Below are 140,557 nucleotides of genomic sequence, written 5' to 3' on the forward strand. Positions count from 1 at the left end.
ATACACATCAACAATATTATTCACTTTGAGTTGTCGGTTCTCGTGGATACATCAGGCCTGCACGACTTTACTTTCCCATGAGATTATCTGTTCTCGCACAGCACGCTTAATCGTGAAGTTACTATGGGATGTTATCCTCTAAGAAAACGCGTTGTACATGATTAGGAAATAAAATTATTTATATATGTTAATAGTAATTGTAGTTCTAATCGCTTATAAAAAAATTACAGTTTTGATCCCAGATGTCTAGTCTATTTATCATATTTAAAAAATCTTCTGGATCTCACATTGATTGATAGACAGACATGTAATTAAAATTGTTAAAAAAAATAGAGTGATTTCTACTATGCGACCCCTTAACCCCTGAATGCATGTTTCAAAGCCGACATACATCGCAACGTAATTCAACAGGTTTGAGATTTTGATATCACATTTCTATCAGTCAGAACATGCCACTTGTCCAACATGGGCCCATTAATATAAGGCTGAGAAACAACAGGCCCCACGTAATATCCCTAAAGCAGTTGGGCCCACTAGTCCAACAGCCAGGACCTTTTGCCCATGCATTTATGAAATTTGTTTTCGTACGGCAACACCTTTGGTACCAACCTCCACCACCGGGTTATGGGACCCGGGTAGTCATGGAAACTGGGGACTGATGATAAAAGTTGATAGACAGCGGGTCCAGCATATTTCAAACCATCAGGATTGTGATGAAGGTGTTTATGACTTTTGATTAATTTTTTTGAACTCTGAATAGATTCAGTATAACTCGTAAATTCAACAACAGTATGATATTGTTTGCTAGACAAAGAGTTAAGGGATTTGCTCCTCTAACCCCAACGTTCTTGCTTAAGCCCGAAAAATCGCTCATATTATGTTAGATTGTATTAGATTGTGAGAATTTTCATCTACTAATTGTTCGTTCTTTTCTTTACCAATGTGGGAGATTGTTTCAACTCTCAAACGATTCCCGTTGGGCCCATGTACATTAGATTTTAGCTAGTGAAAGAGAGGGTCCGGCCCGGATTCTTCGTACACCAACTTTGCCGCAACCTACAAACAGGTTTAATCACAATCCATCAGTGTTTGATTCCAGTTTTTATTTGCAGACCACCTCCTTCTGTACCAGTACAACGTTGTTTAACTTATTGATCAACCAGCAAACTGGTGAAAAATAACTCAGAGAAATTCAAGATTTAGTGAAGGAAAAAAAAAAAAAACAGAAAGAAGCTGGCCGTAAAGCATGCAAGAAAAATATATGAAGTAATGGCGTTAGTCAAAGGTGCAATGAAACAAATAATAGATTATCAATAATCGAAGATAGCACAACGCTGAATATCCAAAAGCCATTGGACCTGATCCTTGCACGCCCACTTAAACTCTGTAATCATGGCACGATTAGGCACTTAATCTTCATGCGGGTATATTGCTTACATCATCTTGGATCTTCCTTTTCTTTTGAAAATGAAGAAAACACACAGGATTTACGTGGGTCAGGAAGAGTACCTACGTGGCTACGTCCACAGAGAATACTACTATTTTCAATATGAAAATTCCAGTAGTATACAATTGCTACTAGGGTTTTCCATTTTATAGAAAGCTACTCGAATACTCAAAATATGATTATACCACATACTAAAAAAATAACCAACTCACATTAGTAATACTATACCATACCTCGGATGCACAACATGCACTTTGCTAGAGCTTTTAGGTGTAAAGTAAATTCTTTTAATATGAGCCAACCCTTAATTTTCTTGTTGGGTGGTGGGGAAGATGCGAGATACAAAAAATGTTCGCGTTCATTAAAATAACTAAGCAAAATCTTAATCCATGATCCGTCGGAGATTAGATCAAATAATGCTAAAATCTCATAGGTGTTCACTTAAATCATTAGCAAAATCTTTTAGAGTACTCTCATTGATCTATGTATCATCATATCAAACTTTGAATTGGAGTTTAACAAGGATAAAGAAACCTATATTACGTACCTTGAATTTTTAACAGGGTAAAGATATTTAGAGGATCAAATCCTTGTATCTTAGGATGCATTTCAACGGGCACCAAGTGAGTGCAACCCATAAAGCGAAGTATAATAGACATGAGACAGAAAATAAAGAACGTTAACAGAAAGAGCACTAGGTTACATCAAATCTTAGAAAATCTAAATTGTTGCCGCCATCCCTTTATTCCCATGAAAATAATTCACTCAAACTTCATGAATCATGATACGATAGTTGAACTACTTGGTAGTCCAAGACAAGAAAGAGACAGTGATGTTGTAGTATGTGAGTCGAGTGGGCCGGATAGTACGAAATGTCTATGTGTTTTATGCACTGCTAAGTTTTGTATGGAAATTGGTATATTTCATACTCCCTATTTATTGTTTTGCAGATCATTGTATTGTATAGCTATTTTGGAAAAACTGTTGATATTTGGGCACTTTAGATCAGGAAGATGTTCAATTGAAGAGCAACTGACAATGTAGAGTTTAACTGCTCGAGCTAATGTGCTCATTACAATGCAGATGTATACCGCTTGAGCGGGTGCTCGAACTGAGCGGTGTCATGGACCAATATTTTTGTTAAGGCTACAATGGAGTCTAACCATGATGATTCGGATTTTTTATTTATGTTATTGAATTGATTATCAAATCCTATTGAGTTTGCATCATAGTGCTTAATGTTTTCAAGTACTTGATCACCATTTGATTGAAATTTTGGTGCATGTTGAATTAAGAGAGAATACATGTTACTTGATTTTGTCATGTAAACCATGAATTGAATGAATGACTTAGTTGTGCCAATGTCATTTGTGCAGTTTTGTTATGAAATATCATAGAACTTAATGTGCTCTCATGCTTTAAATTCACATAGAGATATAATGAATTATATCATGTGTTGAGTAATTTCAATTCTACTCCAAAGATGGTGTTTAATAGGTTAGGGTATTTCACTTTCGATGAGGATTAATAATGATTTGATAGCATGATTTTGATATTCTAATTGGATTGGTTAAGTGAATCGTATGCCTTAATATTTCATAATTTGATTAAATCATTATTGTTGTGTTTTTATTATCATACTTTAGTTTAGTTTAATTTAATTTTTCACAAAACAATCACTTTCGATTTTGTTTAAATAATTTCTCAATACTCAATTGGTGAATAATCCTCGTGAAATCGATACTTTATTTTTATTATATTAATTATTTGAGCGATTCGTACACTTACGAATTTGCGCATCAAGCAAAACTTCTAATGCCATAAAAAAGTACAATTTTCAATTAATTAACATGTTAAATGAGCGCTATACTAAATTGAACATACTAGATTCCAGAACACAGGATATATTCCTTCCCCTCGTCAATGGAGAAGAAAGTAGGTCACATATATTGATATATATAGAAAACATTCGATTATTATACGATGTCGTATAACTTAAACCCTTCTACTTTTTTTTTTTATTTATATTTTTTATAGAAAACCCTCACTCTCTGAAGTCTGAAGAACCGCAGATTCTCGTCTCACCGAGGTTTCTGTTTGAACATTCGAGAGCACGAACTCACTCGTTACTTGTAGATCTTGTTTAGGGTTTACCTCTTCTCCGTCTCCCTTCCGTCTCCGTTAATAGAATGGCGATCTCATCGCAAACTCTCGATATTCAAGGAGACCGACAGTCCGGCCAGGATGTCCGCACTCAAAATGGTACTCTACCGCTTCGCGATATAAATATGTGTGCGCGCTTATATGATTCTTTTTCTTATGAGAACTATCTATATCTAGTTTACGTTGTGTATAATCAACTGATTTTGGGTTGAAAATTGAAATGCGTTGTGCGAGTTAACAGTGATGGCATGTCAAGCAGTCGCCAACATTGTGAAGTCCTCACTTGGTCCGGTTGGGCTCGACAAGGTCGTCTCCCTTACTTCTTTTTTGTGCATTCGTTGACAACATAACTTTATGATGCATATTGAAGGAGATGTGATTCTCGGTTCCCTGTTTGTTTTGTTCTGCTACTTTCGCTATTTTAGCTGTTCTTGTGGAGGCCCTCATAATTAACTTATTGTTGTCTACTTGTGGAAGAATGATGCTTCTGTTTCATCTCAATTTATGGAATGTCGGGTAACTTAATTTTTGACAGTCAGGTTTTTCTGCGCCTACAAAATTGCGAAAATCAAATATGATAAACTGTCATTAGTGTGAAGGGGAGAATAAATGATGAATGAGAAAGAAATAAATGCGTGTAAAGTTTAATGCATATGGTTTCTGTCAGTAGAAATACCCTTTTTCATGGGTGCACGATGTGATCGCTTTGAATGAAATGTCCGTTGGCAAAGTATCTCAATAAAATTTGTGACAACAACGGTGATGAGTATTTTGTCTGAAATTGTGGACCTTGGTTTCTTTTGTTTAACGTCATCTGTTGGTTTATTGTCTTAGATGCTTGTCGATGATATTGGTGACGTGACAATCACCAACGATGGTGCAACAGTTCTTAAGATGTTGGAAGTTGAGCATCCGGCTGCTAAGGTATACAAATTGCCATTTCTTAATTTTGTGCCAAGATGTGATATTATGTTCTATCTTTTTAAACCCTTTTCCACTTTGTCGTACTTGTTTGAATTGATAAGCTGGTTTTTACAGGTACTTGTGGAGTTGGCTGAGCTTCAAGACCGAGAAGTTGGAGATGGTACAACTTCTGTGGTCATTGTAGCGGCTGAATTGCTTAAGGTAATAAGGTGACTGGAACTAACATGTTTCCAGCAGTCAAAATCATTTAATCTCATTATCTGGTTTTAGGACTGATAAATATGTGACTGATTCATAATTCTTGCAGAGAGCTAATGATTTGGTGAGGAACAAGATTCACCCAACATCAATAATCAGTGGATACAGAGTGAGTAGTTCAGTCTTCTCCCTTTATCTCAATCATTGGCGTGTTTATCTACATGTGCAGAACTGATTCTAGTTTTAACTTCTAATTTCCTGGTCTGATTGGCGTGTTCATTTGTATTTTGTTCTTGCTATGGACAGCTTGCCATGAGGGAAGCATGCAAATACATAGAGGAAAAACTGGCAGTGAAGGTGAGACTCTCTGCCTTGCTCTATGGTAGAAAGTATGTACTTCTCTGACCGTAGTTCCTGGAAATATTTTGATCTGATTATGTTTAGGAATATGAACAAACTGAACCAATGTTTTGAGTGTGTTGTCTTCTGTTTCTGTTATTTATGAACTTCATGGCTGATATATCCAAAATTTTTGGCACTAGTGATTAAATTTTATTTTGCCTCACAATTTTCTAGGTGGAAAAGCTTGGAAAAGATTCTCTAATAAACTGTGCCAAGACAAGTATGTCCTCAAAGTTGATTGCTGGCGACAGTGACTTCTTTGCGAATCTGGTATGCTTATCACAGCTTACATTTGTAATCCTGCTACCGCTGTACTCTCTCTTTTTTTTTTTTTTTTTTTCTGTCATCAAGTACTCATTTTTTACTTATGAAGTTGCACAAATTTGGTCAAGTAGCTGCACTTATGGTTTGGCAGTTTATAGCTTTTGTAAAAAGATGGCAACCTCTTGGTGCTCATTAAAGCTTTTTATCTTTCAAGGAAAGAGACTAGCAGTTTTTTAATTCCAATAACACCGGCAACAAGAAGTAGGATCAATGAAATAGGTAGAAGTTTTTGTTCACTTCAATTGCTAGTGTGAAAGTACCAGAAATTAATCAGTTTTTGAATCCTATCATTATAATATTTTTTATAAGGCATATTATGTTACCAGGTAATAACCTGGTGGCCTTTTGGAGTATCATGTTCTTTTTTCCCCTTGAAATTGAATGGCAGAATTGCTGATATTTTTTCCGTAGTATTCAAGTTTCTCATCTTCTAGGGATGTCAATGCTCTGTTACTAGATCGAACATGCATGATTGAAGAATAGTTAATTGTTAATTGGCAAAATTGCAGTGTAGTATTTGCGTTGTGTTTTTCTTGCTTCAAGGATACAGGAATTAATGGAGGTTGTTAACATATTATTATCTGCTCTAAAGTAAACAAAACAGCCATGCTTTTGCATGTGACTCATTCATGTGAACTTTATCTTTCTAGGTTGTTGATGCAGTACAAGCAGTGAAGATGACCAATGCACGTGGGGAAGTCAAATACCCGATCAAGGTTGTGTACTGTTCAGTATATTGCACATGAAAAAGTCGTGACAAAAGCTTATATTGAGCTTGCCTGTGTTCTGGACTTATAAATGGCTCACGAACAGTTAGATTGATATGGTCTATGCAACTTTAATGGAAATTGTAATTGTGTGTGTGCTTGTCACAGGGAATTAATATTTTGAAGGCTCATGGAAAAAGTGCTAGAGATAGTTATTTGTTGAATGGATATGCTTTAAATACTGGTCGTGCTGCCCAAGGAATGCCTATGAGAGTTGCCCCTGCAAAGATTGCATGTCTTGACTTTAATCTTCAGAGGACAAAAATGCAATTGGGTGTTCAAGTCTTAGTCTCAGATCCCAGGGAGCTCGAGAAAATTCACCAAAGGTTACTGTTAACCTCAAATTCCTAAATTATTAGATTCATATTAGAAGTCCGATGTTTTCCTAGACAGCAAATTTTCTTGGATGCCAAAAGTATATAATAGTTGGTTTTCTCTCTGTTTTTCTGGTTGTGTGTGATGACCGGAACTGATGATGCCAATGTCCTCCAGAGAATTTGATATGACAAAAGAACGTATAGAAAAACTATTGATGGCTGGAGCTAATGTTGTTCTCACAACAAAAGGAATTGATGACATGGCTCTCAAGGTAAGCTTCTCTGCTTGTGATTTACTCTTCCATATCACCATTTCTATTGTATGAATAGTTTTTATTTGGTGGCATTGGGTTGGATTACATCATCGTATAAGCCTTCTCTGCAATGCTACTGTCCTAACCTGTCTATATCCCAATCTAGTATACAGCTTCTGCGACGGTTATGCTTTTCACATGGATATTGTATTCAATTGATTTAAGTACACTGTGTCTCCCCAAACAGAGTTTTTTTGCATCTTGAAATAATGAGGAAGTTTCCTGGTGCTATTTCCTGTTAAATATGTTTTCCTATAATCTTCTATCAGATGGGAATTTTGGCTTTATTAAGTAATCTTATGCTAGAGATTTTTAATGTGTTTGAGTGTGTTAATAGTGACTATGGTTGACAGATTTCTCTAGTTACAATTATTGTACTCGTTGATCTACATTAGGTTAGCCTTTTCCCCTTCTGGTGACGTATGTCTACTAAGGAAATCCTGTAATGTTCTAGAGAAGTTCATTTCAATTTTTTTTACTTGTTTTAATATATTATGGTCCAGTGTGAAGGTTATATGTTGTTACATTGGCTTCAGGATGACAAAGTATCTGTTAGATTGTTGAATTTGCATTTGTCATGATCATGGTTAATTTTTTATTAATTGCTTTCACTGTTGATATTCCAGTACTTTGTCGAGGCTGGGGCTATTGCTGTGAGACGTGTTCGTAAGGAGGATATGCGTCATGTTGCCAAAGCGACTGGTGCGACCATGGTATAGAATGCTATGCTGAAGTAGTATTTTATTTTTCAGAACTGTTGCATTTTTTATTAAAATCCGCTAGCAGAACATTGTAATTCTTACTAATTGAGTGACATGTTTGCATGAATCATGTGCTTTCTCAATGGAGGTCTCGACATTTGCTGACATGGAAGGAGACGAAACATTTGATTCATCACTTCTTGGATATGCTGATGAGGTCGTGGAGGAACGCATTGCTGACGATGACGTGATAATGATTAAAGGGACAAAAACAACTAGTGCAGTATGTGATTTTCCTGCCCCATGTCTTTCTGTGACTTTAAATGCTGATTGGTATACGAATTGAAAGCTTGGAATATTTATTAAACTTTGTTTTTGTAATTCACTGACGAGGCATTTTTTTTATTTTTATTCTCTTTTGGCATTATCTGTCTGCTAGAATTTAATTCAAGTTCATCATATGTGGAAATTGGAATCAGTGAAATGAATCGATATATTTTGCATTTCTAAACAAAGAATGATCCCATGCTTCGGGTGATTTCTTCATTTTGTAATCTGAGTTTTTTATGCTAATTATTCTTTAGGTATCTCTGATTCTTAGAGGTGCAAATGACTTTATGCTTGATGAGATGGACAGAGCACTCCATGATGCTTTATCAATTGTCAAGAGGACCCTTGAATCTAATATGGTAAATCCTTACATTGGTTCAGACTTGCTGTTGTTTGATTTATTGAGTTATCTGAAGTTCAGTTGCAAGAACGTGATGATACTTGGCGGAATGAAATTGAATGTTATGCAGAAGTTCTCAATCCTTTTTGTGGAGTAATAATCTTCCATGTGCGCTTTTCTATTATTATTTGATTACGTAATATTTATTGTCTTTGGTTTCAATAGGTCTGGCACTTAAATGGGTCAAACTCATCTTGTGTTGCTCTACTAGAGAAACAAATTGAACTTAAGCCTAACTATTAGCTCAAGTTGTGGCACTAACTCAAACTTAGAGATTGGCCAGTTGTGGTTATAAGCCTAGTTTGATTAATAGTTATAGTGCTATACACAAACTTACAAATGTAGTCTTTGTCATTCATCTTTAGACATCATCATCATCCGAGCCTTTATCCCAAAAGGTTTTCTCGCAACTAATCTTCTATGGGAAATGGGAATCCACTATGTGTATTTTCACCATTCATTTCTTTATGATCATATTTTCATCAATACTCATTGAATCCATATTTTTTCTTAGTACTTCAAGTCATGTCTTTTTAGGTATGCCTCTTTGCTTTCTATACTCTCCTATACAAATCCTCTTGATTCTCCTTACCGCGGCACTGCTATCTATGCCATACCATCTTAAGCAATTTTCTCGCAACTTATTTTTAATTGGTGCTACTCTTACCTTACATCTAATAATCTCATTTGTTATCATATCTTCTCTCATGTGAGCACATATTCAACGAAGCATTCAAAATTTTTTCATCTAATCCTATATGTGGGGTGTAAGCACTTATTGCATTAATTATCACCTTCCCTAGGGGTAGTACCAAATTAGTCGTTAAGATTCTACCTCCTTTGAAGTAGATTTGTTGCAAAAATTGAAACTAGAATAACAGTTTTTGGCGTGCTTATGGAAGAATAATGAATTGATCCGTTTCTGGTGTGAGAGCTTAGAAGTAAAATGTGTTTTATGTTAAACGTGGTGGAATGATTTTGAGTGCTCTAGTATTCTAACAACTCCAAAAATGTTTGAAGTGAAAAAATAGTTGCTGTTCTACAGACGTATGATGAATAATCTGAGAGTGCACGGCAATTTCAGTTTCATGTCTTAATTTGCACAAAAATTAGTACTGTTAAAGGTTTGAGGAGTTACAGCCATTTTCTAGCATGGAAATAGCACCCTACCAAAGTTGATGCCTGTTGGTTGCAATTGTTCTGTAATTTTTAAAATTTTTTGAGTGGGGGTTTTGCTTTTGGCATTATAGGTAGTAGCTGGTGGGGGTGCAGTTGAGGCCGCTCTGTCTGTGTTCTTGGAATACTTGGCTACAACTCTAGGATCCCGAGAGCAGTTGGCAATTGCAGAGTTTGCAGAGTCTTTGTTGATAATTCCCAAGGTTGAGTATGAAAAATTGGGCACATGATGTAGTGGCTTTCAGTGGAATATTATAGGCACAATGCTAACATGTCGTTGGTTCCAGGTACTTGCTGTCAATGCTGCTAAAGATTCCACTGAGTTGGTTGCAAAACTACGGTCTTATCATCACCATGCGCAAACGAATGCTGATAAAAGGCACTTTTCAAGGTATTTTGATTTGTTGTCTCTGCCTGCAACAACTCTATGAGCACTTGAGCAGTGTCTTGTCTACAAGATTTTCTTATCTAGAAAATGTAGGAATTTGTACCTGCTCTTTCGTCTAGTCTGAATTTGTTGTAAATATGTTTGTAGTATGGGACTTGACCTCTCAAAAGGAATTGTTCGTAAGAATTTAGAAGCTGGAGTTATTGAGCCTGCCATGAGCAAAGTGAAAATAATACAGGTAAGCGTTTGTGGTGTAGACGGCAGTATCAGTCAATTGTGATGTCTTATTTTCAAGCAGCATCCTAATGTTACTTCCTAAAATTTTTTTTTGTCAGTTTGCCACAGAAGCAGCCATAACAATTCTTCGAATTGATGATATGATCAGGCTTGTCAAAGATGAAAGTCAGAATGAAGACTAATGTGGTTGGCTAATGTGATAAGTACCGCTTGTTTTGTTGGGTTTTCCCCTTCCTCGCATGGTTATGTTCCGGGAAAGTGTTGCCATTGTTGTAGCATTGCAGGGGTTGCCTAGTTTTCTCTGCCTCTTGCAGTGCTCTTCAACAATGGAGACTGATTGTAGACTGGTTGGTTTGAAGCTTTTTGTGGACTGATTGTATAACTAGTATATCCCTGTAGGTTTTTTGATATGTTTAGGGATGTTTGGAGCTGAATGGCTGAGGTCAATTGGGGAACAGGAGTCTGGAATTGTGGTAGCTTTTTGGGCATACCAGGTAGTGCTAGATACTAGGAAGGATTAAGAAAGTGACTCTGCAACAAAGGCCTGACTGAATTATTGAGGTTATTTTTGCATATTGCGTCATCCTTAACCGAGATCTTTTTTTTCCCTCTCTTAAATATTGCTTTAATTGTTATGATTAAGGTGGTTAATATTTGATAGACCCATGGTAGGCGAAAAGAAATAAAATTCAGGAAATCCCTGAGCAATCAAAAATTGACATTTGGACAGATGGGATTTGTTTGATCTCGTGTGTTGCATGAAAGTGTTGTACCGCTGACTGCTGTTAGAGGTGGTGGCAAAATTCTATCAAGATGATCGGATTTGTCAAATTCATATTAAACTAAGTGGGAACATAAGTTATATGTCTGAAATTGAAGTCGAAATATAAAATTTTTATTCGGTTTAAAATTGGGTTTAGATCTTAATACAGAAATTTTGTCCGATTTATTCGTTAGGATGTTAACCCGACGAATTAAATTATTATTCGATTTACTCTTACTTGTTCATATTTAAATCAATACGGCTTTGGTTAATTAAATATGTTCGAATCGATTTTTTGTCACCCCTAACTAATGTCCCTAATCGCAAGTCACATGCACGTGTCAAAGGTCCTTCCTGGATGTCGGGGGTCTGCTGTAATTTTTTTTACAGCATACCCCACTTTAATAAATAAGAAGTGTTTAAAAATTTTTTAAAAATAAAATAAAATTATGAATGTATTTTGATCGTGTTTACAAATCTAACGGTATAATTTTCATCCCAAACAAAAATCAAATTCATCACAAGATAGACATATAATGTTACGGGTTTATATTCAACGGTTCACAATTTTCATCTCTTTTTTAGTTCAATTTGATTTTTGTACAGGACAAAAAATATACCATTACACTCGTAAACCTGATCAAAACATATCTATAATTTTTTAAAAATAAAATAAATTTTTTTAATCCCTTTAAAATCATTACAGCGGGACCTGCTGTAAAAAATTTACAGCAGGTCCTAGCCACCCGTCCTTCCTCACTATCGTCATTCTTCACACTGAAGATGGGCCCCATGGACCATTTCTACCGACGCGGCCCATTAACTGTTGTAATTTGAAGATAATTTGTTAGATTAAATCTACATATATTGGATTTAGTAGTATTATTAACATTGTAATGACTTATACAGTCGGTGATGGTTTTATGAGCACATGACCATGCACGTGCCTCGTGTTGCCTTGGGATCGTCACCCCCTGCCACAGTCACGTGATTCAACGCAGGCCTCTCCATCCAACCAATGCCAAAAACATAGTAATATTAATTTCCCACAATATTATTATTATTATTATTTAAGCACTGTTTCGTGACCAAGTAGGCAAATAATGTAATGCCCATGGGCCATGGCCATCCCTCTTAATGAACAATAAGTCTAGATGGGCCGAAGCCCATGAAAATGAGGGCCTGTTTGGTTTCTCACAATGACACGTAGCAATCTCTAAGCTTTGTTCATGCCACGTCGGATAAATCATCTACGAAGCTTCAACCGCGCTTGTGAGACGGGGAGAGCGAGAGAGACCTGTGTACGGTCAGTACTTTCAATTGCCCGGTAAATCCCACCGAGCGCCGACACCGCCCGCTTTACTCTGCCTCTCACGCGCCTTCTTTATTAATATTTATTTTTAATTTTTTTACGTTTTATTTTTTAGAAAATGCCAAAAAGGGATGGGTCATTTTTATTTTTGTCCTATTTAAAATTAAATTCGAATCTAAACACGTAAATCTTGTTCGGGTCGTAATCCGGATTAGGTTATTGTTCAATTTACTTTATTCGGATTTAAACCAATCCTAGTTTGATCAATTAAATATGTTCGAAATTCAATTCAGATTAAGATCCAGCCATATAAATATTTCATAAACACGTGATGTTGTTTGACCCATAATTGACCTGGAATCGATTTTTTGTCACCCCCAATTTTAATTTTATTTTGGATTCTCATTAAAATAATTTCAAATTTCCGAAACAGCTTTAAAAAAGTTACCCAATCAAACATTTGACTGGGGCAGGTAGATAGTAAAGCGTTGCATTAATTAATGTGAAGTAATAGTACTAGTTTTCTTATCCCTTTTATAGTATGTCTTAAATAAGTTTTCGCTTTCCACCGACACCCAAGTCCCAACCCTTCTAGGATAAATAGCAAATATACCTTATTTTGATAACAAAATATAAATGCATTATACATAAGAAGTGGATGGCTATTAATGGAAAGCCACTAAAACCAGTATCTCCCCACCCCCACTTAGTTTTCATCAATTGCTAGCTACTTAGAACAAACCTTGGTTTGGATTTCAGTAAAGTGAACATTATTTTATTAGCCAACCCTTTATTGGTGGTTTGGTGCATCCATTTGTTTCTTACAGGATTCACGAATATTTGTCGCTATGTCAATAGTCTCAACAACTGACGTGTGGATCGTCTGTTTTTTTTACATCCACAATATTAATCACGCTTGTAAACAAAACTAAAATATCATCCAGCTCTATACAAAGAAACCACACAACTACCGTGTAATGAAGTTTAGACTAGAGAGAGTCATCGTTACTCCCCGGCCAATGCATGTCATTAAGTTATTAGCCACATAATGATTTTGTTTAGACTGTTAGTTTAGGTTGATTGCGAGCATTGATTGGGACCATTCGATACATCTACATACATACATACATACATACATATATATATATATATATATATATATATATATGTAGAGGCGGATGATGGTGACGCCGGAGGCAGTGCAAGTGGAGAGCCATTTGTCCATGATCGCATAAAACCCTCCATCCGTTCCTCCTCCTCTCTCCCTCTCTCTCACACACAGAAAGAAAATATATACATACACTGATTTACATACATCCAAGAACACTCTCTCTCACTCACTCTCCACTCTCTCTCTCTCTCTTATCTCCTGCACGTTCCACTGTCTCCCTCTGCCATCGTTATAACCTCTGACCTCCCCGTCCCTTCCCTCCTCTCTCTCTCTGAAGCTTTTTGGAGAAACACACAATCGATTCTCTCTCTGTATATATACAAATAACGTAAACTACAACAATGGACATGTACGGACTGACAGCACCAGATCACTTCCGCATTGACGACCTTCTCGACTTCTCCAATGACGACCTCTTCATCTCCTCCGCATCCACCACAACCAACGTCTCCGCCGAAACATCCGACGATATTCACCATCACTATCTCAACCATGAAAACTCCTCCCTCTCTTTCTACCCTTCCATTTCCACCGACTTCACGACCGATGACCTATGTGTTCCCGTAAGCTTCAATGAACACTCAATTCGTTCTGTTTATAGTCACTGATTCTTCGTTTTTCAACTTTTTCTTTCTTCTTCTTGATTTTATGGTTAATTTGGTTATGTTTTGGGAATTTCGTAGACTGGTGACGCGGCGGAGCTCGAATGGCTATCGCAATTTGTTGACGACTCATTCTCTCATTTTCCGCTTACCGGAACCTTACCGGTACGGTCCGACACGGCATTTTCTGGAAGAGTTCGAAGCAATTCTACCTATTCTCCAGCTGCCGGGAAATCAAGACAGAAAAATGAGGCGGCGACAGAGGAAGTCGTTCGGAGGTGCACGCACTGCGCCTCAGAGAAGACGCCGCAGTGGCGGACGGGACCTCTGGGTCCCAAGACGCTGTGCAACGCTTGCGGTGTGAGGTACAAGTCGGGCAGGCTCGTCCCCGAGTACCGTCCGGCTGCGAGCCCGACGTTCGAACTAACTCAGCACTCGAACTCACATCGGAAGGTAATGGAGCTCCGGCGGCAGAAGGAGAAGACGAGGGAGCAGGAGTAGACTATAGAGTTACAGCAGGAGGAACACCACCAGACGTAGCAGACTTCTCGGTCATGTTATCCAGAGTCATTTCTTTGTTCTTGCCTAAATACTTTTGTTAGAGAAAATCAGGATAAAAAAAATTTTGATTTCTCTTCTTCTTCTTCCTTCTTTTTTTTCCTCTTTTTGGCATTAAAACTTCAACTACCATTGCCATTTGCCAGACCTTTCTCGCGCTTGAACTGGTTTGGACTTTGGATCACATCACAGTCACATGGAGATATAGGGTTACTGTTGATTTTGTGTTGGGCCCAATAGAGAGCAGAGTCAAAATCATCTGGGCCGCAATGCTTCGTCCAACATAAGAGTTTTTGAGACACTGCTCTCTTTTAGGCCCAAAGTAACATGTAAGAGTTTATTGCGATCTGAGCCTCTGAGGGCTTTTGGGGACGAGTATGCAAGGGGTGACTCGCAAGAGTGATCATTGTAATTAGCATAATTGTTAGTTTCTCAGGTAAGATAGATAATTCAGGTATCAACAGTGACGGATCCAAGAACTGAAATCACTAATTACACAAAAGTAGTGTGGGGTCCCTCGGGGAATTTTGTTGTGATTCTATATGTAATCGATTCTTGATGTGCTAAACTATGAACAATGTCTTTTCGAATCTTATGGGCCACCATTTGTCAACATTGGAGAATGATATTGAGAGATTGGAAGGCTCTGTTGGTTGACTGTTGGGACTTGTTTGTTGCCGACATGGGAGAATGTTATTGAGGGGCTTGGCAGGTGAGCTTGACAAATGAGGGTTGGGTTGGGTTGGGTCAAAGTTAGGTAGTGGATTGAGTGAGAATTAGTGGATTGGGGGCCTTAGGGTCAATTTGTCATGGGTTTATAGTGTACTTAATGCAAATTTTTTAAAATTGACTAGGGCTCGTGCCCCTAGTGCTAGATAGCTGCATCCGCAAAGTAAGTGTGTAAAGTAATGATTTATGTTTACATCATTGATTTCAAACATGTGAGACCCAAAACAGTGGCACCACTTGTCATCTCACTCATCCGGACCATTATTTTAAATCCTTAATGCCCCTTACTTTAAACACTTATGTATAATTCCTGATTCAGGTATAATACATTGTATCATAGCTCAACAACCTTGGGCTATATTTTTTGAGGACTCTTAAGGACAAATAAACCACATCGGTTGGATAAGTCCCAACTAAGTGGTATATGTGTGCAAGTCCACTCCTAAAATTACATCAAATTTTTTTCATGAGATTAGTGAGTTGGGCTTTGATTCGTAGTAGTTGGGTTTGCTCAACGAGTTGGGCTTTGGCCTATAGTAGCTGGGCTCAAGAGGAATAAACTCGTGTGGATTTCTGATATGTATGGGAGCAATTCAGTCCTATTTCTATTTTGCTTTGTGATCTACCTATGGTTAACCATACGACATATGGCTAGAACGAGTCGACTCCATGAGTGATCTTTACTGATAATAACTTCCAAAGTTGTCTTCAAGCAGTGATCAGTTTACCTATAGATTTCCTAAAATAGAGATAAGATGTTCATATTCTCTATCTTTCAAATTATTTATCCCACCAAACACTGCATCAGCCCACCAACTCCTCTCAAAAACTTGATGGTTTCCCAGTTGAGTCAAAATATATTTAAATTATATTTTTCAACCAGTCTGTTATTTGACAGTAAAAAACTAATTGGAACTAATAAGAAATTAAAATTAATACCAGATGGAATAACTTGTGATTGCAAATGAAAACAAATATATTTTTTTGAAGGGGAATGAAAACAAATATTTATGACCAAGTTTGTAAAGTAAAATTATAAATTCTTTAGGCTAAACCAAAACTTTATATCTGAGAACTCAAAGGTGACCAGACGATTGATGGTAATTTTTCAATATTAGTAAAACAAAAACGAATGTGTAATTTTATTTTTTTAAAAAGGTTAAAATGAAAAAAGTAGAAAAACGCAACGACACCGTTTTTGCAACTCAAAGCCCGAAGGCCAAAGCTTTGTTTTCCAAATGTGACTCGCGTCGCCTTGTATCACCCGCACGTTACTGATCAACTTCTCTCACAAGAACTTGCTTCTCCACAATACTCTCAAGACGCAGAACTTCACCTTCTTTGGCCCGCAATCTCCGAAACCCTCCCTCCGATCGCAATTTCTCCGAAGTCTCTCGCTCGCTCGCTCTTTGCTGATCGAAGTTGCAGCTTCCCATCTCTCGTCACCATGCCTACCTTATCTTCAACGATTCCTTTCCAGATTCGATTCTTGTTGCAGAGCGTGAACGAAGCCAATGTCGACTCTACTTATCGAGAGCTCTGTGAGGTAATCGCAATCGTAGGCTTGTACGCACGCAGAGGCGCTTATGTATGCATATGCGATGTGCTTATGTGTATTATGTTATTTTGTTTCAATTCCTCGGAAACCCTAGATATTTTTATAGGCGCGAGATTTAGTGACGAATGTATGAATCTTGAGCGATTCTGGTCCATTTCAACCATATTTGAGCATTTTTTGTGTTCGCGTCAGTTCATATGTTGAGGAACCCTAGACTTTGTTTTATTTATTGTTTTCAACTAGTTTATGGCAAGAGAGGGCTGACATATTGGGTCTGGAATGTTCATTGTCGAACAATAGTTGAGTTTACATTGGTCTTTGCATGAATTGTAATGGGACTTAATGCTGCTTATGACAGCTATTGCCAAAACCGGGCTGATCACAATCTGGGCGTCTTGGTGAACTTGTGTTCAGAAAATCGTGGTTGATAAATGAATGTCAAGCCTTTTCCGTTTAGAACTTTGACAAAGTGACCAACCAAGTGGGGATAAGTTTATGTTTCTTAAACCATTTAATAGACTGAGCAACAGCGCACAACTGTTATAACTCTGTTCAATATCTTAACTATGGTGTTCATAACTCTTCCTGCTTCTTTGATTTCTTAATTGCGGATTATAATCTAAATTATTATCCTTGTATTGAGAAGTCCCATATATGAGATGACAGGCTCTAGTGGAGATGAGACATGCTCATAACCAAATATCATACCCCTATAGACATTACTTATGAGTATATTTATATGGAAACACTACCTATATATTCATGATATTTCATATTTGTGCTGAGTGTAAAGATCAATTTATGCGGATGAGATGACCATTAGTAGGTTGGTTTATACATCATTGAGTTTCGATGGGCGAGTGATGATTAATATGACAAACTCAACATTTTTTATGAATTACCTAGATTACTATCTGATATGGTGAATTTGCTATTATTCAGTTTGCTGATCATGGAATTGAGGGAAGTGTTGCCATTCTCCAAACCTGCTTGGATCACATGCATTTTGACCGGATGGAGTTGAAAAGCACGCAGCTGGAATCAGTTCTGACGTCAATTTTTACTTACATTATGGAGAAACCAAATTTCAGTACAATCTTTTGTCAGTCACTTGAGAGTATGGATATCAGTGAAGGATTTCTTCAGAATTTGTCGAATTCCTTTCACTTATCTGCATCTGAAAAAGTTGGTATTGGTCTTGCTTTGTCTAATTCCGAAAACCTTGATACCAGTTTGTGTGGTAGGTTATATGCCTCAAGTGTATATTTGTTTCTCAGTTCTTTGTTTGGTTATTAAGTATTTCAGTGTGAAATTAGAACATTTCTATCGCTATCCAGGAAAATCTTTTTGCATGGCTCAGATAGAGGAACTGTCTGCCAGACGTGGTTTATTAAAGTCTTCTGAGCAATTTCAAAACATCCTGATGTTCCTCCAGCGCTCTGAGGGCCTTTCAAAGCATGTAGATTACTTTGTGCAGATGTTATCTTTGCTGCAGTCAGAAGATCCCAATTCATTTGTTCTTACTCCACTGCTTTCAGATGAGACGTGCGAGGCCAATTTTTCAAGGTAATAGATATGCTCTTTTCATTTCTTTTTTTTGGCAAGGGACAATCTACTTACTGGATTTTGTCTTCTGCCACAGGAACCTGGAATTGTTTCACTTAAGTAAAGAAGATGATTTTGATGCTATTTTAAGTGAGATGGAGAAGGAAATGAGCATGGGAGATATACTGAAAGAACTAGGCTATGGATGTACAGTTGATGCCTTGCACTGCAGAGAGATATTGTCACTCTTTTTGCCTTTGACTGAGATTACCATTTCTAAGATACTTGGCACTGTAGCTCAAACCTATGCTGGTCTGGATGACGACCAGAATACCTTTTCGACCTTTGGCATGGCCCTTGGCTATAATGTCTCGTCTGATCAGCCATCTTTGAGCTCCTGGAATATTGATGTCCTTGTGACAACCATTAACCAACTTGTAAGTTATATTTTTGTTTCCTTGATGCTATTTTAATTTAGTTGTGGCAAATGCAAATTCCAATTTTTTGTTAAGGAAAGATGTCTGTTTCTTAGTATTCATCCTGGATACAGGCTCCTGATACCAATTGGATCCAAGTTATCGAGAAGCTTGATCACGAGGGCTTTTACATGCCTAACGAGGAGGCGTTTGCGTTTTTTATGTCTGTGTACAAACATGCATGCCAGGTATCTTTTTTGTACTTCATCATGAGAAGTTAATATTTGTTTTGTGCGTTTCCTAAACATGTGGACGTGAATCTTGCAGGATCCATTCCCTCTTCATGCCATTTGTGGGTCCCTATGGAAGAATACGGATGGTCAACTATCGTTTCTTAAATATGCTGTAAAAGCACCTCCTGAGATATTTACATTTGTTCATTCTTCAAGACAGCTGGTATGGTGCTCTATGCCTCTGGTTTAAATTCTACACTCTTGTAACCTCCGTTTGATTGTTGTCGATTGACTATTGTTACAGGTCTATATGGATGCATTGCATAGCCATGAGCTTCAACCCGGTCAGACAAATCATTCTTGGCTGTGCATCGACCTTTTGGATGTGCTTTGTGAACTGGCTGAGAGGGGTCATGCTAGTTCCGTCCGATCAATACTTGAAAATCCAGTGGAACACTGTCCTGAGGTCTTACTGCTTGGAATGGCACACACCAGTGTATGCTTTCTGCTTTCATCAATGATTGAAGGCTGCATAAGTTATGAATCTATGTATAGTTTTGTTAATAAATCTTGCTTCTCTGAATGCAGACTGCCTATAATCTCCTGCAAAATGAAGTTTTTTTAACTATCTTCCCGGTGATGGTTAAAAGTACAATGGCAAATGGTCTGGTGTTACATCTATGGCATATTAATCCTGATCTTGTGTTGCGAGGATTTGTGGATGCTTACAGCATTGAGCCAGACAGTTTGACTAGAATATTGGACATCTGTCAAGAGCTAAAGGTAAAATTGTGGAAATAAGTTTTCTTCTTCTTTGTGTTTTACATTTTATTACCACCTGAATGTGAAAAAAATTATTTATCATCGTAAAGGAGAATAATGAGCCTCCAGACTTCAGATTTTCTGCCAAAAAAAGAAGGTTCTGATGTGTGGATCATGGAAGCTTTTGATGTATTTATGCTGTCTTGCTTTGAAGCTTTCTTTATGCTTACGTCATCTTTTCTTGGTTTCATGTTTGTAATTTATTTTGCAGATCCTATCTTCAGTTCTAGAGATGATTCCTTCCCCTTGCAGCATTAGACTGGCAGCCCTTGCTTCACGGAAGGAGCTTGTAGACCTTGAAAAGTGGCTGAGTTATAATCTAATCACATACAAGGATTTTTTCTTTGAGGTAACGTGTAGTTGTCAACTCACATACCCTCATAAAGCATCAATACTTGGTGCTGCTATGTTTTTGCTGGAGAAGCTATTCTTTTAATTTAGACAGGCTAACACTTATACTGCAACTTTTTCAGGAGTGTCTGAAGTTCTTAAGAGAGATTCAGTTGGGTGGGGAGCAGGATTTGCCTGTCAAATCTTCTCACCATTCTGTTACTGTTATAAATCTATACATGGAGACGAGTTCTACCTTCTCAAAGGTGGTTCTACATTTTTTTTATGCCATTCCATTCATCATTCTTTTCTATTATGTGCGAATCTGTTATCTTTCTGTCTATCCAATAGGTCCTCAAGGCTCATACTGGTCTTTTGACCTCATCCCAACTTTCAGAGGAAATGGAACGGTTGCACATAACAACCAGGGATTCTAATCCAAAGCTGCAGAATGGTGGTGCGGCAGATTCGTCTGTCTCTGATGGATATGCGGATGATATTGAGGCTGAAGCAAACTCTTACTTCCATCAAATGTTTTCTGGTCAGTTACGCATTGATGCAATGGTTCAAATGCTTGCTAGGTTTAAGGAATCTTCTATCAAGAGGTATTGCTGTAAATCTGTGAAGCTGTTTTTCTTGCAGCGCACACGTTAATTTTCATCATTTTTCTGAATTGTTTCTTGCTTCAAATGCGTAATTTTTTTTTTAAAATTTCTTTTATCATATACTTGTCTTGGATTCCCAATGTGTCAGCGGCATTAATTTACTTGTTAAGTTACACCCTATGGAGAAGTTCATAAGAGAAGACAATTTTATTGACATTTGACCCCCCTCTCTCTCTCTGTGGCATAAGTATTTCTATATTACCTTACATGATACAGTAATATGAGCATGGCATGATATAATTTGAATTTTTATTATCTAATCGCTTATTTAAATGTATCTATTATTTAATTGTAAGTAACTTGTTAAATATGATGCTACAATATATAATCTTGCAATCAACTTGAATATTATAATGATGTCTAATATTAACAAGTAACAATACATACTGTTAATATACTTTGACTACAAGTGTTAGAATATACTATTCTCGAGAAAGGCCCTTCCATGTAGTAGTAGGCATGCATCCGTTGGTGAACATCTGAATGCCTAACAGGGATGGAATGAAGTGGAGTCAAATAGTCAATGAGATTTCCTTCTTGAATGGAATTCCCCCCTTTCTGAATGCAACCTCTTTTGACTTCCTCAGCTGGAAAGCCCTTGCGAGGCTCAACACAAAGGACTCAAGTTCCTTGTATGGAAAATATATTTGAATATTTTATCTCCAAAGAGACACACTCTAAATTGTACTCTCTGGTTTCTGATGCTTGGGCTTGTTGTCTCTCTAGCATGCGACGTAGTCTCTCCAGCATGTCCTACTGGCTTGTCCAATTCCTGGGTGGTTGGAGTTAATCCTTTTGGCTGAGTAATATGCTATTTCTTACGAGTCTATGAGTCCTGCCCCGGATATACATCATCCTGGATCTCGAGTGTTCTTTTTTGCCCAACCAAACATGCTATTTAATGATCCCGAGCTTTGATTGAATATGGCAAAATGCTTAGAAGTTGATTGGAAATATGGTGGTCTGTGCATGATTCTTTTGATGTTTAATGGATGTTTGCTGATACAACAGACTGGTATTTACACTTTGTGTTGGTAATGATTTAAAGCTTTTCTGTGCAAACTGACAGGGAACAATCAATTTTTGAGTGCATGATTGCGAATCTGTTTGAGGAATATCAATTCTTCCCAAAGTATCCCGAAAGGCAGCTTAAAATTGCTGCTCTTCTTTTTGGTGAGTTTGTAATCAACGTTATATCAATTATCTTAAATGGATTGTTGTGGTCTACTACTCTCTTAGTCTTGGCTTCATGTGTACTTGTTAGGTTTTAAGAGCTTTAATGTAACGGCTTGAATTTGTATGCTACTGTCATGATTTTCAATTCTATCATTCATATTCTCATTATGGGTACATTGGACCAAGTTGTCTTCTCATTTTTGTGTTATTTTTACTGCTGAGATAGTGGTGCTTAGATGACCTAGTCCTTGCTTTCTCAATTGTCACTGATTTAAGTGAAAAATCAGTAATTGTCTAATTTTGAAGCTTATCTGCTTATTGAAGTCCTAAGCCCTAAACTTGATTCTCAACAAAGCATTGATCTGCTATGTCTGCACTTATACAATTAGATGTTCGGTGTCTTCCTGTATTCTTCTCTTACTAGTTGCAATTGATGATCAACAATTTTTGATCATCTCTAGGCATTTGTGTTTTAAGGGCCTAAGATGTTGTGGCTAAATGATTCATGACATTTTCCTTCAGAGTGTGACTTTTGATGCGCTGGCAGGTTTAGTGATTATTTGGGCAGCTAGTGACCTGATATCTCAAAACAGAATTGTGGAGGCTGAGGGGATTCGGTGTTTTACTTCTCATTGTTCTTGTTTATTTCGACATTACGCACCCAACATTCTCGTCCTATACAGGCTGCCTATAGCATGCTTCAAAATATGAATATTGTTGATGAGCTGTCAGAGTTGTTATGCATTGGATATGAAGTGATCCAATAAGTCATTTGCAAATCATATATATTTTATTGCATGTTGCATTATTTGGGTGGATTTATAATCCTATTGTGTTGAAACATATTTCAGGCTCTGTTGTCAAGCACCAGCTTGTAACACATCTCACACTTGGGATTGCTCTACGTGGTGTTTTAGATGCTCTTCGTAAACCTGCAGATTCAAAAGTTTGTATCATGTCCATTGTCGACTCTAAGATTGTCTGTTTAAATATATATATATATATATGTATGTACGTATGTATGTATACATAAGTATTGTGTTGTTTTTGACCTCTGGGTATTCAGATGTTTGTATTTGGGACAAAGGCCTTAGAGCAATTTGTGGATCGTTTGATCGAGTGGCCCCAGTATTGCAACCATATCTTACAAATATCTCATCTGCGTGGTACTCATTCTGAACTCGTTGCTTTCATCGAACAAGCTCTGGCTAGGATTTCATCTGGCCATTTTGAGATGGATGGAGGAAGCAATGCTTCTGGTGCTCATCATCATGAATCCTCACAAGCTACTTCTGGAAACGGGGAGGTAATTTTGATGCTCTTTTAGTTTTGCGAGATCGTCACGACTTAAAGAGATTTTTTTTATTCAATTCTGTCTTCCAAAAACATTGCTTAGCCAGTGGCCACCCTATTATTTACAGTAGCTGTTATTGTCTTAATACCACATCTGGCTGCAAGTAAAGTAGTAAAGTGATACTATAGCGCACTATCAATGAATAGTCAAAAGCAGTGCCCTATAGTGCACTATCAATGAATAGTCAAAGCCGTGTCCTTGGTGCTTCTCAGTGCTACGAGACGTGTTTTGTCTGGGGGGACACCTCTGTGATGTTGGTATTATGCATTTGTCGTTTTGAGGCATTTTTATTAGGCTTCATTGAAAAGTGCTGTATGATGGATTTGTATGCTTCTAGATGCTAGTGGTGTTGTATGATGATCTTTTCCATCAATTTTTGATCAGATACTCGGAGAAAGTGATTTTATTCTCAAATTTTTTGTAGATATCAAAATTTTCAAGTCACATCACAAGTTTGCTTTTGAATTTGTAGTAAAGCAGTTGGAAAGTTGGTGATGCAATTTGAACAGAAATTTTGTTCTTTATCTTTTTGATGTTGTGGTTATTGCAGGTAATCTCACAGTCTGGGCAACACGTTTCTTCTTCATTGCAGCTTCAACAGAGACTAGAAGGTCCTGTTGATGGCCATCATAAGGCCTCTGCTGCTTCATCCAATGACATGAAAATGCTTTTGTCTTCTGCAGTCCAACCTTCACTTCCTCCACTAGGTGATGCTTCTGGTATTCAGAAGGTATGCCCAGACCCAATTAGCATTTTTGTGATTTTAGCAGACATTCTGATTCCATTTATTTTTACGCTTGGTGGTCCCATGGATGTTGCAGACACAGAGTGCAACTGGTGCTGCTCCTGCTATGTTGTTTTCTTCTCCTGGTTTTGTTCGTCCTTCTCGAGGAGCTGCTTCTACCAGTAATTTTTTTTAATAAATTGCTCGCGACACATTGTTTTCTGAACTTAATATCTTACTGTGCTCTGTGCTTCTAGTTTAGTGAATTTGTATCTCTGCATACCTGTTCATAGAATATTATCTGATGCAGGGTTTGGCTCTGCTCTAAACATTGAAACACTTGTTGCCGCCGCGGAGAGAAAAGAAACACCTATTGAGGTATAGTTTGTATATATTTTGTTGCCCTTTTTTTTGTTAATATAATATAGTGATGGATTTTTTTTTGAGATATATAGTGATGGAATTAGGTCCATTATCTTTTAGGAGGACTTGCATCAGTATCTGTAAACTTATGCAGGTAGCTAAAATGGAGATCCGAAACATTAGATTTTGCCAAGTGAATCTCTAGAAGTAGAGATTCACGATTGCAATCTCTAAACATAAAATATAATATAATATAACCAAAATGATATATGTCCATAATTTTCACATCCATAAACTTACATAATCTATGTGGCTTGCCACATAGATTAAAAAAAAAACAAACCTTACTTTATTAAAGAACCAAGAGCATCTTTCTTCTCTCTTCTCTGATATTTTTCATCCATATTTTTTCTCTCTCCATCACTCTCTCCTTCTTCCTGCTTTTCTCTCCTCTAAAATTTAATCTCTCTTTTTCTTCTCTCTCCATCATTCTCTCTTCTTCTTCCTATTTGAAACCTTGCAAACATGTATTTCACGAGATCTAGAGTTCTCGTCGTGCAACAACCGAATCGAAAAGAACCCAGAGCATATAAAAAGCTCTCAAAGGAGGCTGATGGTGAGAAGAAGACGAAATCGAGTAAGAGCAAAGCCATGAGAATCATGAACAGATCTACATGACTAGCATAAGGACGTATCAGATCTACATCTTTAAGGTGGGGTCGGTGGGGATCATGAGCAAATGCTATCTTATACGACTAGTGTTGAGGCTTACCATAACTAAATCTTCTGGGTGAACTCGTGAAGCACGATGTTTCTGAGTGGACCAATGTGATAATCAAATTTTTTTAGACTTGCTTTAGGAAATTTCTGTGGTTGGCTATTGGTTGTAAAGTTTGGCATTTCTTTTGTCTTTTTTTCTTAGTACATTGATAGTGTAATTAATTACATTCAAATTGTAATAAGAGTCTGACAAGCTTACTACGCCACCAATGACAAATTTAATCCATGGTTGCAAAAATCGCTAGTCGGCCGCTAGGCGGTTCACGGGGACTAGGGATTAATTGGATTAATTGGGGACTAGTCGGGGATTAATCGGATTAATTGTTTTGAGTTTTTTTAATTATATATATATATATATATATATATATATATATGCAATACTCATAGAGACTAATAATAAGTCATTCTCATAGAGAGAATATTATATACACATAACAACATTGTTTGAATGAGTCATGCATCAAGCCTAATACTTCAATTAATATATCCAAGTGTCAAGGCCCACTCAAATAGTGTGACCATGCCCTATACTTTATTGTTTAGAAACAACTAGAGCCCAATACTTTATTGTTCACGTGAAATACTGAGCTAGGGTGGAGAAGCCAAGAAGGAGACCACAACCAGAAGCTTCCAAAGATGACTCAACAGAGATGTAGCAGCGAAACAAATCAGAAGAGACCTAAGGGCAGAAATCGAAGTCAGAAGACAACGTAACCACTGGGTCGATCTCTGTTGGTCAGAAATCATCGAAGTCACCACTGGGTTGTTGGTTGATCTCGTGATCATCGCCGATCTCTATCGACTATTCTGTTTGCATCTTTGTCGATCTCTATCTACTTTCTGTTTGAGAAAATGGGGAGGAAGAAGAACACTGGGGAGGAAGAAGAACACTGCCACACTGTTTCTGTCGCGATTTAGGGCTGTAGGTTTTTTTTTTTTTTGACAAAAAAAAATGCCTAGCCCCAACTAGGCCGACTAGTCGGGGCTTAATCGGGTCACCGATTATGTGACCCGATTACACTCTAGGTGAAGCGGCCAGCGCTGACTAGTCACCGACTAGGCCGATTTTTGCAACAATGGTTTAATCACAAGTGTCTTATGACATTGACAGAGTATCATTTACATATAAAGTGTAATAAACCTCTGCCAAACTAAATAAGTCAACACTGTCAAGTTTACTCACCAGTGGCTTATTACAATGACAGTGACAGTGTAGTTAATTACAAGACAATGTAATTAGCCATTGCAAGGTTTGATTACGTTGTACAAAATGAATAAAGTGCCTTGATTCGAGATCTCTTGTGAAAAATGTTGATTTTTTCCGTTGTTTACAACTAGCTCAAATGGATACAGTTCGTTATTACATTGTCCTAATGGACAGTGTAACTAATTATATTGATAGTGTAATTAATTAAATTCGATGAGTAATAAGAAGTCAAAGCATAAAATCCCATGAAAATTTCATCTAAAATTAATTTCAATCCATACCAGTGGGTTCACAATGACATTATTACAACACATATGAAAACCCAAACGAAGATCTGAAAACCCCAATAAAACCCAGACGAAGATATGAAAGACCCATGAATAGAGCTCTTCAATTCTTGCAACTATAAGCACCAACATGAATTAAAACTATTTAGTCCCTCTTTGGAGGTGAAGAAGTCATTTACAGAAGACCTAGGAAGAGTTTTGGGTGATTTGTCTAAAAGAACCCAAATTGTTGTAAATGGAGAAGTGAGTCACTTGTGGGAGGAACTCAGTGGATGGAACAATGGGAGTAGTGAGTCACTTGCGGCCGAACTTGGTGGTTTGAATAACCGCTCCACCTTGATATTTCCTTGAAAGGTCTCACGAGTCCCATTCCAACAACTTTTTCTAACATTTCTTCGTTGGAATCTTTGCTTCTATTCTCTAACCAACTCACTGGGTCCATCCCAACTCAGCTTAGCTCGTTTCCATTGGCGTCAGTGGCGGTCAGATTGGTGGCCGGAGGTGGAGATCCGACGTTGGCCGTGAGAGAGGAAGAGAGAATGTCATTGGTTGTGAGAGAGAAAGGAGAGGGAGAGAGGAGAGAAGATAAGAGTGGTTTTACTTTTAGGGATAAGTGGTGGCTGACTTTTGTATTTTTTGAAAAAAAATGAATTTGAAATTGTCTTGTTGGCATGCTTATGTGGCATGACACATAGTTATGTAAGTTTATGGAGGTTTATATTATGGATGTGTAGTGCTTCCGATAATATAATTCCAGAATATGCTCTCATCTCTCCAAAAAGTGGTGGGCACGTCATCTTAGGAATTTTTAATGTAAACAAGTAGTATTTTACATGTCACTTGTGGAATGTCTCAACTCCAAATGCTATGCCATCTATTCGAACTAATTTAGATGTTTAAGAACTTTGTGTTTTATTATCATAATACAATATGTTATACTTATTCATGTTTTCTGAACAGTTTGTTGTGGGAAATTGAGCTAAAGAAGGTTGTGTTTACAAGATTGGATATATGCACAGTAATTTTGTGATTCCAAGATAGGCACATTATCATAATCCCTGAACTGCTCAGTTGAAAGTGTTGGGTATATTAGACTAGTACATAAGATCTTATATTTGATGCGTATGTTTGACCACATCTGCTAAAAGCTTATGTATGAACTAGGCGTGGTCTTGTTTTAATGGTGATTGTCAATCTCACATACATGGTGCGTACTTCAGTGGAAAAGTTGCTTTTTTGTCATAGTTTTGGACTTGTACTTACTTGTTTCAGTACTTCTGTTTTTCATGCCTGCTTTGTGCCAATCCCCACATCTAATATAATCCTTGCATATTTTTTACTTCCTGGTTACAGGCTCCAGCATCTGAGATTCAGGACAAGATTTCATTTATAATTAATAACATCTCAGCTGCAAATGTTGAAGCTAAAGGAAAAGAATTTACTGAAATATTGAAAGAACAATACTATCCTTGGTTCGCGCAATACATGGTGATGAAAAGGTATGTCGATGTCTGCATGTGCCATTAATATTGTTTACACATAGTGTCATAATTGCTGACTTGCTTTGTTTACTAGATCACAATTTTGTTCTACCTGCACCTGATTCTGCTTAACTTCTTGACAGAGCAAGCATTGAGCCGAATTTTCATGACTTGTACTTGAAGTTCCTCGATAAAGTTAACTCAAAGGCTTTAAATAAAGAGATTGCTCAAGCCACTTATGAAAACTGCAAGGTTTTTAGTTTTTCTGCTTCAAAAGTAGATTTGATATAGTTATTGTTACAGTAGTCTTAGCTTCCTCATGTGGAAGGAGTAGAAGAGAGAAAAAAAGTAATCATATGTTGTATCCTTGCATTCTTTCAGGTTCTTCTAGGTTCGGAACTAATAAAATCAAGCTCAGAAGAGCGTTCATTACTTAAAAATTTGGGAAGCTGGCTTGGAAAATTAACCATCGGCAGAAATCAAGTTTTAAGGGCTCGCGAAATAGATCCAAAATCATTGATAATCGAGGTAAAAGCCATATATGATTCTTCTCCAGGGTAGCAATTTCTAGCTAGACTTATTTGTACGCTTAGCGCTCTGCCATTTGATTGGGTCATTTATTTTTATTGCAGGCGTATGAGAAGGGATTGATGATTGCGGTGATTCCATTTACGTCAAAGGTGTGGATATGCTGAATTATGATTTTTCTTTAATTTTGATAATTGTGTTGTTGCTTTGATTTTGATGTAAATTACTTGATGAAGATTCTTGAGCCGTGCCAAAGTAGTATTGCTTATCAGCCTCCAAACCCTTGGACCATGGGCATTCTTGGATTGCTAGCGGAGATCTATTCGATACCAAACCTGAAAATGAATCTCAAGTTTGACATAGAGGTAATGATTTAATAAGTAGTCAACCTCGTGCACAACCCTATGGATTTTGTTTCATCATTAAGTTAGGTACTGACTCGCCAAGAATCTGTTGGCATTTCAGGTGCTATTCAAGAATCTTGGTGTTGACTTGAAGGAAATAACACCCACTTCACTTCTCAAGGACCGGAGAAGAGAAGTTGAAGGGAATCCTGATTTTTCTAGTAAAGATGTTGGAACATCACAACCCCAGATTGTTGGTGAGGTCAAGTCAGGAATAATATCTCAGTTAAATCATGTTGAGCTACCTCTTGAAGTTGCTAACCCACCCAATTCTAGTGCGCTTACACATATGTTATCTCAGGTTTGTATTTTTCGATTTTATATGATTTGCTTTATGAATTTCAATATTTATTGGAGGTTTAATGTCTCTTGTGGTTTCAGTATGCTGCTCCCCTTCATCTTTCTTCTGGTAAATTGATGGAGGATGAAAAGCTGGCAGCACTAGGGTTGCCTGATCAACTTCCTTCTGCTCAGGGGCTCTTCCAAGCTACTCCGGCCCAGTCGCCTTTTTCTGTTACTCAGGTTTAGTTAGCTCTCCTCTTGTTGGCATATTTAGAAGTATGTTGAATTTGGTGTTTACGGCTTAGCTTGTTCTGGTGTCATTCTCAGCTTCCCACACCAATACCTAACATTGGAACTCATGTTATCATCAACCAGAAGCTCAACGCATTGGGCTTGCACTTGCATTTTCAGAGGTTCAAGGCTATTGCCAGTCTCTTTCTTGCTCGGTAAGTTAATTGGCCATTAATATAATTAATCCCCTCAATTATATTGTGCAGAGTGGTTCCAATTGCAATGGATAGAGCTATCAAGGAGATTGTGTCAAGTATCGTGCAACGCAGTGTTTCTATAGCAACTCAAACAACAAAAGAGCTTGTTTTGAAGGTATAAGAAAGTGGACTAATCAAAGCCTTATATTTCTATTAGGTGACTTGAATTGTGCACTGGTCATATCCTCTTCAAACAACCATATCATGTACTTCGTAATGTATACTTGCTGCCTTATTTCTTGGTTTTCACTGTGTTGCTGCAAGTTCTAGCTTTTCTCACCCGACATTTTTAATTTGAATGTATCCAGACGTTACATTATATTTACTCTGTTTTACTAAACCATTCAAAATGATTTTTAAAAAAAATATGCTTGCATTTCTCTGACTGTAATTGTACTTTATTTATGATGAGGTTTGAGACTTGAATATGCAATTAATTTTTGTTTTACACAAAATTGAAAATACTAATGAAGTATCTTCTCTGTATTAGAACGTTAATTGAAGGAAGTTATTGCACTAATAAAGAAACCAACTGAAAAACCAGGAAAAAAAAATCAGTGGGAAGGGCACAGGTCTAGAGTGGATGCTTGCATGAATGCGCATGCACTATCAGATGTCATATTTTTCCCTTGAATGCAGAAATTAAATCAAAATGTGTCAGTACTGGGAAAGCATGTATGGTGGACTCCTAAAACTATGCAATATGAACGAGACAGGGGACTAATGAAACGGTCACAACTGCCGTATATTTTTCTAGTTTTCCTTTTATAAGTCAGAAGAAAGACCCTTCCATGTATTCTGCTGTTTGCAGCCTTATGAACCGTTCTTGAACTTATCCTTTTTATTTACTAATATTATTCTTACTCTAATCAAAATCCATATAGGATTATGCTATGGAATCTGAGGAGACGCGCATATATAATGCTGCACACTTGATGGTTGCAAGTTTGTCTGGAAGTTTAGCCCATGTGACGTGCAAGGTATTAACTGTTTGGTTATGTTATTTTGTGTGACTGACCTCTTCATATCTTTGCGTGTATTTTTTTTCAGAACACTTTACTAATTAGTTTTCAATTGTGTTTGTTGTTTGCTAGGAACCCTTGCGTGGTTCAATATCAAGTCATTTAAGAAATTCCCTTCAGAATTTGGGTATAGCAAATGAACTTCTGGAACAAGCTGTGCAACTTGTTACGAATGATAATCTGGATCTTGGTTGCGCAGTAATTGAGCAGGCTGCTACAGATAAGGTTACTAATTTGGTTTTGATATTTAAGTACTTTGCTGGGTGCATCATCATTCAACTCGGGTAACATTGATGAGTTTGTATGTTAAAATAAATATTATACTATCTGTCCATTCTGGACACCAATTTGGACTAATGAATTTGATTCTCTTTTGGGTTATTGATTTTATTGAATGAGACTTAATGCTTTGCTTTCTTGGACGTTTTGTCATAGGTAAATTTATCCATTCTCAGCAATGCATTTTGGTCTTCGAGTAGTCCTTTAATATTTATATTTTTTATATTAGGCGATACAAACTATTGATGGGGAGATAGCTCAGCAGCTTTCTATTAGAAGGAAGCACAGAGAAAGTATTGGCCAATTTTTTTTTGACGCGAATGTGTACGCACAAGGTCCTATGGGTGTTTTACCGGAGGCCCTTCGCCCTAAACTGGGGCACTTATCTCTCTCTCAACAGCGAGTTTATGAGGTATACATATGCTGACTGATGACGTTAATTATCTTCAGAAGAGCGGTGCTGAAGTTTATTGGCCCCTAAACACCTTTCATTCTTTTCAGGATTTTGTACGACTTCCTTGGCAAAATCAATCTAGCCAGAGCACCCATGCTATGCCTGCAAGCCCTTCTATACCATCCGGTGCTACTGGTCTGACTAGTTCATATAGTTCATCTTCAAGCCAACTTAACTCAGGCTTCTCATCTGGTCCTAGGAATTCTGGAATTGAAGAGGTTCCTCAGCTGCTGGATGCTGCTTCTGAGGCAATGGAACCTAGTTCAGCTACACTTCTTAGGTACTCTGCTTCCTTGCAAATTTGGTTACTTTATTTTTCTGTTTTGGGAGAAGTATCGAAAAGGCCCCTCTACTTTGCAAAATGGTTCGATTGAGCCCTTTTACTTTTTTTGGGATCATTCAAGCCCCTCTACTATAAAGAATTTGCCAAAGTGGCCCCTCATAGTAACTTCTGTCATAACGATGCTGAGGTGGCAGTTAACCAATTGAGCTGGATTTTTTGAATAATTTGTTATTTGCTGACTAGGCGGCCACATGTCTTTGGCCAATGAACTGGTGACGTGTCAGAATATTATTCTTCAAAGTAGAGGGGCTTGAATGACCCGAAAGAAAGTATGAGGGCTCAATCGAACCGTTTTGCAAAGTAGAGGGACTTTTTCAATTCTTCTCCCCTCCATTTCTTATAACTAATTTTTTAAAATTTAATCTTCCATTTTGATAACATTTTTCTTGTTGTATCAGTGCCTCCATTCATATTGGGACGGCTGATGGTGTCATCCAGCAAAGTTCAGATAATTTCGTCAGTGCCTCATTCCCTTCTGCTGCTTCTGCCCCTGAATTGCATTCAATAGAACCCTCCGATGATGTGAAAGTAAAAGAAGTTATATCTAAGACATTTTTATTTCTTGTAGTAATTCATTCCTTTTTACTTATTTGTGCTTTTAATCTTTTTGCTAGGAGCTGGGAGTTTCCTCCCAGCTGTTACCTTCACATACTGACTCTGAGCGCCTTGGAAGTGGCATCTCTGAATCTTCACTACCCACAAGGGATGCACTGGATAAGTATCAGATTGTTGCACAGAAGGTTGAGCCAGACCCTGTTAACTGATGGCTTTTGTTTTTGTCCCCTTGGTTATCAGCAGGAAAAAATGATGTTTGCTAGGGTCTTTTTTTTCTAATATATTTATGTTGTTGCATGTCGCCATGTGCATGTGTTGTGAAACTGTTTGCACTGATTGATTTGGGTAAATTGGCTTTGAATTTCAGCCAATACTTTTACTTACTCATTAGTCTATGGATAGTTTCGAAAGAAGAAATGGGTTGGTTTTTTATGTTCGCCCTTTTTCATACTGTTTGCATAGCAGTGTTGCAGTGCTCATTTAGTCATATTGCTGGTATGTTCTTGCTATTTTTTTTTTGTTTTAGTTTAATTTGTCGAAATCTCATACTTACTCATTGGAATGGTTTTCAGTTGGAGCGTTCAATTAGCAATGGCGGCATGGAAGTAGAAATCCAGGTATTGTTTCTCCATTTTCTTGTATGTATCCTCACAATTCGCTTAGTTATGCATTTTCCTATGGTAAAAGGTAAACAACTCCCGTGCACAAGGCTCCTGCAGGGGGCGGGGACAAACAGGATGTATGTGGACCTTACCTCCATATAATATTCATTTTTCTATGATGTTAATAATTTATTAAAGGTACCAGTGGATGTCATACCAAGAAAGCTTGTTTGTAAGAGAGAGAATTGATTACATCCAAATAATAGATTCCTCCCTTGACATTGAAATATCCTCTAATATAGGAAGTCATCATTATTTAACTGTTTGAAGATATTATTCCATTCCTAAAGCTTGGTTGTTATTTTCCTTCCATACTCCGCCATTGATGTTTGATTATTTAGAGAGAGGTCTCAACTCAGTTTTCCCGTTCCTTCAATGCCATTCCAAAAGGTAGAGCTTGCTTTCTTATTTCTTGTACTTGGAAGTACTGAGCTTTGACTTCAATTTCTGCAACTTCTGCTTTTGACCGGAGATGCTTCCAGTATCATTGGAGCCACTTCTCCATTGATATTTGATTATTTAGAGAGAGGTCTCAACTCGGTTTTCCTTTTCCTTCAATGACATTCCAAAAGGTAGAGCTTGCTTTCTTATTTCTTTTACTTTGAAGTACTGAGCTTCGACATCAATTTCTGCAACTTCTGCTTTTAGCTGGAGATGCTTCTAGTATCATTGGAGCCAACTACATAATATATCGTGCAAGGTTAACAAACATGGTGACTCATTATATTCATCTAAGTTCTCATCATATCCATTAGAATATCATTTTCCTTTTGCCTATTGAGTGTATAATTGCTGAAGAAGAGTGAAGACATATTCATATCATTACTTGTTGGCTTAGGAATATATTTACTTTGGCTGTGGTATACCTCCTGTCTTGTCTCTGCTTGCTTTTGATTGTACATATTTTTACAACCAATTGTGTATTCTGTGACCTTTGTTCTTCAGGGAGTGGTTGCTGAGGTTCCTGAGATCATACTTAGATGTATTAATCGAGATGAAGCTGCCTTGGCTATTGCTCAAAAGGTGTACTGTTTGTTTGCAAGAGTACATTATTTTTTATGGGGTTTTTGTTAGGACTAACCTTTTTTGTGTCTGTTGATATTCTTTTGATTTCAAGACTACTTTTATAGTGTTGTGAAGGAACCCATCTGCCAACAAACATCTTGTTAATGAATTGTATTGGTCTACAGGTTTTCAAGGGGTTATATGAGAATGCATCGAATACAGCTCATGTTAATGCCTTCCTTGCAATTCTGATTGCACTTCGGGATGTCTGCAGGCATTTGGTTAAGGAGCTTACCAGTTGGGTATGATTTATCAACCCTTTCTTAAAGCATATTTCACAGGCCATCTAATGCAAACACAAGAACAACAAAGAAGCCAAACAACAACGCAGCTTCCACAAGATCAATTCACCGAGAATTGACGAGCAGAATTTTAGAGAAAAACTTATCTGTTTTTCGTTTTATTTCACTCAATAGCTGACTCCAAATAAAAGCTTGCAATAGACATAAATACTTCAAGCCAACCCTAATAGAAATATACTACTTAATAGGAAATAATCGTTACCAAATACTATAACAAAAAGGAGTCCTACGCCAACATAAACTACTAGAAATAAAATGCAACACAAAATTTCCGTATCAATCAACACCCTTGGTCAACATCCCACGACATGTAGAAGTGGTCAGCAGCTGCTGCAGCTGCATCACCATCACCATCACATGTTAAGAATTCTAATAATTTATCCACACTGGAAAAAGCACCTGTATATCTGTTGTGCTTGATGGTCTTTTAAATTGCTTATGTTAAAGTTTTACAATATTTGATCACCTGCTGAACTGATTTTTCAATATAAGATGAATTTATTCTAACAGAAATGCTTATTTCACCATATGTAATCCCATGCAAAAGTCAGCTTTTTTATATGTTCCCTTTACCCTTCCTAATGGCATCATTTGGTTATGGTGTTAAATCACTGTCTGGCGTTGTGGCTAATAGAGACTTGGTTGAGCACCGTGATAATTGCAGAGAAATGATAAGCACTTCACTTATGAGGCTGAATGATATGGAAATTGAGGATGATTTGTCTTCCTCTCTTGTTGGCTCACTTTGTTGGCTAATTTGGTCAATTTTGATGTTGCTTTCTCAGATGTGTTCTAAGATATCTTGCTTATGACTAATCTTGTTCTAAGATATCAGTATGAATTACCACATACAGGTGATTTACTCAGATGAGGAGCGAAAGTTCAACAAGGATATTACCCTTGGACTTATTCGCAGTGAACTGCTAAACCTTGCTGAATACAATGTTCACATGGCGAAACTAATTGATGGGGGGAGGAATAGTATGTACACAGATTATTCATTTTAATGTTCAGTGTGTTGCAGTTGAAACAACTGACTTATTGTATGAAATGTGCAGAGGGTGCAACGGAGTTCTCTGTTTCCCTACTGCAGACATTGGTCGTTGTAGAACCCAGAGTCATATCGGAACTTCACAATCTTGTTGATGCATTGGCCAAGGTAGTGTTCAGTCATTATTTGTGACTGCGTTGCACAAACACATTATTAGGAAGGTCTTTTAAAAAAATTGAAAACTTTATTGTGATTTGACTTGCAGGTTGCTGAAAAACCTGGTTCTTCCGAGTTACTAAAGCAGCTGATTGAGATTGCCAGGAATCCTGTTGCTAATGTTGCTGCTCTATCTGGTTCAACTACTGGAAATGAGGATAAGGCAAGACAATCTAGAGATAAAAAGGTAAATAAAGATATTTAGGCATTTAGTCAATTATTTGATCCTACATATTAGGTGTATTATCTGATGTGAAATTTGTGTCTGTTGAAGCAGCCTAGTGGTCATTCTACCACCATCAGGGATGAACATAGCAATGTTGAGTCCTTGGAACCAGATCCTATTGGTTTGCACGATAAGGTGTCTTGATTTATTTGGCCTATTTTCTGCCTTTAAATCTCTGTCTCTGTCTCTGTCTCTCTCTCTCTCTCTCTCTCTATATATATATATATATATATATATATATATATATATATATTATGAAACCCAAGTCCATGTGTGAGACTGACATAGTAAGGGCTTTCTTCTGCTTCGTCTATATTTTTTGCATGTAGGTTTCCTCGCTATTTGTAGAATGGTACAAGATATGTGAACTACATGGCACAAACGATGCTGCTTGTACCCATTACATTTTAGGATTGCATCAAGATGGACTGCTGAAAGGGGATGATATGACGGATCGCTTCTTTCGCATCCTCATGGTATTTTTCTTTCATCTTTGATGTCTCTGCTTTTTTCTTTTTGTGTTTTTTTACTTCCCCCCCCCCCCCCTTCCATTCTTGGGTGAATGTAAAAGTTCCTTATGTAATTTTCTTTGTTGTTCCAGGAGCTCTCTGTGGCACATTGTCTCTCTCCTGAGGTTATTAACTCTGGAGCACTTCATGCACCTCAACAAGGACAGACTCTATCATTCCTTGCCTTCGATATTTATGCAAAACTTGTCTTTTCAATCCTCAAGGTGGGTTTGTTGAATGTAAATAATTTTGTTGTGGTATCTTTCATTTATATATATAAAACCCATTCTAACTTCCCTTATTATCACACTGCAGTATTCTCCTGTGGACCAAGGTTCCAGTAAACTCTCTCTTTTATCAAGGGTAAGTGCTACTTAATTTTTGCCCCTGCTGAATCCTCAACCACCACCGCGAATTTCTCTCTCAAATTATTGTGTGTGATATTCTGTGGAATTCTGCAGATTTTGGCTGTTATCACTAGATTTATACAGAGGGATTCAGAAGAGAAGAAAGCAACTTTCCATCCAAGACCATACTTCAGATTGTTTATTAACTGGCTTCTAGATCATGTTTCACTGGATCCTGTTACGGATGGTTCAAACTTTCAGGCAAGTTGCTTTTGCATTTATTTAGTAATCACTGTCTTCTTGGGTTTCAATTGTCTGACTATCATTTGTTGCTTCTGTTCCAGGTTTTGGCAGCTTTTGCCAATGCATTCCATGCTTTGCAGCCTCTTAAAGTTCCTGCATTCAGGTTATGATTATGAAACTTTTTAATTATCAGTTAATTCTGACACATAATTTTCACCGCTATTGAAACCAATATTCAGTTTTAATGTTGGCATCATGCACAAATCTACCAAATGTGAGATTATGCATCTGCGGGTTTTTTTATTGAAGAATTATTTGGTTTCTAAAATTTGAAGATAACTTCCAATCAAGATCTGGAAATGTTACCTAATTAATAATTGGAAGCAGGCAAGTCAGGCATCATGCTTTCCTGGGGAGATCGTTTCAATTTACATAATAGTTAAGCTTATCGCGCATTCGTGCTTGCTGTGAAAGTGATCTTCGTAATCAGGAGATGGGGCCTCTCCCTACTTAACTAACAAGCAATGGGACAAAGGCCTCGAATCCTGTATTTGACGGTGATCATAGTGTCACACTGAGAAACTGATTGAATGTAAATCACTTGTTCTGATTCTACATATTGATCATTTTGAACTAAAATAAAAACTTTTTTGTGGAATAGTCACGTTATATAGAATATTCCAACTTTAGGTGCACTTCGCATTTGTGAGTTGCCACTTGATGTTAAATTGGTGTTCAGAAAGAAATTGTTATTCAGATATGTTGTCTGCAATTTATCTTGTTCTGTCAATGCTTTAGCTTTATTGGATTCTGTGGAGAATCTAAACATTACTTTTTAAAATTTTTGTTTAAAAACAGATAACCTTTTCCTTATTTTGAAAAAAGGAATGAAATTGTATACAAATTATATTCTATCTTGGTATGTCTAACTGATGCCTTTACCCAGTTATATAATCACAAGGATTATGGTATTCCTCAATGTGGTAGATATTGCTTTGAGCATTGTAATTCTTTGTTTAGAGATACAGTCTTGAGTCTCTCTTTGAAGCATGCTTTATGCCTTTGAAAATGATGTTATATAGAATACTGGTATGTTCTATATTTGGTCTGCATCATTCATTACCTTGATTATTACAATTCGTGGTTTGAAACTGCACTTCTGAGCGTCTCTTTTCAGCATGTTTTGTTCTCTCAAATAATGTTTTGGGCAGATTGTAGAATATGAAACTTTTTGCATCTATGCACTGCCTTCACTTCTAACTTTTGGGCTCACTAACTTGGGTGGAATGCTTATTCAGCTTTGCATGGCTTGAATTGGTGAGTCATAGGAGTTTCATGCCAAAATTGCTCACTGGAAATGGTCAGAAGGGTTGGCCCCATGTCCAACGATTGCTGGTAGATCTATTCCAATTCCTTGAACCGTATCTGAGGAATGCTGAATTGGGAGGGCCGGTATGCCAATTGCTGGTATTTTCTCTTTTTAGCAATCTTAGCTGTAGAGTATAATGCTGTCTTATTGTTTCCATGTTGTATATGCAGGTTCGTTTGCTTTATAAAGGTACACTTAGAATGCTGCTGGTGCTACTTCATGATTTCCCAGAGTTCTTGTGTGACTATCATTTCACCTTTTGCGATGTGATTCCTCCAAGCTGCATACAAATGCGTAATATTATCCTTAGTGCATTTCCTCGCAATATGAGGCTGCCTGATCCTTCTACTCCCAATTTGAAGGTGTTTAATGGAGCAAATTTTTTTACCAAAGGAAAAGCAAGGCACCTTTATTTTTGTATTTATCTGAGCTAATCATATAAAATTTTACCTTCTTCATTTCTGTTGTGCAGATTGATTTGCTTCCGGAAATCGGGGAGCCGCCTCACATTCTCTCTGATATTGACGCAGCTCTTAAAGCAAAGCAGATTAAAGCAGATGTAGATGATTATCTCAAGGTTCAGTACTTGTCCCATGCTGGACATGTCAATGGATATGCGTATATACACATGTAACTATGTATTTAATCAATGTTTTAAAATTCTGCAGACGAGGCAACCTGGTTCCTTTCGGACAGAGCTTAAGCAAAAGCTGCTTCTTCCTCCAAGCGATACTGCTTTAGCTGGAACCCGTTACAATGTACCTTTGATCAACTCCCTTGTGCTGTATATTGGAATGCAGGTATACTGTAGTTATCATGTTGGTGGTTCATGCATATTTCTGTTGTATGGAAAGACCTTGCTGTTTTACTTGTTGGGAAGTCTGAAGTTTTGAAGTAATTTCATAATGGTTGGGGTTTTTCTCTGAACTTGCCATATTTACTTTGTTGGATCCCCCAGATTATACAATCTTTAAATATAAAATGTTGCTTTAGTGAAGCTGGGAGCAGGAAATCAGGGGTATCTTCACTCTTATATTTTCAGGGTTCCTTTCTTCGAGAAATGGAAGGGAAAGGAAAAGAGACATGGTGGGATGGGGCAGGGGGTTTGATGCGTGAATTTTCGTAGCTTTAGAAAGTCTTCAAATGCATCTATGTGAAGCGTTTACGCATACTCATCTCCCTGAAATTCTTTCAGGCCATCCAGCAGTTGCAGTCTAAATCATCTCATTCACAATCATCAAACTCTGTTCCTCTAGCTTTGCTCGTAGTGGATACTGCATTGGAGGTCTATCAGAGCCTTACATCAGAACTAGATTCTGAAGGGCGCTACCTCTTACTAAATGCTGTTGTCAACCAACTTCGTTATCCCAACAATCATACGCATTACTACTCCTTCATCCTGCTGTACTTATTTGCTGAAACAAAGCAGGTAAGATGCTCTCTTTCTTTATTTTTAGTCTTTTTTAAGCAATTTTTGCTGTGGTATTCATTTACTTCTCCCCTTTGTTTCTTTTCTCTCTCTTCTCGGCATCTCTTTTGTTAGGGTATGTTAACTATAGCGTAGCATTGCGAAATTCAGGGTAGTTCACTAGTATGTGATACTCTGATTAACAATCTACTCTCTCTGTGGCAGGAGGTTATCCAGGAGCAAATTACCAGAGTGTTGCTGGAACGCCTTATAGTTAATAGACCTCATCCATGGGGTCTTTTGATTACCTTCATCGAGCTCATCAAGGTTGCCATGTTTTTGAGTTTTGATATATACGCTGAAATGATACCTGCGTTTGCTGTATGTTAAATTTTGTTGATTTTGCAGAATCCAAGATACAATTTTTGGAACCAATCCTTCATTAGATGTGCACCAGAGATTGAAAAACTTTTTGAATCAGTTGCAAGATCATGTGGGGGTCTAAAACCTATGGATGAGAGTATGGTGTCGGGTTGGGCATCTGAAAACTCACACTGAGAAAGACAGTGCCCCTGGGATTTGATTACTGTAACCTATTTTAGCCAAGTCGTATGTACATCCTGTATCAATACTCGATGGTTCAGGTGGTACGGTTTATTTATATAGTGTTATCAAATAATCTTTGGAAGACCTACCTTTATTCCTTTGTGTTATATTTGAGTAACCAGTTCCTTCCTGAATGTAACTTTACGTAATCTAGTATTTCATCTATTACTTGATTAAGCTAGTTCTTTTGACACGATAATTCGAGTAGAACAACTAGGAATCATAATTATTTGGGCAAGAAAATCTTCGCGAGTCTTTGAATCGCTTGCCTAACAGAGGCGATTTTAAATGCCCTGTATATATTTACAGTTGTTTAAATATTCCCATTTGTAAAGGTTAATATTTCATCGGATGTCCTTCAAGGGACTTAAAGACGTGTATATACAAAGGTTGTCCACAGAAAAAAGGATTAAAAAAACTATATCCAGTAATACTAGATACAACGATGGATGTCATACGAATAATAGAATAACGGGTCGTACGGCAACCAGTAAAACCCATTTGTAATGAAATGATTTGTAGGTTTTCTTTTGTAATGGCCAAGAGAAATAGGATTCATCCTCCTAATATGTGATTGAATCATTGATGAAATTCAAGGATCAGGGCACATCTTAGTGTTATTCTCTTCGGGCAGAGACACCTAATCAGAGTAGCACATCACCATTGTATTCAATCATTTTTGCCCCGAAGTACCAATACTGTGGTTCACAATATATCTTAAAAGGTATATAAACTAAAAATAAATGGATTGGCTAATCCACAACAATTACGGGGAATCATTTCTTTGATATCGTGCAAATCAATGGTGCATAATCAATGCACAGGAACGAAAATTCTAACCATAAGATGGTGAGGTACCTGAGACTACCTCCCATAATCTTGAAAAATTATAATGGCCGTACTAATAGTTCACATCTCACAAGCCTGACTTCAAAAACAAAACATCCATCTGTCGCAACTTTCACCAACGTAAAACCATCCAAAATCCAAATTGGAAGTTGCATCATTCAAAATCCAAAACCTCGACCGTTAAACTACTTCTTTCTATTGTTAGTACAAGTTTAAGCCTCTCTGCGAACAAAGTAGAGCTTGCCCATGACATGAAGAACGGCAACAAAAGCAATGAAACCAATGCTCATTACAAGAACAACATTTGGAGAGATCTTTAGTCCTGGAGCATCATCTGTGTAAAATTGAAGCATAGTCCCAGCTGCTCCACCAGAGGCCCCACTACTCGTCGTTCTCCTCCTGCGCATGCTTGCAGCAGCCGCTGCACTTCCTCTTGCGGGAGCCGCTCCACCTAAAGCCATCTCTATAACACCCACCTGAATTGGAAATACTACTCTTAGAAATTTTCAATTGAATATTTAGATGCAAATAGATCCATCAAGTAAATTGCAAAATAAACCCGTGAGATAGCTCATCTTCAAGAATCAAGCACAAAACTGGGGTTCTAAAAAATTCTTTCAAAGATCTGCATATAGTCCTTCAAGAGATAATTTACTATTGGCAAGTCATATTGAGAACTACATTCTAACTACGAGATCTTCAACACCCCAATTCATGTCAAATCCACAAAAAATTAACCCATCTGCGTCTTAGAGCGCATTATGTGGGTGTACTAGTGTAAATGAAAGAGAGAACCAGTTCACAAGTACATACGCATGATGACAAAGCACAGTCCGTCAAGGGAATGGAAACTGGACCAGCACAAATGATAGATCACTTTTAGGCCATCCAAGTGCATTAAAGGAATCACAAAGTCACACTAAATACAAAAGAATCATGCACTGGCGGCAGGTCCAGTAAAAACAAATGCATCTGCATATGGAAGGAGCATTACCATGGTGGTGAACCTCTCACTTTCAAGTTAGAATGAAAAAAATTTTACGAACATGCCAAGGTTGTTATCGTCACAGCAGTCGAGAAATATTTTGCAATCACAAAAAACTACTTTGATTTCAGATATAAGAATTAATTCAGTTATAAGCATTAAGAATTAACGTCGTATTGTAACATCAAAATGCCCAGAAACCCTCCTCAATCCAGGGGGAAAAAAATAAAAAGAAAAGGAGAAATAAAGAAAAGACCAGAATCAATTAACTTTCAGACTAGAGTGGATCAAAACAAAGTTAGACCACGGAGAACCACGAAAGAAACATAATTTTGCTGAAAGCATTCATAAATCAAATAACCATATCAGATTCTCTCCCCTCCCAATCCATTAACTTTTGTTTGGGGGAAAAAAATCCCAGACAAACCATAATTATTTACCCCACACCAGAGTCTCGACTATCGACAGAAATCCAACCACTACTCTCATCCTTTGTTTACTCATGTACACTTCAATGAATTTTATTTGAACAAAGAACAAACCAGTAACGCTATTTCTATAAAAGAGTCCAACGGTGAACTCTGCTTTATTTCTAAAGAAATATTTTGTCTCTTAGTCCTTGGTCTGTTCCTATCCAATTAACTACTAAGGAGGATGGATCTAGGTTTTTAATCCCAAAATTAGGAAAATTCGAGTACGCATATCCATTGAAACTCAATTTGTGTTCCCAAATACAATCAAAAAGGCCAAAGACTACATCAGATTTCCACTAGTTTTGGACTAAATTCAGCCAGGGAGGGAAAAAAAAACTTCAACGAAATCCACTTGCTAACAGATGTGAGAAGATATTGACGAACAATCCATCGTGTTGTTCAATGTCCGAGTATATCGAAACGAAACCATTAATTCTCGTTTTTCTTTCTTACTTTCGTCTTCCATATGAGATCTAATATCCCGATCTACAATCTACTCAAATTGAACCACAAAAACGAGATTCGTATCGAATCGAATCGACAAGAAACATGCAAAGGTCGCAAATTACAAAATTATTAATTAGCAAATCGAACATAAGAAACAAGATTTGGATCAAACAAAAACAAAAACAAACAAACACAAAATATCATAGAGTATATGGCTATGCAAATTAAAACTACAATTGAAATCGCCGAACGAAATTGAGAGAAGAATCAAAAGATAACTCGCCTGACTCGATTCAAAGTATCAGATCGGGGCAATCGCTCCTCCCTATATTCGAGTCGTCCGTGTCGCAAGCTCCTTCTCAACTCCGCAAGACTCTTCTTATGTGTATTATTCGTACGCGTTGTTGTCTTCATTAGTCAAACGTTCCACGCATTCATAGCCAATGGCTTTCGGCCACGTCAGATCCCTAACACAAATAAAACACGTAATAAAGACACCTGGCAATTAGGGCTTATTTTTTCTGTTGGGCTGGATCCAGTTTCTCATAATTGGGCCAGCCCAGAAGTAGTTTAGTAAGCTCGAACTACTCTACAAAGTCAACCTGGTTTTTCTGTTGGGCTTGGACTATGAGGCCCAAGAAATCAAAGAACTTTGGGAATTTTCATTTCATCCAAATAGTGATATAGAGAGGTGTCATGGGCCCATGGCCCAACCTTTCTTTGAACACAATCTTTGAGATTTGATTTCCACCGTCTAAATCTAATTAATTTGTTTACAAGCCTTTGTTTCATTGAAAGTGCACTCTCATTATATAAAACCATCAATTATGTGACAACATTTTTTTCTTCTTGTCTGTTTAGAATGATACGACAAACTTTATTGTCCTAAAATGTTCTTAACAAAAAAGTTGGCAGAAAATGAAGTTTGTTGTCTTAGTGTTTTTGCACACTTCATTAAAAAAGAAAAATACAACAAATAAAAGATGTTAATGTTGAGTATGGAGGCTAATTCCGTATATGATATGTTGTTGTTCTAGAGTTACTGTCCGGACAGAGTTGGTGCTGTCCGGACATAATAATTGGGTGTCCGGACGGGTATGCTGAAGACTTAGTCAGACAGAGCATGTGCTATCCAGACATGCTAAGTAGTTGTCCGAACAACTATTGGAACCGGCTGTTTCAATATAAATAGCAGACTTAATTTTTAGGGTTGTAACTTAAATCCTATTGTTTTATTCCTCCAAAATAGTGAGAGAGAGTGTGGGTAGACCATGCGAGAGAGAGAGCTCTTGATGTTTGTACGTACTCTTGTTTCTTGATCTAATGAAACTTAGCAACAAAGTAGACGTAGCTTGTTAGATCGTATCGATCGGTTTTACTACTATAAATCTCTGTGTCTCTTTATCATTGTTTTGACTTGATTATTTATGTATGATTTGGATTATTGTTTCATTATCTCATATTGAAATTAGTTATTATCTCTGTTATTCCTACTGAACGGAATAGCGAGAGGGTTAAACTTCCAACAGTTAATGCAGATGCTGACATAAAAATGGCCATATATCCTTGAAGAAGTGACATTTTACTGGCCTACAAATACAAATACAATCATTCATCTTGGAAACAAATGCACTGTCATAAGGAGTCGGGGTTTGGCAATGCAGACGACACAGAGTAGGTCCTGGACTCCTTGGACCAAAATGAAGGTCCACCCAGATCTCTTCCTTGCCACATAAATTGAAAGTTCTCTCCTATTTATCCTCTTTCAACGATACCACATAAATTGAAATTTCTCTCCTATTTACACGTCACAGAAGCTTCGTCAACAAACACAAACTACGGTAAACAAGGCATATAGGGAGCACTTGGTGTGTATGTATGTGTGTGTGTATGTATATATATGGGGATATATGTAGGTACTCTGTAGATGCTCATCTTATCATTGAATAATTTTACGTCTGTTGGGGCGTAGCCAATAATACTAGTCCGTGCAGTTATTGATTCTCTTGCTAGAAAAATCATTAAGCTTACCACATTAGTCGGGAAATAAAGAAAAAAAAGTTTCAAGATAGTGTTTGGATCGAGAGGATTTGAATTTTGTTTCGAATAAAAAAAATATTATTGAATTGATTCGTTATGCTAAATACTATATATTTATAATTTCTTTTAGATTTTTTAAAAAATTTTGGTGCACCCAAATGATGCATAGGTCCTCCCCGGATCCTCAAATTTCTCTGTATTCAATATTATAAAAATCATGTCGGACATCAATCCCCGGACGAGGGATTGAGTCAATAGTTCACTGGTTCAATTAGTGGATAATCGGTCAAATTGAAGTTTTAACTTAAAAATATTAATGTTAAAAATAATGTTAAAAATAAATATCATGATAATATCATATGATCATCCATAAAAAATTTAAAAAATTAGAAAATCATGTTTACATCACATATTTAATAGAAAACAATACACCCCATACATATATAAATCCTTTTGAAATACCACTGAGAAATATGCTTATCATTGGAATTGAACGTTGGACACACGTATTCCTAACTCAGCTCATTGCCAACCGAAAATACATATAGAAATCAAGTTTCACAACATAAAGTTAATAATATCAAAATTCAAAAATATTTAAAAGTATTTTGAAATAAGGTTCGACTTTACTAGCACGATTAAATGGTTTTTCTAAAAAATCGTCCAAATTTTTTCGACTCGAATACTTAACTAGTATTTTAACAGAATCGTGCGGCTTGTTGACATGTCCACCCATTTTATAGTTCAACCAGCCGACATGGTGTATGGGCAAAAACCCGTTTGATCGAAATACTTGAGCATATGTTGAAAGGCACAGCGAAGGTCCAAGTTAGATCGTCCCAGATAGAAACTCGAAGGCATACCTAGCCCAAGTCCAAGACCCACCGTTGGAATGAGTGCAAGAATAGGCGTCTAAGGCCCAAGGCTTATGATGACAAATAAGTCCCAGATTGAGCCACAGGCCCAATCACGCCCTAACAAAGGAGTCTATCCGTACGATCAACACGTGCTAACCACGTGATTTGAAACACTATAAATAGAGGAGGACCCCTCCTACTCTCTCAACTACCTCGTACTCACTCTCTCTCTCTCAAAAGCCTTCCACTTCTCTCATTAAACCGTTGACTGACTTGACTGTCGGAGCTTCTTCGGCCGACACCACATCGGTGACCCAGCTTCACGGTTGTCCCTCTCTTTGATCTTGTAGGGTTGTCATAGGCATTACTCGACGATTACAAGTTGATTGCAGATTTTATGACCTACCCATGGTCCAATTTTTATGGATAGTGCTTGAGATCCCCAAAAAGTGACTCCAAAAATCTTCCATTTAATGTGGAGTGTTTGATGTGAAGTTGGATCCTACATATGTGTTTTTAATCAATGATTATTTTAATGTCACATAGATTTGAGGAACTTTTAGGGGTTATATTTTGGGGGTCTCTAGCATTGTCCGATTTTTATATCATTAGCTGAGTTACTCAAGTCCTCTCGAACCTAATTTTTTTTACTTTTAAATATTGTATATACTATATATAGAGTTATAGATATGTATCCGAATCTAAATATTGTATATAGATATGGACCAGAATCTCTCTGGTCCTGTCTCTTTACAAAACTACAACTCTCGGAGTCTCGTCTCGTTCAATAAAAGACACACAAACACGGCATTTTCTTTCTTAAATGGCTCTCTCTCATGAAAACTGTTCAGATAAGGCCATGGAAGATATCACTTAGTTAAAAAGAAACATTACAATTACTGAAGCAGAGATACTCTGAAACTCAAGTTCTTCTCCAGAAAAGAAAAATGAGCCAGTGTGTTCCTAATTGGGATCTCGATGACAATCCACCACCGCCACCCAAGATTGCTCTCCGTTCTCAATCCAACTCCTCTGCTCCTGATATTCCCATGTATGTGTATGTATTTACAGCATTTATATATGTATATATATGTGCGAGTATATGTATATGTTGATTCTGAGGTGGGTTTTTTTTTTCCCTTTTGGGGGTTCAGGTTGGACTATGAAGTGGCGGAGCTGACGTGGGAGAATGGTCAAATAGCTATGCACGGCTTAGGGCCGCCGCGCGTGCCGTCTAAGTCGATTGTCTCTTCATCTCCGTCGACCAAGTCCACGTGGGACAAGCCACGTGCGAATGGGACCCTCGAGTCCATAGTCAATCAGGCCACTCAATTCCCCAAAACCAAACCCTATTCTGACGGCGGCGAAGACCTGGTGCCATGGTTTAACCACCACAAAGCCGCCGCCTCTGGCAACGCCACGTTGTCTATGGACGCTTTAGTCCCATGCTCAAATAGGACAAACGATTCCGTGCCGCCGGCGGGAATAGGGACCTGCTCCGCCCGCGTCGGGTCTTGTAGTGGCCCACTAACCGCTGCCACGTCGTCAAAGAACGAGCATGGGAAACGGGCTCGGGCTGCGCGTGTTCCAGTGGCGGCCGAGTGGAGCGGCAGAGACCAAAGCATTAGCGGGAGTGCAACGTTCACGCTTGACACTTGCGATAGGGAGTTAGGCGTGGGTTTCACTTCCACTTCTTTGGGGTCGCAAGAGAATACCAGCTCCGGCGTGCCCTGTACCAAAGAAGTCACCACTACCGTCGACTCTGCTTGTCAGAGTAAACCACATGTCTGTATACGTTCTCTCTTACAAATTTAATTACTTTAATTATTAATAATTTGGTTTTTTTGCTCTTTTTGTGTTGGGAAAGGCCGAGACAGGAGATCAAGGGGACAAGAAGAAAGTGAGTGGGAAATCCTCTGTTTCTACGAAAAGATGCAGAGCTGCTGCTATTCATAATCAATCTGAAAGAGTACGCTCTCTCTCACAGCCATGAAAGTGATAATTTGATTTCATTATTGTTAAGATTAGACAGTTAAAAGTTGGAGATAAAAGTACTAATGATTGGATCGGGGCTTAAATTTCCAACCTGGGTAAAGTTCAATGATTGATGAGAGTCATAAAGTAGTTAAAAGTAACCAGTTGGACTAGGATTATGTATGAACTTGGTTTATTTTACACATTTTATATTTTCTTGGTGGATTCTCAAGACTTTTCTCTTTCCTTTTACTTATTTTTTAAAGTATAAATGATACCCAATTGCCCAATTGAAGATCCGGAACCAACACAAGTCTGCTTTAATTTCTTCTTGTTGTTCAGAAAAGGAGAGATAAGATAAACCAAAGGATGAAGACACTGCAGAAGCTGGTCCCAAATTCCAGTAAGGTGAGAGATTTTTTTTCATTGGTAGCTTTTCTATATGCTCTCTGTTGTAGATAGTAATGTTTAAACTAATCAAACTCTTATTGGATAACTCTTAGAATCAAAAAATGAATGCTTGAAATAGACGGCAGACAGAGGGCGTGCCGGGTATGTGGTCCAGTTGCATTCAAGTAGATATGGGTATCTTTGAGAATATTGATCTGATTCATCCTAGTCCACACACTTACATATGCTTTTGAGGCATACTTGACAGTGAGTTCTTAGTGACCTAGGCAGACAAGCCTATGATACCTTTCATTTGTAGGCACTGTAGCCTTAATTTGATGCATGTCGGTTGCCGGGGGTCTACTCTAATTGTTTTTTACCTTGGACTCCGTTGTAATAAAAATGGGCTACTTACGAACCATAAAGGTATTATGTGCTTTGAACTCTTAGATTTAGTGATGAGAAATTATTATGTGTCTTCCGCTTGAATCGATAACTTTATGATAACTTTATGAATGTGGGAAAAAGGATCCTGTAAATTTTGGATTCAAGTGGGGATGCGAGAGACATTCTCCTCGCTAAAAAAGTATGTACGGACCTAGAAGCCCGATGCACACAATACTACCTGAGTGGGACATAGATACGTCCGGACAAGCTCCGTATTCGTCTTCACAGAAAGCACACATAAAACATCCATTGTTGGATTGGTCATATACCCACAATTGGTACCTTTCATGTCTTATTGGAGAAGAATATATCTAAGTATACTTTTGATTGATTATTGATCTTGTTAATTAATTAGACGGACAAAGCTTCTATGCTGGATGAAGTGATCGAATACCTTAAACAAATGCAAGCACAAGTTCAGATGATGAGTAGAATGAACTTGCAGCCGATGATGTTGCCTATGGCAATGCAACAACAACTCCAGATGTCGATGATGGCACCGATGAGTATGGGAATGAGAATGGGTATGGGAATGGGAATGGGTGTCATGGATATGAACTCCATCGGCCACCCTAACATGGCCGGAATGACCCCAATGCTCCATCCTAGCGCATTCATGCCTGTGCCGTCCTGGGATGGTTTGGGAGATCGGTTACAAGCTGCTGCTCCGGCTGCTCCACCAGCACAAGTTATGCAAGACGCTTTGGCCTCATTTCTTGCTTGCCAATCGCAGGTACATATATAAGCTCATCATACTTTTTATTAATTCTATATATAGCTAGCAACAATTTATATTGTTATTGTTTTTGTCTCAGCCTATGACCATGGACGCATATAGCAAGATGGCGGCTATGTACCAGCAGCTACATCAACAACCTTATAGTAATAATAATGGCTCAAAGAACTAGTAGTAAGGTCATGGACAAACATTTGAGCTCGTGTCTGAACTGTTGGGTCCATGGAAAAGAGGAGAGTGCAATTTATATATGGTTATCATGCAAGTGTGTGTAATTGAAAAATAAAGTTCCCTTCTCTCTCGAAGAACACCTTTCTCTGTATTTTTCCTTGATAATATATCGTGTTCCTCAAGTTCTGAGGTGTTTTGGTTGTTGGGTAAAGCTTATCGATAGTCCATCAACGTTCAGTACAAGAGGAGCTAGAGAAACTCACCAGAACTAGATCTGGCTAGTCCCATCGACGAATCCAGCGAAGGAGCTACGTATTTTGCTTTTCAAAAACACCCGATATTACATATCGATACTTGATTTTGATTTACTTGAGAGAATGATGAATCAATCACTTGGATGGTGCTTATCAACTACCAGTTTACCAAGTCATTGTCGTTACATGATGCAGAAAAACATGCAACATTGGATGTCTACTTAAAGAAGAACATATATATGATTGGTGCTCTTCCGTCAACCTGGATTAAAAGCTCACCACATGTTTCTCTAACAAATTCTTCAAAGATTGTGATAAGATAAGTAGATGCCCCATCTACATCGAAGAAAAGTCAAGGTGGGCCACTAACTACCTGCAAGACATGTAAACAAACAGAGAATCGAAAGAATCTTGGCATTGGTGGGGTGTCTGTCAAAGAAGCTCCGACGGCCAAATCAGTATGACGGAAAGCCAGAAGAGAGAATGCAAGCAAGGTGGCTGCGATCATGGAGGGAGGCGTGGTGGAAGAAGTGTTTAGAAGAAGATAGATAATGGTGTACTGGGAAAGCTAGCTAGAGAGCAACTATTCTCAGTTCTGACTGGTTCAACATCCTTTCTAAAAGTGAGAAGAAATGGTTTTCTATAGTTTGAGTAGAGTAAATGGTGATGACAACACGCCTTGCAGAGTCAAATCTCAAGGATGATCTATAACGAAATGATTTGGTAGAAGTGTGTGTTAGAAAGACGGGCTGACGTGATTGGTGTCAAAAAAAATGTCACCAATTGCAGGCGCAACTAATCTTATGAGATAGGACGTGTGCATGTTATAAGATTGCCGGTCTAGAGTAGGTAATGACCTTGCAGTCTTGTAGCCAAAGAAATGCTCATGATTGGTCGAATCCTGAGGCCGACCTTGAGGAATGTGGCTTAAACAAATGATGAAGGCGAAGCGAAGGGAGAATAGGTGGGAGCTAGGCAAGTAGTCTCAATATAGGTGATGTGGGTAGGTTGTCCACTCATACATATGATATGTATAATAAGAGCAAAATGTATAGTTGTCATACCTAAGATATGCGCTTTGAGCCTATTTTTGAGAAAAGACTTGAGACAGTTCATAGACAGTTGTATTGGGCTGGATATTTGCATGTAAGTCATGGACTTTGAGCTCATTAGTCAATAGAATCGACTGGCTTAGTGTTTTTTTTTTTTTCGGGCACAATCAAAACTAACCAAAAGAATAAAAGAGATCAAAACAGTGGTCAGGAGGGTCATGCTTGAATCGATTGGCTTAGTTAAACCTGAGTAAAATGGACCTAAACTATTTTTGACCACTTTACATGCCCAATTTTATAATTTGATCAGATTGTGATCTTGCTAAAAAGTGGGAAAACACTTTCTTAAGATATACTTTTTAAAATTCAACCAAAGCATGCATTTTCTTTTCACTTATTGGATGTGAAAACTCCTTTTTTCTTTTTTATATGGGTCCACTCCCCCCACATATACATACTTTGAATGTTTGATATAGTAGCTAGCAGTAACATCTCAACCAAGTTGAGTTGGATGCCATGATGATTAATGTGATGGTGAGTTTTGTTTTGTGTTGTGTAGTGTAGTAGTAGAATGAGTTGTAGATGGGAAGTGTGAATATGATTGAATAAAGAGAGTAGACGCTTGGACCATATTATCACCACATGCTTTTCGTTTCAAGTCTTGGGTTCTTGGTCATTTTCTTGGATTCTTGTGTAGTAGCACTAGCATGTTTTCATATTGTTGCAATATATTTATGTGATGGAATCTCTCGTCCCACATCATCACCTTGAAATTCTCAGTCCAAAAACACACCAACAATAGTCTTCTATTCATTTTATTGAATCACCGTGGATACGTCGGACCCGTAAAACTTTCTTTTTAATTGACTATTGCCACTACTTAGGCCCACAATTAAAATGCGTTGTAAAAGTGGGAGGGTCTAAACTTTACTTATAAGCCACTCGGATGGGTTATGTCAAATCAATGTGGGATTATAATCTTTACATCGGGTTAGAAATTATTCTATGTGAATCAAAAGTGTGAACCAACTTTGGAAACTTATTTTTCAACCATAGATGTGACGGGTCACACTGTAAATGTGTGGCACTTACTTTTTTTTTTTCTTTCTGTTTTATTACAACCATTAGTTTCATGCTCACAAAGTTGGTTCACATAAAAGAATTTCTAGACATTAGGTATACCATAAATAAATTCCTAAAATTAGTAAAAAAAAAATTTAAAAAATCATGGATGGATAATAGATTTGGAGATTTGAACTACGATAGTGTGTTTTTTTCCCTGAAAAAAAAATCAAATTCATTAAAAATAGTGATAATTAAACCTGAGCCATTGAATAAGTATTGAGTAACAAATATTTTTATATTCTCTTAGGATATATTTTATGCACTACTCCACAAAAAAAAAAAGGCAATTGATAGAATTTATTCAAAGAAGGACAAGATGTTGATAGCTCTCCAATGATATCCACATGCACAAGATTTTTAACTCTATATGTGAGATGGGACCAAAAAACTGACCATCCTCAATTAAGCTGGACCCTTTCAAGAATACAGCCATATATAAAATGCCATGGCCAATATTGCTTTTCCGTATATACGTGGTCCAAAGTAGAGATATCTTTTGATTGCTAATTATTGTGGTGGAATCAGTACTTTGGGCTGGAAAGATATATGTGTTCTTCTTGCGTGGATTGGAATAATCGATATATTTTGTGTGAACAACAAAAGCACCATGGAAAGGACAATTCTTATAACACAAGGCAAGTCAAGTAGTCAATGACAGCGGCATACCTGTTGTCGAAAATCCTCAGCACATTGTGTCTCAGTTATCTCAACTACTGAGTTAGATGCGCAGGATTCAAGTGAATTCACATCATGCGCATAAAATCATGTGCGTACAATTCAATAGTTAGGATAATTGAGATATCAGCGATTGACATCCCTATTATTACTCGTGAAGGAGAATTTGGTTTTGTCGTGATCACATTGAAGTCCAAGGTCCAATCAAAACTTACATTGTGGCCCATATTGAAATTAAAGGAGGCCCATTTTGGTTTGTTGGACAAATGTAACAGTTAAGTCCGAACCAGTCATTCAGTTCCAACAGAATAGCCCAAAAAGAGAGGAGGAAAGCCCACTAAGCCCATGTAAAAAAACCAGGGTCAAGTATATTGCATTTGTGTTTCACTTGTCAGCAACTAATGATGCATTTATTTGGCCTTTAAAATAGGTAAAGTCGACTAACAAATAAGGGAAATGTTCTATATTATTCTACAATAGGAAGGATAGTCAATATATAAAATAAATTTCAATAATAATTGACAAAAAAAAGAAAAGAAGAAATGATCTGTACAAAGTAAGATATTCATGTCTTTGTTGGTAGGTAAGCGGGAGTGGGAGTTCAAACTTGAGTAGAACTCAATTAGCTAAGGGGTTGTTGGGATATATGTCATGCATGTTACTACAATAGGAAGGATAATCAATATATAAAATAAATTTCTATAATTATTGACACAAAAAAAAGAAAATGATCATGCCATGCATATTACTACACTAGGTAGGATAATCAAGATACCACATTCACCAAACCCACTAACACTTCTATATATATATATATATATATATATATATATATATTGCCATGCATGCACTGCTTAATTAACTAACTCAGCTTATCCATCAAAGTTAAGTAGCTTAATCATAGGAATCATGGCTCAGCTTTCTCTCATTGCTTTAGCAATCATGATCATTTCTCTCAATGTCTCAATTAATGCTCAATTTCATTCTACCCCTAACTTTGCTCAAGCCGGCGCAACCTGGTATGGTCCTCCTGAGGGCGCCGGAAGTGAAGGTGGTGCTTGCGGATATGGTGGTGCCGTATCGAAACCTCCATATTATTCAATGATATCAGCTGGTGGCCCCTCTCTCTTTCTCTCTGGCAAAGGATGTGGAGCATGCTATCAGGTGCACCATATATTATACATACATACATACATATATATATATATATATATATATAATCTTAGCTTATAGGACGTGTATGAGATGTGTGTGTATATATATGTATATACTTATGTATATGAGTTGAATTCTTAGGTGTTGTGCACATCAAATAAAGCTTGCTCTGGCAAACCAGTGACCGTAGTAATCACAGATGAGTGCCCTGGATGCACCTCCGAGGCAGTGCATTTTGATCTAAGCGGGCATGCTTTTGGAACCATGGCTCTTCCTGGTCAGGCTCAACAACTTCGCAACGCCGGAGTCCTACAAATCCAATATCAAAGGTAACTAATCTACACTACATCCTTTTGAAAACGATAAACATCTAAACAGTTGATATCCTAGTTATCACAGCTGCTGAGTTGGACGTACAAGATCCAAATAAATTCGTAGACTCCTCATGTCTCACATGATACACATGAAATCTTGTACTTACAATTCAGCGGTCGGAATAACTGGGATACGAACTGTTGGGATCTCTATCATAACTAATATCCTTTTATACTATGATCTGTAATCAAAGCACCATACATAATCAGTATTCCAATGATTGAATTTGTTGATGTAGAGTTGCGTGCAATTGGCGTGGGACGAAGGTGACATTTGTGGTGGATAAGGGAGCCAACCCCTATTCATTTGAAACCCTAGCCGAGTACGAGAATGGGGAAGGTGAAGTTGGGTTTGCAGAACTTAAACAAGCTGGTGCGACGGCATGGCAACCCATGCACCCACGTCCGGGTTCTGCAACTTGGGTAATCGATTCAGGCTCACCTTTGCGTGCCCCGTACTCTATTAGGCTAACCGCACCCGACTCCAAAAGGACAATTGAGGCTACAAATGTTATTCCTTATAATTGGCAGGCCGGACAAACTTATGTGTCAAATATCAATTTCTAGAGAGTAGTTGGTCTCTATGCATGCATTCCTGCTTAGTTAATTCGGCATTAAGGATATGGTTTGACGCACAAGGCAACTCGATTATCACTAATTTTAGGCAGTACTGTATGTACTATGAGCCATGCTTAATAAAACGCATCGTTTATTGCCGTGCATATATGTTAATTAATACGACCACCGTTAACGGCAACATCACAGAAAATGTTTCGCTATCAATGCAGTTATTTTATATATATATATAATAGAGGGTTGTAGAATGGGAACGAGGGTAAGAAAATACGTTGTTGATACCCAAAATAACATTTAATGAGAGCATGACACGTGTCTTAACATGTGGCATTGAGAGAATACCATCAAAAGAGCACGCATGCCCAATATCCCGAAGAGCACATATGTTCATTAGGCCGAAGAGCACACATGTTTTACAAGAGAACCAAGAGTTAACAAGAGGATCAAGAGTCCTTAAGAGCGTACGAAGGGAGAGGAGAAGAGCACATCGGCAAGACCAAGGTGCCTCCCTTGGAATCCCAACCGAGCACCTATGCTGGGTGTGAAGAGCACGCCCATGTTCATGAGGTTATAAAGAGATCAGTTACGAGTGGAGTAAATGATGAGTCTACCAACCCACGTTCTCACCCAAGATCTCAACAGTTAATGCTCATGGTAAACCCTAACTATAACTGAACTATTCCATAGCAAGCATTAAAAATAATGCTTTTGGGGATGCTCATGGGATTTTTGTTGTTTTTCTTTTGGTTATGTTGTTTTTTGTTTTTTGTTTCTTTTGGACTTTGATCTTGGGGTATGCCCCTCATATTTTGTATATACTATTTTCTCTTCAATACAATGCTCACTTACCAAAAAGAAATTAAAAATAATTTTCAATTTAAAGAAAAACAGTAGAAACTATAACAAAAAATTGTTTCCTTTTCCCGGGCTCGGTTTGTTCAGAGCCCACACTATTTTCAAATTCTTTGAAGAGCCCATTTGAGTTTTTCAGCCCATTTGCAACATAATTATTGTGGTTCAAATTTTGTATCTTCCTTTTCATACTTTTTTAGAAGTCTTAGATTTCGTGCCATATTAAAATGTCTATAAATAAATAATAATCATATTTTTATTTTTTATTACATATACAATATTATATTGTGCTAATTTGTTTAGAAATAAATTATTAAATTATTTTATATATTTTAAAATTTTATAAAATCTTACGATTTTACGATTCGTTCTTATCGGCCTTCCATCAATCTTTTGTAACATTCTGATTTTGATAACCTTAGCTAGGATAAAAAACACTTAGATCTGTAAGACGTTGAATTTATATTCTTCGGAAACAATGGTAGCCAAGCACGAGTACACAAACCAGGCAATGGGCTGTGTAGTTGGCTGATATCATTCCCTAATCTTCCAGAAGTATAATAGGAGGTTGAGGTTCAATTCAGTAGTGAAGTTGCTTCAACAATGTTAGTATTTGTAGCAAAGTATACTGGCCAGCTTTAATTAATTGGTTAATCGCTATCATGCAGCACTGCTACTTAAGTAACCAGAGTTGGCTTTGTGAAGAATGCTTTAAAACAAAGCAAATAAAAAAAAAAAGGAATTGTAATCAATTGATCAAAAGACTAAACCCACTCCACTAGTACTGACATGAAAGCAATATATCTATCTTATCTGTATATATCTTTGCTTAGGCCAGAGTTCACTCACTCAATGGAGTACTGCTCAGTCAAGCTTTATGACCCACCTTTACTGTTCCTATATCTAATTGTAAGTATACAAATATAGCAATTGAATTAATTTTTCGACATAGCGTTAAGAAATATGTTTCGTATTGGAATCGAATATTGGACACACATATATATGCATAATCCAGTCGATATCAACTGAATCACCTCTCATTGTTATATAGCAATTGAATTAAACCACTGTCAATTGGTCAATTATTTGAGTTTCAATTATATAAATTAGCATTATGTTTAATATAAATATAAAAACCCCAAGAAAAGAAGAAGAAAAAAACTGCATGTGCCACAAAAACGCCAACGTGTATGAGAATCCCCAGTTTTGCTCTTGTAATGACTAATGATTCTCTTTTTCTCTTCTTTTCCCTTAGTTTTTTCTTTAGGAAAGATTTTCTCTTTATTATATTCTTTCGGTCAGGGTTTTAAAATAAATAATAATAATTGTAAATGATGGTAAACCCGTATGGAGTAATTAACTCAATGATGAAAAGTAAAATCTATTGAAAATTTTTCATTATTCGTAGCTACACAATTATTTGAACTACAAATTAGCCACACATATACATACATACATAAATTACCGAGTGCGGACATCTGTAATTTAATAACTTATGCACTCCACTTTTTAAGTGTTTTAAAAAATAAAATGACAATTGGGGTCACTACTTTGAGTCTCACATGTTTCAAATCAATGGTGAGATGAGGTGCGTAAGTTAATGTAATTTACGGATGTCAACGTAAGAGAATTCTTGATATATATATATATATATATATATATATATATATATATATATGACGCTATTTTTTTTTCCCGGAAAGGAACATTATAATGATATTTAGGGACCCTTGTGTTACTACTACAAAATTTCATAATGCAATTATTTTGTTGTGTATGATGATCTTTTTAATTATCAATATGCATTATTATTATTATTATTTTAATTCTTGAATATGCAGGCTCCTCCACATGTTATATTAATCCAAAAAATTGTAAAGGTTGACAACTTTTCATGCATTCTTCCATGCAAATATAATATAAACGTCTACAAATGCATGTTATAATTAAAGAGGATGGCATCTTTCTCTTTTGCCTTGCCCTTTTTTGTTTTAAAAAATTATTTAATTTTTGTTTGGCTCTTACATGTTGATTATATCTATATATACACCCAGATGTTAAATCTCTCCCTTTAGACTGAAACCAAGCAGAAACCTCTTATACTTCAAATAGTCTATACATATATATATATATAGCCAATAATTTAATAAAATAAAAATTGAAAAGCAGTGAAGTTAGGAATCATGCATAATTAGCAAGACATATTAATAATAATGTGTGGAAAAAGCAGCTTGAGCCAACCGACAGACAAGGAGAAGCATGGGTTGGTTTTCTTGGCTTGGAATTGAAGGGATATGAATAGGTATGGCAGTTAGAACCAACTCTCTCCTCTCCTTCACTCACTCACTAACACTCACTCCATCTCTCTCTCTCTCTCTCTCTCTCTCTCTCTCTCTCTAGACACAAATACACACACATTTTACACACATTATAGTCATACATACGGACAGCCGCTGGTTTGTGTTTTGACCCGGCGGCGCCACCACCACACAGCCGTAGAAAAAGTCTCTCACCCTAGCAACCTCCCACCACTTGTCATAACACACCCCTCTCTCTCTCTCTATCTCCACTACTCTTTATCAACTCTCTCTCATCAACCACTACTTCAACTAAAAACTAGGACTAGTTTCCTTCCAATTCCACCATACAACTTTCACTACAAGAACAAACTAAACCCTCCTTCCCTTTCTTGCATTCTCCATTCTTGATTAATTAATTAACCCATCTCTCTATATCTTAACCTTCTTATCCACATTAAAATATTTCCTTTCTATTTCATTCATTCTTTATGGCTTTGATGGTGGATCAACAATCAAATTACAAGCACTACTGCAAGATTTGCAAAAAAGGATTTGGGTGTGGGAGGGCACTAGGAGGCCACATGAGGGCGCATGGAATTGGCGATGAGGGAGCGCAAATCGACGATGAAGACCCGACGAGGGATTGGGAGGAAAAGCTTGGAGGCAATGCTCCAAGCAATAGGAGAATGTATGCGTTGAGGACGAATCCCAATCGTTTCAAGAGTTCCAAAATATGTGAAAATTGTGGTAAGGAGTTCTTGTCATGGAAGTCCTTTCTTGAACATGGGAAATGCAGCTCCGAGGACGCGGAATCTCTCGTGTCTTCGCCTGGATCGGATGGCGAGGATGGCACGCCGAAAAGAGGGTGTGGATGGTCTAAGAGGAAGAGATCGTTTAGGACCAAAGTGGGTGATTTTAACTCAAACTGTCCATCGAGCGAAGAAGAAGATCTAGCAAATTGTCTAATGATGTTATCGAATGCAACCGTTGATCCTTTATCAGCCGAACCAGAGGAGTCGTGTGCGTCGGCTAGCAAAGACGAGGATCGAAGAAATCAAATCTCTTTCATTGCTCCAATTTCATGTAGGCTTCCAATTGGCAAGGCTAAAGGGGTTGCGAAGGGCGTATTCGAATGCAAAGCGTGCAAAAAAGTGTTCAATTCACACCAAGCATTGGGTGGACACAGAGCGAGTCACAAGAAAGTTAAAGGCTGTTTCGCCGCTCGGCTTGATCACAGCCTCGACGATGGTCTGGCCGACGACGACGTCGAAGAGTTTTTTCCAACTAAATCACCTTCAACATTGCGATTCGACCATGGAATTCCAAGCTCTACTAATCCAATCACGTCCAGTTCAAGAAAGAAATCGAAACTACACGAATGTTCAATATGTTATCGTGTGTTTTCATCAGGACAAGCACTTGGTGGGCATAAGAGATGTCATTGGATTACATCAAACTCCCCGGACGCCTCCTCTCTGCCTAAATTCCATCATCAATTTCATGACCACAATATGGAGCAAATTCAAGAAATTAGACCAAACAAGTTTATCAACAACTCCGACCAACTTATCGATCTCAATCTCGACCTCAACCTTCCCGCTCCAGCTGATGACCCGAATGGAATCCGGCACGACCCAGCTAGTTATGGAGTGTCTACAGAGATTTATTTGAAGTCTTGGATTGGTACTATTGATCAACACAAACAGGACGACATGAATGACCACAATAAGATTATTAATGATTGTGATGGTTTAACGCAGAACAATGATCATGTTGTTGTTGACGATGATGAGGCAGACAGTAAGGTGAAGTTAGCAAAGCTATGTGAACTGAAGGATATGGAAACAAGTGGAAGCTCATCTCCATGGTTGCAGGTGGGGATTAGTTCAACTACGGACGTTGGTGCTGATCCTTAATTATGTTTTGTGAAAAATGTATTAGTTAATTTTTTTGACAGAAAAAAAAAAATGTAAGTAGATTATTTGATTGTTCATCTTGTTGTTGTTGATGTAATTATTTGTGGGATCAAAGAAGATTGTCCCCATCAAATTGTCATGAATGTATTATATTAGGAAGAAAATTTGAATAAAAACACATATATACATATTATTACCCTAGCTAACAATATTCAGTAGTTTTATTTTTGTTGTTTAATTAAGGAGTTAATCAAGAACCAATTGGTTGATAGTTTAGTGGTGCATCTCTCTACGATTAGATCGTATGGACTCGAAAGGTATTGAGTTCGATTCTCACAGGTAACAATACTATTGTGATAATGTGTTGGATTTTGACCCAACTTACCATGTCATCAAGAGGGAAACTTATGTGTACGTAGGCCTACTGATGGATCGAGTTTAGACTCATATAAGATATTTAAAGAACAAATTTATAAAGTATGATTCTCAGTTACCAAAAAAAATTTAATCAGCCAAGTTTGATTAACAAATAGTTAAATGAAATCACGAGTCCACTATCAAGTAATATATTGATACCAACTTAAAATTAGATTGTTGGGAACAAAGCACACCGTATAGATATTAGTCAAGTTGGAATTGTTAAAGACAATTCAGTTGGACCAACAGTTGACAAGGTCATTAATTTATTGCCAATTTTTTCTTCTATTTGTATTTCATGATCTTTAACTCTCTCTTATAAAACTAAAAAAAACATAATTAATGTTAGCTTGTTTCTCTCCTTCTCGTCTCTCTCGTTTTGGTCGATCATGGTTTCCGACAATAGACCCCAAATTGAAGTTCAGACCACCACGATCAAAATCCCATTAGCCTTACCATTGATGTTCTGTATACCAACTATAATCAAGTCTGAAAGATGCCAACTACCTGAGTCGTTGTCGCCAATAACCACCATCACCAATTGATTCATTTGGGTGTGCTCACCTTAATACACCCCTTGACGGGCCGGAGAAGTTGTCAGAAACGGAGATAGGAAGAAAAGAGATGAGAAGGAAAGAGGGGTGAAAAGGTCTCTCATCTCAACCATTGATTCTAATCAATAGTTGAGATTAAAATGTCCTTAAATAATAATATTTATGAATGTTGCATACCAGGATTATCATGTGTGTGTATATATCTAACACATTTTAGTAATTTAAAATGATTTTGAATAGAATAGCAGAAATTCCAGCCAATTGGAATTGCAACCCCTAACCCCGCTATAATCTCGATGGGTTAGGAATCAATGGACTTGGTGGCACTATTAATAAGTCTTAGTACTAGGTCCACCTTTTAAACCCTAACAAAACGGCATTTACTTCGATCCAGATAAAATTACAAATTCATGCTTGAGATTCTGAGAGAAAGTGAAAGAGAATTTTATTTCATTTGGCTTAACTTGAAACGTTAAACACAAGCTATGTTAAATACAACCTAGGCTCAACTGTATTATCTCTATACATGACCTTAACTCTTATCACGATTGATCCATTAGTTGATGAAGAGTCATGGTAAACACAAACTTTGTTTGAAGATAAACCACAACTAAACCTTGGATGAACCTCATTATTTTGTTGAACAACCTGTGAGACTGTTTTGTACATCGGTTGAATCATTTCTTATCTTGATCAAGTCTCACTTGAACCACCATGATTATCCAATACCTTCTAGTTGACCAGGTGAGGATATAGCCTTATCTCTCCACAACAATTTCATGTACCACCTTATCTCTCCATAACAACTCCTTATCTCCCCTTTGATCCTCACGTGACTGAATAGTATCATGATCAACAGCTGCAATCTTTTGATTGCTTTTATCCTCCCGCAAACTATGCCGAGGGACAAGGCAAAGTTTGGGTCGGAAGAAATGCAATGATGCTTTAGACATGGGTTTGGTAAAAATGTCAGCAATCTGAGCAGTGGTAGAAACATATTGAGTAACCAGGTGGCCAAGTGCGACTCGTTCACGAACAAAGTGATAATCCAACTCGATGTGTTTGGTTCGTGCATGAAAGACAGGATTAACAGTCATGTATAGAGCACTCATATTGTCACAGAATAGGACCGGAGGGTTGTGAATAGGAACTCGTAGGTCCTTCAAGATAAAAGTAAGCCATGTGAGTTCGGCAGTAGTGTGTGCCATCGCTCGGTATTCTGCCTCGGTGCTGGAGCGGGCAACTGTGTTTTGTTTTTTTGCACTCCATGAAATAAGATTGCGCCCAAGGAACGTACAATATCCTGTCATGGATCGTCGCGTGGTAGGACACCCTGCCCAATCTGCATCAGAAAAAGCACATAGATCAAGTGTAGTGTTGGAAGTAAAATGTAATCCATGATGTATGGTGCCTTTGATGTAACGAAGAATGCGTTTGGCCATTTTGAGATGTGTGATTGTTGGTGCATGCATGAACTGTGAAATATAATTAACACTATAAGAAATATCAGGTCGCGTAAGTGTTAGATATTGGAGAGCACCAACAATACTGCGATATGAAGTAGGATCGGGAAGGGTAATAGAATTAAGAGGTCCTTTTGTGCGTGACTCAATGGGGGTACTCATAGGTTGACAATCACTCATGCAAGTTTTTTCTAAGATAGTGAGGGCATAGTGTGTCTGAGAGAGATGTAACCCGTCTCCAGTGGATGTGACTTCAATCCCGAGAAAGTGATGAAGTGGTCCAAGATCCTTCATCGCAAATTCGTTACTGAGAATGGTTATGAAGTTATCAACAAGTTGAGAGTTGGATCCTGTAAGAAGCATGTCATCAACATAAAGAAGTAATATCAGAGAGTCAGTATCCGTATGAAACACAAATAAAGACGGGTCTGCCAAGCTGCAAGTGAACCCAAATTTTAATAAAAAAGTACTGAATCTATCAAACCATGCCCGTGGTGCTTGTTTGAGTCCATAGAGGGCTCTTTGGAGTTTGCAGACATGAGTGGGGTAGCGTGGATCATGCATGCCCGGAGGTTGTTCCATGTAAATATCTTCTGTGATATAACCATGTAGGAATGCATTTTTAACATCCAATTGACGGATCTCCCATTGTCGAACAAGTGCAACGGTGATGACCATGCGTATGGTGCCGGGTTTGATGACAGGGGAGAAAGTTTCAGTGTAGTCTATCCCGTTAACTTGATGAAACCCTTTGGCAACCAGACGAGCTTTGAGTCTGTCTAATGTGCCATCGGCTTTGAGCTTCGCCTTATAGACCCATTTAGAGCCTATCACATGCATGTTTGTTGTGCGCGGAACCAGGTTCCAGGTCTCATTTGCATGGAGAGCTTCTAACTCGTCAGACATAGCTTGCTTCCATCCAGAATGTAATAGAGCAGAGCGGACTGTTTTTGGTTCGCTGGGAATATTTGGACAAGCAACAAGTAGAGCATACTTGGGGTTCGGCTTAACAATACCATCTTTACCACGAGTAGTCATAGGATGACTGTTTTGAGGTTCAGGTACGATTGAGGTGCTTACTGCCGAGACTTCATCTTGCATCGAATTCAAGTCAGAGTTAGAGTTTTCAATGAAACGTGAGTTGAATGAAGTAGCTGAAGTAGATATGGTAGGAGGGAGAGAAGACTTATCCTCTTGATGGGGTGTCAGAGACTCAATGTTGAGAGGAAAGGTGATGGAACCATGAGATGTTAGCTGAGTCTGACTTTCGGTTGGCATAGCTGGAAAGATGGGAGATGATAGTGCATGTGGTACATCCTCAATATTAATGGGAACAATTTGTTGGTTGAAAGAAGCACCTGATGGTAGTGGGTCATTTATTGGTGATGGGCTTGGTGATGCGGATGATGGGGTACTATCTACAAGTATGTGTGAGGTCTCAGGTTCACATGGGAGTTGGTTTGGGATGAAATGACTGGGTGACGGAGAGGTGGCTGGAAGAGGACTAGTCAAAGTGGAAGCGGCAATAGGATCAGTAAGCCATTGATCAAAGATATTTTGAATTCTGGTGGAGCATGGAGCTGGTTCATCAAAATTTTTTTGTTTGTAGGGAAAACTGACTTCATCGAAGACTACATGCCGGGAGATCAACATTTTTCCACTTGGAGGGTGATAGCATTTGTAGCCTTTATGTTGAGGACTGTAACCTGCAAACACACAGAGAACGCTTTTAGGATCGAATTTATTTGTTCGTTTATCCCATATATATGGAAAACATTTGGAGCCAAATACCCTGAGAGTAGAGTAATCAAACTGTGTACCATGTAACTTAAAAAATGGAGTATCAAAATTTATGCCGGAAGATGGAAGTCGATTGATCAAAAATACAGCCGTACCAAAAGCATCGACCCAAAATTTTAATGGTAAGCCACTATGAAAGAGCATTGTCATACCGAGTTCCCTGATTATTCGATGTCTGCGCTCAACCATTCCTGCTTGTTCAGGTGTATAAGGACATGACAGATGATGTACAATACCTTGTGATTTGAAGTGTGATTGCAGCTTGTTGTTAACAAACTCTCCTCCTCCATCAGAATGAAAGATTTTAATTTTTTTATTAAACTGAAGGGCTACATATTTTTCAAATGCAAGATATGAGTCAACAAAGTCATTTTTGGCTTTAAGAGGAATAAACCATGTATATCTCGAATAATCATCAACTAGACAAGCATAGTAACGAAAATTACCCAAAGATAATACAGGAGCTGGACCCCATAAATCACAAAAAATTTTGTCAAACATAGCAGTACTTGAATGTTCAGATGGACTAAAAGGTAACTTGCTAAGCTTCCCTAGTTGACAACTATCACAAAAAAATTGTGACTTATTCTTGCCTAAGACATTAATGAATCCCTCTTTCTTGAGAAAATTTAGAGTACCCATTTGGGAATGACCCAATCTGTGATGCCAAACTTCTGCAGTTCCTGATTTAAAACGATTTGAAAAATGTGCTTCTAGTGGATTAGGCAATACATACAAATCACCCTTGCGCTTTCCTGTGATCACCTGTTGACCTGTTTCTCGTTCCTTTACACAAAAACCAACATTAGAAAACTCAAGATTCAATGGATACTGACTAGTCAATTGGCTGACAGAAAGTAAATTTTTTTTCAAATCGGGCACATGCAATACTTGCGGTAACCTGAGTGCAGCTTTTGTTCCATTAATACTTGTTTCACCGATTCCATTAATAGGCAGCGGAGAACCATCTCCTATTAAAACAAAATCAAACCCATTACATTGCTGTAAATTGTCAAGCAATTTAAGGTTACCTGTCATGTGATTAGAAGCTCCGGTGTCAGTGACCCATTCAGTTTCAGCAACGGAGTTATCTAAAGTGAGAGCAGCAAGGGCATGTGGAAGTTCATCCGTTTGATTTTGTTTGGCCAGTTGGTTCCACCAGCAAATCTTAGAGATATGTCCTGCTTTTTTGCAACGAGTACAAACTTCATTTTTGTACATCTCTCTTTCAACTGGTAACATGCGCCGACAACCAGGTGGTGGTGGTGGTGCTTTGCGGATCTTTTGTGACTCATAACCAGTTGTTTGTGAGTTATATTGAGAAAAATTGGGCTGCCCTCCTTGTGCATGAAACCCACGGCCCGTACTGGAGAAATTATTGGTATTGTTTCTTCCTCCATATGTACCACCGTAGGAACTTTGATTGCCCTGTTGTCGCTGTCCAACAAAAGCAAACGAAGTAGCTGATCCATTTAAAGGTTCAAGAGGACTTACACTGTTTTCAGGGACTAGCAGATTCCATTGATCGTGGCATTGGAGTTGTGAGACCAGTTCAGGATAGGTTGGTCGAGGTGGCCGCATCATGGTAGTGATGAATTGTTTGTAGCTTGGTCCAAGGCTTGAGAGAAGATAGAAGACCTTGTCACTATCTGGGACAGGTTTTCCAATTGCTGCTAAACTATCACACACCGATTTGAAGGTTTGAAGGTGCTCTGAAGTTGTGACATTGTCACTTTTGCGTAGGAAAGATAGTTGATGTCGTAGTGAAAATTCTCTTTCCTGAGAGTCTTGTGCATAAGCACTCTTGAGAGAACTCCACACAGAGCATGTGGTTTCGAGCCCGATTACCAGTCCAAGGGCCTCTTTTGTAAGTGTTGCAATAAGCCATCCTCGAAGTGTTCGATCTGCCTTCTTCCAAGTGATGTATGCTGGGTTTGGTTCAGTGCTTGTTACCGGTGTTGTGTCTTTCCCATCTTCGCTGGCTGTATTTTTGGTGACTTCTATGGTTGCTGGTGGTCCATCTGATGTGAGGTGCTCTACCAGATCTTGACTTTCAGCCAATGCTAATGCCTGCTCCCTCCATGCAGGATAGTTGGAGGAGTCCAGGTGCTGAGTAATAAAATTACTAATATTGAGGTTATGAGATGCCATTTTGTTGGCTTTTGGGACTTGGAAATTTAGAGAAGAACGTGTTGTTTTGAGTGAGAAAAAAAAATGAGCTTGTGTTTAACTACTCCTCTGATACCAAGATAAAATTACAAATTCATGCTTGAGATTCTGAGAGAAAGTGAAAGAGAATTTTATTTCATTTGGCTTAACTTGAAACGTTAAACACAAGCTATGTTAAATACAACCTAGGCTCAACTGTATTATCTCTATACATGACCTTAACTCTTATCACGATTGATCCATTAGTTGATGAAGAGTCATGGTAAACACAAACTTTGTTTGAAGATAAACCACAACTAAACCTTGGATGAACCTCATTATTTTGTTGAACAACCTGTGAGACTGTTTTGTACATCGGTTGAATCATTTCTTATCTTGATCAAGTCTCACTTGAACCACCATGATTATCCAATACCTTCTAGTTGACCAGGTGAGGATATAGCCTTATCTCTCCACAACAATTTCATGTACCACCTTATCTCTCCATAACAACTCCTTATCTCCCCTTTGATCCTCACGTGACTGAATAGTATCATGATCAACAGCTGCAATCTTTTGATTGCTTTTAGATCCCACCCCCATTAAAGCACATAAAAAATCAATGCTAGAGATCCCCCAAAATTTGACCTCCAAAAATTCCTAAATCTATGTGTCATTAAAATAACAATTGATTAAAAACACACACGTAAGGCCCACTTCACATCCAACACTACACATTAAATGAGGGTCTTTTGAGGGAGGATCATTTCTTTGAGGGTCTCAAGTATTATCCCATAAAAAAAACTCCATTACATCCACAAGCAAGGTGGTTACTTTCCTATTCATTTCCATCAATCCACATTTCAAGAGAAGATTCAAATTTACAGCGCTCAGTCGGAGCTGGTCCAGCCGGCATGCTAGAGCTACGGTTGGCCCTAAATATCACCGCGGCAAAAAAAGTAACAGAATCTGGGGAGGGAAAAAAAAACAAGAAGAAAAAACTTAATTTACTCTCTGTGGGACCCAATTGGATCCCCAGGATGAATGGAGGCGTATGACTGCTCATTCATTTCTTTCTGTCACAGTTTGAGCACGTTAGCTCGGTGAGGTCCTAGCAGTTCCTTGACTTGCACAAGCAATTAATTTATCGCAAATGTGCCATTAAAAAAAAAAATAATTTATAGCAAAGCCTCCCCAGAGTCCAAGAGAGAGAAGAGAAAAGAAGCTGCTGCTCTGTTTTTTTTGCTCTGCGTCTACAATGGAGAGACACAAGTGTAAGCTTTGCTTCAGGATCTTCGGTAATGGAAGAGCTTTGGGTCGTCACGTGAGGTCTCACATGCTGAATCTTCCAGTTCATCCAAACCCAGAACCAGAACAAGAAGAAGAAGACCTGCAGAATCAACTCAGTGAAGAAGCTGACTCTGCTTCTTCTTTTTCTTCATCTGATGATGATGAAGAAGAACAAGAAGAACAAGAAGGAGAAGATAATTCGGAGAAGGGTTTGTCTTATGGTCTCAGAGAGAATCCAAAGAGAAGTATTCGATTAGTAGATCCTGAATTTTCTTTCGCAGTTGATGCTGGTTCTGTTGTTGTTCAAGACAGAGAAAGCGAGACCGAGTCATCAAAGAACCCAACTCGGAGAAGATCCAAGCGAACTCGGAAATTGATCGAGCACCATCAGTATTATAAGCACCAGAATCAAGAACAAGACAGCTTGAAGAAGCTTAAATTTCACAAACTGAGTAAGTCCGAGTCATGGGCAGAGCCTGAACCGGTAAGTTCGATCTCCGATGCCACCACAGAAGAAGATGTAGCTTTCTGTCTTATGATGCTTTCGAGGGACAAATGGAAGAAAAAACAAAAACTTTTCAATGGACAAGAACATGAAGAATTAGAGGCAGAGGAAGAAACAGATGAATCCGATGAGTTCAAATCAAGCAAGAGCAGAACTAGAGGAAAGTACAGATGCGAAACATGTAAGAAATCGTTCAAGTCTTATCAAGCACTTGGTGGGCACAGAGCGAGTCACAAGAAAATCAAAGCAACCATTAATGGTCAAGAGCCCGAGTTTTTGGAAACAGGGCATAATTCAGGTCCTCACAAGAAGATCCATGAATGTCCTTATTGTTATAGAGTTTTCTCTTCAGGACAAGCACTTGGTGGGCATAAGAGATGCCATCTAATTACCACTACTCCAGCTAGAAATTCCTCCATAACCAACAATTTCATAGATCTTAACTTGCCAGCACCAATGGAAGATGGCGACAGTACCCAAATCGAACTTTCTGCACTTTCTGATGCTGAATTTGTTAACCATGTTAGGTGATGAAGGTCAAGTGTTTGATGATCAAAATTGTTGCCACTTTTATTGGACCCAGGAGGATGCCAATTTGACATTATCAACTGGGTTTAATTATCTTGTTCTTCTTTGTATTTGACTATGATAAAAATCCTAACTCTAATTCACTTCAGAATGAATGGAATTCAGTGGCATTGTTTTTAGGTGTGAAATTTACTGTTAGATTCTTGTTAATGGGTAATGTTCAATTCTTCCAGCTGTTTAGGCATTTTGTTTTGTTCTATAAAGGTCATCTTCAATGGAGGTTGATAAAACCTAAGTGGTTTTATTATTTGGGAAAAAAAAATTCCACATGTCACATAATAATACAAATTGTGTAGAGGTGATGAAGCAGCTGGTAATTCTACCTATTCACCATTTATTTTTTTTTAAGTTCTTTGATTCTCTGTCTCTTTCTGGGGACTGTTTGTTTCAAAGCTTTCACTTAACAGATCTGCATCTGCCGAACCATCAGAGATGTAGAACTGCTTTTACTCCCTTTGCATTGAATGATTATTCCTTGTTTGGTAATGTGAAATTCTGAAAGGGTGCACAGCAGGTCCCGCTATAATACCCTTTATGGATAATAAAAAAATTTATTTTTATTTTTAAAAATCATAAATATATAGTATTTTTCATAACGAATCCAATGATATATTTTTTGTTTGAAACAAAAATCAAATTCATCTTGATCAAAACATCGAATATTTTGAATTTATATCCGATGGTTTAGAATTGTCGTGTCTTTTTCATGTTGAATTTGATTTTTGTTTCGAACAAAAAAATATCGTTGTGTTCGTTGCGATAAACACTACATATTTATGATTTTTAAAAAAAAAAAAAAAAATTTAATGCCCAAAAAGGGCATTACAGCGGGATCTACTGTAATTTGATAGAAAAAGCATAATCTTCGTTTGGAGTCTGGAGAGACTCAATTCTCGTCATTTATTCATTGATATTTTTTCAGAAAAACCAGTGTGTCATTAACTATATTAGTTAATTTTCTTTATTATAATTTATATTTGACCGTTTTGATTAGCCGTAAATTCATGTATGTGATCATACTTAACATGCAAATATATGTATTCTCTTAATTAACGATGCCAAATTATACTCCTAAGAAGATAATAGATTTGAGATAAATTGCAAATTCAAGTGCATTATCAAGTGGATTTTGAGCCTCCTATTCTTGATTCCTTGCCAATTCTCAAAGGAATAACATTAACAAATGTGTGTACATATGCGACCTTCTCTTATTCTTGCCCTATTTAATGATGCGTAGAGCTAACAGTGGGAATTAAAGAGTGAGGGCCGCTTCGCATTTTCTCATACATATAATGGGCTAGGCAATTGATAGATCTAAACCAACCGAGTCATCGGTGATAATTTGAAGAATGGGTAGAGAAGAATGGTTGGTCCAACAACACTCGAGCTATTATTTGACAATGGGTCAAAGGCTCATATAGGTTTTGTCCTTAAAAAGACCCTTAAGTATTGGAGAGTTAGCATCACTTATAAATTGGATGAGAATCCCACATCTTTTCAATATGAGGCTCTTAACATTGTCTCACTTGTGCGCTCAGTTATGTGAGGCCCCCACACTTGTGGACCTGGTTATGCGAGGCCCAACAAGTGGACCACCTTGTGGGTGGTCCATATCCGAAAGGCTCACAAGTGATTCAAATGCCATCAGATGGATGCTCTAATGCTCCGATACCATGTGATAATGTGAAGAATGGATAGAGAAGAAATATTAGCCCAACAACACTTAAGTATTGTTCGACACTTGAGGGTTGGGCACCACTTATAAGTTTGATGAGAATCCCACACACGGGCGAATCTACAGTTGGGTTACGGTGGGCTTGAGTCTGTGTGAAAAAAAAAAAAAAAAATAGTAAATATACTTATGCCCACTAGCCTAGACACTATGCCACTAAGATGGGCTGGCCCAAGACAGGTTGATTTGGTTCCCATTCACCATACTATCGTCAATTGGTGCTATTGCGTGATAGTTGCTGCTAATTATTCTCTTCATTTGTGTGTTCTATTTGGGTTCTAAAGTTTATCAAGTTCATCGTGTGTCTCTTCTCTTGAGGTTATAAGGTACAACTTGAGAGTATTTGAGTTTTTGACTTGTGTTGACAATAGACAAACAAGAGGCGAGCTCCAAATGAGGTTTTTATTTTGGCTATACACTACTACTTGATTGGGATTGTCTCCTTGATCCTACACTTGATTGGCTTTGTTAGAACTGTTTGTAAACTACAACTTTTAGAGTTTCAATTTGTTATATATTAATACATTACTGCCTTATCAAAAAAAAAAATCTAACTATCTTGGAAGGCATGGTAAGTTCTTATCATTTTGAGATTCTACTGAAGTTCTAAAAATTTTTCGAGCCGCTGTCCCGAACCCCGTTACTTTTAAGTTCAACCCGAGGTAAATCAAAATCCTGGTTCTGCCACTGATCCCACATCTTTTTGATATGGGACTCTTAACATCATCCATTGGTTTTTTGAATAAAACTCGTCAATATGTCTCTAAATGATCGAAGAGACATGGAAGGTCGATAAATTTCACTACAGATCATACTGGCCTTGATGATATGTTCGCAAAGGTTGCCCTGCATCGACCATGCACAATCACAAAAACAAAACTCTGATCCAGGATTCCACAGTGTGTGTCAGCCTACTGTCTTCTTGACTTGAGACCTTTCCAAGAGACTGTCCTCATCATCAAAGGTAACAGCAGAATCAGGAATTTGTAGGGCTCGGTGCCATGATGGGGTAGCTGCAGTGGGAAATCCCTACAAGTTTCAACATCACCGTCTGGTGTGTTGAACCATGTGGGACACCACAGTGGATGGTGTGATGGAACACTACCTGCAGTTACCCCCGACTCGCCATGATGTATAAGCAATATACTCTTCGTTAACATTCTGAAACGAATTCACTTTCATATGCATAGTTGCACACCGATCTAGCCAATAGAGTACAAGATCGGTGGGTCTATAATTAGTTAAATCATAGAAATCAAACTTCATTAATGCAATTCACAACATTAGATGCTATCATCATAAAGCATGTAGAACAGCCTGTCCATAAAGATGAACTGTACATGTAGAGACAGTAAGATTTACATAATAACGGGCATAATGCCATCTTTTTCGGCAGCGAGGAAGATTAGTCATCAGAAAGATGACTGCAACAGAAGATTTCACAGACAAATTTGGGATACGCCATAATCATCTACCCGAATGTGTTTTCTCCACTGTAAGTTACATAGAGAAACCCATCTTCATCCTTCTTTTCATCATAAATGGTAGACATTACTGTTCCTGCAACATTACATTACATTTGATTGATTATTGATTAAATTTTCAGCTTTAAATCTCAATATAGAGAAAGTTTATGTATGCCAGAGGGTGGGGAGAACGAAGAAGAAATTTGTGCGCAATACCAGTGGGTGGAAGAACGCTGTCCACAAAAATAAATATTGCCTTTTCCGCACTCAGTTTAATTCTCTTCCGAATTACATAGACAAATTGACCCACCGTCAGATCAGCAGGGACAAGGTATCTGCAAAATTGCAACCAAGTCGATAAAAAGAAATCAATATCAAGCATAACGATGGGTTACCGCTTATGTTCAGTAATCCATTTTATCGTCCCTCAAAAGGAATAAATACTGAATACACAATGATAGGAAAACAAAAAGCACCACAAAGGAAGATAATAGTTTTTAAGCATTACAAACAACCGTGGAAAAACATAATCACACACATCAATATGCAGAGAGGGGTTCAGGTTTCACCAAAACAGCACGTGTTGCATATATGATATATTGATGATGCTTCCTAATACACCACCATGCAAACCATATTTGAGAGTTGAGACTATGCATACCATATTCAGACAAAAAACTAGAGTGTAAGAACCTGCATGGATAAAATGGTATCTTACTTTTTCTTGTCAATGTTAGGAATGTCACTTCTCTCAGCCTTCTCCACAATCACCTAACCAGTACAAAAGAACATCAGTCAAAAGTACTTAGATACCACCATTGAACAGTGATGCACACAAGTCAACCTTGGACCATAACCAATTGCTGCTCAACAAATCTATCAAGCCGCATGAAATCAAAACATTCAGCATTGGATGGTTACAGAATTTCCTCTCAGTAATTCGAATAACACATTTATATGCGAAGAGCAAAATTCATCAAAAGGGCTCATTATGTGCTGTTCCCCTTACAGAAGGCATAAACACTTGTTTTATCTTCCTTAACACTAGTTGCAACACAAATCCTGTACAAAAAGGTAGCATGCTAAATAACCAAATATAGATTTCATATAGAATCATAAAAGCTCCATCATTTGTCACAGTTAGGCCACAATGTGATTAAACCCCACCACTTAAACATCGAACATAATTCTAATCATAACAATAAAGAACATGGATAGAAGACCATTGATAAAGATCGGATCTCTTGTGATTAAACCCCACCCTCACAGCAATCAAATAAAGATTGGACCTCTTGTGATGCTAGGCAGATAGATGGATAAAGCATCGAACATATTCATAAACAAGAAACGTTTGATCTCATTGCAAATACGTCAACCTCGAATACCGCTAAAGAATAACATGGAAGAAAGCAGGACCACTTGATTCTCACCGGAATTCTATCAGGGTATTTCTCCCTAATTCTTGCAGCCTCGGCTTGCCTCTTCTCTACAAATACAGCCCAACCAGAAAATCACTTACAAACCCGAACAAAATAAAGCGAACCATAATACAGGTACTGATTAAGAAACAGGTGATCATCAATAAACACTAACATACCGAAGTCATGCTCTTGCTTAAAGCAGCTTTTACTCATTCTCCTCGAAAATTATTGCACAGCCCAACTCAATAAACTTATGCCCAAATCAACACCCTAAACCCTAACTTCAATTACAAAAACACAAAATTCCGCGATCAAAAGACAAGGTAGATTAAATCATCGTCAATTACGAGAACAAGAAAGATTAAGTCAATTCGAACGCAAACTAGTAATTTATCCACTACCAAACACCAGTCGAAAAGGAATTCAATCAATCGATAAAATAACAAATTTTCTCAGCAACCAAACAACTTAAAACAAATATAGAAACATAGAATATGGAGATTGAGAAGAATCGAAATTCGAAATTCGATAAGAACTTACAGAAATCAAAGACTAAAGCATAAAAAAACAGAACTCCAAAATTGGCGAAAACAATGATCGGCGGACTTCCTTGAGAAGATGAAAACCAATATTCTTGAAGCGTTGATTGATTACATCGCCTTTTCTTTTTGCCACTTATTTAAAATATATAGGTTTTCGGTTCCTCTACGGTTACGTTTTGGTGAAGTATGGTGACTCTACGAATAATAGCTTGCCACATCAGCCCTTTTTTCTCATTCTGTTGCATAAGCTTACACGTGTTCTTGATTGTTGCACCGTTTGCGTTTTATGGTGATTTTATCCAAAACATGTGACGTGCTTGCTTGCTTTAATTATTTAATTATTAATCAATAACGTGTAATGGTTAAAACATGACACGTGCCTTGCTTCTCGATCTAGTAAAAGGTCATTTATGTTGACCATAATTGCTTGAATAGTTGAATGCTTTATTGTAATGTTCGATATGGTTTTCTCAAAAAAAAAAACAATTGTTTGATATGGTCTTAGTGTTTTACACTCTATCAAAATTCTCATCCCCTCAAATTAATAATATTATGCGTTTTAAGTTTATCGATTTATTATTGAGGATACATCTGATTTGTACGGTTTTATTTTTATGAGCTATCGTCAATGATTCTATGCCCATTCAAATTAATAATATTATTCGTTTTGAGTTTATGATTCATTAACCAACAATCTTTTCTTATGTGAATGACGTTTATTATTAGGAAATACTAATTGGAGCTGGACTTTCAAAGGCCCATAGTGGTGCGGCCAGTCCTCCAGTGAGTGACCAGTCGAGCAGATGCCAAGTTCAGGTTTACCAGCTTGCCCACATAAATCTCCAACTTGACTAAAACAGACTCCTAGGCCCAACCCAATCTCGATCCACAATTCCTCAAAATCCATGTTTGACCAAAGGTAATTCAGATCCAACCCAAGCTTCTGTAGCTTGGGCGTAGCCCAATCCCTGTCTAGAATTAAAAATTTCTCTAAATCTACGCTCATGTCAAATCCATGTTTTTGTGGCCACAACAAGAAAACCGGTCTAGGACGACACAGACTATAATAACACTTATAAAACCGTCCGTAACATAACTTAGCGACAATTTTTGCTAGCTATAACGACGGTTAAACCTCCTGCTATAGACCCAATTTCTTGTAGTGTGGCTTGTTCAAAGCTGAACAACATATATATACACACACAAGAATCGGACTTAAAGAAAGAATCTAAGATGCGGATTTTTTTTGAGGGTGTGGATAAGTGAAATCCATTATTTTAGGCCCCCATATATTCCAAATGAACGGTGAAAATATAGGTCCGCATGAGAAAATTCTTCAGTCGATATATATATATGAGATGATTTCTTTCTTGATATCTCTACTAATTGTTCAAAATTTGATGCAATTGATATCAAGAAACTTACATAAACGCAAAATAACAACATTACATCTACATACAATGCTACAATCACCTAGTATTTGACAATCAAAGACATTGCCAACTAATTAAAGAGTGGAAAGGCAATGACATTAATATAAATTTGTAAATTGTGATTAGTGAATGCATGCATGTACTAATATATATCAAACTTCTCATAGAGGTTGCAAAATTGATGATTAACTTTTGTTTTGTTTAATCAATAAATAAATAAAAAATTAGCAATCAAAAGATCTTGTGATCTAATAGCGGCGGTGACTTGGTCATTGCCTCTTAACACATCCAATATTTAATTTAAACAAACCACAATATATTAACATCTATATGTGGTCTCTAATCATGGTCATGTCCTCATTAAACAACCCAAATAATTTTTTATAAACACGTCATGATGAGAGCGGTTAATATTTAATTATAAGAAAATTAAGGTGGGGTTTTAGTTAATTAATTAATTGGTTTAACATCTAGTAGTAGATATGACCTAATTCCATGTGTTTGGTTCAAAATTGCTTCTTTTTTTAGGGTTATTTTATTTGGAGAGCTGTGGGGGAAAGCTTTATGATTGTGTTGCTTGAGGCTTAGGATGTTTGTGAAGAGAGAAAAGAACTTGTAAACCATACCCCTTTTAGCCAACAAAGAAACAAAAATGTGGGGTTACTAGAGAGAGAATTATAAAATATAATAAAAAAAAATATTTTCAAATTTTAGAGAAAAAATGAGAGAGGGAATACAACGAGAAAAGAGTATGGTTTTTGAGGTCGAACCAATCAGGTGACATATTTTTTCACAAAATTATGGTTTCATGCATGCGCTTGTCTCATTTTCGGTCCCCTATCCACATGAGTTTCGGCTTAGTATTACCCGTCATCAACGTGATGCGGACTATTCTGATGATTCGAGATTTACGTTCACTCAATTGGTTAAAGGGCATGTTGGGTTGGGTGATTCATCAGTTAAAAAAAGAGTGAGAGAGGCAAGCAAATGAGAAGGAGGAGGTTGTACACTTCATTGTGTTCATTGTTAGGGGGGTTTCACATGGGATGGTCGGCGAAGGCTAAAATATACAAGAGCCTCTTCTCCTGACATGTCCAAATCATGGGTTTCCTAAACAATTCATGTCAAACCTAAGCATGTCCCCCCTCCCTATCCTTTCTACATTAGTACCCAAAATTTCAATCTTGTATAGAGACAAAAACATAAGCCAGTCTCTTCAAATTCCCATAAATTCCCCTAGGGTTTTGAAAATTTTGGACCCCCTAGAAACAAGAAACTATCCTTTGTCAATCACAAAACTTGGCATGGAGAGACTAGAGTTTGAAGTACAAATATGTATATATATATATATGTCACTGAAGGTACCCATAAATTATATATGATGAAGGATTTACATCAAAAATAATATAGAAACAATGAATAGCCTAGTAGAGACCTAACCTACCATTATGTCCCACTCCATACAAGGCTTGTTTTCTTCATTATGTGATTTGATTTGAAAATAAGACTAATATTTTGTAGGCCCTATATTCATGAATACATCCACAAGTTTGGTTCATTAGTGCCCATTGGAGACTTCTTGTTAATTTCTTGGTTTGTTTATTCCTCTTTTTATTATCAGTGTTGAAGTTATATAATAGTGGAGCATTATATATTGTTTTTTGGACATGTAAGAACACATCTTTTATTGAACCAAACAGTTAATTAACAACTTATAAACTAATTTATTTTACATTAATATATTTCTTCCTTTTTTGTTCTGACAGGAAAAATAAATATTGAGATTTATGAATTCAATATACTCACATAAATTATACGTATGAATGACATGTGCATTTATAATGTTGGCCTCATATATATATATATATATATTGTGAATTTGTGATTTCTTATTTTCATATGTAAAGTCCCATTCTTCCCTCCCTTTTTTGCTTTCTTGCATAATAATCTTGTCTATGGATCAAAATTCCAACTTTGCCTTTTATGTAATAGTACTTCTCAAGGTGGTGTGGGAATGTATTTATTTGTTTCAATGTATTGATGATATTACATTTTTGTTCATAATACAATGGTATTACATACAATTACTTAAAAATAATGATGCATAACATTCTATTAAGTCAATCGAGACAACCTTGGATTCCACTATATATCAATTTGGAAACTCTCTTTTTTAACGTGTAACCTACTCAGTTGTCCATCGGATAACAGATTGATAAACCTTGGATCACATGAAAGACTTCGCAACTCCATGAATCAGTTGAGACATGAGCCGAGACTTAATACAGAAAGATAACGCATGGTGACATTAACACACGATGAACTGAGCAAAGACTCATAATACAAATTGTAATAATGGAAATACTCAATTTGAAAATTAAATTCGGTTTTGTGATAAAGATTGATTCATATTTGAATCAATAATTAAAATAAGTAGCATATTAGGAAACATTGACAAGCAAAACTTGAATGAGTTAATAAAAATATATGATTGAACTTCGATCAATTTTTCTTGTGCATGAATCTACCTCAAACCGGATTTTAAACAAAATTATTACAAGGTTGAAGGAACTAATTATTGGATAATTCTACAAAGTCAATGTTTCTATGATATATTAATTGTCCATTATAATGTTACTAATAATGGAACTATGTTCAGTGAAAATCAATTTGACACAATCTTATTACTTTAAACAAAATAGCTATCAATACTCACCTTGATGACAAGCCCCTTGCTCCCATGACCTTTTGCTAAACAATTCTCATTCACAAAACTCTTGCAGTGGATAGAGTCGAGTACAAGTACGATATGCGCAGACTTTACTTTTATATGATATGTGATGAGACTATTTATAAGAATTGAACATGTGATATCTAGGTTACACCTTTTCAACTCTATCACTGTATCGTATGCTCACACATATATTACATACACATATTGATATAGTATGCACAAGGCAGGGAAAAATGAGGATGAGAATCAACTCAACTAAAATTGAAGCTCTAATTGGACCTTGAGCCTCAGAATTTGAACCAACATACCGTCCTCTTCCATGCCAAATAACAATAATGTCCGATCAAATGGGAGTATATAGATGAAAAATCATCACTTCAAGAGGTGTGCTAAATGGGATGGTAGAGTAACACTTGACGGTGGTGGGATGCTAACTTTAATATTTTTTTTAATACACTTAAAGTGTATTTGGATTGAGAGATTTGGAGAGAAATGAAATTTCTTTCCAATTACCTTGTATGCATAGTTTAGAAAAAAAATTAAGAGGAGGGATTTGAAGAGAATTGAGGTGAATATTTTTATTAAATTTTTGTCAAAATACTTCCTCCCAAAATAATATCATTTGGAGGGAAGAGATGATTAATTAAATTATTTATAAGTTAAAAACTTATTTTGTAATTGTACATTAAACCAATTTCATTTCTTTCTTTTATCTATCAAACATGGGCGAGAGAAATGTATTCTACCTTTCTTTCTCTTTCCTTCTCTCCTTTCCCTTTTCTTCCCTTTCCTTCATTTCCCTCCAAATCCTTTGATCCTAACACACTCTTGGAGCGTTGAGATGCTAAATTTAGCATTTTTATGAGAATGAGATGAGTGCTAAATGGGGTTTGTATAGTGCAAGGAAATGTAGTTAAGAGCATAGATGTATAAATTATATTGAAAGAGAGTTGTGGGCATTGGATTTGATGAACTTTTATGTTAGATAATATTATAGCTCCATATTTTAGCATCTCCCATTGAAATCAATAAATTTTAGCACTCACCTATTCTAAACATAAGATTTTACCATCCTATTTTAGCACATCCATTTGGAATTGCTCTAATACAAAATGACCAAAATAACTAATGAATGTAAATCTTTTGGGAAAATGTTTAGTCTTCTAATTTCTTACTATTTTACCCTCATTCATATGAAGTATTAAATGTTTAGGGGATTATATATATGCATCAAAATCAATGGATATGTCACGAGCGATATAGATTTTGGGTTAAAATAGGAGATAAAATTTTGAGGGTATGTAGCATTCTTATCTTTTGGTGCCCACCTCAATAACAATACTTCACTGCTTACACTTTAACCCTAAGGGTGTCTACCGTAATTTTTTCCCTATTTTTGACCAAAAATTAACTATTCTTTCTATTAGTTATTGATATTTTTTTAAAATTTTTTGATCGATCCTCATTAATATATTATAATTGATCGACAATCGATTGAGTTCCACAACATTTTGTGGAATAGTCATACTTTAATATTTTGTACTGTCAAACAGAAAAGGACAGTTCATTACGAAGGAACCCATTTTTACCTTTCAGTTTCTCTGCTGGACACAATCAAGAACTCTTGAATCTTAACCACACATTCTCACCTCCCACAAAATATCACCACCGTTAATTCTGTCCGTCTCGATATTTTCAAAACCCCGATAAAAGGCCTCTCTATCATTATCTCGTGTCGTCAGACTGGGTTTCGAAACCAGGCCCAGCAGAACATGTTTCAAGTTTCAACCGCATTACAAAATTACCCCGCACCACCGTTCTTTCGTAAGGTTCATTGGCAATAAAGGGAAAGATTCAGGGGTATTATTGAGACTACGGTGAAAATACAAAAAAAAAGACTGTATCGTTGGTCTCCTTTTAAAAAATTAAATTTAAAAAAGAGCACCACCTTGTCCCAAATATTCACGGGTTTCTAATGCGCGTGTGAATTACGACCCAACAGAGGACTGGTAGAGGTGATTGCACGCGCTAAAGTTGTCGTGTGATAAGAGAAGCGCAGAAACCCTAGCAGTGTGATAACTACGTTTACAGACAAAAAGCCACGTAAGATAAAAAAAAAATTGAAGAAGAAAAAAAAAGGAAGGAAAAGCTAGAGAGGAAAAACAAGAGACGAGGAGAGAGAGAACTTTAACCCTTCTATATGTTCTACGCATCCATAGCAGAAAACAGAAGGAAGACAGAGTACTAGTAGTATTAACTATTAAGTATAGTACAAGGCCACAACAACAGCAAGAAGTAGAAGGGGAGAGAGAGAAAAACACAAAAGAAATGAAAGAAAACCCGTTCACAGAGCCAAGAAGAAGAAGAAAAGAAAAGATGATGCCAGAAATGGGTTTTGTGGTACTCTGCCAAGATTAAAAGCTCTCTCTCTCTCTGTACCTCAACAAGAGAAGCTTTAAAGCCTTGTGTCTGTGTCACATGTTGATGTACCTGAAATGGGCTTGTTGAGCTTAAACTGTCTACTTCTCTCCAAGAAAATCTGATTTGATTTGTCATTTGAAAAAAAAAAAAAGGTTTGTCTCTAGCTCAAACATCTTGTTTTATACTATTACAAAACTAACCCACAATCGTCTTCTTCTTTGCTTTCGTTAATTTTGCTTCTGTGACATGCCCCTATTTGTTGGGTGTTTTATTTTTGGCTTTTGATCTTTGCATGAGCAGTTTTGTGTGGCTATTTAGGAGGTTGTGGTGGTTGTTCAAGCTTCTCTTCTTCTGGATTTTGTCGGATTAAGGCCATGCCCCTACCCTTTGGGGAGTTTCAAGGGACGGGGGTGTTAGATTTCTCTCTTTGTGCTTCAGATCCATTGTTGCAGCATCTTTCAAATCAGAACAAACCCAAGTGGGAGAATCTCGACAACAAGGGAGGAGGAGGCAGTTACTCTGTGGGCAGTGAGCCCACTTCTGTGCTCGACACAAGAAGTCCAAGCCCTCCTATATCCTCCTCAACGCTGTCTTCCTCTCTCGGCGGCGGAATTAGCGTTGGTGGTGGCGGTGGAGGGGGAGGAGCCTCCACCGTCACCACTGGCGTGGCTACTACGGCGGTCTCCGGCGACAACCCCTCTGTTGAAACTGGCGCGGAAAGATGTGGGCTAGGATTGGAGGATTGGGAGACTGTGTTGTCTGGGTCTCCTAGTCAAGAACAGTCCATTCTTAAGCTAATCATGGGTGATATTGAGGATCCTTATGTGGGTCTTAACAAGCTTTTGCAAAGCGGGACTGGGTCTCAAGATATTGGATTCAATGCTGGTTTTGGCGTTGTAGATCAAGGCTTTGGGTTTGAAGCACCCATGACCAGTGCCAATTTGGTGACCAACATTGACCCTTTTGTTCCTTCGGATTTTCCTCCTCTCAACAATGGAAGGATAGGTTTGGTTTCGGACCCGATTACGAACCCGGCGATTTCATCTGTTTCCGCTGCCAATTTCTTGCCGGGAATGTTTCAAGGAAGTGAAGGCATGGATGAGAAGCCACAGATTTTCAATCCACCTTTGATTATGAACCAAAATAAGGTTCAGTTTACACAGAACCCGGCAATGTTCTTGCCAATCTCGTACGCACAGGTACAAGAGCATAATATGCTGTCTCCTCCACCGCCGAAGCGTCTGAATTCAGGGCTAATTGTACCCAATGTTCATCACGCCCCAAAGGTCCCGTTTTCGGATTCTGGGCAGGAGTTGTTTCTTCGTAGGCAGCAGCAACACCAACAACAACAACATCAGCTTCAGCAGAGACCAGCTACTATGGCTGTGGCTGCGGCAGCAGCAACAAAGCAAAAACTGGTTAGCGAGGAATTGGCGAACCAGCAGCTTCAGCAGGCAATAGTTGACCAGCTATTCAGTACTGCAGAGCTGATCGAAGCAGGGAATCCGCTACTCGCGCAAGGGATATTGGCGCGGCTCAATCAACAGCTCTCTCCCATTGGTAAGCCTTTTGAGAGGGCTGCTTTCTACTTCAAGGAGGCCTTGCAGTTGCTTCTCCATGTGAATGGCACCAACAACTCCTCTTTAACCTCTTACAGTCTCATCTTCAAGATTGGTGCTTACAAGTCATTCTGTGAGATTTCCCCAATCCTTCAGTTCGCTAATTTTACTTGCAATCAGGCCCTTCTCGAAGCTTTTGAGGGTTATGATCGAATCCACATTATAGATTTTGATATTGGGTACGGTGGGCAGTGGGCATCACTGATGCAAGAGCTTGTCCTTAGAAATGGTGGTGCCCCATCGCTCAAAATCACTGCTTTTACATCACCTTCAATGCATGAGGAGTTGGAGGGGCGTTTCACTCAAGAGAATCTGAAGCAATTCGCTAATGATATCAACATGGCTCTTGAGCTCGAAATTCTATGCCTGGAGTCCTTGAATTCTGCTTCATGGCCACTCTCTCTTCGTTCCTCGGAGAATGAAGCAATAGCAGTGAACCTCCCAATTGGTTCCTTCTCGAATCAGCCTTCGTGCCTGCCTTTGGTTCTCCACTTTGTCAAGCAGCTTTCCCCCAAAATTGTGGTCTCTCTGGACAGAGGTTGTGACAGAACAGATGTTCCATTTCCCTATCACATGATTCATGCCCTTCAATCCTATTCAAGCCTGCTAGAATCTCTGGATGCTGTTAATGTTAATTTAGATGCCCTGCAAAAGATTGAGAGGTTCTTGCTCCATCCGGGCATTGAAAGGATTGTACTGGGTCGTCATCGATCCCCTGATAGAACTCTTCCTTGGAGGAATCTGTTTTTGCAATCTGGGTTTACTCCATTGACATTCAGTAACTTCACGGAGTCTCAAGCCGAGTGCTTGGTGCAGCGGACTCCGGTTAGAGGATTCCACGTCGAGAAGAGACAGTCTTCGCTTGTTTTATGCTGGCAGCAAAAGGAGCTCATCTCGGTTTCAGCTTGGAGAGGCTGATGATTACTTTCAGCAGTGGGGGAGTATTTCTTCACATTAATCTTCACCGCTGCAGAAGTGCCTCATATGCCTTCACGCTTTAATTCCTTATCGTTCCTGGATTATTTATTGTTGGTCCTGTGATTCTCTTATGCCAAGAAGAATTGCTAATTGTCTATGCTACTACTTAATTTAGGTCTATTGTTTCCTGTCAAGAATTAAACCAGACATTTTGGTAACTGTCACTGGGCTTGTGCATCTATCTGATTTTCCATCTCTTTTGGATGATGGGTATAACTCTTCTATGTTGCTTATTGTCTCTTGTTATTACCTTAGGTTGGTGATTACTGTTTGTTATATACTTCTGACAAGAAGAATTTGGAACTTTCTGACAATTGCATTAGACCTTCTCTCTATTGATCTATGATATCATTCTTGTCTTCCTGTCATTCTACAATTCTCAGGTAACAAATTCATGACCTGGGTGGTCTATATTGTGCAAGCAATATGTGCACTTTTGATTTGAAGTTATGGTCCTGTTTCTTTGTCTAAACTGTATTCACATCTTGTTCTTGCTTAAATTAGTGAAATAGTATTCATATTTTCATTGCCAAAAATATGAAAACATTGATGGCTTTGTATCATTATCATTTTTTTTTCTTCATTGTCTCTCACTTTTCTTCTGAGTTGGGGCCATATGTGGATTTCTAAAGTCATTGAAATCTGGTTCGGACATTGGGTTGTTGAGAAGATTGGGTTTGTGGGGGTATTTAAGGTGTCAAAGGATTTGGATGTTGGACTAAATTCTTTGTAGTTAAATGCATCTTAGTACTTAAATCATTTCCATATGGTTATTGGTATGATATTATTATACTCCATAATGTCCATAATAGTGGGTGCAATAGATGATTATAATTCACTATATTTTATTACTCTCCTACATAGCATTTTTGAAACATATATTATACATTGAATTTGATGTAGTTGGCTAATGATCTCACATGGGTGATGTACTATTGGACCTCCATGTGATTTATTTTAATAATCTCTCTCTTAATTGTGCTTTTGTTTGTGCAATACATTTGCCTTCAATTATTATAAAGGAGGGAATGGGGGGGGGGGGGGTCATGTTGCTTAAGTTGGAGAGAGAGAAGTGAAGGGAGGAGGAGGCAGGCTTTAGCTTTATTATTATTGGCATTATTATTTTAATACATTAACCTTAAAAAGCCCAAACATTGTTCATTATTTATATTATTTTTATGAGCTAGACTTGTATAGTTATTATATTTATATAATTGTTAGTAGTTTTTTAGTGTACAAATTGATATATAGATATAGGATTTATTATGTGGTCCTAAGTTGAATAGACAATATGACAGTAAATAAATCAATTTTTTTGAAAAAAAAAAATTGAATAGATTGTCCAATTGGGGTTTGGGGGCCGCACCACTATTGAGAAGGTTACGTAGGGAGAAGTTGCTAGTGTACATTTTTTTTTATTTTTTTGAAAAAGAAAAAGTTGACTCTTTTGGGTTTTAGTATTTCAAAATTTCAATACATTTCTTTAAGAACTTGACTTTTTGTTTAATTATTATTCCTTTTTGTCTAAGAAAATGACCTATAGATTGAAATGGTTTAGTGATTGTAAAATTTAATTGGTTTTAACTTTATGGGAGTGGCGTATGGGACATTGTAAATTTAGGCATCAATTGTCAACAAATTAGGACGTGCCTTGATGGCAACTTGGCAGTAGGTGAACTATTTGGGTGATAGTTTAGCGGTGAATCTCTTTAGATCCAAATTGTATGGATTCAAAAGGCCTTGAGTTTAATTTTCATTGAAAATAATACTATTAGGGCCACGTGTTGTGCTTTGATTTAACTTACGAGTCTAACAATCTATTTTTTGTTCCAGACAAATCAAATTGGATATGAATTGGAATTACATAAAAATTATTGACTTTTGAATATAAATCTGAAACATTCTATGTCTTTTTCATGTCAAATTTGATTTTTTTGGGACAAAAAAACATATCGTTGGACTCATAAATACGATCAAAAAAATAAAAAAATATTCAGTCACTTAAACAAAATTATAGTTTGTTACAACAAACCCCCGGGACCCGTTGTCAAGTAGGAAATCTTTGTGTGTGCAAGCATGACGACTTAAATTTAAGTTCATATCGGATGTCAAAAAAAAAATTTATGTCTTTGCTCTCGATTAACAAAAAAAACATTGGCAATATGACAGGCCTATTGTAGTTTAGTTTTACTTTTTTGTAGCTAAACTATCCATTTTGGACAAAAAGAAAAACCCAATTTTACCCTCAAATCTCTATAGCATGTGAAATAGTCATTAATTATAAACATACACATAGGATCCACTTACTATCTAACACTCCATGTTAATTAGGAGTGAATGGGCGTCATATTTTTGGAGTCTCAACCATTATTCAAAATTATATTTGTATTTTGTTAGCTTTACAAATTTAATAATCTCTCTTATATACGAAAAAAATTAAATTTAACAAGAAAAATAAATAAAATGTTTTGAATTTATATTTAATGGTATAGAATTGTCATTTTATTTATATGAAAAACACACAGAATATTTTGAATTTATCAAATCCATCTTTTTCATATTGAATTTCATTTTTGTTTTAGGCAAAAACAAAATCATCGGGATTTGTGTCATCATATGTGATGCAGTACATCTGTACATGCATTACCTTGTCCAGTCTCGTTCGTGCATCAGCCGTACGCGTGGCCTGTGACTAGGATTATGACCATTCATTCTGGTTTGTGGGTCCCAACCCCCATCCCAAGGTCCATTAACTGGGGCCTTATTTGTCCCTTTCATGTCAGTCTGGCAACATATAAGACAATCCCTCGCAATCAGTTTCCGATGTGTACGTGTTACGTACGCGCTTCCTTTGCAGAGTGTTATTGTACTGGGAATTGTGGGGTCCCAATTCTCCTTCTCAGTGCCACGTCTTCTTCCTTCTCAGTACGTGTTACCCCGTATTATTTTCACTAGCGGGACTGTTCTTTCATTATACGCGCCCAATAACTAATTCGTAATTCCCGCTCTCAATAGGACAACATGCAATTAGATTGTATATAAATTTAGTATACTTTGATAAATTGTTAATACCATAAAGTCCCAATTGGCTAGATACAATTTTATCAATCGATTTATATGGGCAAAGCCCATTCGTAACAAACAACTAAGCATTTTTCCAAAACTTTGTGAGTTGGGCTTAACTCATTTGCGGGGCTTGAGACTAATAAATCTGTAAAGGTAATCCGATGTATTCACGAACATTGAAACCCCAAAACAGACAATCAGCCTTATTTCGATAGAAGATGGAGTTAATGAGAGTTAAGAAGTTAAGGGATACGAGTTCTAAAAATATTCTTATTAAAGTAGAAATAAGTGAAAAAAAATTATGAATGATTTAAGAAATAATAAACAAATATTTTCTCTCATCTCACAAACTCCTCAAGTTCAGCACGTTAACCGTCACGCGAACTCAATAGCTGATAGCCTTGCTTGTTTGGGTCGCATGGCCTCTAGCGAGATTAGAATTCTCAACAATGTACCTATGAGTCTCATTAATTAGCTCATATCTAGCCGAATGTAATCTTTCCTCTTCTTAATGAAGTTCTACTTCTTTTCAAAAAAAAATCCTTAAATTAGGGGATTACGAAATGTTGAGTTGGAGAGTTAAAGTGAGAGGAAACTCTCTCATGCTTCACCCCATTTAACTCCCTCTCCTACAAAAGTTAAGATGCGATATCATACATACCATGATCGTTCAAAAGTTGGGAGATGCCAAAAAGGATGGATTCAACACTTTCTCCTTCTTTTCTCCGGCACTTGTTTTGATGAAATACTCATTCATGGCAAAAAAAAAGGTGAAAAAGGAAGAAGGAAATACAAGGAAAGTTGGAAGTATCTATACACTACGTTTTATCGGAGATTCATATTCATGAAATGGAGAAATTTATGAAGATTTAGGGTTTGAGACTTTGAGGCTTAAGAATCGCGTAGATCTTGTACTTGTTTATGTGTGATTATCTGTAGTTTTGTATGTATAACAGTTAATGTGGAGACCACTGACCCACAAGAGTTTGCAACAACAATCTTCACAAAACCAAAAGTTAAACTATATATATATATATATATATATATATCAAATTAAATATATTTTCTTCAATAATTAAATTAAGTAATTTTTTCTATGTAAAACAATCAATATTTTTTAAGCGTGCATTGAATAAACTCATGAATCAGCGCAACAACTCGCGAACAATGTATATGAGACAAACACATTGTTAGAGAAGTGAAAGGATATGTTAGAGAAGTAAAAGATCTGTATTTCACTATATGTTGATTGTGTACAACATGCCTTCATATAGGCGTTAGAAAGGAAAAATAAGAAAAATAATGTCAATAAAGTAAATCAAAGATGTTGTTGATATCTTTGACAAATTCAAAGATTTTGTTGATTTGTCAAAGATATCATTGATATTTTGCTGATATCTTTGACAAATTCAAAGATTTTGTTGATTTGTCAAAGATATCATTGATATTTTGTTGATATCTTTGACATCCCCCCTCAAACTCAAGTTGGTGCAGTAGAAGTAAGCTTGAGTTTGGAAACTAAGTCTCTGAAACGACCTGGCAGGAGTGGCTTGGTGAAGAGATCAGCAGGTTGGTCAAGAGTAGATATTGAGCAGAGTTGAATAGTTCCCTGTGTGACATGCTGACGAGTAAAATGGCAATCAATCTCAATGTGTTTGGTACGCTCATGGTAAACATCATTGTGAGCAATGTGGATTGCACTTCTATTATCACAAAATAGAGGTGTAGGACTGGGAGATTGAACTCCCATATCTCCAAGAAGCCAACGAAGCCAAACAATTTCTTGAGTGGTAGTAGCAAGTGCACGATATTCAGCCTCCGTGCTCGAACGAGCAACTGAAGTCTGCTTCTTGCTTCGCCAAGAAATGAGAGAATCCCCTAACAAGATGCAAAAGCCAGTGGTTGATCGTCTATCAGTGGGATCACCAGCCCAATCGGAGTCAGAGTAGGCGCGCAACTCAAGTGAGGAAGCAGCAGAAAAATGAAGGCCATAATAAAGAGTTGCTTTGATATAACGCAATATATGAATGACTGCTTCATAGTGGGAAGAGCGAGGAGCTAACATGAATTGACTAACAACATGTACAGCATAGGCTATATCAGGGCAGGTGACAGTAAGATATACGAGACTACCAACCAATTGTCGATAGAGGGTGATATCACTGAGAGGAGTACCATCAGAAGGTTTAAGCTTGATATTAGGTTCCAGTGGAGTAGAAGTAATCTTACTATCTGTGAGACCTGCCCGGGCAAGTAAATCAGAAGCATACTTAGCCTGAGATAAATAGTACCCGGTAGTGTCCGAGAGTACTTCAAGGCCAAGAAAGTAACTTAGAGAACCAAGATCCTTCATCTCAAATTGTTGTTGAAGATATTCCTTAAGATCAGTGATACCAGAATAATCATCTCCTGTAATAATCATGTCATCGACATAAATTAGTAGAAAAACACAGCCTAAGGCTTTCCGACGAACAAAGAGTGCTGAGTCATAAGAACTGGATTGAAAACCACGTTGTTGAATAGTAGAGCTAAACTTGGCAAACCAAGCGCGTGGAGCTTGTTTGAGGCCATATAAGGCACGACGAAGGCGACAGACTGTATTAGGGGGATGTGAATAGCCAGGAGGAGGTTTCATATAGACTTCTTCAGCAAGATCACCATTGAGGAAGGCATTCTTCACATCCATCTGTGACAATGTCCAGCCTCTAGCAGCAGCAATAGCTAACAGACTGCGTACTGAAGTAAGACGAGCAACTGGAGCAAATGTCTCTTCATAATCAATGCCATACTCCTGAGTAAAGCCTTTAGCAACAAGACGGGCTTTGTATCGCTCAATAGAACCATCAGACTTGGTTTTTATTTTGTAAACCCATTTGCAACCAATAGCAGACTTATCTGGTGGGAGAGAAACAAGATCCCAAGTATGAGATTGCTCAAGTGCCTGCAATTCTTCAGACATAGCTTGTTGCCAAACAGGATTAGATTTGGCCTCCGAATAGAACTGAGGCTCATATAAGGTAAGAGTAGTGGCAAAACACTGAAAATCACGAAGTTTAATAGGAAGTTCTCTTACCCGGGTAGAGCGTCGAAGAGTAGGGGAACTGGTAGTGTCTGCAGTAGATCCATCAGACAAGGAAGACAGTTCAGGAGCAGGCAAAGTAATTTGAGTGTCACCTGTATGAGACTCAGAGGGAGATGGTTCATCAGGAAATAGATCAACCATGTTAGTGGGAGAAGGAAGAGATAAGAAATGTGATACTGAGGAGAACAAAGTGTTTTCAAGAAATACGACATGACGAGAAATGCGAAGTCGTTTGGAGATAGGATCCCAACATCTATAACCTTTATGTTCTATCCCATACCCAAGAAAACAGCAAAGACGAGTACGAGGTTCTAATTTAGTGTGTTCATGTGGTTGAAGGAGAACAAAACAAACACATCCAAATACTTTGAGTAAATTGTAGTTAGGAACAGACCCATAAAGACGTTCATAAGGCGATTGATTACCAATGACTGATGAAGGAATCCGATTGATGGTAAACACAGCAGTGAGAGCTGCTTCACCCCAAAAACGTGCAGGACAAGAGGCAGAGATAAGAAGAGCCCGAACAGTATCTAATATGTGTCGATGTTTACGTTCGGCTCTTCCATTTTGTTGGGAAGTACCTGGACAAGAACGCTGACAAATAGTGCCATGGTCATGTAAAATGGTTAAGAATTTAGAATCCTTATATTCCATGGCATTATCAGTGCGAAAAGTTTTAATAGGACATGAAAACTGAGTTTTAATCATCTGAGAAAATTCATGATAGATTGTAGTAAATTCAGAACGAGTTTTCATGAGATAGATCCATGTAAAACGAGAGTAATCATCGACAAAAATTACAAAATATTTGGATCCCCCCATAGAAGCAGTAGGAGAAGGTCCCCAAATGTCAGAGTGCACAAGGTCAAAAGGTGCATGAGAAACAGAATCACTATTATTGAACGATAAAGCAGATTGTTTAGCTAGAGGACAAGTTAAACAATCAAAATGATTATTAGAAACAATTCCCAAATGACCATGAGAAACAAGAGACTGAATACGACTAACAGAAGCATGACCCAATCGAGAATGCCAGAGACTCAAAGAGGAAGCTGGAACTGTGGATGCAGCGAACTGATGACACGGGAGAGTATGATGCAAGGGGTGCAAAGAGATGAGCTCATACAGTCGCCCAACTTTACGACCTGTCCCAAGCGTCTGTCCCGTCTTCGGATCCTGTACGGAACAGCCAGAAGGAGTAAATAGAATATTAAGACCAAGTTCACATAACTGACCAACGGATAACAGGTTCAAAGTGAGTTGTGGAATAAGAAATGTATTGGACACTGATAGGTTTGGAGTAGATATGTGACCAATATGACTAGCTTTTATCCTTGAACCATTGGCAGTTTGTATAGATGGCAAATGCGAAGAAGAGTGTGTGGAAGTGAAAAGAGTAGAGTCAGCAGTCATATGATTGCAACATGCTGAGTCAAAGAACCATGATGATGATTTACCTGACACAGTGGTGGATGCTGAAATAGAATGGTTACCAGAGTTAGAAAGGAATTGATGAAGTAGTGACTCAAGATCACTGGTCAATTGAGTGGTTGTGGGTACATGTTCAGGACTCTCCTGTGCAGTATGATCAGTTGTGGCAGCGGAAAGATGTGTTCTGGAATGAGTGCCCTGAGTTGATCCACCTTTGCTGGGACAATCTTGTTCATAGTGTCTTGGTCTAATTTTGCGACATATGCGACATTTGCGAGTTGGACATGTAAGTATCATATGACCAGATAGATGACAATATCGACACTTTGAAGAAGTGTCAGCTTTCTTTGTTTGGTGTACCTGAGGAGTGGCAAGTACTGTGTCGAGATGTCGTGGTTGACGGATTGAGAGCCGTGTTTCTTCAGAAACAAGATCATCAAGGGCTTGATCAAGAGTGGGTAATGGCTTCTGATGAAGTAAGGCTGCACGAGTAGGCTCAAAAATATCTTGTAAGGCCATAAGAAATTGAATCAGCCGGCGATGGTCTTTATATGTGGTAAAAGCTTTGGCATCTTCAGTATTCTTCCAGACTGGTTCAGTAGGAGTGAGTTGATCCCAGAGAAACTGCATTTGAGAGTGAAAGTCAGTGACAGTTTGTCCGGATTGTTGACGTAGCTGATTGAGATTCTGAATTATCTGATACTGATGAGAGAGATCGGTGGCAGTGTAACGATGAGCAAGATGATCCCAGAGAGTTTTGGCAGTATCAAATCGACCAAAGTGAAGATTGATGGAGGATACTGAAGTATTACGAAACCAAGTGATGATTTGATGATTTGATGATTTTTGCTATCCCAAGTTTCTAAACGTTCAGCAAACTTATCATCAGCTTCATCTTGGGATTGTGTAGGTAGAATGAAATCACCAGTGACATATCGCCAAAGTCTCCTACCCTTGAGAAAGCTGCACATGGCTTGTGCCCATAAAACGTAGTTACGCCCATCTAACACAATGTTGATGGGTTGAGAGATATCTGATTTGTCCATAAGTGCAATAAACAGGTGCAAAAATAACAACCAGATCAAGGAATGACGAAAGAAAGGACTGCAGTAGGCAAGAAAGATGAAATAGAATTTGAAGGTGAGAAACTGATATGAAATGGGACAGTGATTACCAAGGCTCCGATACCATGTTAGAGAAGTGAAAGGATATGTTAGAGAAGTAAAAGATCTGTATTTCACTATATGTTGATTGTGTACAACATGCCTTCATATAGGCGTTAGAAAGGAAAAGTAAGAAAAATAATGTCAATAAAGTAAATCAAAGATGTTGTTGATATCTTTGACAAATTCAAAGATTTTGTTGATTTGTCAAAGATATCATTGATATTTTGCTGATATCTTTGACAAATTTGATATCTTTGACAAATTCAAAGATTTTGTTGATTTGTCAAAGATATCATTGATATTTTGCTGATATCTTTGACAAATTCAAAGATTTTGTTGATTTGTCAAAGATATCATTGATATTTTGTTGATATCTTTGACACACATAATAATTTCATATGCGGGTTAAGCAAAAATCAAACTCGCTACTAACTTCAAAAAAGTACAAAGTTGTCACTTAAACATTAAGTTAAGAGCTAATTCCTTAAATTAAAGGACTTTTGACATATAGTTATAAGATATTTCTTTGACACAACAAATTAATATACTTGGAAATGAAAATTAAAGAATTATGTCAACAAAATGTAACTAGTAAGGTAGGAATTAATCAACATTGCTTTCCAATTAAAGGCAATTGAAGAGTCATATTCACTATTCAGGGCTTAAGGAATATGTCTTTTTATTTAGTAGTTGCCCATGAAAGAGCAGCTGGAACTACATTGCCTTCCACAAAATATGGATGCTAGCTAACCCCCACTTGATGTTTTGACCTTTCAATGTCCTACAAAATAAAGATAACTTACTTAGAGTCGTAGACTAGACTACTTGATCAGAGTCTCTTAATAAATTCTCTATTTTACATATTCAGATACTATTTTTTTCATAATTTACAATATCTCTATTCAACAACAATTGGATTGGTATCTCTACCGTAAATTCTTAAAATATTAAAATATTATTTGATTACATTAAAAATTCTTAAAACGTCGTTCGGCAAAATTTCTATTTTATAGATGCATAACAGATTATGATGCATCACCATTTTTGTTCAAATCTCTTCTTTTGGGTTTCTATTTAGCTACTTGCATCAGTTTACAGACATTGATGCAAGTGCTCTTGCTTGTATAGTTTGGAACACATTATCGATTGATGATATTCGGTGTCTTACTTAATCACTGTGTGACTGGTTGAGTTCGCTCGAGATAAATCATTCAATATATATATATATGAAAACTAAATATCTTCTCACTTTTGTTTAACAAGTAGTGCATTCATGAGAGATGATATTTCTCTGGTTATACTTTTGTTGCTTCAGTATATGGTCGAATATTTGGAGGGAGGACAAAGGAGGCTTTAATCGCCTTATCATTCTATCTTATATATATATATATATATATATATATATATATATATATATATACACATATATACAGGAGCCAAATTTAAAGGCTTTGTTGTTGGATGGAGCTGGTGCGCCTTTACTCTTTAGTCACCTCACCTCACTAGTGTAGCTCAAAGCAGATTCCAAGGAAATTAAATGGAAGCATCTCCCAGATATGGAAGCCCATAAAAGTTGTACACTTTTTTTTTAAAACCCTAAAAATTAAAAACTCTTTACCCTTCCCATGAAGAAAAAAGTACATATACTCATAATCAACTTTTCATTAAGGAATTTGAGGTTAGCAACTTTTGTCTTGGTGAAGCCTTCTACCTCATATATAGGAGTCATTATATATATATATAGAGAGAGAGAGAGACACACACACACACACAGAGATATATATAACTCAAATCACATTTTGCCAGCTGTTGTCTTTCTTTTCAACCACTTCATAAACTCTATGTTAATTTGACCTTATTTGAACAAACCCATTTAAAAGTAAATTTCATATTCAAATCAGAGACAAGAGAAGCCTCCAAAGAAACACTTTGGTATTGATGTATCATTTATTTTCACTTAAAACTTGCCTTTTTATTTTTTAGTATGATGTTATATAACTATTGGTTTTACTAAAATTTTATATACATGTTTAGTCCTTCATTAAATCTACATTTTAACCACATATATATGACATAGCAATTGAGTCGACAAATCTTATATATCAACAAGAGGTGATTCGGTTGTCAATCGACTGGGTTAAACATATATGTGCTCAAAATTCGATTTCAATGAGAAGCACATTTTTCAATGGTACTTCAAAAAAAATGAGTCGACAGATCGTATCTATAGCTTCCAAAAAAGTTACAAGAATGCTCCAAAATTGTTAGAATTTATACACGTTTCCTTGTTTTAGTATTATTTTTTTTCTTTTATGCGTTTCCTTAGTAACAAAGGAAGCTCTTGATGCTTTTAGATGTTAGTATATGTATATCTATACACATATGCTTGCCAACCCATTTGAGGGTACAAAAACACAATAATCTCATGCTCATTTTTAAGGATAAATAACTAAGTTTTGCAAAGTATTGGATAATATATTAGGGTATTAATTTAGTGTACGCTAAGGGCACTTGTGTGATGAACACTTTCTCACCTAATTTTTTAAACTCAAAATTTTTTTTTCCTTCAAAATTCCAATGCATATTTTTCATTCTTATATAGTGCTCTTAAAGCACACATTATATGTGTGTAAATACATATTAATAAAAGAGAGATGAGAGATTGTGTGAGGTGGAGGATGATGACGTGTGCAAGAAAAAGTCTACCTTTCATGCAAAACTTCTTTTCTTTCAACTTTTATAGATGCTTGGCCACCACCATATCTTCGTCTCCATCACTTCTCTAATTTTCACTTTGAATTTTTATTTTTATTTTTTAATATCATGAGTAGTAGTAGTCGTCTTTATATCATTATCTATGTGGTATATATGTATGACATTTAGCTTAGAAACAACGCATTCTTTGCATCCCACACATTTTCTTTTCTTTCAATCATTTTAATAAAAACAACACACGCACAAAAGCAAGCAGTCATACTTGTCAAAAGCTAACTTCTTTTCTAGTTACAAAGAACAACATAACCTCTCAATCTCATTGTTCTCCCACTCTATTCTCTCTCAAGACTTTTCTTTTTACCGAGAAAGAAATCCAGCATGTCTTTCAGACAACTAAATAAGCGTAAACTTTGGGTTGCACGAATAATCTGCATCGCTCTGAAGATAAGTAAGATTGGGGCCGAAACCCATGCGAAAAGAGGTCCTCAAAGTGGTTTCTCTCTCAAGACTCTCCACATTTCCACAATAACTTTTGCATGGAATGTATATTAATGGGCTTGTTTTTTTCTTAATTTTTTTATTTCTTTTTGGGTTTTACATATATATCCCATCTCTACATATATCGTGCTAGCTTTTCTCCATCTTTTTCTTGTGATATGGTTCTCATATCAAAGTCAACCCCAAACCATACCCTTCGATGTCCCTATCAAGCTTTAATTTTGTTTCATTAATTAGTTAGTGTATGTGTTTTTTTTTCTTTACCATTTTTTGTCCTCTCTTATTGATGAATGATGAAAGCCCACAGACAAACAGATTACATGTTAATCATAGATCATAGACCAAAACAAGACATTCAAGGCAAAAAAATAAATAAAGGTTTCGAAAGTCGTTAGAGGACAAGATTAAGGAATAATTAAAATAAACAGATAAATTGTAGGAAGAAAAGAAAACCAAAAGCTACATGCATGTACACATACCACACATTTCCACTCAATGGGCTTGAAAGCCCATTATTAATATGGACTTACATTACAAGACAAGATAAATAAGTCCAAGAAAATAAAATAAAAACAAACAAAACCACGTGAAATTATAATTTGAGGGAGATTGTCTTCTTGTTGGCTCTCTGAGAAATAATCATTTATTACTCCTTTTTTGATTTATATCTTATCTATTCTTTTGGGGCATTTGGTTGGCATTTGAGGGAGAATGAGGCGAGCCGAGGGTGAAAATAAATCATTCCTTCATTTGGTTGAGTTTGGAAAGGTGGAATCTCAAACTTATACCACCCTCATTTCCTACTTATGGAGATTAGCCAAGCTCACTAAAATGGTGAGATTGATTAATCTTCATAAGGGAGAATGAGTTTGATACTCAAAATACTATTATACCCCTTATTAGGAAGTAATCACAACCATTAAATTAATCTATTCTTATTTTTATGTACAAAAAATTGGGTAATATGGAAATTGTATAATTAAAATTCTAACACTCATGCTCACTCTTCATTTCATACCAAACATGGTAATGTTCATCTCACACTCACCTCACACTTGCCTCACACTCACCGGATTAGCAACCAGATGCCCCGTTAATGTTTTTTTTTGAAAAAGTTTATAGAGCTGATTGTATTAAGGTATGCAATAAATTAGATAATTGCGGCTCGTAGGCTCTCGAGCCACCATAAAAATGGAGTACAATCAAGAGGACTAAAAAAATTTTAAAAATACAAATACAAAGAGGACCATCTTTATGGGGACCTTCTTAGGTCTACCCCATTTAGCTCCACCCTTCTATCCACCCCCATCAATCATCGTCGATCTAAAAAATACACTCTAGATGCTCACCTGTGAAAAGATTATGATGACCTTCATAAACTTATTTAGAAGGGATGGATGATCCATTCTTTTCATAAGGGTGGACTGTATGTAATTGTATGGGATCATCGATGACATCTTTATTATATAATGATTAGACGACATATATAAGGTTGACACCTAACGTTGACATGTTTTAAGGTACATTAATTTTCTTAATAAAAAATTCATCAAAAATGTTTATGGGTCAACAAGGTGTAGTAGATGAGTGACATAATCATAATCATCGATTGCTATTATTTTGGAGCTAGCATTAGGTCATTGTCATGACCCCCAACACAATTATGATTAAAATCATGGCTATGATGACAATCTATTTTAAAAAATCTAAAATCCATGGAGATTTTGAAGCTCAAGTGGGTCAAATTCCATATAATTAATCGCATTATGTGAAAGAAGGAATTCGAAACGATGACAACTTCTATTAAATTAATCCATCGAGAATTGAACAAATTAGGGTTAGAGAAAAAAATTTCAAATGATAGAAGTTGTTCTCGAGAGAGAGGTTGCAACCTTAATTAAGTAGTAAAACGAAATCCTAATCAAATCCTAAACCACTCTTAATGGAAAATAATTACTTAAAAGAAGTAAATAAATTTATTCTTAATAAAAATACTTCAATTCTAACACCTAAAATATCATAATGAAATATTAATAAATAATTAATTTTCATCTTCATCACTACCAATTAAGTTGTCTAACAATCATTGCTTACTACTACAACTATTACAAGATCAAAAGCACTTGAAAACGCCGTGCATGACCGTGGCCACAAGGCTTGTGATTATTGTCTTCGTTGACTCGAACTCAGGACCTTCTTCATACATATTTGTCACAGAGAATTCACCTCTGAACTATAAGCTATTCATATGATTTGGCCACATACAGCTCTGAACTATGAGCCAATGATTCTAATATTGAATTCAACACAAACAAAATTATTAAGTTTGTCAAGCGGTCATTGGTTACTACTACAAGGTCAAAAGCACTTGAAAAAAGGGGCAATACATTTTAATTAGTCTGCTAGCAGTGGAGTGACAATAATCATTCAGAGGTGTTGCTTTAAATGATTAATGCTAGTGCTACTATATAGTAAACCACAGCTAAAAAGGATATCAAAATGACAATTATTCATGAGTTGTTCTTTGACTCTCCATTAATAAATAATAAAATAGTAGGAGGTCACGAGAGAGAAACATTGACAACAGATCATCAGAATATCAATGGCTTTGATCTGCAAGCAAAGTATTTTTCTTCTAAAATAGTCGGTTTCAAACATTATTATTATATGGGCCAAAAATCGTCTTAACAAATTTGATCTACAACAAATTCCACCAGAACCTCGATCGATAACAAGGCCAATACAAGATCCACGAGAGTTTTAGGTCAAGCCCAACAAGACACACGAGAATCTTAGGCCAAACTCGTCAAGACCCACGAGAGTCTTAAGCCGAATACAACAAGGCCATGCCCATAAACCCATGAGAGCTATGGTCAAGTCCACAGGCTTATGGGCTGGCTTGTCAACTCCTCAAAGGCTCAAAACCCATCGCCAGGCCCAAGAAGCTCTCTCAAAGGCACAATCAATGCTTTGTCAACTTAGATGACATGTGCCTCTCATATGATTGGACTATTACAAATATACAAGGTCTCATCCTCATTAACTCTCTCAACTACTTGAGGTATTTCTTGTTCTCCATCTCTTTCTAAAAACCTCTCACTTCTCTCACTACATATTCCCTTCACCGTCTACTGACTTGACCATGGGAGTTTTCCCGGCCGGCACCACACCGGTGTCAATCTTTACAGTCTACCTAGTGTGTTCTTTGCAGAGTTGTCGAAAGTCTCGTTCGACATTTCATTTATTGTAGACTTTTGGGTCTACACTTATCTTTGACCAGAAAGCGAGCAACAATCGAGGGTTAAAAATATTAATGTATACATCATAAAATTCTTGGAGTATCAACTGAAACTTACCAAACATAGTACAAAATTCAATGAAGGATTACAAGAAGAACAAAGGAACAATTCTGTTCTTCAATGGCATATCCCTTGAAATCACTTTCTTTGTAAAAGCAGGCACTTCTGTTCTCAATTTCAGGGCTGAATAACACAATACAAGCTGTTCAGGAACAAGAAAAGCCTTTAGGCACCTTCTTCCCACACCCATTAAGCAGGAGGGTAATGGCAACTGGTACTTTGAGCTTCACAACTCCAAGCACATTGGCTTTAATGGCACTGCATAAACACACTGCAGCTTCAAGATCTGCTATTCCTTTCACCAAACTACAACACTCTTCACTGGGTTTTGTTCCAATAACTTCCTCAACCAGTCCTAACCAGGACCCACAAACACCAAAATTAAGGGGACTTTGAGGGCACTTGCCCAGATTTATTGGGACTGCAACAATTGCAGGATGACTAGTAACACAATTGAAAAATATTGCAGCAATCATTATGCATAGGACGGTAGCCGCTGTTGAATTAGGACTCATAGAAGCCATTGTTTGGTTCAAATAAGAAGCTCTTTACGAAAAAAGTAGCAGTTTATAGAGACCATATTTTTGCACATTAGTTAGTAAGCCAAAAAAACTGAAAAGATAACCAGATAAGATGCCTGAGAGGAGTGGCTAATATTTGTCCATAGGTTGTATTGGGACCAATTTTAATGTCACTGAAGTTTACCGTTCATAAATCCATGACATATAAATTTACAATAGACTACTTGGCTCGTTTTGCTATTTCCAAGTAGTTTACACTTTGCACGAGATCTCTGTCTAGCTAACATGTCGGGTGGATTTGTACAGACTAAGCATGGCCCGAGTTTGGATTAGTGACCTGTCAAAGGGCACACCTGTTGTAAACGGTTGGTTTTCAAGCCTATTATGAATAAACATTCATCTTGATATTTAATCTAATAAAATAACTCAAAAAATTAATTTAAATACATATTAAAATTGACGAAAATTAATTAAATACCATGTACAATATGAAATTAGATATAAATGTCTAACTAGAAGTCATATTATCAATTTCAATATAATTTTTTGGAGGGGGCTATAGCACAAAGTAGTCCCCCTATCTACGCCCCTACTAGCAGACCACTACCCACCAGCAAGCCTCCGCGCAGACCGACGGATCTACATTGCTCTAACAGAAACATATGGAACCTATTCAGCCATGTAGATCACTAGCCTACGTATATTGAATACGAATTGGAATCAAGCATAGGTATCAAAAGATATACGTGGTTGAGAGAACTTCCACATGTAGTAAGATTCTGCTCAATCTGGTATAGACTGGTGTTAAACCTTGAATAACAGTCACATAAGTACTTGTCCATCAAGAGACTTGCGAAACACACAAGTCCTAATCTACTTTACATGTATAAAAGATTCACATCTCACAACTCTCAGAATAGTTAGTCTTTTTACCTCTGATTTTCTTAGTTTTTCTTGTTTGATTGGTGTCATTGTGCAGCAAGATGAGTACCAAAGCGAAATTTGGAGTCACCCTCTTGCTTGGGACGGTTCTTGGCGCAGTCATGCACCGAGGAGCGGAGCCAGACTCCTGAAAACGACCAAACTGCTGGTTCTGTCAAGATTGCTCTTCGGGTTACTCTAATTATGTTTTTATTAATTAAATAGTTGATCTATCTATCATATATAAAGTTTTATTCGTCATTTTTTTGCAGTTTCTCTCTGTTTTTGGTGAAGAACTCCATGTTATGTTTTCTCTTACTGCAACAATGTTTATGCACCGGCCGCAACGCGCCGACCTTCTTCTAGTAATTCATATATGAAAGATAGATAAAACAAAATGAGAGACTTAATACATAAAACAGCAACTTCAGTTTTCATAAACCAGAGTAAAATCTGGGGAGACATGTTTCGTCAACTAGCTCGATATCACGGTTCGATATCTTACACGAATAATAGGTTTATCCTCATCCTCTCCTCGACCATTGATGAAAACAAGACTCTCTGCATAATTTGCAGGGAGGAGTCTATATTTTACCCCATGGAGTTTAAGATTCTTGACCTTCTGGGTACCAGGGTCATACAAGACTAACTTGCCAATTGAATCTTCCAAACACAACTCACCACTCTCCCAAAATCCTACAGGAAGATGATCCCTAGAAATCGGTCCAATTCTCGCTTGTTTGATCCAAGACTCCTTCACTCCATTTTCAGTCATAACCCATATATAAACAAAATAATCTTCGAAACTATACGACCGGGGATAAAGAAAAGCATGAATAGATCCATCAAGAATTGCAAGAGTGGTACGGTATCTACCTCTCCTAGAAGAAGCCGGCATTCCCGTCCTCTCAAACACTTCATCTGCAATAGAAACAGAAAAATTCGACAGCGGCATAATGTCAAACACTTCATCTGCCATGTTAAATGACATAATCCAATCAGTATGATCACCAACCATCAACCAGTAATAGACTCCATCAACGTAAAGGCTGGAGAGTCTAACATCAAACACAATATCATCAGCAGCAGGAAGGATCCCTCTCCAAGAAGGGATTTCCTTCCAACAATCACGCTTCAGAGAGTATAACTCCGCTCGTCGTAGCCTCCTCCTCCCACCTTTTAAATCAGAGATAAACATTATCACCTTGTAATCATTACTCTTGCTATCAAAACCAAATCCTACTTCCTCACAGAAGGTAATTTGTGTTGAAGAAGAATCATCATTCTCAATGGGGGCGAGAGGTAGAGGCTTGAATTCTCTTGTAGCAGGATTCCAGAGAACAATCTTAACCGGATTTGTATGCTCAAACAGACACAGTAAGCCATTGCACGGACCCACGACTCTTGGGTTGGACAGAAGGTTCCAGCCAATCGGAAGATAAATAATTTCCTTGATCCAAAGCGTCTTCTCGCTGCCGTCGTGATTTGCAGTTGAAGAAATAAAGGTTAAACAATTCTCTCCATGGGCGCCACGCTTGACGAGGAGAGGGGTGTTGGATTTGCATAGAGCTGCTCGCTTGACAGAGTGCATGGAAATAAAATCAGGGTTTCTGAAGAGAGCATGCCATGCTTTGCAAACGGAGTTGAATCTCATCAACGACTTCACTGGAAGACGAGGGAGAATATCTATAACCACATCATCTGAGATATCTGTCATCGCCATTGCTGTAGCTCTTGATCTGGGACAATGCTACACTGGTTGGGGTTCGTTCAGAGTGATGAAAAAAAAGGGAAAGATCAAATTGTTCTATGCCTCGAAACCGGCTTGAAGAATTAACAGGTCTTTGTAGCTCCGACTGTATATATATAATAAAAGCCCCTCTCCGTTTGTTTATAGAAAAAGAAAAACTTGAGATTTATCTCGAAAAAAAAAGAAAAGATATATATGTCCCCGTACCCATGGGAATTAATCTCCTATTATAATCCAAAAACTGTGAAGTTCCCCGCATTCGCAGTCTTGCCAATACAGGGCTTGCAACGGCTCAGCGCATGGAAGAAATATATTGCATTCCTGATTAAACCCATGCCGCTGCCGCTGCCGCTGCCGCCACCAATTAAGAGTTTTTTTTTATCAAAAAGACAACTTTCAATGGTGAAGGAAAATCTTGATAATTCACAACTCCTCCCAGGTTTACACGCGCTAAACTCTAACCAAAAACAAACCAGAGCTATTGTTCAAACAAGACAAGTCAATAACATATCATAGACTACAATGTTGCACACTAAAAGATAAGTTGGTCCTAAAAAATTCTGAAAAAATCTGGGTTAGCAGCAAATGGATGCCAGCACCCCAAAAAAACACAAATGAACGACTGCTTGGATAGTAGCTTCTATGTTCTCTTGAGGAAATAGCCAACCACCGCACCCAATAGACCAACCAGTATAACAAACAGTAAGGAGAAGCCACTGACACGGTTTTTGCTAATTTCTTTCCTCATCAACTCCTGTTCAATGATATTATACAATGCAATTAGGACATAACTTAAGCTAGAGAGTGAATATAACCACTAAGAAATTAATAACATAACCTCATGATTTATCCAAAAAGAGAACAGTAAGAAAAATGAGGGTGGGGAGCAAAAAGATAGAAAGAGAGACGATATACGATATACGAAAGACGTCCTACAACAGCAATTTTTCTTTCATTACTAGTTTACCATTTGTTATTGGGAAAGTCAAGCCATCAACCTTCAATTATAAGTACAACTTTTCTTTGTTCCAGCTTCCACGGTAGGCCCCAAGCCTTCAGAAATAAGACACAAGCATCTAAATATCTAATTTATCAGCAGATCTAATTCATCAAAATTTTAATGTATCTTTGTTCATCCAATATCTTAAGCACATACCTACACCAAATATCCAATATTTTATTAAGGGAAGAACGGAATATATACATATTAGGCCTCAACTATGTAAGTGACTCCCTAGCAGATGAATTACGCAGCATCCAGATGGTGTAAGGGGACGCAATAAGATATGTTTAAGTAGAGGCTTGATACTTAAAGATAATATTGAAATTAAGACTAAGATGTTGCATATTATCCCGAGAAAACTTCAAAGAGCATCTTTCAAAATAAATTACTTCTGCCAGTTGGGATTAAGGCTCAGCTATGGCAAACAGAGAAACTGAAAATATTATTGCACTTGAATGATGTGTCAAAAGCACGGTAACAAGTGTTTGAGGGAGATGACTCTGAGTGCAGCGCCATTGAAGCCATTAACTATGCTGGAGGTACGCCTACTGTTATGACTTGGACCCCACAGTCGGTTCAGGCAGAAGCATCTCAGTGAGGCAGTAAATGGCTAGCAATCAAAAGGCGTAAGCTGATTATCTAGTGCCGTGAAGGTAGAGAGGGGAAGAGTCAATTACTCAATTATGATGGAGAAAGCAAGACAGCAAAGGGAATGAAATGGACAGCTGGAAATGACAAGGACTAGTAATGTGTAGCTACACAGTTAAAATATACCATATGGTTTTATTCTGTAACTGCATAATGCCTTTGCTCGACCCTGCCCACTGCAGGAGCCTTATGCATGGGAGTTGTTTACCATATATCAATGGCACCATCATTATTAGGTCTTTTTGGTTTCTTGGTCATGCATAGTGGTTACAGTTGTCTATGATTCATTGGGTGTTCTGTTGCATCATAGCCATTGGAGTCTCACTAGTAGGACTAGTGGAACTGTGGAAGTCAGGTACCTCTATAGTCTCATGAACTAGGAGAGCATATAACGTCTTTATGGCCTCATTGATGCATGTCTTATGGTCCATCTTTTACAATTTCATAAAATAAAAATAAAAACCATTGATATTAAAAATGAATTACGCAAAAAAATAGAAGTTCAGGTAGATCATACCAATTCCTGGTGTAGCTTCTGATTTTGTTGCAAAGCAGAAGTTTTCTCCTCAGTCAACTTGGAGATGATGGTCCATGCCTGAAGAACAAAATTACATTAGAATAATTTTAAACAATATGGAATGAGAATAAATTGCCCATAATATTAAAAGCTAACAGGAATCAACCAACAACTATTAATTTATCAGGATAAATCCAAAACTTAGCTAAAGATTCACAAAATTCCATATCACTAAGGCCAACAAACAACTGTGTTAAGCGTAACCATTTCATAGTGCTATTTCTGCTTAAGTTCACATATCTAGCAATAATCCTTCTAGATTTTTAAAACAGCTAGGAATCTATAGTTGTATGAACAGCCACCCAAACAACCTTCTCCTTTTTCTATCGCGGCATTCCATCCATACGCTGCAGATCATTTATAACGGAATAATCCTAAAGACACAAGGAGACATTCTTGATGCGAACTTAAAAATGGAACACTGGTTTTGAAGAGTTTGTCTTAAAGACTGAGCACATCCACATAATTCATAAGGTGGCAGCTTAGATGCTTCCATTCAGTTAAAAAAAGTACAGAAAAAGAACATATCCAAGACAATAAACCATTGAATAATAACACACCCAAAAAACCATTCAAAAACATGTCTTAGTCAAAGATTACAATTTCAAGAAATTTTACCAATCAAAAGAATTGGCATTAGAAAGGCAAAAAAAAATAATTTTCCAAAGAAAAAATGAATTTTAAGTCATAAACTACATTTTCTAAAACTAAAAGGAAGGAAGGAAGACAATGACCTCTGAGGATTTCTCTTTAGGCTCCTCTAAGGATCTTGATACCTGAAATGCCACATAGTAAGTTATAAATACATCATCAGAATCAACTTAGCATCAACAACTATATGGTTAAAAAATAGAAATGATAAATTTCACGACAGGAACAAAACCAAGGAACCACATACAGCACTGAGCAATGAGGCATCCCAATTCCCATTCTCATGCACAGAAGCCCTAGGAGAGGAACCTTCTTCAGATTCTTCAGGGACAGGCGAGGGGGGATTAGCAGGAATGTAAACAACCCGCAATTTAATCTCCTCCACTAACTTACCTTCTTCCCTGTTAAACTACAAAAGAAGGTACACCCAAGGCCAATTAAAAAAAAGACATAACACAAAGTCAAAACAAAAACATTGGCCAAAGAAAGTGTAAAAAAAATCCACACACCATTTCTGGTGTTATGTCTTTTGCAGTGACCCCATCTTGTGCAACAACACTCTGAAGGAGGAATTTGTCTTTGCATTGCATATCAGGGGGTGTCTCCTTTTGGGCTTGCATAGTGACTAGCAAAGTCCCATTGTGGAATAACAGCATAAGATTAAACAAAAGCACCAAAATGGAAAAAATCCCAACAGCTTAAGAGTGAAAATGCATAAAGTTCATGAGCAAGGAATACACAAGATATTAAATAAGAAGCAACATATATCATCATGAAGGAATACACAAGATATTAAATAAGAAGCAACATATATCATCATGAAGCACCAGTGAAGTAAAAATTGTGGCTAAATATTTACCTGTAACATTGCATGATGATCCCGGTAACACAATACCAGAGTTTGGACGGACACAGTACTTTTTGGGGTTGGTTGTTTTAACCTTCTCAAAGACAATGACAGGCATTAACACATTCATTTTGTTCTTGATGGGACATTCAGAAGCAAAAGAAACATAATACCAAAAAACTACCTTAAAGGCCACATATTTATCTGTCTTGTTGGTGAGTACCATAGAACATGAACTCTGCTTCCTCAGTTCAACTATGTCATCAAACAACAAAGAAAAAATCAAATAACAATCAGGAGGAAAACAGATACTATAAATATAATTAAAGAGAAATCTATAGAACAAGAACCAGGGAACGGATCTCCCACCACACTGATTGTGACAAATAAAGACTCTTTCCTTTTTCAATTTGTTAACAACCACAAATAAAACTGTAAACCTTAAAACGTCATTTGCTAACTTTCCTAGCTAAACAAATACATAACAAAACAGCAAGGAAGACAACAACAAACTTACACTAAAATTTTTGCTGCCTTTTCCATCTCGTACAAATTTTTTGAAGCACCCAGACGATAAATGAGCATAAATCGTAAATAAAACTATGAAAAAACCTTTCGCGAACAACCAATACAAATAAAATCTCAGGCGATTACGTTAATTACAACAAAGACGCAGTACTCAAAGAGTTTCTCTCCATTTCTTACTTTCGCGTGAAAATTTCAGACAATCAGAAAATCGAAACTTAACCACATGGGCTGAGAGACGTACATGGGAATTTGAGCTCACTAGGTTGGATATTGAGCAGATCTCCCGTCATGACTCTCAATCAACAACGATTCTCGATTCCTTCTACATAAAACGATTGCAGGCTGGATATTGCGGAAAACCACGAATACCTTCACGTTTCTCAAAATTCGGTGAAAGAATTCTAACAGCGACTTGGATAATTGGGTCCGTTCGATCAAAATTAGGTGGGTCTCACAGTGGATCTAACGGTTCTCCATTTTTCAGATTTTCTATTGGACGAGTTGCTCCAAGGATTGTCCACCAAAAACATAATGACCAAAATAACCCTAAGGGGTGCTGGGTTGGTGGCTCCGCTAAAATTAACGTCGTCCATTAAAATCTAGGGGTGACGATCGGCCCATGGACCATTAAATAGGCTCGAAATAATTTTAGGCCCATCTGAGAGGTGGGCCTGAAACATTTACCTCATCCGGCTGATGGTAATGTAAATTCTGTCATTTTGAGGGATTCATAAAATCACCCCATTACATGTAAGATATCACCCATCCATTAGGTTATGGGTTTGAATCCTACCCTCTCCCCAATCCCAAACCCCTGTTTTTTTTTTTTTTGTCAAGTAAAAATAATTCATGATTTGTGGCCACGCGTTGATTTTAACCTAACTAACTATATCGTTAGATGAGAAACTTATGTGCACGTAATCTCACGGTCCGAATTTATACTCATATCAGATGTACAAAGAATAAATTTATATGATATAATTCTCGATTATTAAAAAAAAGTCACTAAAGAAAATTCTACCTAAATATGAAATAAATTCTACCTACAAACATTGTTATGTTTCTTTCATTTATTTCAGAGTACTTGGTACTAGAACTAAGTCTATGGTGTATATTAAGGTTGTAATCCCAAGATACATATAAGGGGGGGCCCAGTACAACAAGCCAGTCAATGTGAAAGGAGCCCTATTGGATTTGGAGGACCCAATTGAGATACTCTTAATTAATGAACTGGGACTTGGAAATCTCCCCCAGTCTCTCTCTCGTGTTGCAATATTTGAGGCAAAGGCAAATACAAGCAAAAGACCATGAAGATGTGGATTATTCATACAAGTTTAATCATTGTGGTCCTAATTGTATGACACAAATTATGTCTTTTGCTCCTGTTATGGACCTGGTAATGACAAAAGCCTTATTATGCATTACCTACAGGACATGAGAAAAGCCAAAATTCTTACCTGAAACAATGGCAGAAAAGGATTGAACCCCCCTCCCCCAAATGCTTCTTGTCCATACTCCATTCGTCAGATATGTTTCAATGTCTGAGACTACTAATTCCCAGGAGCAGCTGTGTTATATTATAAGCTCTTTTATCGATGTTTTTTTTTTTATAATCGAGAACAATATGATATAAATTTGTCTTTTGTACATTCGATATAAGCCTAACTTGGACTATTAGGCCCACGCAACATAAGTTCCCATATGTAGACATGATAAGGGGTTAACGCATGACCACACAGATGTTGTTCTCAGTGAGATTTGAACTCATGCCTCTCCAGCAAACACAATAGGAGGGAAGAAATGGAGATAATTCTAACCCAACAACAAAACAACTCGTTGAATTGACAATGCTTCGAAGGACAAGTTGTTTATGCGAAAAACTCATTCATTTCTTTGAGGTTTCTTTTTTTTTTTTTAAACACTTGTACTATTTTGTTATTGTATTGAAAGGTGAGTGCTAGAAATAGCGGGGATCCCTCTCTCACCGGTCATCATAGTCGTCGTGTGAAGGGCTTCGGGGGTCCCAAAAAAAAAGAAGGGCTTCGGGGGTAATAACAATGTATGGATGAGAGTGTGGGAAAGAGAGCTTGAATTTTTGATATTTTGGATGTAGATGAAGATGTTATATTTCAAAAACAAAATTAATTAAATTAGTTTCAAATAGTTTAGTCGGCATAAGTAAAAAAAAAAAAAAAACTGATTTTATTGATCTACATTTCGATTATCCGTGAGAAATTTGTTTGAGTGATTATATTGAACGATTTTAAAACATTGAATGACTAAATTAACACGTTTAAACTTTGAATGAGCGAGTTGAAACATGCCAAATATTTTAACTACCAAGAGCTATGTTGACCCGACAAAATAAACTCTCCTAACAATAATGGAGTGGAGACAAAAGAGGCATTAGAAGTTCCAAACAAATTTGAAACCCCAAAAGGCCAAATTTATATACTAAGCAAGTATTCATTCATAGGGGAGTGGAACACTGCAGACTCTGAATATATATATATATATATAGTAATTTGCGCTTTTGTGCCCTTCTACTTTGTCACCATTTGGTCAATAAACAAAAGACACAGATACGGTCGTGTTTTGCAGTTCTGAAATGTTCATCAAGATGAGCATAAAACATGAATCTATGATGAGCTAAACAAGTAAGCATCTTTAGAAATTAACACCAGAGACCATTACCCTTAGTTGAAATGGTAAAACCAGGGTTAGAATCCCCCTCTCCCATTCAAAAAAAAAACACATCTTTTGCAATTAAGAGAGTGTGATAAGTTACAGATGACTTGGAACTAAACCAAAATAAAACCCTAATAACTAGAGGAGAGAAAAAGCAATAGAACAGGGCCCTCTTGTCACCATTACCACTCACTAACTCGCTGTAAAAACTCTGTAAAAAGAACAAAGAGGAAGGAAACCATTCAAGCATTTTTTTTGGATTGGACCCAACTCACCCACTACTGAGAGGGAAGAAACACTTCTTCCTTGTGCAAAAATTGGGAGAGTTTTCTTTATGCCCAAATTACCCTTGTCTATGTAATTAAACTACCAACTATACCCACAAAAGCATTGGTTCAATAGAGTGGAGACCGTTGTGGCTGTGGATTCTTTTTCCTCCGGTTCATGAACCCCACCGAGATTTCGGATACTGGAGGAAAGTTTGGCCGGCACGCCGATAAGCTACTCCTCTTCTTCCTCACTATCTCCGTTGTTGCGGTGCACCACTCGGTCCTACACTCAACTCCACCACTTGACCCGCCCGAGCAGGATGATGTCTTTGTGGAGCTGGCCGGTTCAAGAACCGAGTCAATGGTCATCAGACCATCGTCCAGAACCGCTTCCGTTAAAGTCAAGAACTTGCCGTCAAGGAGGAATTTTGAGAGTTCGCCTTCATCTTGGCTCCTTAACAGATGGTCAACCTGCAGCAAGAAAATCAGAGATACCCATTTGAGAAAATTTTGATTACTGAAATGGGTATGTGATAGAAATCAAAATTAGTAACAACTGAAAGACTTCTTTAATGGATGCGTATGCATATATGTACCTTGCAGAAGACTGAGCAGAAGAGGTAAGACTCTTGAATATTCCTGTCACAGCTGAAGCATATATTGCCGGAGTTCCTGAACGGCCTAGTCTGTGGCCTTGGATTCAGAAACAAAACTTTTGCACTGTTGGTGGTGTATGACTGTATATACAGAGACATGAATTCAAAAAAATAATGCTTAAGATTCTCTGATTTTCCAAGTAAATAGAAGCAGAGAACGAGAGAAAAATAAAGAAAAACCAGAGAGCACAGAATTCTAGGAGTTACTTGAACGAATGAACAGTCGAATAACTTGTGAGCGTCGCCCAATCTTATCACATCGTGATAAACATATCTTCTAATCTGAAAAAAAAAAAGAACACAGACCCATAAATACAATTCAAAAACCCCGAAAAGAAAGCGTTCAATAGAGAGGATTTTATGAAGGAAATTAAACTTTTGTGGACCTGCAAGAGACCGTGAGAGCTGTGAGGGGACAAACAGTGAGGGCATAAACTGATGCAACAGTCCAAGCAATAAACGTTCTTCTCATTCTTCTTTGCATCTTCATGAATTACACAGGCATTGAAGAACTTCTGCGTCAGAAGACCTTCAAGCCACCGTGGAAGATTTGAAGACACAAACTGTAACAATAAAAAAACAAACTTATTTCAACATCAATTCAATAGAGAACAGAAAAAAAACTGAAATTAAAGAGAACAGAAAACGAAACCCACCATCATTTTCCTTCTTAAGTTTTCAATTCAGATGAGAGAGACTGAAAGAGAAAATTAAAGAGAGAGAGTGAGGAGTGGAGCGTGTGTGTGTGGGTTTATGGAGAAGTGGGTGGAGGAACCATAACTTTGCAGGAGAGACAAAAGAGAGAGAAGAGGAACGGCGCCTGTCAACTTGATACAGGTTACTGTTACCAATGAGAAATAACCAAGCCCAAGAGAGAGAAAAGAGAAGGTTGGGCGGGCTTTAATTAAAACAGAGGTGCTGTGTGCCTGTGCCTGTTTCGCTATTATGAACATTTACACCTCAATTTTTACTAATTACATCTCATTATAATATATTTTTAAAGGGTAAATGAGATATTCTTAATAAAAAATAAGATGTAAATAATATTGATCTTGTTATTTCTTGAACTTGGAAATAAACATAGTATATATATTATTTATGATGAAAAATATGAGGAAACTCTAATCAATGATTCAATTCGAAATTTTTATTACTTGTTGTTCCTGTGCCTATTCCAAATCTTTTATCAACGACATTTTGATGTGCTTCAGCGACATATATTCAGTTTTTATAGTGATGAGATTTTTCAGATATGATAAAGATCGGTCTCTCATATTAAAGGTAAAATCAAGATTCTTGTTATAGATCTAAATTGTAATCTGTGTGTCATTTTTTTGTTCAGTCTTTGTTATTCGACGTCATCTGATGGAGTACATAATCGTTAGATGGTTGTCCGACGATTTCTTGTGTAATTCAGTGTCGTCCGGCCATAACCGTCTTTGTGTTTTTGTTTTTTAGTTCTCTGTTTACCTTTTTAGTTATCTTAGTTGTACTACATGTTTACATCTTTATGATGACCCAAGTGTCTATATACCTCATTTATTTAATTTATTGAGTAACTCAATACAATCGGGTCTATCACCCTTTCAAAAAAAAAAAATCCAATTTTTTATATTTTATTTTTCCATTTTTTAATGCGAGATCCCAATTCCCATGTCCCAAAACCCCTCTAAGAAGAAACCCTAACCAACCCTGAGGTTCCTGACCATATCCAGTCCAAGTTAGTTCTTCACATTTAAATTTATATGATAAAATAGACAGATGGTTTGGAGGAGTGTTGGGTGTGGGACTGCTAAATGACAAGACTTTTGATGAACAGCAACTTTTCTTCTCATTTCTCGGTGGAAAAACGGTAATTGACAAAACGAAGGGGCAACTTGCATCTGGGTCTTCTAAAAGTTACCCACTTTTCACAATTTAATGCACCATCTTCAATGGATCTCCCCCATCGCTCCTCTCTCTCTCTCTCTCTCTGCATATTTTGTGTTTAGGGTTTGAGAATTTGGCAGTATGCTTTCTATGAAACCAGAAATTTATATATGATTTTGGATTGGTCTGCTTTGCAGTATGCAGACTGGCTTGAATAAATTTTAGAATTTTCGTAAATAAGGAATTGTTCATAACAAGAATTCTCAAGTTCATGGCAATTCATGTAAAAGTCTTTAAATCTCGAGGACCCTATATTTTTGAAAAAAAAGTACATTATTAGTATTATAATAGCCGCAAGAATTGTTAAATTGAGTTAATATAGTAATTTTGCATCTCAAAATGTTATAAAATTCATATTTAAATTTAAATAATATATAATTTTTTTTTTTTCAAAGAGAATCCATTTTTTAAAGTTCGCACGAGACCTTCAAAACTCAAATACTTCCACTTTATTTTAAAGCAAACAATAATAATAATAATATGGAATTGTTCATAACAAGAATTCTCAAGTTCATGGCAATTCATGTAAAAGTCTTTAAATCTCGAGGACCTTATATTTTTGAAAAAAAAATTACATTATTAGTATTATAATAGTAGCAAGAAATGTTAAATTGAGTTGAGAAAGTAATTTTACATCTCAAAATGTTATAAAATTCATATTTAAATTTAAATAATTTTTAATTTTTAATTTTTTTTCAAAGAGAATCCATTTTTTAAAGTTCGCACGAGACCTCGAAGACTCAAGTACGTCCACTTTATTTTAAAGCAAACAATAATAATAATAATAATAATAATAATATATTTATAAATATGGAATTGTTCCAAGGCATATTGATCACACCATTTTTGCTTAAATTATTAGTACTAATTATAAGGTACATCTAATTATAGAGATTTACTGTAACTCCAAATTATTTGGACGCACATAATTCCATTGTCTACAATAATTGAATAAGCCTTCAGGGACTTGTCTCATGACTTGTACACGTGTGAGAATTTTATAACAAGAAAAAAGTGGAATAAATTAACTGGATCCTATTTTCAAGTGTCAGAGATTATTAATTCAGAACTATAACAGCTAATGTGTTCTCATCTAATTATATTTGATATTAATTAATTTTTGTAAAATATAAATAGAATAATAAAATAGACTAATAGCATAATTGAACAAAATATTGTGTTTTAATGTCAAAAATGCGTTCAATCATGTTACGTTGAGAGTGAAAGAAGCTCATTGAACATTCAATTTTTCAATTTCGAACTTCCCACGATGGGGTGATACTGTAATGCACCGTCAATCAAATATTTTTTTTATCCGATCGAGATAACTCAAAAGCTACCGCACCCATAAAGTTTACTTTATGGAGATGGTGGTACAGACAAAGAGGGGGTAGGGGGAGGGAGGGGGTTGGCATAAGAAAACCCCCAACTGTAACAGAAAGAAAGCATTAGTAGTAGGGCAGCTACTGAGCAGAGCAAAGCAAAAGTAGTATTATATCCACACAGTACAATTCAGATACTCCTTCAATGCACCATTTGACTAATCGTCTCTTATTTTAGCTTTAGCTCCTATGAAATGTTTCTCCATACCATTCATTACCAATTTACCATATGCAAAGCCATGATTCATGAAAGAAAAACACATCATTTGAAAAAACACTATCCTCAATGTTGAGATGGATGCACACGATTTCATATGTGTCCATCTCAATATTTGGAATAACTGAGACAAAAAACACTAGGGATCCTCATCATTTTCGTACACATAATAGCATGTAGAAACACTGGGTTAACGACAATAACTATGCAAAAGAAAGTACTAACACAACAATTTCCTAAACTGTTGAATCTGTGAGGATTACTGAATGCAGGCCCTGGGAAGAAACGCAAGTGCATGTACACTATTTTTGTTCTGCAATGCGAATACATACAATGGAAAGCAGGATTTACAAACGAAAAAGGATTTAGAGAGTCCAAGAAAAGAATCTGCGAATGAATTTGCAAATGGATAAAGAACTATACATACAATGAATCTAGATAATTACATAAGGTGGTTTACCAAGAATGATACCTGAATGGATTGAAGTAATAACTATGCTCCCAATGCCATTGACAACATTAAAGCTTCTCAATTCCATGTATGATGGAACGTCTTTCAGGTATGGAATGAAATACATGAATAGACAGCCCATTTTAAGAAATAATCGAAATCAAATTGGCAACCAAACCACGATGACATAGAAGGAAACCTAGCACCTTAGATTTCTGCTACTATGGAAGCTTGACGAGGCGAGGGCAAGACGCCAAGAACACACAATATCGCCTTGCACTGTGAAAAAAACTAAAAATGATCTTTCTCTGGATTGAAACTTTGGATGCATAGGCAGCAAAGTCACCATAAAAAGCAAGCTCGGTATGAAGCAAACTTACCGAATAGCAAGAATGACAAACCAACAAATCAGTTTCAAGTTACAAGGAATAAAATTTGAACCATAACACAGGGAATTCAAAAACTCAAGCATGTTCTACAAAGTCTTTGACAATGAAGTTGCAGCCTCTTGACAAATACCAAATGACAAATCACGAAAGTTAAAACAATGTAAGTAGAGACCCAAATTGCATTCATCACACTAATTGACACAGACGGCATAAAAAGTTTTTCCTTGCAGATCAATTGACATCTGAGGATCCAATGGAAAACGCGATCCCATCACAATTTTTTCGCTAACAAGGTAAAAAAGTTGACTTACATGGTGCAATGCAGCATAAATTAACACCAAAAATAGCACAAAGTATACCAGATACAGAAAATTCAATAACATTGTACAGCAAATTCAAATTAAGGAAGTGAAAGCATACACAATTCATCCCAGTAAAATTGCTTGTAACTTTCCTTCTCCTCATAGGATCAGCAGAAGGCACAATACACCTCATTCTAACCGTGAGAAGTTAATTCAGTACCATTAAGAATTTAAGGTCCTCTGAGAGCTCCCTAGAATCAAAGCATGGAGCAATTCTGCTTCTGAACATTCTTAGTGTTACTACCCCCATTGAGTTTCTTGACCACTATATGGACTTTCTTCGATACTGGCTTCACGATTACTCACAAGAACAACTCTCAACCTCTACAATCTACAATGATCAAAACCCAGAAAAAAATTTAAATTTACTGATTAAACCTATGACCCAAACCAATTACAAACAAGAAAAAAACATTAAAAAAATTACTTACGAAATCCTTATCCAGAATTTCTAGGTAAACTGAAGTTCAGTGAACACAAACTGTTAATTTACATGGAGAGAAATAAAAAAGATAAGAATCTAACAGCACTAAATGATAAGTTTCGTTTACTTTTGTTCAGAATGCTTGCCTGCCTTCCAGTTTCTTGGCGACCGGAGAGAAAACTGGCGTCACTATGGGCTCACAAATGACAATATAGCGCTGTTTCCGGTGTTGGTCCACATCAGTAAAATTTTCGACAAATGCCGAGTCTTTAATGGGCTTAGTCCAAGCCCATATTATTACTGGGCCCTACTAAATGGGTAAGCCCCCGTTATGCGGTTCCATTTGGAGCCCATATTGTATGGTTAGTTGTTTGTTGGAAAATGACAAAGAGCCCAAAATTTGATAACCCAAAGGAACCCAAATCTAGTTGGCATGTCCATATCAGCATCCTATGTGGATAAAATTTGAAATTTGAAAATTTCACACAAATATTCACTATCTCCCCTCCCCCTCACACACACACACTCACTCTCTCTCTCTCTCTCTCTCTCTCTCTCTCTCTCCTTTCTCTTCCTCTCACTGCCGGTGACTGGGTCACAACATGGGTCAAGCACCTCCGGTGGTTATTCCTACCGATAGATGGTTGGGCTAGGTGCTCCTCAATGCGGGGAGTCCAGTGGCGGTGCCCGTTTGCAAAGGCAGTCGGAGGCTACCGGATCTGACGTTCGAAGGTCCGGCTCCATGGCAAATTCCTTTGGATTTTCTGGTCAATCTTGCTACTATATCCGGTTGATGAGGGCTGGATTGTGTTCATGATTATTGTCTAATCATTTTGGGACCAACATTGACACCAAACGTTGCCGGACGTCAGAGTTGTCGTTGGCCAGTGGTGGAAGCGGGGAGAGAAGAAAGAAGGGGAAAGAGAGTTAGCTGTTGCTCACATGCGCCACAGCAAACTCTAAAGCAGAGATGAGTTCTTCCTAACTAATCCACTTGAATGGGTCAAGGGTATGGGTGAGAATCCATTGTGTGCTATATGTGGGTTTGGTTACAGGAGGATCTTTGTACGATGAAGGAGCCATACCAAATAAACAATTCTTTCTCATTCTATTTTTTTGAATTTATTTTGTTTTCCTCTAAAATATTCAATTTGCTTCTCTCATAAAATCAATGGAATATCCCCAATCCATTGATTTTATCAATGGAATAGTCCAAATCCATTGATAAAATCAATGGAATAAGTTATTTCGTTGATATAAATCAGCAGAATTATTAATTTCATTGTTCTTAGTTCATATTGAAAAAAAAATCAGATCGGTGTGTCGACAGCCATGATCGGTGGTTGGATGATTGATTTTTGTTTTCACCGTGAAAATAAGAGAGATGGAAGGAGAGAGAGAAAGTAGGGGTCTCTCCGTCTCTGACCATCTATGAGATTAGAGAATGAAAGTTTTTGAATTCAACAATGCTGGGTAGCCCAAAATATAGGAGCCCAAAAGAGCCCAAATCTAGGTGGTATGGTGACTGGACTGATGACTAGGCTAATGGGAGAGAAAATTTTAAAATTTTCAAACAAATACCCACTCTTACATCTCCTCTACATTCTCACGTTCTCTCTCTTCCACTCTTTTTCTCTCTCTTTTTCTCGCTCTATTTTCTCCCTCTTTGCCTAAACCCAAAGTCTACCATTCGGCCACCGATCTGAGACGCCGACCCATCAAACTGAAGCGTCGGAGCGTTATGACTCACCCTCAACCTTCGTTTGTCGTCAACAGCCGCCTATTTCACCGGAATCTGAGTTTGAAGTTGTGGCAAAACGAAACTTTCGAAGCTCGATCTGACCACCATAGGCCACCTCTTCGAGAATCACCACCACCGTTGGACTCGTCTTGTTGAGCTCTACAGGTTTCAGTCATTGGACGGCCGGAATAATCACCAGAATAGTTATTCCATTGTTTTTTTTGAGACATGTGGTTATTCCATTGATTTCGTATGTTGTTCCATTACTTTTTTTTGAGACATCTGGTTATTCCATTGATTTCGTATGTTGTTCCATTGAATCATCCCAATGATTTTATTGTAAGAAATATAGTTATTGAACAAAAACTTTATATCAATGGATTTGGGCTCTTCCATTGATTTTATTAGTGGATTTCGACTATTCCATTAATTTTTATCAATCAATCTACTTGAGATTAAATACAGTTCTGAACTAGTGGAACAACTAAATTCATTGTTTTGAACCAATGGAATAACTAAATTAATTGTTTTGAATCAATGGAATATATAAATTCATTATTTTGAACCAGTGGAGCAATTAAATTAATTGTTTTGAACTAGTGAAACAGCTAAATCCATTGTTAAAAATCGATAGAATATATCTCTTGAAGAAACTTTCATTAATTTGTATCAGTGGATTTGGGTTATTCCATTGATTTTATTAGTGGATTTGAATTATTCCATTAATTTTTATCAATGGAATTAACGATTCCCAAGTTAAAAAAGCATGGAACATTTAACAAAATGTAAGAGCATATAATAGTTGTTGAGATGCGATTTGTATTCAAGGATCAAAATCAGTGTAATGACATCAAAATCAATGGAATGATGATCTGTTTGATATTAAAACAGTGGAATAACAATCTTCTTGATAATTAAAAATAGTGGAATAATCATAAAAAAATGGAATAATAATTTGTATGAGATTAAAAGCAGCTGAATGGCATTAAAATTAATAAAATCCAAAATAAAATCCACTCCACAAAAAATATACAGTTCAATGCTCCAAAAATAGGTTACAACCGGGTCACAAATGGGTTTCACTTTCCGGCGACTATTCAAGCCGTCCAAGGGCTGAAACATGTAGAGTTCGACAAGACAAGTTCAACGGTGGTGGTGATTAGCGGAGGGGTTGCCTATGGTGGCCGGATCGGGCTCCAAAAGTTTCATTGGCCACGACTTTAAGGCAAGATTCCGGCGAAATAGGCGACTGTTGGCAGCAAATGACGACTAGGGATGAGTCATGGTGCTCCTACGCTTCAGATCGGCAGGTCGGCCGCCATCATCGGTTGCCGGATGGTGGACCTTCGTTTCCGGCAATGGGGGAGAAAGGGAGAAAAAATAGAGAGGAGGAGAGAGAACGTGAGTATGAGGGTGAGAGAAAATTTCAAAATTTAAAAACTTTACACCTTGGATCATGACATGTCATGTGACATGACAATGCCACTAGGAACCACATAGATTTGGGATCTTGGGCCACCAAAAAATCGAGCTATTTGTCATTTTTCTTTTGAATTTCAATTTTCTCTCACTTGTGCAATCATCAGCTGAGTCATACTGCCACTTAGATTTGGGTTATTTGGGCTACCATAATTTTGGGCCGACTAGCACCGTTGTTGATTGTTTCCTACTATCTAGGGCTGTTCAAAAAATCGTCAAAACCGAATTGATTGATTGGTTTTTTCATAAATAGTTACAAAAATCAACAAAAATACAAAAAAAATTCGATAAAACCGACCCTTGATCAGTTAAGTTTAAAAAGTGAAAAAATCCGACCGAAACCGATTATCGATTATGAACACTCCTACTACTCTCTACCAAAAAATCTCCTCTCCATCTCTCTCATTCTATCATTTCTTCTTCCTTGTTACCGTTAAATCAAAAGTCTCCAAAGTCGGCCGAGCCAGTAGAGTAGAGTAGACTCAGAAGAGTAGAAAATCAATTAAAATAAATGGAAATTCATTATTAAATATAAAAAAATTTATTTTGAAAAATCTTAAAATATTAAAATGGAAATAACAAGCAAGCACATATGACATACCTTCCTTCCAAGACATCCAAAGCACAACGACAGCATAGAAAGGAAGGACTAGCAGTGCGTTTCACGGATTCCTCCTCTCTTTCTCACAATTTCTGTCTCTCCATTCAATTCGAGAGAAAGTTCAGTGAACCATTGGAAGGAGATCCATAAAGACAAATATTTTTGATTTGCCATGCCAGATATGGCGGATGGGTCCTCCACGAGACCTCCACAAATCTCCGAGATGTTCCAGAAATTCGCTATTTCCTTCAAGACTAAAGCTTTCGAGTTCTTCGCCGAAGAGGACGGTAACAACAATGAAGAAACCGATGGTTTCACTCTCCTCGACTCCGCCGAGGATTTCATTCCTCATCAGAAGGTCATCATTCTCAAGCCCGACCGACCAATTCATCAAAATCAGGATTCTCCGGAGAGCACTTCGCGATTTTCGTCTTCTTCGGTTAACTCTGGAATTGGCCACGCTGATACCCAGACGACCCACGCATTGATTTCTTCGGTATTCGCTGCTGTTTCGTCGTTTGAAGCTTCGTATCTGCAGCTGCAGACGTCGCATGTGCCGTTTAATGAGGAGGGCATAAAAGTTTCTGACAGTGCTTTAGTGTCGAATTTGCAGAGATTATCTGATCTCAAGCAGTTTTACAGGGAAATTTGTAGGAATCCTGAGTTTGGTGCTGAGTTGCCAATTGGGTCTCACTTGGAAGCTCAAGTTCAAGAGAATCAGAGCAAGCTGAGAATTCTTGGGACTGTTTCCAACCGGTTACAGGAAGAAATTGATAAAAAAGACAACGATGTTTTGGCTTCAAGGAGGAAGCTGAGTGAGATACAAAAGTTCAATTTGAAGCTGTCGAAGAGGTTATCTGGTAATTTGAATAACTCTTCTTGTGAAGTTTTGTGTTCTGTTAGAGTCTTTGATTCTGTGTTGCATGATGTTTGCAAAGCCTCACATAAGTTTACTGAGGTTTTGATTGATCTGATGAGAAAATCCGGGTGGGATTTGGATTTAGCCTCGAATTCGGTTCATTCTGGTGTTGAATTTGCCAGGAAAGGGGATAGAAAATATGCATTTTTGTCATATCTTTGTCTAAGAATGTTTCGTGGTTTTGATTTAGAAGGATTTGGTTTAGGTGACGAGTACCAAGAGGTCTGTAACGGACATATTTCGGATTCTGTCAGGACTAACAGTTCATTGAAGCAATTACTGGAGCATGTTTCAAGTAATCCTATGGAATTGCTAAGTAATCATCCTACTTGTGTGTTTTCAAAGTTTTGTGAAAGGAAGTACCAAGAGATTATTCATCCAACAATGGAGTCGTCAATTTTCAGCAATTTGGATCAAAACGAAATTGTCTTGAATTCATTGAGTATATTCTATGAGTTTTTTGTCAACATGGCCAGTTCCATTTGGATTCTTCATAAGCTAGCCTTTTTGTTCGAGCCTGTGGTTGAAATTTTCCAAGTGAAAAGAGGGGTTGATTTTTCAATGATATACATGGAAGATGTAACAAGGAAGTGTGCCTTATCAGGTAAAGCTAGGGCGAAGGTGGGTTTTACGGTTGTTCCGGGATTCAAAATTGGGAGAACAGTGATTCAATCTCAGGTTTATTTACGTGGCTTGAATTGTACAGAGTAGTAGGCTGCAGTTCCCTTTGTGTACAAAGATATGAATTATGAGTATTCACAATGTGCAGGTGCAAAAAAAGGCATATTAAACGGAAGAAAAAAGTTTTTTTTTTTTGCCTTTGCTAAATCTTCATATGACAGTCCTTGGAGGGCTTTGGTGCTTGGATTGTAGAGTAATCATAGTGATACGAGAATCCTAATGACTTGGGTTGCAGTTTCAACATATGTCTTATTATGTTGAGGATGCATCCATGGCATAAACACTAGGAGTGCTGTTCCTTGTTGTGCCAGGCACAGGGAATGGCTTTAGTATGAAGGTGTTTTTCGGTCATCTTCTGACATTCAGATTCAATATCATGTTGGTTGTGAATTTTACTTTTACTTTTCTTTTTCTTTTTTGGTTTTTTCCCCTTCTTGTCTCATGTAAAAATGTTGTAAAGTTTTTCTGCTTTTTCCCCATTTTTACTCTTTCGTTATTTGTTATGAGCTCTCTAACACAAAGTTGTATTACCGAGTTGTGCATCACAGACTAGTTCCACATATAGCAGCTTTAATTAAAAGTCAAATTCTTTCATATACAATTTTTATATTAAGTTGGTTCTTAAAGATATCCAAGGAAAAGTACTTGACCTTGACTTTAATAGTTGTTGGGTTGTTTTGTGATACTTGCAGCCTCTTCCAGCTCCCTTACATGTTATGAAGCAATTAGTTTGAGAATTTGGCTGGTTCATGGCACTTCTTGTGTCATTTTCAGTTACTGATTGTATTTTTCCTTGTGCAAATGCTATGTTTGACTTCAAATTTTTCTGCACTCTTTGATGCTTGTGCTTCTCAAATTCTTCATATTTTTTTGGAGTTTTCTGTGCGTCAAATTTTACAGAAATTCTTGCCTCTAGAGCTTATGCTAGTGCTGCTTATTGCAAACTGATCTGGATAAGAAGCCACTGCTGGGAAGCGGAAGAGTTAGGTAAGTTGTGTTCTTAAAAGGTTTACTTTTGGACATTTGCAATACATGTTTCTGACTACGCTAGTTGCTCATTGTTACGCACATCCCACGTCGCCTAGATGTGGGAGTTTGGTGCAGAATATAAGCGATGCCAAACTCCCTAACTTAAAACAACTGATATTCTTGCGCCTTGTGCTTGTGTGCTCGAATGACCGAGCCCTGGCCTAGGAAAGACGAAGCTGTGCAGCCCTAGACCAAAGTGGACAAAGTGATGTAAGGATGGTTGGGTGGGCTCCTTATCATTCACTCGATACCTAACTAAGCATCTCATATCCGTGTTTCCTTTTTGTTGCTCATCTATACTATTATTATTATTATGGTGCATGACAACGCATCAAATCTGTGTCTCTGATCCTCTTTATGTGATAAGTTATTAAACGAGCCCTTAACCTACTTTTGTGAGATAAATTAAGATAAATATTGCAGTTCTCTTTCTACTCTGATTTATTTATGAATTATGATATGCCTCCTTGACCTGCAACTTAAAAACTGATTAGTCACAAGTCTGCTCTGTTGTGTTAGGTTGTATATTATTGGAAGGTTATCACATTTGACTCCTGTTTTTACGGCAATCTGTGCTTCCTACTGGGAAGACACTGCTGATTACTGAATTTACATGTTATGTTAACTAGTGCTGTTATATTGCAAGAGTTTTGAACAGCTTCATATGGTCTGATCTTGTGACAGAAGTTGTTTTATTGTTTGGATTTATCGGCATTCAATACATCTATTCTTTAGTTTTAATATCTATCTCTGAACAACAGTTTCTGGGGGGATCTTGATTACCCATTTTACTTATTGACTTAATATGATTAGTTTCATGAGTTGCCATCTACTATTATTATTCACTATGGCTTCGTTCTTCTGTTTGGCCATGACAGGCCGCAAAAGTTGCATCTGTGTACTGTCAATATATGAATGCTCCCACTTGAAATTTTTTTGCCTGGAGTTATGGGGGACTTGGGACCTCTGTCGCAGAATGTTGTTGTTGCTCTTGTGCTCGTTTGTTTGCTGTGTATATATATGTATATGGCGCAGAGCTGATTGTTTGTGACCATATAGGAATCAGGAATCAGGAATCTCTCTTGATTTTTTTGGTGCAGAAGACTACCCAGGCAAACTTTTCAGAAACAACATAGAAGGCATAGATACAATTACCAGCATCAATGGCGGCCTCCATTGCTTTTTTTTGTTAAATCCAAACCTAATAAAAACATGAGAGAGATGGAGTACAATACAGATAGAGAGAATTAAAAAAACAACAGAGTATTGGAAACAATGTAAGAAGATACTTGAACCATGTACACATAAATCTGGATTTGCCTTGGGAAATTCAAACTCTTTACCACCTTCTTTCAGCATTCTCCTTTTCTTCGTTGCCTCCTGCCAAAGGTTTCCACAAACCACTCATGTGTTCATTGTGGTGAACCCGAGTCCGACGATGACAGCAACAACCGGTACACTTCCATGTCCTATCGCAAGCATCATCTACAAAATATAAGATGAAGAGCCACCTAAGCCCTGATCATCTTCATCAGTCGAAGGAGGTGGAGGTGATTCCCCTGCATTTTCCCAAAAACTTCGACAATGGCTTCCCACACGATCCCAGGTCGAAGCAGCAGACTTGGTTCTCTCCTTGTTATTCCATGATATCGACAGTGTTTCAAACAACCTTGGTATGCTAGCATTTGGACTGTGGGAAGTTCTGGACTTCATCTCTGTAATTTATTAGGCCCGGCCTTTGTTTTTTATTAAGAATGGGCTTTAGGGTCCATCTTTCAGAACTCATTATCCAGTGACTAAAGTTTTGGGCTTGGCCTGTTCAAAGCTTGGACTTCTTAGTTGATGGGCCCAATCAAGAACCCAAGTAATTCTCGGTCATTGCGAATTATGGAGTGCGAATTATGGAGATCAGGTTTGCATATCTGTTCCTTTTAATTGGAGAGCTTATTAACAACTATAATAAAAATAAGATATTTTCTACCATTAAGTTAAGAGTTCTATCACCCTAATTTGGTATTTAGGGTTTAGAGAGCACCCAAATTTGAAAGAAAAAAACCATTTGGTTCAGATGGTTAATTTAGATGCTTGAATCTCTCAGCACATGTGCATGGGAGCTTGTATCTTCTAACACCCATTCTGACGTAATTTAGCGTTATTTTCGCAATGGGTTTCGGCCCAAGACTTAACCGACCAATGTGGTTTGTGGGTATTACACGTGACCTATAGCTGTAGGTTTACTATTGGGACGGAGTCCAGTAAGGTATGCTTTAGGTGGATTCTCTCGTGACAAAAGAAAAAGAGAACTCAAATTTGACTAAACACATGTGAAAAACATAAGGCATGCATGTATTTTCTTTCTTTTTCTTTGTCTTTTTGTAATGAAGGAGGGGAGATTAGAACCTTGATCATCAGAGTAATACCCACCATCTTTACCATTCCAATTAGTGGCTCGAGTGTCATGTATTTTCCTCGTTAAAGAAAGCAATATCATTCAGTAAAACAAAATGTTTATTGGCCTAAGTCTTTGGATACAAACTTGTGTAGTTGTGTTCAAACTAAAAAGGTAAGTAACAGGCTCATAATATTATGAAAGATACTCCATTTTCGAAACCCACCCTCTTTTCCACTAAAAAAACTACCTTTGTGTTTTCCCATGTATATTCAAATTTAGACTAAAAAAATCGTTCACAAATGAAATATATACTCTTCACAAGATTAATTTTGAAGCATCATATAAAGATTAAACTGTGAAAGAGAGAGGTATTGGTGATGATCAAATAATAACTAAAAAGTTGTCTGCTCCCTAAACCTTATAACAATATCAAATCACCAAGGACTTCATATAAGCATTATTAATGTTGAACACATTTAAATCAAGAACCCTACTATACATACATACATACATACACACACTTGTAGGATGTGAAAACCAGTCATATTCGTTTTGTCATTAATAAAATCAACGGTCATCAGGAAAAAAGAAAAATTCAAGTATAAAACACTTGCATTTAATCAAGTAAAAATGTTAATGAAGAAACAAGTGATTAATTATGGGTAGTAGGATTGATAATCAGTACTGGTACTGCTGACAGTAAATTAACCCACAATGATGAGAAGAATGTACATGAAATTAAGACTAATTCCCCTTCTAATTAAGGTGGGCTTTTTTAATTTTAGGATCATAATATTAGTTCTAGTTACATAATGGTTTTTTTTTTACTAAACATGGTGATAATCTAGACTTCAAAATCCTCTCCCACCATAGATTACTAACATAAATAAGAACTCCAGCAAGGGCCTAATAACAAGAAATATGACATAAGAGAGAAAGAAGGGAAGAACATAGATAGAAACCCTAAAACAACAGCAGTACAGTAATCCACTCCACTTCACTTGTTGATTAGTAAGGAGAGACACCCACATCTGTAGAAGCAAAGAAACCATCTTTCATGAGCATATGATCCTCTCCTTCCTACACAAATATTTACACCCAAACACATACAATTTGTTAGCTAAAAGACCACCAAGAAGAGAGAAGTGGGTGAGAGAGACAATATTAGGGTTAAATGTGTTGGGGCCTTGGGGGTGTAGGGTACCTGCTGGCGCACATTAGCTTTCTTCGTAGGCTGATGATCAGGCATGAGTCCAAAGTGAATGTGAGGGAAGTGGGCCCACTTAATTAGAAAAAACAACAAAAAGTGGACATTTTTAGCAAAACAAAGAAATGAAACCCTAACCCTAGCCCTAAATATAAATGGTGCAATTTTTGTTGGAGATCTCACATTCTTTGCAGCCGCACTGAATGCCTCTCTGTGGCTTATATCTGGGTTTCCTGCCTTGATCCGTTGGATCTCGTCCCTACACATAATCTTATAGTTAAATCTCAAAGATCATTCAAATGTGAACCTTGATGTTAATTTGAAGTGGGTTTTTTTTTTTATTTGAAAAAGAAAAAAAAGGAGTAAATTAAAATGGGGAAAAAGAGAATGAAAAAGTGACATATATAATTACTTGATGAAGCGGTTGTAGGCAGATGGGACTCTCTGTCTCTTCTCCGGAGCTGGACAGGGAACAGACAGACATTACACATACAGACACATTTATTATATATAATTATATATATGTGTGTGTATGTATGTATCATTGGGGCTGACTTTTCTCTCTCTCTATCTATCTTCTCCATCATTACTTGATCATTATCACTTACATATGTGTGAGGCCACCCATCCATATCCATGGATTCTTTATCTCTATATTTCCGGGGGAGAAAAAATCTCTCTGGTCCACCATTACATTTTTTCAACACAAAAACAATCTTTTTCCCACAAACACACTAACCGTTTTAAACATTAATAACTATGGCATCAATATATATATATGTGTGTGTGTGTGTGTGTGTATAAATAAGAGAAAACGCAAAATTATATATAATTTTAGATTCTACTCAAGTGATTGAGGGTCAGGACTAGGTCTAGACATGCTCAAATAAAGCATGTATAGTGGCGTACAAAAGAGGATCTATGGAGGTTTAATATGGACAAAGCCAAAGCTGCAGATCTGAAGTAGCTTCCTTTCGGAAGCAGCTAGCAGCTATGCTAGGGTATCAAACAAATAATCCAAAGTTTTTTTTTTTTTTTTGCTTTATCGGCTAAGGAACTCACTGTGTATTCAAAAGGTTAGCAAGAAAAACAAAGTTGTTAAGGCAGAATTTTCAATATGGCCATAGAAAAAACATGTAAAACATCAATCAAATATCAAATTTGAAGACGTGGTGAAAAGAATATTTATCTCACGTCTGTTAACAACAGGAGGTTTGGGGATCTCCTGATGATGAAGATGATGATGTTCAACTCCTCCTCCTCCTCCGCCTCCGCCGCCTCGAATTGGCATAATCATCTCATTTGGGTTTGCTTGATTCATCATCATATGCATATTTGGTGCAGTGCTTCTCACCTCCTCCTGCCCGCATAGCCCCTGTTATACAAATCCATCAACTCAAACTTCAAATCTAAACCCTAAAATTAGAATGATTAAAGAAACCCTAAATTTTTTTCTTTGGTAATTGATTACCAGAAGATTCTGGGGATTGAAGAAAGTATGTCCAATGTGAAATTGGTTGGTTGCAGGAAGAAGCAAGCCACGCATATTGACTGATAAGAGGTTGGTGCAGTGACCGCATCGGACCGTGACCATCTTGAACAGGCTTGCACTTGGAACACTCACCTGCAAAGAAGGAGACAACAAAGAAGAAGAAGATGATGATGGTGATGATAAAGACTAAGGAGAAGATTGTGTTTGTGAGGATATTATAAGAACGTTACCGCGAGGACAGTGTCACAGAAGTCGCAATGGACATAACAGAGCTGGTCGGAGGGAGAGAGGTGGTCCGGTGAAAAAGCAGCTGTTGAGGACGACATGATGATGATGATGATCTTCTTCTCTCTTCTTTTTCTGATTTGATGTTTTGATTGATTGATACGATTGACTGATCACTTTTGATTTTGTGGGTGGATGTTTTGATATATAGACAGAAAGATATGAAATGAAAGAAAGAAAGAAAGAAATATAATATCCCCCCACACAACACACAAACACACACGCCCACCCTACTTGGATCTGGTGATCTCCATCATTGTTGAGAGAGAGAGAGAGAGAGAGAGAGAGAGAGAGAGAGAGAGAGAGAGTAATGCCAATGGAGTTATTATTATTTGTAGTTACTATTGAGATAGAGAGAGAAAGTAAGAGATGGTCCTAATACAGAAGAAGAGATACAAGAAAACATGAAAGTGTGTTTTTTCTCTCACCATTTATGCATTAATGTCTCATGTCTAATGTCTTCTTTCCGTTTTGTAGTGTAAATTAACCTAGCCGAGTTTTACCATGTTCAAATTTGTTTGTTAAACAAAACTACTCTCTATTGGACTCATTCCAAAAATATTATTTTGTTTGAAATTGTTTGTTAAGAAACTTGTTGAGATGGAAACTTTTTCTCAAACTTTTTAGTAATTTGATTCCCAATTAATTTTTTTTTCAATATTTATAGTATTTATGTGGTGGTTCATAAGGTCGTAAATAAACTAGTCCAGCGTTTGTTTTTCGGTTTTATAATTTCTCTCTTAGAGTTTGTAATTTCATAGACGGTTAACACGGCGCTAAATGTAATGTTTGCTATTATAAAATGAAATTTGGGTTTAAATCATTTTCAAAAAAAAAAAAATTATTCCAGAGCATACGCAATGCACTGGATTTGACTTTAAAATATACGTTCTAAAATTTTAACTCAACGATTAAGAAGTTTGTTTATTGGCAATCAAAGATAATAACTTTTACCTATGTAACTCTAAATAGATTCTTCAAATAAAATAACCACATTTGACTTGAATTAATTATTTAAATAGTTAACGTATCTAAAGTTTTATATGCAATACTAAAATTCTAATAAAATTATCATGAATTCTTCCTTTGTGTTATTAGAATTATCATGAATTCTAATAAAATAATAATTATTATTATTTTCTTTTCTGTGAAGTGTCATGTAGCATAATTAATTTAAATTTTGGTATCATATTTAGAGTAAAGTAGGTATAATAAATTACTCTTGTTTTTTAATTATAAATTATATTATGAATATTTTATTATCATATTTAAGGTAAAAGAATTATAATTGAACTATACTTTTAAGTTTTCATTTTTTTTATTTGTAATTTGATGCCATGTGGCTTAACACGTATGAGTAATTCCACACAAAACATCATATAATTATTGAATAAAATGCAAGTTTTTTTTGTGAATATTAGAACTCAACTCCTTTTAATCTTGTTAAATGAACAATTATCAAGATTGACCACGAACTAAACCCCAAAAGTTACTCGTCAAATGTTGTATTAATTCGGTTACAGTCATATGGACCAGTTGTAATGAACAGCTATATATGTATATATATATATATATATATATATATATATATAATAAACGGCTGAGATTGAAGGGAAGGTTAAGGAAATGAATGGTCGGCATTCCCGATGAGAGGAGGGAGGGAGAGAGAGAGAGAGCTGAGGCGGCAGAGGTGGGGGTGAGGGAGGAAGAGAGTTAGAAAGGGACGTGTGCATGGGCTTTGGGTCATTCACCTGTTGTTTTCACACTTAAAATCTTTTTCTCGGTTCTCTACAATTCCCATTCATCTTCATCACATTGATCGATCCCCCAATATTTTTTTAATTTATATAATTAATTAAAAAAGAGCTTTTAATTTGTTGATACTACTACTGTGTAGTAGTAATGTAGTGTGTAGGGGTGCTGTGTGCCTAATATAAAGCCCAAAAACAGAGGGCCCCTATCCCCTGAACACCTTATTTTGACCTTTGTAGCCCTTGTCAGCCCTTGTTCTGTGCCATTTAATTTCTTTTTTGTGAGAAAATCCATGCGTCTTTTCAGTTGTTTTCTATAGGTTTTCTTTACGTTTGACTTCATTCAGTCATTGGCTGTGGAGCATGTATATATATATATGTATATATGGGATTGCTTAGTTTCATTTGTGTCTTTATTGGGTTTTTGGGAACACTAAAGGTGTTCCTCAATCTCTTTATGAATTGACTTTCACTATTTATATATATATACTAATTTATCATATATGTTGTAATGCTCTTAGCCACTAGTCAATAATCCAAGAAAAATACGTAGAAACATGAGTTTCAACTTTGACATTGACCCCCAAAACTTAATAGGCAAGAACATCTATGAACACTACCGCAACAGACTTTTTAAACATCACATAGGCTTCATTAGGACACCTGTTAGTTTTGCATAACCTCTTGTATCGCCCCCATTCTATCTGAATACCTTAATAATTAGTTGCAGGGTGTCAAATAATGTGTTGAATGATTCAACCCTAGTGATAAACTTCATTAGTTTATAACCCTAGGTGCTACTTCCAACTTCCAATTAGAATCTTAAAACAAAATCAATGCAATTCGACCGTCAAATAACTTTCTTTTTTTTACCCAACGCAACATGTCTATCAAACATCTGTGTCAGTTCTAAACTCGGATCGTCAACTCAGCTTGCTTCATGCTGGCAATAGTTAAAACAAGGACCGAAACTCCTGCGGGGAGAATGAAGTCAAAGCGTGCAAAGGACAGTTAACTTTGAAAAGCTTCCATGGGCCTTTGGCCAATATAAGGAAATAACGTAAAAATTGTTGAGCGTGAGAGTTGAACTTTTCGACCTCTAGCATTTGCGAAAAATTACCATAGTCAACTTCACCCTCTCAACCAAAACTTGTTTGTTGAACATGAAACATCATCAAACTTTCCTCTTGGCAGTACGTAATTAACTTCTATTGAAACTAAAATACAAAGTGAATATGTACGCAGTGAACGTTATCTCAAAAATAGAACTCTTTTATAGTGCAGTGATAAGAAAAGATTTACTGTTTTGCAGAGGGTGAGTTGCATGCATGCATGGCATAGATTGCAAGAAAAAGAAAACTTTTGCAGGAACTCAACAAGCACACCCACCTCTGTCTCTCTGTTCAAAGAGAGAAAATAATCACCACCAAATTATTGCAACCCCCAAAAAAATAAGGAAAAAAAAACATATATATATATATGTATGTATATATTTACCGATTTGACGACTCATGCAATTGCAGTCTCTCTCCTATACATGTACCATAGATAGATACGTTGTTATCAATGTCACCAGAAGACAGAGATCCCTTTAATTTTAAATCTACTTTTCTTTTGTCATTGTATGTAATTTTTCATTTTTGTATTGTAGATCATCTACTACTGATCTACCTAGCTACTTGTACTGATACTGTGTGCATTATATATATATATATATATATATATATATATATATATATCATCTGTTGTTATCATGGAGAGAGGGAGCTTACTTTTTTAAATATATTTATTGAAAAATTTATAAGGAGTTGCAAATGCATAGTAAGGCTGTGTTTGCCGAAAAAGATGGCTGTCATTGGCTCTACTTGCAGCAGTTGCAGACTATCACCATCTACCTCTCATCTGTGTCATTCCAAAATGGCTCTCTCTTCCCCAAAGAAATTGCCATTAAAAGCTAAAATACTCCACTCACTTTGTTACATATATGCATGGCTCTGGGTCCTGTCTAGTTTCTTGGCAGCTTCAATGTTTTGTAGTTAGGGAATTTGTTAACTACAAGGATTACTCGGACTAGCTTCTAAGGCTAGGGTTTGTCTATATATATATACACACACAAACCCATGCAGCTGTCAACTGGATAATTGACTGATAAACTCCGGGCCACATGGAAGGCTCTGCAACCCTATTAACCATTTGAGACTTGAGCCGAGGCTCAGTGCGGAAAACATTTATGAGACTTGAACTCACTATCTGTCGTTTGTTGGCACATGTTCAATTGATACATGTCCTTTAGAGTTTATTTTTTTAGTGACAATTACGTTCATTTTTTTTGTTGAAAATAAAAGAAGGCAAAAAAAGGATGTTCCAATTCGTAAACCCAAAAAATTTATGCAAAATCAATTATTTGCATGCAAGTAGGGCTATTAAAAAAACCGTACCAAATCGAATCGATCGTTTGGTAAGTTATTGTCAAATGTATGTTAGTAAGGATCAATCGAAAACTTACCAAACTGTCAATAACCGACCGAACGATTAATTAAATTCATGTTAAAAAATCGGCTGAAACCAACCATGGACACCCATACATGCAAGTACAGAAGAAGAAGAAAAAGCAAGATAAGCAATATATTACGGGGGGTGTGAAGCATTAGAGCGGATGTGATGATGGATGGCTTAAGTTTATATCCATATATATCGAATGTTCAAATGACAAATTTGTACTATCTCTACTTAGTTTAAAAAAAAAAGAAAAAAAGAGGTGTGAAGCATTAAATGTTAACCATTTTCTTCTACTTGTTGAACTAATTAGTAATGTCTCTCCCCCACTATAGACAAATGTTGTGATTAAGGAGACAAAAGATAGCTTATGAAGAAAAAAATAAATAATTGGAGGACATATTGGCATGATCTTTGGTACAAACATACGTTCATCATGAGACACATTAGATTGATATCAGATTCAGACTAACATCAATATTGAATGTAGTCCTGCCAGGGGGGGCCTTCCATGCATGACAAAAAAGCTATACATTTCTATCTCTATAATTACTCTCTGATAGATCATCATCATCTGTGTATTGGCCCACTATATATATATATATATATATACATACGGCACCCTTTTTCTATTCATGATCATTGATCCGATCCCTACACATTAATTAAGTTTACATTATTTAGAATTTTGATATACAAATCAAAAGAGTACTTTCAAAGGTGATCTCTGCCACATAAATTTTCGTCGGATTGATTGATTGAGTTCAAATGGATGGAATCGACTGATCTTTAGATCACATGGGACTTTAAGGCAAGGTACGATCGAAGAGAAACCATATATGCTGCCAATAATAATTAGTTAGCAAATTGATTACAATGTACCTGCATTGATTTTTATGGAAATCTCTCTAATTGAGAGGGATTCATTCGCACTTGGAATTATTTCATATGGAAAATTATGTTATTAACAACTCAATTTGACGAACAATAAAGATTAGAAAGAAAAAAAAAAAACACAAACTGTAGTACCCACTCGAGTGGGCACGCGAGACCACAAGTATAAACAGTATCGAGTTTGGTGGTGTTGGGTGAGCTACCCAGTGACGAAGGTGGAAGGGGCTCAGTGCTCTAAATTTCACATCGTCCATAAGAACGTAACAAACATGCAATATTCACTAGGCTCATGGAGGGGTAGGTGGTTACATGAACGTTCTAGATGAATAAGAACGTAACAAACATGCAATTCCATACATTTTGAATACATTATTTAGTTTGTGTGCGCTTATTCGTTAAAAAAAGTGGAATTCCTAATTAGGTTATTTATACATGCATATGCGACCAAAGTAAAGTATGTGGGCTAACCCTAAATTTGTCTATCTTCAGTGCACAAAAAGTCCAGATATTACATTTATGAAAGTGAACATGGGACTTTTTAGCTTCGACAATGACTTGAGAAGCCTTTTATTTTTGTTACATATATTCTATCCATGTATTTTTGGCTACTTAATTCGTAACGGCTTGGATGATAACCTAATGATGAATCTCTCGAGACCAAATCGTATGGATTTAAAAGATCATGAGTTTGATGCTCACTAGGAGTAATATCCTTGTGACCACGTATTGAGTTTTAATCTAATTTACACCATCGTCAAGTGAAAAATTTATGTACACATGGGCTTGAAATTTCGAGTTTAGGCTCATATCGAATGTGCAAAGTCAAAACTTATATGGTATCCTTAAAACAAAGTTGCATTATTGTCTCTTTTTTTTGTCCGGTGATTTCGTTTCCACATAGAGCCAATAAAGTTAAGGTTTGTCCATTTGAAAGAGCTTGAAGAGAAAATCAAGATATTATGTGTGTGATTGTTTCTATATGTATATATATATATATATATATATATGGATGAGGGGTTGTTTGGCTTTATATAATGCATCTATAATGATTTCCTTAAAGACGATAATAATTCATAGAAGGGTTGTTTTGGAAAACCTGGAGTTATGGCCTATGGGGGGATGCATGGTACGAAGTGTACAGCAGCTTTCACAGTTAGACCAAAACTGTAAGAGAGTAGGGTACGATCTAATAAGCTCCATAGCTATGGCTGTGCAGCTATATGTATGTATATGTATACGAAGCCTGTGACCTCGAGGTGCGTTGCAAAATGACATGAAAGTAAGATATCCATCTCTTGTTTGTTTTTGTACACCCTCTGCCACCCTCTCTGACTCTCCTGTTTTGGTAATTTATTGATCCCTCCTCTCCCTGCTTTTAATTTAATTCAAAGTGTGTACACATTGTTATGAACCCAGACATCCAATCTAATGGTAAGATGCCACCTTTTCGTTAAGAGTTGGGCCATGGATGTTGTTGGTATCAACATCTATCTTAACGATACAAGCTAAGACCAAACAATTAGCCAAAAATGTGTAAACCTTCACATGTTGGTTGCATGACTTTCGGGTTTCATTGTTGGTTCCATCCAAGCAAACTAAACCACATGCATGCCAACACTTTCACATGTCTACTCCAATTTTTCTTTTCTTTTTTTGGTAACCGATAATTATCAATCCAACGTTCACGCCGGACAATTTGACGATAATTATCAATCCAACGTTCACGCCGGACAATTTGACTAGCTCTAAACTCAGGTCGTCAATCCAGCCTGCTCCAGAGTTATCAAATCAATTTCACCATCCCCCAAGTGTTTCAGTTAGGCTTAACCGTGTAATTGAATTTGATGAAAATTTACGTTTGAGTTGCGTTGTCTAACAAGGTTTAAGGTGAAGAATTAGAAAAGATGTAAACGATTCAGTCTTGGGGGAAGAAAAGATGGACACACGAATCAATAACCAGGACCTTTCAAATATATATAAACATTTTTGGATTTCAATGGAAACAAAAGGGCAGAGGATCTCCAACCATGGATGGTCATGCAACCCAAGGGAAATGCCTAGAATTCACATGCACTGATGCACAACCCATCCGTTCTTCTGAGCAAATACTATGTCTTAGAAGTAAGAAGAGAGCAATTATCACCACAATATGCAAAGCCCCAAATCAAATTCAGCAATACCCTCTCTTTCAAGGAACAAGATTCGAGCAAAGGGCAAAAAGAAAAAAATTGAATGCTTTGAAGAAGACAATTAACTACGTGTACCAAACTATGGTTATATGCATTTCATCACTTCCTTCTATTTCTTCTTTTGTTCATATCAAACTCTTCACTACACGAAATCCTTTGTGAAAGAGGCAAATACTATTTTGCTGAGTATGGAAGAGTAATGTATGTCAAACATAGCTGGGTTTTTGGAACAAGGGAACCACATAGATATGCCACATACTTTGATACAACAAACTTGATCAGTTCTAACAAATTACTGAAGAAAAATTCCAACCGTCACTCAGAAATTTCTATAAAAAAATAAGGAATGCTTCTTGTCATTTTGATAGCCAATAGATGATAAGAAATAACGTACATGCGGCAATGACTGCAGACAGAATAAGTGTATCTCTTGATCGTCTCCTCCTTATGGACCCTGACAAACATGAGAAGAAGATAGATATTTAAAAAAAAAAATTATCAAGTAAAAAGTAGTTGCATGAGTTGCTTCGTAAAGTACCAAGTAAGCCACGAATTATGGGAAATTTATCACTTAAAAGCTTCACTTTCCCTTGTACATCCCCAAACAAAGCCCTTTGAGACCCTAATACTGATCTTGTCGTTTGAGCTTGATTGATGACATCATCTATCTGTAAAGAGATGAACTCAGTATTGTCAAATGACTAACTATCAATCAAGTTACAAGTGTCAAAACAGATCAGAAAAACAAGCCATTTAAAGAAAATTCAGACTGCATCACTTGACATAGAGAGAACAGCAGAAGCGCATGGAGCTCTGAAGGGCTTCAAAATATTATTGTGGAACAGAGGACAAGAAATAATATCATTCAATGGTCAAGAAGCTAGTTAAATGCTTGATTGTAAGTGAAACCATAGTGGAGTCATCTTATGCGACTGTAAAAATTCTACAACTACTAATTGCACAGCCAATGAAGACATTTAATATAGCCTGAGGCTTTATTCCTCCCAATATTAACTTGTGGCTTCCAGAGTCATATCGGCAGCCATATTAGTTGATTTTATGGAGCAATCAGTTTACGCCTGGATCATTAATATAAGAGAGAATACTTCAAGATAGATAACTAATATGAACAAAGAACGACTTCACTGCCATTTATGGAGCTATAAGCCAGACTAATTTTTCACAAGGCCTTAAAGCCCAATTTCAGGAGAACTAGATTATGTTCATTCTGGCTAACTAAACTAAATGCCATATGAACTTTGGGCTCATATCTTCTGGCCACCTTGTACTTCTATCATTTTAGACTCCATCCTCTTCTTGGTAAACACATAATTTGATCATCTTAACTAACTCCTGTTTAAGTTGCCCTGCCCTCAATTTTCATAATGTTCACAAACGTTAGTGATGGAGATGATTTTCTATTCAATGTTTTCACATATTAACAACCCTCCAAATTCCCAATAATCCATCAGGTTCACCGTGGTTATATACATATTGATGCTACAAAATCTCAAGATGCAACACCTTCCTAAGCAAGGGACACCAAATATGACCAAGAGACAGTAACTAAGTCATACATGAGATATGCTTCCATGGATGGCAGCTCTCTCTCTTAGCAACTGCATTCTAGGACTCCCAGATGCCTGCAAGGCATATAAGATTATCAACATTTTGAAAACACTATTGTTAGAACTTACAGCACCAATAATATTTCTAAGTATGAAGCATTCTTACCTTGTACTCACTGATATCATCTCTGACGGAACTTAGAAGCTCCGCATGTTCCCTCATTGAGTTCATGTTTCCCTTGATTCTTCGAAATTCCTGATGAAAAAACCCTCTACATTTTATGAGACAGAAACAGCCAGTCAACTCATTCAATAATCTCATACCGTGAAAAAAATGCAGTCTACAACACAAATGTCTAGTATATTAGAAGAGAGTTACAAGAGGGTGCATTAAGATAAATGGCTACAAACCCTACTCCTAAAAAAGCCATGAAAAACAATACTATGGTACCACACTAAGGTATTACCAACTGAAAAAACAACAATATATAAAACATACATTTTGAAGTAATTTTACAACTCAAATAGCGAACCTCCCGCTCTCCCTCCCCCTCCCCCTCTCCCTCTCCCTCTCTCTACAAGGTCTAGTCTTGCCCCTGCCACTCACAAAGAGGGTTAATAAGTACTAGTTGTAAAAAGAGCCAACTTTTGTTTTGGCGGCAGTTAATAAGATACAAAACTAGCATGCACAAGCAAAAGGTTCTAGTAATGAGGGGCTACATTAGATTTACAAAAATGAACAAAAAAAAAAACTTCTACAGTTACTTATTTGGTTCACATGAAAAGTGAAGTAAATGGTGGTGACTAACTGACTATACTTGACTAACACATCTGCTCTGTAGCAAGGTTCCACACGGAGATGCAAAAGAGGCACTTTTGAGTTTTGACCCATGGGAAAGCCACATATATTTTGTTTTCTGAGCTTCCTGAGGTAATATAAGAGGCTTATGTTATAACCCAAAAACAAAGGACGATAACTTTTAGGAATGAAATTATATATTTGGGACAAGGCTAGGATTGATCAATTGTTCCATGAGATCTTGGGAATGACACTATGTCACAATTTCTTTCTCAATTATGTAAGTATGAAGCAATATTCCATGTGCCTCTAAGCTTGAGGCAATCAAAACACGTGAAAAATTCTTGCTCCAGATCTAGGTGTGGATTTGTTGACAAGAGTAGACGATTTGTATGAAAACTCGAGTAAGTCCCAAAATAACTAAACCAGATATAGGTTGTGCACAGTGACAAGATATGGAACGGTGTAAGTCATCAAATGAGATTCCTTATATGGATAAAATGCTGCAACTTACACCTCTATTAAGTATTAATTATTTTGAATCTTTGATCACCTAGCTCAGAAATCTAAGGAAAATTCATAGCCAAGGTCAAAGCCTTATCGACAGAAGCAATGAAATAGATCCAAGTTAGTGCAGTTACGATTATTATTAACTACTAATGTTGGCCACAAGATGTGAATTTATTAGCCATTTCATTTTTATTTTCAAAAGCATAAATATCATCAAACTGTCAATAGAAAGAGCTACAATTTAAAGTTGAAGTGTGAAGTGTCATCATTAATACTAATTCAATTCGAGAACACCTTGATGATTGATGAACCTAGATCTTGCATAATCAGCTTAGACCATTCAATCATGCCTTTCATAACAAAGATTAAAAGAAGTTTATTGTTCATCTCTTAACTCAGAATACATAATGAAAACAGAAAATCATATTCTTCTTCTGGTACCAACTTATCTCTAGTTAGAAAATGCAGCAGAATTCTGAATCAAAAAAATGAAAATAAGCAGTGTGCTTCAATGTTAGAAAGTGTGATCATTATGTAGTGACCTGGGTAAACTCATGAAGTATGTCTCTATGCCTTGCCAGCTTCTGAGTAACTGAAGTAGTATGTGCCGCAGAGGTAGCACATCTACTCATAGAATCGTTTATATCTACTAGCTTCTCGAGAGATGACTGGATTTCCATTTCCATTGACTTCCATGACCTGCTGGTTCCAACTGTCGGTGAACTAGTTTCTACATAACCTGAACCCAAACGTCTATCATCAGAAGAAGACAGCTTTAAAAATCTACAATGCAATCAAGTTTAATATCTCCAACCATAATTATCATTTACTGAAGTCTCAAATAATAACATACATATAGATGATAAATTGGTTTCAGTATTAGCAAACAAAAAAAAAATACTTTAATCACCATATCAGGAAAAGTAATCTCCCCTACCCCATCAAATTAATAATCCCAAATATGAAACATGAGATCACCCACACGACATATTATTATTAAAGCTAGCAAAATGAAAGGTCTTAAATACATTAGTAAAAAATCAAGAAGCGAGGCAATATTTCAGTTGTTTGGGTCAAAATTCAGCGAGTGATACAGATCATATGCCATAAGGCCCATATCTGAAGAGTGGGAAGAAGCTAACACGAAGTTTATACAAGTGGAATTCGTTAGACACGGAATACTAGATCCAAAAATGGCCAATAAGAATTTTGATCATTATATACCTCCGATGACAAAAATTGATCGTCAGAACAGTATTGTAATTGAAAATTTTGAATTCCGTCGTTTTATATCTCAATAAAAGACCCCGATGTCTATCAACAAATCTATCCAACTGACGTACAGTAACAATCTATAACTACCGACACAACACAATCTGGAAACGATGACTTGAGGTCTCTCCGGAGTTGGAAATAAGGGATCCGGAAATTGTGCAAAAATCTAAAACCCTAGAATTTGATATAAGAACTGACCCAAAATGCAATGCAATTGGGTGTAGATACATATAATGAAAGAGTAGACTGTAGAAAGGAACAAAGCGAACCTCCTTGGGTGAACCGAGCACCGAGTTTAGCATAGGAGGAGAGCTTGACATCGAGATCACCCTCGATCTTCCTGGCCTCCCTCCTTAGTTCCTCCCAGCCGGATTCCTGCAACTCCAGATTCGAATCCATAGCCCCGGATCGTCAGTATTCGAATCCGGATCCTCCGTGTACATGCACACTCCTTCGCTTCATCTCACAAAAAACAGATTTTTTTTCAACAACTATTTCTGTTCATCGATCATGACGTGCGGACCATGGTGTTCCAACTGGGCCGTGAAAGCCGAGGTCAGAACAGTCCAGTGAGCCCATATGCAGCCCCTTATCGGGCTTTTACTAAGCGTGTATCGATCAGTTCGGCCCGTATTTTTGATTGACCTGCCTTTAGTAAGCCCAAATTAAACTGTGGGCCGTATGAGCCGAAACCTATTGGGCTACAATTGACTTTGGGCCGGTGGTGGACCTGGACGGAGCTTAGGCTGCCTAGTTTTTTTAGGCTTTACTCACCTTTGATTGTAATCCCGTTTGCTTAATGAAATTTCTTCTTTTAAAAAAATAAAAAAAAAGACTTTACACTTTGAATACATTAAATGCCCCTCTTAGACTTGAATACTAATTAATCAACATCTTCAAAAACTGATTTTGAATTCACACAAGAAGAAAAGGACTTGAGGTTCGGGGTTCTATTATCACTAAAGGGGTTTGGGATTTGGGTAGTTTTCCATCAGCTGTGGTGGCCATCATGCCCCTCGGGCATGGCTTAGCGTGTGTGTGGCCTGTGGGCCTTTCAAAAAAAAAAAAAACAAGAAGAAGAAGAAGAAAAGGACTTGGTGGTATGAAAACACTGAAAGTTTGAAGAGACCACATTGAAAACAATTTGTTTCTGTCTTACCACGTTGAAAACAATTGTTTTAAATTAAGTGTTGCTATCTTTGAATTATTATTATTTAGGTTTAAATTATTATTGAGTTTTCTTCCGTACTAACACTCTACCGAATTTTAAATACCTAATTAGCACTCATTTTTATTTTTTTACCAAAATGATATTTGACAGCTGTTGTAAATAGCGTCATTAACAATGACGCCATTATCCTTAAAATTTTATAAAACACAATATCGTTGTTTCAACGTCACTCAATTTCTTCAATAATAATTAATTTTTTTAAAAAAAAAATCATGTTCTTGAGGGAACTTCCCAGCAAGACGAACTCGCAAGGTCGTTTACTCCATAGATCTTTGGATAGTGTTTTTGATCTACCTCCTTTATCAGGAATCAAGCGGTTCCAAAGCCATATAAGAGAAAACCACAACACAAATTGAGAAAAACAACTTGTAAACAAATCAAATATTAACCAAACTAGGGTAGTTTGACCGATAATTCTCTCTCCCCCCAATTGTCTATGAATTTAAATCTTCTCTCTAGAAGGAAATCCATGCCATGTGTTTGTCGGATCTGGTTGTGCATGCCATAGGTGCATATGTCGAGCACAGGTGGAGATCCGATTTGGATTTGGATTTGGGACCATAAAAAGAGTGGAAATCCAATTGTCGTCACATAAGGGACGAACTTCTTGAGCTCCTGCAAATCGTCTTCTTTAATCCATTTTTCTTTTTCAATTTTTTGATTTTTTTTCTCTAAAAATTCAATTGACGCTGTTTGGATGAGTGCCTTTGGAGAGAATATTTTTTGTGATTCACAATGACATTGTTTTCAACGGCGTCAATAGTGGTTTTTTTTTTAATTTTAAGTCAATGACGTTGTTTTAAACAACGTCTTTAGTGTATTTTTTTTAATGACGTTGTTCTTAATAGCGTCAAATGCTATATTGATAAAAAAAAATAAAAGTAAATGTTAAAATAAGTACTTAAAATTTGACAGAGGGCTAGTACCCAAAAAAACTCATTATTATTTACTTTATACATATGAAAGGAACAGAGTACAGGTAACCGTACATAATACAATATATAATAAAAAAAAAAAGAAGATAAAATAATGTTTATACATATGAAAACAACTTAATTATTTATTTATTATAATGACAAACACGACTGCTCATGGATTGCGAAATTCCCTTTGAGGACTCCAATTCCTTGTGAATGGATATGAGTCACAACTGATTACAAGAGGTTATAACGGTCGATTTTCTGTCGATTTCTTATAATAAATTGCAATCCTTCCTTTTCAAAAGAAAATATTTTATTATAATAATTAAAATTTAAAATACAC

At 37.0% G+C, this 140,557-nt stretch overlaps 17 protein-coding genes and 1 long non-coding RNA gene across 21 annotated transcripts; 9 read left to right on the forward strand and 9 right to left on the reverse strand.

Moving 5' to 3' along the window:
• Positions 1-3,516: 3,516 nt before the first annotated feature.
• LOC119983574 (T-complex protein 1 subunit alpha-like) lies at positions 3,517-10,680 on the forward strand. 2 transcript variants are annotated; one of them, XM_038827246.1, is made up of 17 exons: positions 3,637-3,709; positions 3,852-3,916; positions 4,445-4,534; positions 4,649-4,735; positions 4,842-4,901; positions 5,039-5,089; positions 5,309-5,404; positions 6,109-6,174; positions 6,334-6,551; positions 6,718-6,814; positions 7,483-7,569; positions 7,706-7,840; positions 8,142-8,246; positions 9,538-9,666; positions 9,751-9,854; positions 9,999-10,089; positions 10,187-10,680. In XM_038827246.1, exons 1-17 carry the CDS (start codon positions 3,637-3,639, stop codon positions 10,268-10,270), a joined length of 1,638 nt encoding a protein of 545 aa, XP_038683174.1. In that variant the 3' UTR covers positions 10,271-10,680. The 2 variants fall into 2 exon arrangements, with proteins under 2 accessions (XP_038683175.1, XP_038683174.1); XM_038827247.1 differs by lacking the exon at positions 3,852-3,916 and having other exon boundaries at positions 3,517-3,709.
• Positions 10,681-13,408: 2,728 nt separating this feature from the next.
• Positions 13,409-14,463, forward strand: LOC119984866 (GATA transcription factor 4-like). The gene is made up of 2 exons (XM_038829005.1): positions 13,409-13,897; positions 14,018-14,463. Exons 1-2 carry the CDS (start codon positions 13,676-13,678, stop codon positions 14,435-14,437), a joined length of 642 nt encoding a protein of 213 aa, XP_038684933.1. The 5' UTR covers positions 13,409-13,675; the 3' UTR covers positions 14,438-14,463.
• Positions 14,464-16,478: 2,015 nt separating this feature from the next.
• LOC119984558 (CCR4-NOT transcription complex subunit 1-like) lies at positions 16,479-40,616 on the forward strand. Its single transcript, XM_038828558.1, has 51 exons — positions 16,479-16,769; positions 17,724-18,021; positions 18,119-18,347; positions 18,424-18,763; positions 18,877-18,990; positions 19,070-19,198; positions 19,280-19,471; positions 19,564-19,758; positions 20,009-20,146; positions 20,271-20,393; positions 20,479-20,732; positions 21,862-21,965; positions 22,820-22,914; positions 23,035-23,274; positions 23,873-24,052; positions 24,144-24,228; positions 24,357-24,424; positions 28,037-28,182; positions 28,308-28,416; positions 28,546-28,692; positions 28,797-28,844; positions 28,929-29,057; positions 29,158-29,397; positions 29,478-29,618; positions 29,706-29,791; positions 29,876-29,981; positions 30,751-30,846; positions 30,961-31,113; positions 31,397-31,579; positions 31,669-31,901; positions 32,363-32,492; positions 32,579-32,704; positions 33,092-33,136; positions 34,127-34,204; positions 34,372-34,488; positions 35,403-35,529; positions 35,607-35,707; positions 35,805-35,942; positions 36,033-36,116; positions 36,311-36,457; positions 36,583-36,714; positions 36,806-36,853; positions 36,952-37,098; positions 37,182-37,243; positions 38,379-38,532; positions 38,620-38,811; positions 38,922-39,026; positions 39,118-39,249; positions 39,645-39,878; positions 40,083-40,184; positions 40,266-40,616. The coding sequence occupies exons 1-51, from the start codon at positions 16,671-16,673 to the stop codon at positions 40,413-40,415; spliced, it is 7,251 nt and encodes a 2,416-aa protein (XP_038684486.1). The 5' UTR covers positions 16,479-16,670; the 3' UTR covers positions 40,416-40,616.
• A 680-nt stretch (positions 40,617-41,296) lies between these two features.
• On the reverse strand, positions 41,297-43,634 carry LOC119984557 (protein transport protein Sec61 subunit beta). The gene is made up of 2 exons (XM_038828557.1): positions 43,501-43,634; positions 41,297-41,788 (listed from the first exon to the last, which is right to left on the reverse strand). The coding sequence occupies exon 2, from the start codon at positions 41,771-41,773 to the stop codon at positions 41,525-41,527; it is 249 nt and encodes an 82-aa protein (XP_038684485.1). The 5' UTR covers positions 41,774-41,788; positions 43,501-43,634; the 3' UTR covers positions 41,297-41,524.
• Positions 43,635-46,843: 3,209 nt separating this feature from the next.
• Positions 46,844-50,232, forward strand: LOC119983727 (transcription factor UNE10). Of its 2 annotated transcripts, none has more exons than XM_038827446.1 (6): positions 46,844-47,171; positions 47,269-47,899; positions 47,982-48,083; positions 48,431-48,496; positions 49,281-49,658; positions 49,741-50,232. In XM_038827446.1, the coding sequence occupies exons 1-6, from the start codon at positions 47,062-47,064 to the stop codon at positions 49,831-49,833; spliced, it is 1,380 nt and encodes a 459-aa protein (XP_038683374.1). In that variant the 5' UTR covers positions 46,844-47,061; the 3' UTR covers positions 49,834-50,232. The 2 variants fall into 2 exon arrangements, with proteins under 2 accessions (XP_038683374.1, XP_038683375.1); XM_038827447.1 differs by having other exon boundaries at positions 46,844-47,165.
• LOC119983729 (putative expansin-B2) lies at positions 49,948-55,034 on the forward strand (the record flags this gene model as incomplete). Its single annotated transcript, XM_038827448.1, has 4 exons — positions 49,948-50,038; positions 53,945-54,102; positions 54,235-54,422; positions 54,707-55,034. Coding segments are annotated over 4 exons (765 nt in total), but the record flags the coding sequence as incomplete, so codon positions are not given.
• Positions 55,035-58,562: 3,528 nt separating this feature from the next.
• LOC119983372 (zinc finger protein ZAT1-like) lies at positions 58,563-60,226 on the forward strand. Its single transcript, XM_038827058.1, has one exon. It carries the CDS (start codon positions 58,684-58,686, stop codon positions 60,109-60,111), a length of 1,428 nt encoding a protein of 475 aa, XP_038682986.1. The 5' UTR covers positions 58,563-58,683; the 3' UTR covers positions 60,112-60,226.
• Positions 60,227-67,712: 7,486 nt separating this feature from the next.
• LOC119983373 (zinc finger protein ZAT9-like) lies at positions 67,713-68,992 on the forward strand. Its single transcript, XM_038827059.1, has one exon. The coding sequence runs from the start codon at positions 67,752-67,754 to the stop codon at positions 68,817-68,819; it is 1,068 nt and encodes a 355-aa protein (XP_038682987.1). The 5' UTR covers positions 67,713-67,751; the 3' UTR covers positions 68,820-68,992.
• Positions 68,993-71,836: 2,844 nt separating this feature from the next.
• Positions 71,837-74,174, reverse strand: LOC119983374 (autophagy-related protein 8f-like). The gene is made up of 6 exons (XM_038827060.1): positions 74,036-74,174; positions 73,672-73,776; positions 73,505-73,560; positions 72,793-72,845; positions 72,291-72,409; positions 71,837-72,168 (listed from the first exon to the last, which is right to left on the reverse strand). Exons 2-6 carry the CDS (start codon positions 73,706-73,708, stop codon positions 72,080-72,082), a joined length of 354 nt encoding a protein of 117 aa, XP_038682988.1. The 5' UTR covers positions 73,709-73,776; positions 74,036-74,174; the 3' UTR covers positions 71,837-72,079.
• Positions 74,175-80,418: 6,244 nt separating this feature from the next.
• LOC119984370 (scarecrow-like protein 22) lies at positions 80,419-83,452 on the forward strand. Its single transcript, XM_038828280.1, has 2 exons — positions 80,419-80,775; positions 80,925-83,452. Exon 2 carries the CDS (start codon positions 81,000-81,002, stop codon positions 83,160-83,162), a length of 2,163 nt encoding a protein of 720 aa, XP_038684208.1. The 5' UTR covers positions 80,419-80,775; positions 80,925-80,999; the 3' UTR covers positions 83,163-83,452.
• A 15,128-nt stretch (positions 83,453-98,580) lies between these two features.
• Positions 98,581-99,106, reverse strand: LOC119984886 (putative lipid-binding protein At4g00165). Its single transcript, XM_038829032.1, has one exon. It carries the CDS (start codon positions 99,064-99,066, stop codon positions 98,689-98,691), a length of 378 nt encoding a protein of 125 aa, XP_038684960.1. The 5' UTR covers positions 99,067-99,106; the 3' UTR covers positions 98,581-98,688.
• A 1,234-nt stretch (positions 99,107-100,340) lies between these two features.
• Positions 100,341-101,968, reverse strand: LOC119984884 (F-box/kelch-repeat protein At3g23880-like). Its single transcript, XM_038829028.1, has one exon. It carries the CDS (start codon positions 101,705-101,707, stop codon positions 100,460-100,462), a length of 1,248 nt encoding a protein of 415 aa, XP_038684956.1. The 5' UTR covers positions 101,708-101,968; the 3' UTR covers positions 100,341-100,459.
• A 137-nt stretch (positions 101,969-102,105) lies between these two features.
• LOC119984885 (vesicle-associated protein 1-3-like) lies at positions 102,106-106,386 on the reverse strand. Of its 2 annotated transcripts, none has more exons than XM_038829029.1 (8): positions 106,230-106,386; positions 105,645-105,715; positions 105,473-105,554; positions 105,123-105,238; positions 104,861-105,022; positions 104,697-104,738; positions 103,903-103,980; positions 102,106-102,488 (listed from the first exon to the last, which is right to left on the reverse strand). In XM_038829029.1, exons 1-8 carry the CDS (start codon positions 106,276-106,278, stop codon positions 102,375-102,377), a joined length of 714 nt encoding a protein of 237 aa, XP_038684957.1. In that variant the 5' UTR covers positions 106,279-106,386; the 3' UTR covers positions 102,106-102,374. The 2 variants fall into 2 exon arrangements, with proteins under 2 accessions (XP_038684957.1, XP_038684958.1); XM_038829030.1 differs by lacking the exon at positions 102,106-102,488 and adding an exon at positions 103,044-103,376.
• Positions 106,387-108,905: 2,519 nt separating this feature from the next.
• On the reverse strand, positions 108,906-110,417 carry LOC119984693. The gene is made up of 5 exons (XM_038828765.1): positions 110,258-110,417; positions 109,988-110,164; positions 109,809-109,883; positions 109,542-109,682; positions 108,906-109,416 (listed from the first exon to the last, which is right to left on the reverse strand). The coding sequence occupies exons 1-5, from the start codon at positions 110,261-110,263 to the stop codon at positions 109,072-109,074; spliced, it is 744 nt and encodes a 247-aa protein (XP_038684693.1). The 5' UTR covers positions 110,264-110,417; the 3' UTR covers positions 108,906-109,071.
• A 3,864-nt stretch (positions 110,418-114,281) lies between these two features.
• Positions 114,282-114,938, reverse strand: LOC119984694. The gene is made up of 2 exons (XR_005464955.1): positions 114,883-114,938; positions 114,282-114,662 (listed from the first exon to the last, which is right to left on the reverse strand). It is a non-coding gene; the product is annotated as an uncharacterized LOC119984694 (long non-coding RNA).
• A 3,615-nt stretch (positions 114,939-118,553) lies between these two features.
• LOC119983579 (protein GRAVITROPIC IN THE LIGHT 1-like) lies at positions 118,554-120,571 on the forward strand. Its single transcript, XM_038827255.1, has one exon. It carries the CDS (start codon positions 118,749-118,751, stop codon positions 120,204-120,206), a length of 1,458 nt encoding a protein of 485 aa, XP_038683183.1. The 5' UTR covers positions 118,554-118,748; the 3' UTR covers positions 120,207-120,571.
• Positions 120,572-124,229: 3,658 nt separating this feature from the next.
• On the reverse strand, positions 124,230-126,843 carry LOC119984689 (axial regulator YABBY 1-like). The gene is made up of 7 exons (XM_038828763.1): positions 126,527-126,843; positions 126,276-126,428; positions 125,999-126,179; positions 125,217-125,265; positions 124,988-125,063; positions 124,802-124,879; positions 124,230-124,677 (listed from the first exon to the last, which is right to left on the reverse strand). Exons 1-7 carry the CDS (start codon positions 126,620-126,622, stop codon positions 124,606-124,608), a joined length of 705 nt encoding a protein of 234 aa, XP_038684691.1. The 5' UTR covers positions 126,623-126,843; the 3' UTR covers positions 124,230-124,605.
• Positions 126,844-133,991: 7,148 nt separating this feature from the next.
• Positions 133,992-138,548, reverse strand: LOC119983700 (Golgi SNAP receptor complex member 1-2-like). The gene is made up of 6 exons (XM_038827392.1): positions 138,333-138,548; positions 137,331-137,527; positions 135,646-135,735; positions 135,489-135,554; positions 134,450-134,579; positions 133,992-134,365 (listed from the first exon to the last, which is right to left on the reverse strand). Exons 1-6 carry the CDS (start codon positions 138,460-138,462, stop codon positions 134,268-134,270), a joined length of 711 nt encoding a protein of 236 aa, XP_038683320.1. The 5' UTR covers positions 138,463-138,548; the 3' UTR covers positions 133,992-134,267.
• Between the last annotated feature and the right edge of the window lie 2,009 nt (positions 138,549-140,557).

Source organism: Tripterygium wilfordii, chromosome 18, assembly GCF_013401445.1.
Source record: "Tripterygium wilfordii isolate XIE 37 chromosome 18, ASM1340144v1, whole genome shotgun sequence".
NCBI classification, from domain to species: domain Eukaryota; kingdom Viridiplantae; phylum Streptophyta; class Magnoliopsida; order Celastrales; family Celastraceae; genus Tripterygium; species Tripterygium wilfordii.

Bases quoted from the DNA above. Each gene is read 5' to 3' on its own strand.
- LOC119983373 (XM_038827059.1), top strand. From the start codon at position 67,752: ATGGAGAGACACAAGTGTAAGCTTTGCTTCAGGATCTTCGGTAATGGA.
- LOC119983727 (XM_038827446.1), top strand. From the start codon at position 47,062: ATGAGCCAGTGTGTTCCTAATTGGGATCTCGATGACAATCCACCACCG. The intron at 47,172-47,268 runs GTATGTATTTAC...TTGGGGGTTCAG, and splicing joins CCTGATATTCCCATGTATGT to GTTGGACTATGAAGTGGCGG. The intron at 48,084-48,430 runs GTACGCTCTCTC...CTTGTTGTTCAG, and splicing joins TTCATAATCAATCTGAAAGA to AAAAGGAGAGATAAGATAAA.
- LOC119984886 (XM_038829032.1), bottom strand. From the start codon at position 99,066: ATGGCTTCTATGAGTCCTAATTCAACAGCGGCTACCGTCCTATGCATA.
- LOC119984866 (XM_038829005.1), top strand. From the start codon at position 13,676: ATGGACATGTACGGACTGACAGCACCAGATCACTTCCGCATTGACGAC. The intron at 13,898-14,017 runs GTAAGCTTCAAT...GGAATTTCGTAG, and splicing joins CCGATGACCTATGTGTTCCC to ACTGGTGACGCGGCGGAGCT.
- LOC119983372 (XM_038827058.1), top strand. From the start codon at position 58,684: ATGGCTTTGATGGTGGATCAACAATCAAATTACAAGCACTACTGCAAG.
- LOC119984884 (XM_038829028.1), bottom strand. From the start codon at position 101,707: ATGGCGATGACAGATATCTCAGATGATGTGGTTATAGATATTCTCCCT.
- LOC119984370 (XM_038828280.1), top strand. From the start codon at position 81,000: ATGCCCCTACCCTTTGGGGAGTTTCAAGGGACGGGGGTGTTAGATTTC.
- LOC119984885 (XM_038829029.1), bottom strand. From the start codon at position 106,278: ATGACGGGAGATCTGCTCAATATCCAACCTAGTGAGCTCAAATTCCCA. The intron at 105,555-105,644 runs GTAGTTTTTTGG...GTCTTTGAGAAG, and splicing joins ATAAATATGTGGCCTTTAAG to GTTAAAACAACCAACCCCAA. The intron at 104,739-104,860 runs GTATGTGGTTCC...GTGGCATTTCAG, and splicing joins ATGCCTCATTGCTCAGTGCT to GTATCAAGATCCTTAGAGGA.
- LOC119984558 (XM_038828558.1), top strand. From the start codon at position 16,671: ATGCCTACCTTATCTTCAACGATTCCTTTCCAGATTCGATTCTTGTTG. The intron at 39,027-39,117 runs GTTCAGTACTTG...AAAATTCTGCAG, and splicing joins ATGTAGATGATTATCTCAAG to ACGAGGCAACCTGGTTCCTT. The intron at 39,250-39,644 runs GTATACTGTAGT...AAATTCTTTCAG, and splicing joins TGCTGTATATTGGAATGCAG to GCCATCCAGCAGTTGCAGTC.
- LOC119983574 (XM_038827246.1), top strand. From the start codon at position 3,637: ATGGCGATCTCATCGCAAACTCTCGATATTCAAGGAGACCGACAGTCC. The intron at 4,535-4,648 runs GTATACAAATTG...TGGTTTTTACAG, and splicing joins TTGAGCATCCGGCTGCTAAG to GTACTTGTGGAGTTGGCTGA. The intron at 6,815-7,482 runs GTAAGCTTCTCT...TTGATATTCCAG, and splicing joins TTGATGACATGGCTCTCAAG to TACTTTGTCGAGGCTGGGGC.
- LOC119983579 (XM_038827255.1), top strand. From the start codon at position 118,749: ATGCCAGATATGGCGGATGGGTCCTCCACGAGACCTCCACAAATCTCC.
- LOC119984693 (XM_038828765.1), bottom strand. The intron at 109,884-109,987 runs GTCCACAAAAGT...TTTTTTTTTCAG, and splicing joins GCTCTCACGGTCTCTTGCAG to ATTAGAAGATATGTTTATCA. The intron at 109,683-109,808 runs GTAACTCCTAGA...CTGTATATACAG, and splicing joins TCGACTGTTCATTCGTTCAA to TCATACACCACCAACAGTGC.
- LOC119983700 (XM_038827392.1), bottom strand. From the start codon at position 138,462: ATGGATTCGAATCTGGAGTTGCAGGAATCCGGCTGGGAGGAACTAAGG. The intron at 135,555-135,645 runs GTAAGAATGCTT...TATGCCTTGCAG, and splicing joins ATGATATCAGTGAGTACAAG to GCATCTGGGAGTCCTAGAAT. The intron at 134,580-135,488 runs GTATGACTTAGT...ATCTCTTTACAG, and splicing joins TCCATGGAAGCATATCTCAT to ATAGATGATGTCATCAATCA.
- LOC119984689 (XM_038828763.1), bottom strand. From the start codon at position 126,622: ATGTCGTCCTCAACAGCTGCTTTTTCACCGGACCACCTCTCTCCCTCC. The intron at 125,064-125,216 runs GTAATTATATAT...GATTATGTGTAG, and splicing joins GCCTACAACCGCTTCATCAA to GGACGAGATCCAACGGATCA. The intron at 124,678-124,801 runs GTACCCTACACC...ATATTTGTGTAG, and splicing joins AAGCTAATGTGCGCCAGCAG to GAAGGAGAGGATCATATGCT.
- LOC119984557 (XM_038828557.1), bottom strand. From the start codon at position 41,773: ATGGCTTTAGGTGGAGCGGCTCCCGCAAGAGGAAGTGCAGCGGCTGCT.
- LOC119983374 (XM_038827060.1), bottom strand. From the start codon at position 73,708: ATGAGTAAAAGCTGCTTTAAGCAAGAGCATGACTTCG. The intron at 73,561-73,671 runs GTATGTTAGTGT...CTGTATTTGTAG, and splicing joins TAAGCAAGAGCATGACTTCG to AGAAGAGGCAAGCCGAGGCT. The intron at 72,410-72,792 runs GTAAGATACCAT...GCAATTTTGCAG, and splicing joins CCTAACATTGACAAGAAAAA to ATACCTTGTCCCTGCTGATC.